General features: G+C 43.8%; 2 protein-coding genes across 2 annotated transcripts; one reads left to right on the forward strand and one right to left on the reverse strand.

Moving 5' to 3' along the window:
- Positions 1 to 24,694: 24,694 nt before the first annotated feature.
- LOC122931646 (CGRP receptor component) lies at positions 24,695 to 51,891 on the reverse strand. Its single transcript, XM_044285722.1, has 6 exons — positions 51,486 to 51,891; positions 49,227 to 49,263; positions 38,482 to 38,580; positions 30,778 to 30,872; positions 25,187 to 25,244; positions 24,695 to 24,963 (listed from the first exon to the last, which is right to left on the reverse strand). The coding sequence occupies exons 1-6, from the start codon at positions 51,491 to 51,493 to the stop codon at positions 24,820 to 24,822; spliced, it is 441 nt and encodes a 146-aa protein (XP_044141657.1). The 5' UTR covers positions 51,494 to 51,891; the 3' UTR covers positions 24,695 to 24,819.
- A 135-nt stretch (positions 51,892 to 52,026) lies between these two features.
- Positions 52,027 to 102,847, forward strand: ASL (argininosuccinate lyase). The gene is made up of 17 exons (XM_044285721.1): positions 52,027 to 52,141; positions 55,513 to 55,557; positions 61,875 to 62,069; positions 63,191 to 63,274; positions 63,768 to 63,824; positions 65,155 to 65,252; positions 68,086 to 68,163; positions 68,944 to 69,021; positions 77,255 to 77,307; positions 86,181 to 86,243; positions 87,358 to 87,472; positions 90,413 to 90,497; positions 94,986 to 95,045; positions 96,464 to 96,547; positions 98,706 to 98,786; positions 99,648 to 99,754; positions 101,532 to 102,847. Exons 2-17 carry the CDS (start codon positions 55,546 to 55,548, stop codon positions 101,677 to 101,679), a joined length of 1,398 nt encoding a protein of 465 aa, XP_044141656.1. The 5' UTR covers positions 52,027 to 52,141; positions 55,513 to 55,545; the 3' UTR covers positions 101,680 to 102,847.
- Positions 102,848 to 119,066: the final 16,219 nt, after the last annotated feature.

Below are 119,066 nucleotides of genomic sequence, written 5' to 3' on the forward strand. Positions count from 1 at the left end.
GGCAGTATCAGAATAGAAGCTGAGGCAGGTAGCCAGTAGAAACCGGTCTCTTTTGTCAAGGTTTGGGTGAGGCAGCATGGAGGATATAATCTGATGCATCAGGCATTGGCGGCCAGTAGTCCAGCGGATTTTTAATGTGGGGTGGCAGGGTGCTGTCCAAGTATGCCACCACCTGCTGGTTCAGGTTCTGCTCCAGGTCTAGCTGCTGCTGCTGGTGAGTAGTTTCTTGACTGTGCGGTTAAGAAAGCTGCTCATCATCTACTCTACAGTAGACTCAAGCTGCTGCTGATGGAGCTGGTACTGCTCCTACCCTCCCACCCTGCCACAGCAGTGGAACGAGAGCGGAGAGGGCCCCCCGGTCAGACCTGCAAGAGGATGGATGATAGCGCAGATAGGCAGCGGCCAACTGACTACATAGGATGTCTCTATAGTAGTTCAGTTTGTCCTCCCTCTTAGCGGGTGTAAAAAAAAGGCCCCCATTTTGGACCGGTAGTCAGGGTCCAACAAGGTGCAAAGCTAGAAGTCATCCCCTTGCCGAATTGTGACCGGCTGCTCCTGCTCCTCCTCTCCTGTCACCTGTGTAGAAAAACCACCCATTTCGCTACACATTGTTTGTGCTCCAATGTCCTCCTCCTCCAGTTCAGCCCCCACAACAAAAAAGGCTTTAGAACATATAACTGCACCGCTGAACGCCAAATAATACTTTTTTTGCCACTAATACTCGCCAAAAAGGGCTGTAATTTTCTCACTTCACCACACAGGCTAATAAGCCCTTCCCCCCCCCCCCCCCCACTAATACACGCCAAAAAAGGCTTTAGAACATATAACTGCACCGCTGAACGGCAAATAATACTTTTTTTGTCACTAATAAACACCATAAAAGGCTTTACAACATATAACGGAACCACTGAACGGCAAATAATACTTTCTTTCCACGAATACACAACAAAAAAGGCTTTAAAACATATAACTACACCGCTGAATGGTAAATAAACCCTTTTCCCCACTAATACACACTAAAAAAGGCTTTAGAACATATAACTGCACCGGACAAGGGCAAATAAGACGTAGAAATATTTCCTAGTAATACACCCTGGTAATGGCTGTATCACACAGCACTTGCACCCCAATAAAAAGAACGGTTTGCTGGAATAAGGGTCCATTCACATGGTCTGCATCCGTTCCGCAATATCGGGAACGGGTGCAGAGCTATTCATTCTCTATGGGGCCGAAAGAGATGTGGAGAGCACACTATGTGCTCTTCGCATCCGCATTTCCAGAGCGCGGCACCGAACTTCCGGGCCGCGGCTCCACAAAAAAATAGAACATGTCCTATTCTTGTCCGCAAGTCCGGACAACAATAGACAGTTCTATGGGGGGTGTCGGCCGGGTGTATTATGGATCCGCAATACACCACGGACCTGTGAATGGACCCTTACAGAGGTATCATCTATTGCAAACCTGAAAGCAGCAGTATAATGTGAATGTGATGAAAAAACAGGTTGGCCATTTTGAGTTTTTTTTCATTATGCTATTCATTGGGGTGTTTTTATATTTTAATGATTTTTTAAACACGCATTTTTCAAACACGACAATCCCAATGGTAATGATTTTTTATATTGTTTATTTTTTATTTTAATTTTGGGGAAAGGAGGGTGAATTGGATTTTTATATTTTAGACATTTTTAAAACCGATCGCAGCCAGGGGAAGGCATCCAGGGAAGCACACACTTCCGGTTTTACAGCTCTCAGATGCTGTGGTTATATTTGATCTCACCACCTGAGGGGTTAAAAGGCTGCTATCAGTGTTAATGCCGATTGCAGGCACCCAGCGGCTATGGCGGACACTGCGCTCTGTGTGGGTGCCATCGTTAAACCCCGCACTTCAGATGTACATGGTCCAGCGCTGGGAGTGACAAATCTGAATATATAAAACATGAAAATGTATGGCCTTTCATTTGTTGCAACTAAGAAAGAAGCTGTAGCTAAGTTCTAGATCTGCAGTTTTTAGGAGGATGTGTAACCCTCACAAGCAGTTATGCAGAATATTGTGTAAGCACACAATACATCCAGTTAGGCTTTAGCATATGCTTTGCATTAGACACGGCTTCCAAATGACATATAGATCTTCCTGTCATATTCTAAGTTTAACTGGGGACATGTTGGACATGCTGGATTGTGTTTGTGAACGTTATGCCTCATTTAGAGTTTATAGTTTTTAGATTCATTACACACAACTGAAGTAGTTCAAGCCTTTTATTGTTTTAAGGCCTCCTGCACACGACAGTATTTTTTAACGGGCCGCAAAAAGTGGTTCCGTTGTTCCGTGATCCGTGCCCGTTTTTTCTTCCGTTGTGCTTCCGTGTGTCCGTTTTTTTTGCGGACCGTTAGAAAACTTTGCATTTTGAAAAAAAAAGGATTTTTAATAACTCCACCCAGGATACTGGTATAAATCAAGGGCACCTGAGTATGCATTTGTGGCCATTTTCTGTAGTCTTTGCAGAGTACAGAGGATATTTTGGCTGCTTCTCTTTGCTGTTTCATCATGTCTGATACAGAGGAAGAGTTCGTTGTGGATTGGCTCATTGGTCGGCAATGTGGTCCGCGCCCTCCTTTGTTGAGTGAGGAACCGCGTAGAAGGCGACGATTTTGGGTCCATCCGATAGTTTCCCAACGGTCCCGGAAAGGACACTTCCATACCCTCTATGAAGATCTGCGCCTGCATCCTGCGAAGTTCTATTCCTTCTGTCGGATGTCAGTGGGTACATTTGATCGCTTGCTGTCGTCTCTACGTACTGTCCTTACCTTTATGGACACCAATATGAGGCGCAGCATTACTCCAGAGGAAAGGCTCATCGTCACGTTGAGGTAAGCAGTATAGTACTTGTAAAGTTTCACCAGTAATGTGCACTGCTTGTGTCTGGAGGACCATGTGCTCCAAAATGGCTGCTGTTAGACATGTGCTAATGTTTGGCAAACCTATGTTTCTTTCTCCATTTTTTTTTGCCTTTCATTTGTTTGTGGCTGTTTTGTTATCCCGTTAATCCCTGGCACCTAACATGCCAATATTTTGGCCGTTGGTTAGCGTTTGTGCACGTTTCAAACGTGTGTTTAGCTATCGGCCTCCAGACAATCCATGAATCCTCTGCACTCGCCAGTAGTTTGTTTTAAATGTCATTTGATTCAGTCAGTCAGCCATGTTACAGCAAGCTGTGACCTGCCTGTCTGAGTGATTATTGTCAACTTTATCTTGAATTATGGGCATTTTTTTAATAAGGCTTTTTCAACTTAAAGAATTCGGTCCCTCAGTCAGGATCTCTATCTGCGTGCCCCACCCGGAGCAAAGTCAATATACCGATCAGTTCCCTTATTTCGTAGGATTGTGCTGCTGTGAACCCCTGAGATGTTCAGCTAACCTTTTCAGCATGCCTAATGTTCCCAATATTTGGACCCGCCACTACACTCTCTGCAATTAGATAGGGGCAAAACACAGTTTATGTTACTTAGTTCTGGTAGTACTGGCCACAGACCAATAGCTGTTAGTGTTTTGCTCAGATACTCCTTTTTAATTTTGTTTTAAGAAACCAAGGACATAGGGCAGTGTTGTCGAGGCATTTTCAGACTGAGTTGGCAATGTTATAGCCTGATCTATGGCGTTGTTTTTAGTAATTTCAAATCAGCAAATTTGCATGAATAATGTTCCAAAGTATCTGAATATTTTCGCACAGTTTTGCATTTTTTATGGGCCTTGAGTACCACCTCTGGCACCCGTCCCATAGGTTCCCCACCACTAGACATAGGGTGTTTACAATCATGGTGTGTATACAACATTATGCTTGAATCTTGTATCTGTTTTCACTTATATTCGCAGTTTACTGGGTTTTTTTTTTTTTGTCTCCACAGATTCCTTGCAACTGGGAACTCATTTGCATCACTGCATTTTGAGTTTCTGTTAGGAGCCTCGACAATCTCGAGTATTGTACGACACACTTGCCATGTCATGTGGCAGCAACTCCGAGAGACGGTGATGCCGCAGCCCAAGGTGGAGGATTGGCTTCGGATCGCAGAGGGTTTCCAAGATTCCGCGCAGTTTCCTAACTGCATCGGGGCAATGGATGGCAAGCACATCCGTGTGAAGAAGCCGCCACACTCAGGGAGCCGTTTCTTCAATTATAAACAGTTTTTCTCGGTAGTGCTGATGGCTGTTGCTGACAGTAACTACAGGTATATAATGGTAGATATCGGGGCCTATGGAAGTACTGCGGATGCTCGCATCTTTAGTGCTTCTAGAATGGGTGAGCGGCTTCGTGCCAACCAGCTTGCCCTGCCCGAGTCCAGAAGACTGCCCGGATATGCAGGTCCGCCGGCGCCATTTGTCATCGTGGCGGATGAAGGGTTTGCATTGACTCCACATGTTATGCGGCCCTTTCCAAAGCGTGGTTTGGATGTCAGGAGGCGTATCTTCAACTACCGGTTGACTCGTGCCCGTCGGTATGTGGAGTGCGCTTTCGGAATACTCTCTAGCAAGTGGAGGGTGTTTTTGTCATCCATACAGATGGCTCCGGAGAATGCTACCCTGGTGATTCAAGCTTGTGTTGTTCTCCACAACTTCACCAGGATTCACGAGGCTTCCTCTTCTGTTGACATGGAAGATCTTCCTACGACTTCAGATTTGGATTTGGAAAGGACCCTGCATAGACGACCTGGGACTGCAGGCATTGCAGTTCGGGAACTCTATGCAGACTACTTTTCAAGTCCAGAGGGGTCCGTGCCGTGGCAGAGGGATGCTATTCGTGGCAGTTTTTGAAATCTTCTGGGCTCTTTAGTTTTTTGTTATTTTCTAGATAGATTCCTGAAATTTAGGATTGTAGTTGAGTGTAGGGACTCGCAAGATAATGAGGACCCTTGACGTGGGCTTGCGGGCTGAGATTTTTTGGACCGCACACATTTAAATATGCATCTAACGTGATAGAATTGATGTTTTGGTCTAAATCTAAATAGACTTTAACATCTTTTCCTTTTTTTTTTGTGTAGTCCAAAAAATTTTCTAATACCTCATCATGACCATATCCCCAAATAAAGATGTTGCTCACCCAAATAAAGTGTTGCTTAGTGCGGAAAAGTGTGTGGTGTTTCTTTTTTCAATTGAAATGGGTCAAAGTAAATGTTTTCTGTAGCGTGCACACTCAAAAAACAGCCGACTACTTACTTTTTGGCCCAAACAACATTTATGCTTAAGATTGAGCCAAACTTAATAAACTGGAAGCCAATGGCCCCAACATTTTAAGGAAAAACATATAAAGTGCTTGTAAACAAAACATTAAACTGGCTTACAAATTCAGAAGGTCCTGAGTAAATGATCCAGGAGGAAACGTGGACCGTGGCCTGACATTGGCCTGTTGAGGTCCCCCAGATGCGAAACTGCCCGGGTAAAGGGGCTGACCCACTTGATGCATTGGGCCCTGGGGGAGTCCATAGTGGGGTTGTGGGTGGTATGCTGGACCTTGTGATGCTTGTGGCGCACCTTCAAATGGCCCGGCACTTTGCTGCTGTGCGGCATTCTCAAGGTCCACTTTCATGGCATTTAGCTTGCCCAGAATGTCCCCATGGTTAGGAATAGCAAACATTTTAAGTACAACAGCTAAGGACGCAAGGCACTCATGGTGCTCTAAAGGAGTGACATGCCTCAATAGCTGTCCTAAGCCCCGTAATGTCTTCTCCTCCACTCCTTCACTCCTCCTCTGGGCCAGAAATTCTATGAGGCGGGCATCAATAGCCTCCCGACTCTCTGGCCCAGAGGTAGAGGGAGGGAGTGGGCGGCGCCGTCTGGGCTGGGGCTGGACAATCCGTGGTGGACTGCAAGGTGGTAGGGGGTCCTCGGCCAGCGTGGAGTCCTCAGGGTCCTCAGCCGGCGTTGGCGAAGGAGTTGCCTGGGGAGAAAATCCTGCAGGGGGTTCACTGGCCGACGTGTCGGAATCTTGTGAGGGATCCAGACTGTCCACAGTACTGTATTTAAAAACAAAAACAAAAAAAAACACAGGTCATTTGATTTCAACATTACAAAAGCACATAGATTTCATTCTGTGCAAAGCAACCGTGCAAATACAATATATATATACGGAGTGGCAGCATACCATCAGAGATTTGAAATTACACAACGACTAACTGCTTCAATGTGAAATGTGGAAATCCCTTTTGAATGGCATTTGGATCTATTAATGGGATAAGTCTTGTAAAGGCCTATTGTTTCGGAAATGGGCAAACATTGTTTGCTGCTTGGAGCTGTCCAGCCTCTGAAGAGGAGTCCTCATTCAAGGACCAAAAGCAGTGCTGAAAATGAGGCCAAATCATCTGTATGTGCCCCGCTACCAACATGTAAAGATACAAATTGTAATTTGAACCTAGTAGAACCTCATTTTCAGAGAAACAACATGTACCAGGCCACACGACCATGGTGAGAGTACTAGTTGTAATCGTGCTGCTCTTGCGTAGTTGCAACCTCAGCTTCACACTTTCGCCTAGGATGTGGTGATTGACAGTTCATAGGAGCAATGTAAGGAAACCATGTGGGGTTTGGTGCAAAACCATTTCAGCAATATAAATTACTATGCCAGTATATAAAGGGTACCCATTTCCCTAACATTCCAAAATGTGATAATATGTCGTTATGGGACAAATGTCATGTCGCCCAAAAATATTTTTCCAAAAAAACCCTACTCCGGGCTCCCATTAAAACGGGTGGGTTTTGGAATGCTTTTTTAACCATTGGGGTGTGACTAGGAGCCGACATACACGATGAACTACTGTCTGAGGAAATAATTTGTGCAGTGCGCAAGTGTCATCTGTATTTGCTTTTCTGGTTCAAAGTGGAATCATCTATGTTCCAGGAGGGAACAAAAATTGCTTCAACACAAACAAAACTGAGAAAGGAGCCGCCATCTGCACACTTCACGTGTCGTCTCATCATTCATCTCATAAGCGGTTGCCCCTGGTTTGACTACACCACTAAAATGATGTAGGCAACCAACACAAGGCATGGACAAACTGTTGCCCTCCAGCTGATGCCCAACTACAACTCCAAGCAGGACCGAGTAGCTTTCAGCTATTCTATCATGCTGGGAGTTTCAGTTGTTAAAGAGCTGGATGTAGTCAGTTTTGACATGTCTGCCCTACAGAAAGTATAGGTCTTCAATAGAACAACAAAACTGTATCCATTAGTTTCAGAAACACTTTAGCTTGCCTTAAAAAAACGTAAGTGTGAAAATATGACACCGTTTGAAAAGAACGTAAAAAATACTTACGGCCTCAGTTCCATTACTGGCCGCAGAAACTGTAACTGGGCCGTATAAATATAGGCCCGTTTGGTTGATGAGCCCTCCCCACTCCGGCCTTTGCTGGTCAGCTCCCGCCGGAACTGGTCCCGGCAGCTCGCCCAGCGGGTTTTCGTTTGTTTCACTGTTTAAAAATGACATAGAAGACAATTGTGAGGTAAAAAATTAAGAAAGGGGAAAAACAGACGCCACATTAATAAACCATGTACAGGCCTTTAGGCAAAAGGAGGCTGGACCACCCTGAAAACACTATTGTCACCTCTGGGACATTCAAACTATTTATTAGGGCCACACAGAGGGCAAGGACAGCACAACTACAGTGATAACACTTACCTAATTCGGCCCGGCCTCGGCTATCAGCCTTGGCCCATTCACTTCGCCGCATGCTCCGTGCCACTTTCTCCCACGAAGCATCTTTTTTCAGTCTGTCGCTATAGGCATTTTGCCGGGTATCCCACAGCTCGGGCCTCTCCTGGACGAGTGTAATCAATTTTTCGACATCCCAGCGAGGCATGGTGGATGAGATTATTAATCCTCCTGAAATGGCTGCTTCTCCTCACACAAGCTGTTTACCACAGATGTCTAGAAATTTGCATATCCTGTCACCTAAAACTTCCTGTCTTTTTTTTTTCAATTTATTGCCACAAGTTTGGCCAGACAATTTGCCCATGCCATAAGAAGAAATAAAACGGGCGCGGAGCGGGCGCGGACGCGGATGACAAACGGGTGTGCAACCGCGTTTTTCACGGCCCCATTCACTTGAATGGGGCCGCGACCCGTTAGCCGTGAAAAAAATAGGACAGGTTATATTTTTTGACGGGCAAGAAACACGGGTCACGGACGCGGGTGACAAAACGGTGCAGTAGCTGAGTTTTCAACGGACCCATTGAAAGTCAATGGGACCGCAGAAAAAAACGTTACACGGGCCAACGGCCACGGGTGCACACAACGGTCGTGTGCAGGAGGCCTAATATTGATGATTTTGGCATACAGCTCATGAAAACCCAAAATTCCTATCTAAAAAAATTAGCATATCATGAAAAGGTTCTCTAAACGAGCTATTAACCTAATCATCTGAATCAACTAATTAACTCTAAACACCTGCAAAAGATTCCTGAGGCTTTTAAAAACTCCAAGCCTGGTTCATTACTCAAAACCGCAATCATGGGTAAGACTGCCGACCTGACTGCTGTCCAGAAGGCCATCATTGACACCCTCAAGCAAGAGGGTAAGACACAGAAAGAAATTTCTGAACGAATAGGCTGTTCGCAGAGTGCTGTATCAAGGCACCTCAGTGGGAAGTCTGTGGGAAGGAAAAAGTGTGGCAGAAAACGCTGCACAACGAGAAGAGGTGACCGGACCCTGAGGAAGATTGTGGAGAAGGACCGATTCCAGACCTTGGGGGACCTGCGGAAGCAGTGGACTGAGTCTGGAGTAGAAACATCCAGAGCCACCGTGTACAGGCGTGTGCAGGAAATGGGCTACAGGTGCCGCATTCCCCAGGTCAAGCCACTTTTGAACCAGAAAAAACGGCAGAAGCGCCTGACCTGGGCTACAGAGAAGCAGCACTGGACTGTTGCTCAGTGGTCCAAAGTACTTTTTTCGGATGAAAGCAAATTTTGCATGTCATTCGGAAATCAAGGTGCCAGAGTCTGGAGGAAGACTGGGGAGAGGGAAATGCCAAAATGCCTGAAGTCCAGTGTCAAGTACCCACAGACGATGGTCTGGGGTGCCATGTCAGCTGCTGGTGTTGGTCCACTGTGTTTTATCAATGCAGCTAGCTATCAGGAGATTTTGGAGCACTTCATGCTTCCATCTGCTGAAAAGCTTTATGGAGATGAAGATTTCATTTTTCAGCACGACCTGGCACCTGCTCACAGTGCCAAAACCACTGGTAAATGGTTTACTGACCATGGTATCACTGTGCTCTATTGGCCTGCCAACTCTCCTGACCTGAACCCCATAGAGAATCTGTGGGATATTGGGAAGAGAAAGTTGAGAGACGCAAGACCCAACACTCTGGATGAGCTTAAGGCCGCTATCGAAGCATCCTGGGCCTCCATAACACCTCAGCAGTGCCACAGGCTGATTGCCTCCATGCCACGCCGCATTGAAGCAGTCATTTCTGCAAAAGGATTCCCGACCAAGTATTGAGTGCATAACTGAACATAATTATTTGAAGGTTGACTTTTTTGTATTAAAAACACTTTTCTTTTATTGGTCAGATGAAATATGCTAATTTTTTTAGATAGGAAATTTGGGTTTTCATGAGCTGTATGCCAAAATCATCAATATTAAAACAATAAAAGGCTTGAACTACTTCAGTTGGTGTGTAATGAATCTAAAATATATGAAAGTCTAATGTTTATCAGTACATTACAGAAAATAATGAACTTTATCACAATATGCTAATTATTTGAGACCTGTATAACTAAGCAAGTTTTGGGAAAAAATATCTATTTCCTTATTTCCCTGGTTCTCTTCTGGCCCTTTGTTTTAGATGCAAAAACAACAACAATCTGTTCCCCTCCCCCTGCACTGCTAAGGGAGTGAATACAAGTGCTGCCCTCAGTGACATGTCTGCCTGCTGGGAGACTCAGCAGCATGTTGTATGTGTAGGACTACAAGCCCCAGCTGTACAATGACACTGCTGATACACACAGAATCTTCCCCCTACCTGCAATGCTCTGCAAAACTTCTCTTATAGCTCCTGTGCCCAGCATGCCTGCAGCTACACAATAAACACTTCAGCCCTGAGTCTGTGCAGCTGAAGGGGTTAAGAATCCTGGGAGAGAGCAATAAGCAGCAGCCAGCAGTGCAGGGGGGCGTGGCCAACACAGTGACATCTCCTGTACAGATCTCTCAGGCTTGTGCACCAACATTATCAGAGCAGGGAGAGAAGCTGACATCACAGGTCATGTGACCCTCAGTGAAATCTGAGAAACCAGCCACAGGAGATAATGTGAGTTAATTGGAAAGCTGTTACATTTGCCTAGTTAAAAACCTAGAAAGAACAAAGAAATAACTTGGACAACCCCTTTAAAGGGTTTCTGTCACCTGAAAAATGGGTATCAAGCTGGCTGACATTAGCGATGTGCTAATATCAGCTGAACATAACTATATTAGTGCCATCTCACTGCCTAAAGCCTTTATTGAGAAAATCTAACTTTTATAATATACTAATTAGCCTCTAGGAGCAGGGGGGAGTTTCACCTGCTCCTAGAGGCTCCGTTTGTTCACCTCTCAGTATTCGGTGCAGGCGCAGTGAGGGAAGGACGCTCGGCGGTTGCTGGCTGCCTCACTGCACCTGCCCTGAATACTGAACGGCATGAGATTAAGGCTAGGTCTACAAGACGACATTTGTCGCGCGACAATTTTTATAATGGCAGTCTATGGTGTCGCACTGCGACATGCTGCGACTGCGACAGTCGCAGAAAATCCATTCAAGATGGATTTTTCTGCGACTGTCACGTCGCAGTCGCAACATGTCGCATGTTGCAGTGCGACACCATAGACTGCCATTATAAAAATTGTCGCGCAACATTAGCGCGACTTTTTGTCGCGCGACAAATGTCGTCGTGTAGACCTAGCCTTACACTGCAGACATGGCCGGCGGGAGGAGAGCAGCGCTGCCTGTCCTTGTCAATCAAGAGAAATAGGGTGTGAAAAGAGGTGGTCAAACGGAGCCTCTAGGAGCAGGTGCAACACCCCCCCCCCCAGAGGCTAATTGGCAAAGTTTGTTTTTCTCAATAAAGGCTTTAGGCAGTGAGATGGCACTAATATAGTTCTGTTCAGCTGATATTAGCACATCGCTAATGTCAGCCAGCTTAATACCCATTTTTCAGGTGACAGAAACCCTTTAAAGTAATAGCTACACTTTGTAGGTCTCTTGCACCAAAAGAGTGAAGAGTCATCTGGATAAACATTAACAGACCTAAATGTCTACTTCAGGAATGGCCAAACTGTGGCTCACCAGCTGTTTCAAAACTACAACTCCCAGCATGCCCAGACTGCCTACAGCAGGGCATGGTGGGAATTGTAGTTTTATAACAGTTGGAGAGCCACAGATTGGCCATTCCTGGTCTACTTAAACACCTCTTTAATGTGATTACCGAAATTTAACTATAGAACTATTACCATTCCAGCCTACAGGAACATCACTGCATGCAGTGCAATAGGAACTTTCCTATGGCAGATCTAGGAGCCTTCACAAGGGCAGCATAGTCTAGTGGTAGACCCACTTTCAGTTGTCTATCACTTCTGGTTTAGAGTACGGACGTGCCGAACTCCAAAGTACATGCATGCGGTGATGATTGACCGATTTCTTTCCTGTTGGGCATAAGAAATTAACAGGTCAGCCATTGTCTGGAGGTGGGAGAGGGCTGATAAAGCGACCGTCATCTGACTCATCTCCCTCGCAGAGTGGGCGTGCTATAAAAGTACTGAAATCAGTAGGTCTCTCACTACACTGTGTTCACACTCACTTCCACATGCAGCTGTGAGGCTAAGAATGAGGGTGCTCAATATCATAAAGGAATCAAAGACTCAATAATGAGTACATATGGCAGGCCAACTTTGGCAGTAATGCTAAGAACTATTCCCCTAGCATCATAGAAATCTATAGAGTGAGCAGCTGTTATTGAAAGCAAACATCTGGATAACCAGACTGTAGCTTATTTAGTCATAAACAATTCACATATAACATTCGTGTGATCCAGCCAGCTGAAGTTGAACTACAGCCCAATGGTCTGACTGCAGACCTAAATTACTACTTGTAACAGTGGGAGGTATTACAATGACATGTGTATAGTATCAATCTAGCTAAAATGTAACTGTAAAAAAAATAATACAATTGAATTAAACAAAACTATGAAAACACTAAATGTAAATCTTCCTACAAGTGTGATCTTCTTATGTAAAGTAGAAATATTTATTTTATTCAGCTGCATGGAATAAACTGAAGTGGTATATCGAATATATGCCTAAAAATACAATCGAGCAAATAATGTGAGGATAGGCGCTAAAACAAAATAATAATATCTTTATTAATTGTCTGATTAAGAAGAAAGGGGGTATCAACCGTCAGTGTGGTGTTCAATACTGACTATAACAATTGTGAAAACACTGATATATGCCAAACAGCGCCACACTCTGGAATACCAGAGTAGTCTCACAAGCTACTAACACATAAGGGGCTCAATACACCACAGGGTTCAGGATGTGTGACCCAGGGTGAAAGATATCGAGGGGATGTATTGGTATGGGAATTTCACCAAACACCACTCCAAAACAGTGAGAGCCAGCGCGCAGACTCTCACTGCACTAATAATCACAGGTGCTGGACTATGGCAGAGCAATTACAATCACTCCAGGTGGATTAAAGGAGCAATGGTTGCCCTGACATATCCCTTATTGGCAACAGCTCAACGCGTTTCCATGCATTGGGGATGCATTTCATCAGGAGCTATGTGCACCAGGTTAATGATAGAGCCCAGAGCCTCAGTGTTGTTTCACTGACCGAGGTAATGGACGAACAAACAGTGATAGAGATCCCTGCCTAGCGCCGTTTTCCTCTGGTGTGAGGTACGGAGCTTTTACAAACAGTCACTATCCTGCCTGAGCTAGCAACCTCTAGGCTGAGGTGCTGCGTGCTAGTGTGCATATGATTCGGCACTGTGATGGCCGCAAAGCGGCCCACAGAACGCCAAGCTTTACAGGGTGAAACCCCGCCCTGTTAGACACGCCTCCGTCAATCAGCCAATCCGGCCAGGAGGCACGGCACAGGGCGAACCAAAGGCTAGAGGAAGGAGGAACACAGTGAGTCTCAGGAGAAAGCGCCACATAAACAAACCAAGGAATTAACAAGGCGGCTTTACATACAATTACCGCAGCATGGACACCTTTACAATAGATATACAGTGAAGGAGGATCACTCCAGGAGATGTATATAAACGGACAGACACATAAATTCATGTGTATATCCATTTGTATCAGTAATCATACACATGAATCCACTCCTCATAGTCCATTGTACAGTATCACAAAGAATTCAGCCTAGTCACTAAATAAACGGGACGTATGAGATCGCATCATTAAGGCCAGATGGTTTGATGGTATTCAGAGAAAAAAATCCATCTCACCTCTTTTTGTAACAATATGCGATCATAATCACCGCCCCTTGGTGACGGCTTCACAGAGTCGATCACTTGAAATTTGACCGATGATGTATCCCCCCTGTGAAGGTCAAGAACATGACGAGCAATTGGCGTATCTTTGAGATTGGTGATATCCAGAATATGCTCCCCAATCCGTCTTCTTAGCTCTCTGATGGTTTTACCCACATATTTGATGTTGCATACACGTCATTAAATACACACACCAATTGCAAGTCAGTTGGTGTTGTGTATTTAACCACCTCCGGACCGCCTAACGCACATGTGCATTCCGGGAGAGACGCGAGATGACGCGAATATGCGCGCGCGCATGCGCAGTTCGCGCCGGCATTTCGCACAGCAGTATTTCGTCAGCAACCTGCCAGCCAATGATCGCGGCTGGCAGGTTGCTGATTTTTAAAAAATCCAATCAAAGTGCCAGATAGCAGATCATATTAGTAAATATGATCTGATATATGGCTGCCTGCTCCTCTGCTGGTTCTTTTCGTCGGTTGGATCCAGCAGAGGAGCAGGCTTCACAGTGAGTACACCAAACAGCACACTTTAGCCCCTGATCACCCCCCTGAACCCCAATTAACCCTTTGATCACCCCTTTGATCGCCCCTGTCAATCACAAGTGAAAAGAAAAAAGTGATCAGTGCAAACTGTCACTTTTTTTTTTTCACTGTTATTGACCGTTAGGTTTTAGGTATAGTTTAGGTCCCTTGGTTAGGTAGTTAGCGATCAGTTAGCGCCCAGCCCACCGCACCGCAGTCCGTTATTCGCTGATTAGCGTATCGCTAATCAGCATTTGTACTTTTATAGTATCTGGAAGTGATCAAAACTGATCACGGTCAGATCTATAATTGTATTAGTGTCACTTTAGTTCGCCCTCCACCCAAAACGCAGTGTTTGCCCGATCAGGCCTGATCGGTCGCCCACACGTGCGTTCGCCAACACCCGCCCCACCGCAGTGACAAAAAAAAAATTTTTTTTTGATCACTGCACATTCACTTTACACGCACTGCGGCGATAAAAAAATCTGTTTTGATATTTTTTATCAACCGCAGCGGCCTCCGGTACTTCGCTAGCCTCCCCTTTGTAAGACAGGCTTGCTTTTTTTTTCTTGGGTAGTCTCAGGGAATACCCCTAAATTTAGTTGCCCACATGTCTAACAGGGGGTATTCCTCTGAAGAGGCCTACAGGCTTCTGACCCAGTCGGATGAGGAGTGGGAACCCTCATCTGATGAATCCAGCGGGTCAGAATACAAACCTGTAGAAAGCAGTGGCTCTCTGACCCAAAGTTCGGACGAGGAGGCTGAGGTCCCTGATACCACCAGGCGTACCCGGCCCCGTGTCGCTAGACCGCAGGTTGCGCAGGATCCGCTTCAAGAGCAGCAGAGTGGGGCTGGTGCTGTCGGATTACGTGGTGAGGCATACACCAGCAGCCCAGCCCTCCCTGGACCTAGTACCAGCACTGCCGTACAACCTGGTGAAGTAGCGAGCACCAGAAGGGCAGTTGAAGCTGGTACGGTGGCACGTGCAGTAGTGACCCCGTCGCAGCCACCGCAAAGACGTGCCCGTAGAGCCCCTAGAATCCCAGAGGTGCTGGCAAACCCTGATTGGCAGTCCCCAACTTCAGCCGCACCTGTAGTTTTCCCTTTCACTGCCCAGTCTGGAGTTCGGGTTGAGACGGCTCAGATCGGTTCGGCCCTGGGATTTTTTGAGCTGTTCTTGACTGCGGAGCTTTTAGACATAGTTGTGGCCGAAACAAACAGATATGCCACACAATTTATCACCGCTAACCCGGGAAGCTTTTATGCCCAGCCTTTCCGGTGGAAACCAGTCCAAGTTTCCGAACTTAAAACTTTTCTGGGCCTCCTCCTCAACATGGGCCTGACAAAAAAGCATGAATTGCGGTCATATTGGTCCACGAACCCGATTCATCACATGCCCATGTTCTCTGCTGCCATGTCCAGGGCACGTTTTGAGGCCATCCTGCGGTTCCTGCACTTTAGTGACAACACCGCCTCCCGTCCCAGGGGCCACCCTGCTTTTGAACGGCTCCACAAAATTCGGCCCCTCATAGACCATTTCAACCAGAAATTTGCAGATATTTATACCCCAGAGCAAAACATCTGCATAGACGAGTCCCTGATACATTTTACCGGGCGCCTTGGCTTCAAACAATACATCCCAAGCAAGCGCGCCCGGTATGGGGTCAAATTGTATAAGCTCTGTGAAAGGGCCACAGGCTATACCCACAAATTTCGGGTCTATGAGGGAAAAGATCAGACCCTGGAGCCGGTCGGTTGCCCTGACTACCTGGGGAGCAGTGGGAAGACAGTTTGGGACTTGGTGTCACCCTTATTCGGAAAGGGGTACCATCTTTATGTGGACAATTTTTACACAAGTGTGGCCCTCTTTAGGCATTTGTTTCTAGAACGGATTTGCGCCTGTGGTACCGCGCGAACTAGTCGCGCGGGCTTCCCCCAACGGCTCGTTACCACCCGTCTTGCAAGGGGGCAGAGGGCCGCACTGTGTAACGAAGAACTGCTCGCGGTGAAATGGAGAGACAAGCGTGACGTTTACATGCTCTCCTCCATTCACGCAGACACGACAATACAAATTGAGCGAGCAACCCGTGTCATTGAAAAGCCCCTCTCAGTCCACGACTATAACCTCCACATGGGAGGGGTCGACTTCAATGACCAGATGTTGTCTCCGTATTTAGTTTCCCGACGCACCAGACGCTGGTATAAGAAGGTGTCTGTATATTTAATTCAATTGGCTCTGTACAATAGTTTTGTTCTCTACAGTAAGGCTGGGAGAACTGGATCCTTCCTCAAATTTCAGGAAGAGATCATCGAGAATCTCCTGTATCCAGGAGGTTCCGTGGCCCCAACCACCAGTGTAGTTAGCCGTCTACACGAGCGACATTTCCACAATGTCGTTCCTGGTACCTCAACCCAACAGTCACCCCGAAAAAGATGTCGTGTCTGTAGCAGGAGTGGAATAAGGCGTGACACCCGCTATTTCTGTCCTGACTGTCCGGACCACCCTGCCCTATGCTTTGGAGAGTGTTTCCGGAAGTACCACTCACAGGTACACTATTAGCATAGGGATCATCTCACCAGGACAGGCACACAGGGCTATTAGGGCCCATTCACTCACTGCTGCTGCAAACGTCTCCTTTCACATGGGACAAAGTGCATAACGCACTTCGCCACATCTTTGGGCGATTTGCGCTTTGCACATTGACCCATGGGGAAGGAGAGGTTTGTTCTATAAAGGTAAAAAAACAAAAAAAAAAACAAACAAAAAAAACAGGTAAGCAAACAGGTTAATGTTTAGTTCCAAAAGTTAAAGTTACATGTTCTGTTCCAAAGTTAATAAAATTATTACATTGTGGCCTGGTTTTTTCTTTTTGTGTTTTTTTACCTTCCAGGTGGACCAACCGATCTACTAGCTGCAGCACCGATGTGCATTCTGACAGAAGCATTGCGCTGCTGTCAGATTACACGCAAGTCGGTGTATGCGGCGCTGCAAGACGGGATTTTCTCCTCTGCAGTGACAGATACGTTTGCCGAGGCATACGAGCTGAGGAGGAGGCGGCGTTCCTATGCTTTGGCAAGCACTTTGTATATATATATAAAAAAAAAAAAAAAAAATCCCGGCAATGATTTATTCATCCACATCGATTGATGTGAATGGAGAAATCTGGTTTGCCAGGGCATACGAGCTAAGTGGGTATGGATGTAGGGCGGAGCTCCTATGTCCTGGCAGACGCCTTTCCCCTCCATTTTTTTTTTTGGCAGAGATTTTTACATCCACATTGATCGATGCGAATGAAGAAATCTGTGCCGTTCATTTTTTTCTTTCAGCCCAGAGGCTGAACGGAAAAAAAAATCTCATTACCTGTATGCTCAATATAAGGAGAATAGCAGAAACTCCTAATGCTGGCCATACATGTAATGATTGCGGAGACCCTCAAATGCCAGGGCAGTACAAACACCCCACAACTGACCCCATTTTGGAAAGAAGACACCCCAAGGTATTCGCTGAGGGGCATATTGAGTCCATGAAAGATTGAAATTTTTGTGACTTTGTGAGAAAAAACAAAAAAAAAATCAATTTCCGCTAACTTATGCGGAAAAAAAAATAATTTCTATGAACTTGCCAGGCCCCTCATTGGATACCTTGGGGTGTCTTCTTTCCAAAGTGGGGTCACATGTGGGGTATTTATACTGCCCTGGCTTTTTAGGGGCCCTAAAGCGTGAGAAGAAGTCTGGGATCCAAATGTCTAAAAATGCCCTCCTAAAAGGAATTTGGGCACCTTTGCGCATCTAGGCTGCAAAAAAGTGTGACACATCTGGTATCGCCGTACTCAGGAGAAGTTGGGGAATGTGTTTTGGGGTGTCATTTTACATATACCCATGCTGGGTGAGAAAAATATCTTGGTCAAATGCCAACTTTGTATAAACAAATGGGAAAAGTTGTCTTTTGCCAACATATTTCTCTCACCCAGCATGGGTATATGTAAAATGACACCCCAAAACACATTCCCCAACTTCTCCTGAGTACGGCGATACCAGATGTGTGACACTTTTTTGATGCCAAGGTGGGCAAAGGGGCACATATTCCAAAGTGCACCTTTCGGATTTTGCAGGCCATTTTTTACACATTTTGATTGCAAAGTTCTTCTCACACATTTGGGCCCCTAAATTGCCAGGGCAGTATAACTACCCCACAAGTGACCCCATTTTGGAAAGAAGACACCCCAAGGTATTCTGTGAGGGGCATGGTGAGTTCCTAGAATTTTTTATTTTTTGTCGCAAGTTAGTGGAATATGAGACTTTGTAAGAAAAAAAAAAAAAAAAAAAAACATCATCATTTTCCGCTAACTTGTGACAAAAAAAAAAAATTCTAGGAACTCGCAGTGCCCCTCACGGAATACCTTAGGGTGTCTTCTTTCCAAAATGGGGTCACTTGTGGCGTAGTTATACTGCCCTGGCAATTTAGGGGCCCAAATGTGTGAGAAGTACCTTGCAATCAAAATGTGTAAAAAATGGCCTGCAAAATCCGAAAGGTGCACTTTGGAATATGTGCCCCTTTGCCCACCTTGGCAGCAAAAAAGTGTGACACATCTGGTATCGCCGTACTCAGGAGAAGTTGGGGAATGTGTTTTGGGGTGTCATTTTACATATACCCATGCTGGGTGAGAAAAATATCTTGGTTAAATGCCAACTTTGTATAAAAAAATGGGAAAAGTTGTCGTTTGCCAAGATATTTCTCTCACCCAGCATGGGTATATGTAAAATGACACCCCAAAACACATTCCCCAACTTCTCCTGAGTACGGCGATACCAGATGTGTGACACTTTTTTGATGCCAAGGTGGGCAAAGGGGCGCATATTCCAAAGTGCACCTTTCGGATTTCACCGGTCATTTTTTACAGATTTTGATTGCAAAGTTCTTCTCACACATTTGGGCCCCTAAATTGCCAGGGCAGTATAACTACGCCACAAGTGACCCCATTTTGGAAAGAAGACACCCCAAGGTATTCCGTGAGGGGCATGGCGAGTTCCTAGAATTTTTTATTTTTTGTCGCAAGTTAGTGGAATATGAGACTTTGTAAGGAAAAAAGAGAAAAAAAAAAATCATCATTTTCCGCTAACTTGTGACAAAAAATAAAAAATTCTAGGAACTCGCAGTGCCCCTCACGGAATACCTTGGGGTGTCTTCTTTCCAAAATGGGGTCACTTGTGGCGTAGTTATACTGCCCTGGCAATTTAGGGGCCCAAATGTGTGAGAAGTACCTTGCAATCAAAATGTGTAAAAAATGACCGGCGAAACCCGAAAGGTGCACTTTGGAATATGTGCCCCTTTGCCCACCCAGGCTGCAATAAAGTGTCACACATGTGGTATCGCCGTACTCAGGAGAAGTTGGGGAATGTGTTTTGGGGTGTCATTTTACATATACCCATGCTGGGTGAGAAAAATATCTTGGTCAAATGCCAACTTTGTATAAAAAAAATGGGAAAAGTTGTCTTTTGCCAAGATATTTCTCTCACCCAGCATGGGTATATGTAAAATGACACCCCAAAACACATTCCCCAACTTCCCCTGAGTACAGCGATACCAGATGTGTGACACTTTTTTGCTGCCAAGGTGAGCAAAGGGGCGCATATTCCAAAGTGCACCTTTCGGATTTCACCGGTCATTTCTTACACATTTTGATTGCAAAGTTCTTCTCACACATTTGGGCCCCTAAATTGCCAGGGCAGTATAACTACCCCACAAGTGACCCCATTTTGGAAAGAAGACACCCCAAGGTATTCTGTGAGGGGCATGGTGAGTTCCTAGAATTTTTTATTTTTTGTCGCAAGTTAGTGCAATATGAGACTTTGTAAGAAAAAAATAAAAAATAAAAATCATCATCATTTTCCGCTAACTTGTGACAAAAAATAAAAAGTTCTATGAACTCACTATGCCCATCAGCGAATACCTTAGGGTGTCTACTTTCCGAAATGGGGTCATTTGTGGGGGTTTTCTACTGTCTGGGCATTGTAGAACCTCAGGAAACATGACAGGTGCTCAGAAAATCAGAGCCGTTTCAAAAAGCGGAAATTCACATTTTTGTACCATAGTTTGTAAATGCTATAACTTTTACCCAAACCATTTTTTTTTTTGCCCAAACATTTTTTTTTATCAAAGACATGTAGAACTATAAATTTAGCGAAAAATTTATATATGGATGTCGTTTTTTTTGCAAAATTTCACAGCTGAAAGTGAAAAATGTCATTTTTTTTGCAAAAAAAATCGTTACATTTTGATTAATAACAAAAAAAGTAAAAATGTCAGCAGCAATAAAATACCACCAAATGAAAGCTCCATTAGTGAGAAGAAAAGGAGGTAAAATTCATTTGGGTGGTAAGTTGCATGACCGAGCGATAAACGGTGAAAGGAGTGTAGTGCCGAAGTGTAAAAAGTGGCCTGGTCATGAAGGGGGTTTCACCTAGCGGGGCTGAAGTGGTTAATGACATGTGTATGCAACATCAAATATGTGGGTAAAACCATCAGAGAGCTAAGAAGACGGATTGGGGAGCATATTCTGGATATCACCAATCTCAAAGATACGCCAATTGCTCGTCATGTTCTTGACCTTCACAGGGGGGATACATCATCGGTCAAATTTCAAGTGATCGACTCTGTGAAGCCGTCACCAAGGGGCGGTGATTATGATCGCATATTGTTACAAAAAGAGGTGAGATGGATTTTTTTCTCTGAATACCATCAAACCATCTGGCCTTAATGATGCGATCTCATACGTCCCGTTTATTTAGTGACTAGGCTGAATTCTTTGTGATACTGTACAATGGACTATGAGGAGTGGATTCATGTGTATGATTACTGATACAAATGGATATACACATGAATTTATGTGTCTGTCCGTTTATATACATCTCCTGGAGTGATCCTCCTTCACTGTATATCTATTGTAAAGGTGTCCATGCTGCGGTAATTGTATGTAAAGCCGCCTTGTTAATTCCTTGGTTTGTTTATGTGGCGCTTTCTCTGAGACTCACTGTGTTCCTCCTTCCTCTAGCCTTTGGTTCGCCCTGTGCCGTGCCTCCTGGCCGGATTGGCTGATTGACGGAGGCGTGTCTAACAGGGCGGGGTTTCACCCTGTAAAGCTTGGCGTTCTGTGGGCCGCTTTGCGGCCATCACAGTGCCGAATCATATGCACACTAGCACGCAGCACCTCAGCCTAGAGGTTGCTAGCTCAGGCAGGATAGTGACTGTTTGTAAAAGCTCCGTACCTCACACCAGAGGAAAACGGCGCTAGGCAGGGATCTCTATCACTGTTTGTTCGTCCATTACCTCGGTCAGTGAAACAACACTGAGGCTCTGGGCTCTATCATTAACCTGGTGCACATAGCTCCTGATGAAATGCATCCCCAATGCATGGAAACGCGTTGAGCTGTTGCCAATAAGGGATATGTCAGGGCAACCATTGCTCCTTTAATCCACCTGGAGTGATTGTAATTGCTCTGCCATAGTCCAGCACCTGTGATTATTAGTGCAGTGAGAGTCTGCGCGCTGGCTCTCACTGTTTTGGAGTGGTGTTTGGTGAAATTCCCATACCAATACATCCCCTCGATATCTTTCACCCTGGGTCACACATCCTGAACCCTGTGGTGTATTGAGCCCCTTATGTGTTAGTAGCTTGTGAGACTACTCTGGTATTCCAGAGTGTGGCGCTGTTTGGCATATATCAGTGTTTTCACAATTGTTATAGTCAGTATTGAACACCACACTGACGGTTGATACCCCCTTTCTTCTTAATCAGACAATTAATAAAGATATTATTATTTTGTTTTAGCGCCTATCCTCACATTATTTGCTTTATTCAGCTGCATGGCCACAAAGTTTGCCCAGCTGTTATAATTTCTGTTTAAATGGGTTGTGTTGCATTGTGTGCATAGTAATCCAAATCTTGTGGGGAAGAGTTCATAGGGTACTGTTACAAGCAACAGGGGTCTCTCTACCTTCATGTTCACCTAGTTACTACAGTATGTTTGGGAAGTTGTTGTGCAACTCCCTGGAATCTGAATCTGTTTATCACCTAGCTTTACCTGCTTTATTAGGGTGGAGATGCTGATTGTTTAGCCTTTACATGTCCAGTTCTTACCCCATTTGTCTATAGATGAACTTCTTGTTCCAGTCCAATATGAATGGAAATGTGAATGAGATCTTAGAGCTGAGCCCCTACTCCTCCAGGTATGGGACACCATTGCAACAACTCATACTAGGTTACTGTATAAGGAAACCTAGCCTAAGGCCCCTTAATAATCACCATAAAAAGGTGTATTGGTGGTCATTAAGGGATTAACCCCCTTCCCACAAGAAAAAAATGAAAGAAGAATCAAATAGTCCTATGTACCACAAAACTGAACCAATAAGAATTACAGTTCATGCAGCAAAAATCAGGCCCTCACACAGATATAGTAAATGAAATTATGCCATAAAAAAAATTATAAAAAAAATTATAAAAAAAATACAACTTGTCCGCAAAAAATAAGCCATAATAAAGATGTGTGAATGGAAAAGTATAAAAGTTATGGCTCTTGGAAGTCAGGGAGCTAAAAAAAAAAAAAAAAAATTAAATTAAAATTGACCTGGTCTTTTTGAGGTTAAAATACCTCTAAAGCTTCTAAATAATAAAGCAAAGTTTAATGGATATAAAAATATTTCACAAGTTAATGAATAAGACACCATGATACCATAAATCTTTTGAAGAACCTTTTAATTCACTTTTTAATAGTCTGTCCAGAATAGTTTGTGGCCTGACATTTAGAGATGCTTTTTAATGATTTCCTAGTAACAACTTTAAATACCAGAGTGTGCTGAATAAGCATTTTAAGCAGAACTGTGAGAAGGGCATTGCATTATAAATGATAGACCGTAAGCCACAGTAAACGTATGGCGTTTGAAGCAGGCCAGGCACCTAGAGAACATGCTCCTTTTCAGCATCCCTACTGCTCAACAGATAATGTCTGAGTATTATTTACTCTTCTAGAAGGTTCTATCCTATATGTCAATATGTGCACATGAATAATAATTATATTTGGGTATACACGTAAGAGAACAGCTTTAACAAAAGCAACCTTAAAAAATTAAACTGAAAGGGGTTCTGCAGTTTTTTTAAGCTGATGATCTATCCTCTGGCTAGATCATCAGCATCTGACCGGCGGCGGTCCAGGGTGTCGGGATCAGCTCCAGGAGCGCCGCGGCCTTCTCAAACAGCTGATCGGCGGGGGTCCCGGGTGTCGGACCCCCGCCGATCAGATGCTGATGATCTATCCAGAGGATAGATCATCAGTTTAAGCAAACTGCAGAACCCCTTGAAGAACTGGTTTGGTTCATAGAATAGTCAATTATTACTAACAAAATAAAATAGAATTGAAAATACAAATAGGTTTCCTATAATATTTTGCCCCGCTGAAAAATTATAATTCTGTATTTAATGGAATACAATTGGGTTATTCACACTGTGCACAAGACATAGTATATTTTGGAACAGGCATTTAGGAACTCTTACAGTGTAATAGTCATTTCATTATTTTAATGTATAGGGACGCTGAGAATTTATGTAATACACTTTATTAGGGAAATATGTAAATTTTGAATTACAAAACTGTAAAGACTTCCCTTAGATCCAGCTGAGGAGAATCAGTCTTCAGCATTCTACACTGAAAAACTGTATGATACAGAGGCAGGCTTCTCAGGCTGCCTCTGCTCTCATTTCCCTAGCCTCTGCCTCCCTAAATATGTAACAGCGCTTACTAAAACTAACGTGATTCTGCAGTTTATCTGCTGCCAACTCAACAGCGTTCCCCTCTGTCTTCCCAGCACTTCTCTAGTTAGTGCTGGGAAAACAGGGAGAGGATCAGGGCCGCAGTTCCCACATGCTGCAGCCACCCTCCTATGCCTATCTCTCCAGCGCTGGGAAGATAGAGAGGAGTGCTGGTAGCACATAAACTGCAGGGTCACATTAGTCTTTGGCCCCTTGCAGACGAGCGTTCCTCTCGCAGCGAGTCCGCAATGCAGCTCCCGGCCTGACCTCCCAGCATAGCATTATATTGATTTATTACGCTATGTAACCCTTACAGTTCTGGAATGTATTGGACAACACTGGCATAATGCTGCCAGTGTTATCCAATACATTCCAGAACTGTAAGGGTTACATAGCATCATAAATCAATATAATGCTATGTGAATCCCATCAGTGCTGGGAGGTCAGGCCGGGTGCTGCGATGCGGACTCGCTGCGGGAGGAAAGCTTGTCTGCAAGGGGCCTTAATAAAGAGCTATTACATATTTAGGGAGGCAGAGTCTAAGACAGGTAGGCCAGAGGCAGGCTGAGAAGCCTCTGCATCACACAGTTATCTGGCGTCTTCAGCTTTCAGTAGAATAAAGTGCATTACAAAAACACGCACACTATTTGAAAAAATATTAAATGACAGTTTAAGGCCTCATGCACACGAACATATTTTGTTTCCGTGTCTGTTCCGTTTTTTTTACAGATAGGATGCGCACCCATTCATTTCAATGGGTCCACAAAAAATGCGGACAGCTCACCGTGTGTTATCCGAATCCGTATGTCTGTTCCGTAGCCGCGCAAAAAAAGTAGAACATGTCTTATTCTTGTCCGTTTTAGGCATTGTTACAATGGATCCGCAAAAGAAAAAAAGAAAAAACACGGATGGCATCCGTTTTTTTTTTTTTTTCGGACCGCAAAGCACATACTGTCGTGTGCATGTAGCCTAAATCTTATTCTTGTGGAATGTCATCTTCTTCCATTTCAGTTTGCTCTTGTGTCTCAGCTTCTGGGTCACCAGGAAGAATACTAGTGATCGTCTGGATGAGCTGCTCAATCTGTTCCTCTGTCAGCCTTTCTTCACTTTCCTCCACCATCTATTTAGAAACATGAATAGGCAGAAATTAAAGGAATTTATTGCAGCCACAAATTTCATATTTCAGGAATCTGGTAAATCCATCATCAATATTGCTGTATTTCGACTTTCATAACAAGATCGACAAAGTTTAAATCTCTTCAGCCTACTGTAAGTGCAGATAAACTTTTGTCATAAACCATGTAACACTCACAATAGACAGACCACAATAAATCTGTACATACCAGTTGAATTTCTACTGCTGTCATAGGTCGGTGGTTAAGAAGCTGCAGTTTTTCCGCTCTGTGGAAATGGAACAATTATTATTTCTGAACACAGCAGACTTGGATGTTTGCTTCTTTGGAGATGCATCATTTGTACATTGTGGTAACTTAGATAATATAGTAGCTTAAAGGGGTATTCCGGTTACAAAATGTTATTCCCTATCCCCCAGATAGGGAATAACTATTAGATCGGCGGGGGTCCTACTGCTGATCACGAGAACGGGGAAGGGGGGGAGGCTAGACCCAATGGAGCTCATCCGAAATAGTGGCTGGTCAGAGTGCGCGCCGCCACACCATTCATCTCTATTGGGGCGCTGGAGATTGCTGACTGCTGTACTCGGCTATGTCTGGCGCTCTTGTGGATAGGGGATAACTTTTTGTAACCAGGATACCCCTTTAATTGCCAGTCGTCAGATGTTGAGCTATGCCAAATAACAAACAGTTTTAGGCCTCATGCACAAGGCCGTTCCCCAGCCATGGCCGTATTGTGGCCCGCAAACAGTGGGTCCACAATATGCGGGCACTGGCCGTGTGCTCCCCGCATCACGGATGCGGACCCATTCACTTGAATGGGTCCGCAATCCAGAGCTGCGGTGTGGAAGGGAGGCACGGAATTACAGAGTGCTTCCATGGTGTTTCTGTCCGTGCCTCCGCACTGCAAATTTTTTTTACAAGTTCTATTTTTTTGCGGTGCGAATGGATCACGTACCCATTCAAGTTGAGTGGGTCTCGATCTGTCCTGGCCGCTGCACGGACGTTGCCCGTGCATTGGCCGTGTGTATGAGGCCTTACTATGAATCTGACAAAATAAGGCTCCACGAGGCTGCAGATATGTAGTGGTCTTGTGGCATATACTGCAGAGGCTGACGACGGGGCTGGGAACCCTATCTACACCACAAAGAGGCAGGTAGCCACAAAGTTTGGTATAAAACATATACTGCTGAGGTCCGTGATTGACTGCAGTAGTAAACGGGTCATCACCACTGCAGCCAAAACATTACATCACAGCTGCAGAACAGTGGAGAAGACCGAGCAGAGGTGCTGGATTGCGGGAGGCTTTGGAAGGTAATTTCTTATAAGTATTTTAACTGCCTTCCTGCAGAACTCTCCTTTAAAACGTGACACCCCTGTTAAGTCATTTTATTTCACAATTCCACTATATAATCATTAGAGAATTAATGTCTACAACTATCTGCATAGTTATCAATAGTCCCAAATTGTCACGATTGAGTTCTAATGGTCTAAATATTGAGGACTGAGCTATGGCCTGAGGGTATGAACACTGGGATCTAGACTGAATATTGGGTCTACTGCGGGCAATCGCATTCCTCTACACAGTTCTCACAGTAAGGTTCTGAAAAGAATATGTATAACCTGGTAAGCCATGCCCTGCCTAACCCCATACAATGGTTACTACGACTATGGATCAGATATGGTGTACAAATGTACTTTGTAAAATGGAAATTTTAGGGGGATATTTATATGTGCACTTTATATTCTGAGACATACATTGACTAAGGCAGGATCACCCCCCTAAACGTCACATTTTGTGAGCTGTGATCCATTTGTTCTGGTTTTTCTAGTCAGAAGGTTTTCAGTGGATCAATCTCAACAAGTGTATAAATATCCAGATACATGTCTAAAGCAATAGCAGTCCCTCTAATGAGAACACACAGGACTGTATTTTCTACTTTTAAATCCAAATTATACAGACGAACAGCCAAGGAGGTTGGGATTTTACATTCAGATTAATACACTGGAAGAAACCTAGTCAAGGACAATTTTTCTTATGTCATTTTCATTGTCAAGCTCGATTGCAATGAAGTCACGTGCTGCACTGCGGGATCTAAAAGTGCAGCACTGCGCAGTATGCTCAGCCTAACTGGGTGCTTGCCACGCCAGAGATTTGCAGGGTATTAATGTGGTGACAGTTTCTTTTGTGCTGTGAAGGAAAGGCATGCGAGAAAAAAAGGGTCAAAGATTTGATATTGAACAGGCAACGTTTCACTTAGAAAGATTTGTGCTTCGGATTATCATTTGTTCAGGTTTATATGGCGTGCTAGATACAGTAGCTCTTAAAGAGCAGGCGGATTGCCTTGGCATTCTCTCCAAGTCACAGCACACTACAAGGCACGCCAAAAGCCAAGTGTGAAATAAATATTAATATCTGAACCACCAGCACAATTATCGCCTTTCAGGGTCGGCTTCAGGTCCACGTTGGCTCTTGGGCAATAGAGTCTTGTGCCCCCTTTAATCCAAGGCTATGTCCTACCCTCGATGTTGGTTTGTCCCCTCCTTGTTTGTGTTTCTCTCATGTACCTGGAGCCTACTTGTCCTGTGTGCCCCTCTGTGTTTCTCTTGTGTATGTGTTGGGATGCAGCAGGCAGAAGACAGAAAATATCACCCGAGAAGCAAAAGAGGCTGGAGGGTAGTGCAGAGGACAGGAGAGACCAGCACCGGGGAAGGTAACAAGAGAAGGAGTAGCTAAGGTGGGTGGAAAAAGCCACGAGTCTCTTCTTCTTTCTCCTGTCCTGCTCTGTGCCATTCTGCAGATTCCGCTCCCTCTCCTGTCAACTACACAGCAGTCTCTGTATCAAGTTACAACAGTGGGCAACTGGGCTGTTGTAACATTGCACTCTCCAACAGTGATGCTGCAGAAGAACAAAAATGTCCTGCTTTTCCCAACAAGACGGGCAACATACCACGCCTCACGGGACTCACTGGCACTGGTTCATGAACTTTTTACGGAGGAACGAACTGTGAGCGAGGGGTTATGGCCACCACGTTCCCCAGACTTGTCCACATGTGATTTTTATCTGTGGGGGAATCAGAAAGTGTCCGCTAACAATCCACATCCCCTGGATGAACACAAAGAAAACATGACAAACACTATCCGCAGCATCACAAGCAGTATCAGCGAGCATAATCCGACCTGCCCAAAGATGCAGAGACGTGAACAGGGACCACTTTCAGCATCTACTGTGACTTGTGGGTAATTAAAAAATAATAATCCACTTGCTGATTCATTTTGTCATATTGGAGGCGGGTTACTTTTTCATGGGCCACCCTGTATAATGTGTCTATGCAAGCACTGTGCTCACCAGGCAGTGGTGAATGACTCTGGGCATATGCCTAGAAATGGGCCCCAGGGCTAGAGGTACTAATGCTGGATAGAAATGCTGTTGTGGCAACCTGCATGGTCACTTTCTACCTACCTCAAAGTCATGTGACCAGTTTTCTGGAGGATTCCCCTGTGACAAAGTCACATGACTGGAATTTTGAAATTATTGCTTTATTCCATGCACATAGCGTGGCCATATGGGGAATATTTAGAACTCTTATGCATAGAGGTTTTGGAGACTTATTTGACATATTTATATCATGACAGGTATTATAAACCCAATAAATAATCATGTATTTAGATTGAGCTTATTACTTGTCTCTAATTTTTATTATGTTATCTATGCGACCATTTTGGGAGGAGGAGGTTGAAAACATTGCACAGATGTATTGTGTGTCAGAAACACGTACAATACAGATACGGTCTATAGGGCCAATAATCCCTTTAGGGGCCCCTAACTGATTTTTTTTTTTATTCCTTATCTTTATTTAATTCATTAAAGACTTACAAACAAATAAGGAAACTTTTAAAATTATCAGGGTCCAGTGAGATAGTAATAGGCAGTTTGTATTATTACTGATTACTTTTTGTAATCTTCTATTTATTCATTAGTGCCTATGGGTGGAAAAGTTTCTATTTTTGTTTGTAAGTCTTTAATGAATTGAATAAAGATAAGGATTTAAAAAAAAAAAATCAGTTAGGGGCCCCTAAAGGGATTATTGGTCCTATAGACCGTATCTGTATTGTAATAAATATCCTGAGGGCCTCTAAAAGGGACCTAGAATAAAAATCAGAAACACGTAAGCGCATGTACAGTGGTTGCAGAGAGAGCAGAGCCTCTAGGTGTAATGCCAACGCCCCTGTTGCTCCTAGAGGCTCATTTGCATATGATAAAACATCATTTTTCTCAGCAATGCGGGCACATATGAATATGGGACCAACACAGATGCCTTCAGCTGCCAAGTGCACATGTAACTGGTCAGCCAGTGTCATAGGTACAAATCTGCTGACAGGTGCCTTTTTTTAAACCATTAGAAATAACCTAAATAATGATTGTTGTAATATATTTTATTAATAGATTTTAAAGTTTTATTAGCCAAACAGGCCCCCAAAGTTCGGGCCTTACTGAAGCGCTACAGAATCTGTACACCATAGCCATATATGCTGTGACTTCTGCAATATGTGCTGCAGTGGGCACTGAAAACTCTTCACAGAACATTGGTGCAGGATACCCTGCAGCAATGTGCGTTGCCAGGCTTTAGCCGAGCAAGGACAGGCAGGAGCAGTGATGTACTATGCAGAGCTCCGGCCTGTCATCGCTCCACTGTTCTATGGCAGAGCTTCATTTATCATTATTTATTTTACCCACTGACATATTCCGCAGCGATTTACAGTCATTAGTGTCACACTCACAATCTAAGGTCCCTATCAGTATGTCTTTGGAGTGTGGGAGGAAACCAGAGTACCCGGAGGAAATACATACAAATGTGGGGAGAACATATGTGCACAAACGTCATGCAGATGACGTCCTAGGACCCAATTCTACAACCCACCAGTGCTACCCACTGAGCCACCGCGCTGCCTTTCAGTAGAGGTCACATCGATGTGTGCTCCTGTCAGTACTCACTGCAGCGCATGTTGAATAAGTCAGAATTCACTGACTTCACTTTAGGAAATGCCAGAGTTTGGAGGTTTATTTGGCTACTAAAAACAATAAACTCTATATATAAAATATATAGCAAAAATCATTATTATGTCAATTAAAAAAAAAAATACTTTATGATTTAGGTACATTTTAAATGTATGACTTTGTATTGTTACAATTAAAAGAGGTTGTTCCATAGAAAAAATAACAACCCCTTTAGGGTGCTGCCATATGATGTTTTTAGTATGTGTTGTTTTTTTTAAATATCCAAAAACACCTGCCTTTTTGCTGCCTTTTTTCACAAAGAGTGTATTTTTGCGCATCCATTTTTTATGCTGTTTTTGTAAACCATGCGTTTTTCTACAGGAAAGTTTGTACTCCCCTCTGATTTCACTTGCCCTGGACATCAGTATGAAAAAACAAAACAAAAAAAATGCAATGTAAAAACGCAACATACATTGCCAATTGTGTTTTTTTCAAACAGAGTCAAAAACAAACAAACAAAAACAAGGATGTCCATGGGAAAAAATGACAGAAAATGAGGCGGTGGGTGGGTGTTGTAGGAAACGCCACACCCAGAGCATGCTGTGATTTATTTATTTTTTTAAATGCCACTGACCCAAAAAACACAACTAAAATTTTAAATACTAAATAAAACAGCATTTAATAATTCCCATAGACTTTCAGCAAACATCTGGAACCAAAAAATGCAAGATGCCACAAAAACACCAAAGACTGAATGTGAAACCACCCTTTTAAGCCTCCAGTTAACCACTGAGCACTTACTTGGTTAGCTTATGCTCTTTCACGGCAGTTAGGAATTCTTGCACTATTTCAGGACTTTGCTTTTGACAGGGACTGTTAGACAGGTATTTTAGAGTCTAGAAAAAAAAAAAACGATCAAGAAAAGTTATAAAAATGTATTATAAAGCGAACTCTCGGGTTCAAGGGAAAAATAACATTAACTGGGGAGCAAACAGAGCACTTACATGGTGCCCTCCTTTTCAGCTGCAGATCCGCCAGTTCCCAGGCTCCTCCTCCATCATCCAAGATGGCCGCACCACTTCTCAGACTACCTGATGCCCTCTGTGCATTTGTTAGTCCAAGACACTGCCTGCTGCACTTGGATTGGCCGCCACTGCTCAGGGAGTGTCTTGGACTACCAAACATACAGTGTGCATCAGATAAACTGAGAAGTGCTGCGGCCATCTAGGATTACAGAACAAGAGGCTGCGAATAGGTGGATCTGCAGCAAAAAAAAAAAAAAAAAAAAAAAGGGACGTCACTAGGCAAGTCTTGTTTGCTCTTTAGTTAAAGGGGTTCTCCAGCTTTTTGGACACTTCAGCCCCCCATCTGACCTGTGTAGGAAAGAATACTTACATGAGTCATTTTAGTCCGCCACTATCTGTGCTCCGCTCACTGCTTGGACACTTCTGGAACGGACTGGACATGTCACCCCTGCAGCCTGCCACTGTGACCCCCATCTGTGCCTAAAGTTTTCAAGCAAGGACTGGAGTGTAGCGATTGCAGCTGTGAGCGAAAGAACCCAAAACCGAGTGGTGGGGACATTTCCGCTTGTTTGTGTCACAGCGCAGAATATAGGTAATCTGCTACGTATTACCCTCCCGCAGAAGTCATTTCAGTACCAGCACAGTCACTAGGTGTTTGGTTATTACGCCTTGATGAAGGGATCAAAGATTATTTCTAAAAGCAGTGCGGACATCGGTCCTGATGCGCTGGTGCTGCTTGTTTTAATTAAAATTTGGATGTCTCTAGGAGGTCAGAAGTTTGTCTCAATGGCTAGTGTTCCTACTAAAGTTAAGGAGCATTACTGATGATACCTCAGGAAGTTATGTATTTTTGGCTGCAGTTACTGTTGAATAATGTGTCCATTAATAATCTCACGTTGCAGTGACAGGTTCCAGCTTTCTGAACCCCACAAGAGCGAGCAAAGTAATAATCGCAGCAGTGGCATCTTCAGTTACTGAGCGAATGTGGACTTTTATTCACAGAACATGCAACATTACAATCCATGGCTAAGTCCAGCCTACGGGTTGAAACATGGTACGTTCTGTAAATAAAACTCCATGTGTTTTCAGTAATTGCTGATTTAACTGCTGCGGTTTATTCCTGTGCTTGAAGAGCTTGTCTCAGAGTCCATTAGAGCAGCTCTGTGGTCTGGCTCATTGAGGCAGAGGTGGGGGGGGTCTCAACAGGGGCCTCCTGGTTATGACACCCATATGCCCTAATAAAACATATACAGTTGAAACCAGAAGTTTACATACACTATATAAAAATACACTTATGCATGTTTTTCTTAATATCTGACATGAAATCAGAATAAACCTTTCCTGTTTTTGGTCAATTAGGATTACCATAATTATTATTATTTGCCAAATGCCAGAATAATAAGAAAGAGAATGTTTTAAGGCATTTTTATTAGTTTCTGCAAAGTCAAAAGTTTACATACATTTCATTAATATTTGGTACTATTGCCCTTAAACTCTATGACTTGGGTAAGATGTTTTGGATATCCTTCCACAAGCTTCTCACAATAGTTGGTCGGAATTTGGGCCGATTCCTACTGACAAAACTGTTGTGACTGAGCCATGCTTGTTGGTCGCCTTGCTCGCACCTGCCTTTTCAGCTTTGCCCATACTTCTTCAATGCCACTGAGATCAGGGCTTTGTGATGGCCACTCCAAAACATTGAGTTTGTTATCCTTAAGACACTTTGTAACCAGTCTGGCAGTATACTTCTGCCAAAAGCCTTAACTTCCTGGCTGATGTCTTTTGATGTTGCTTCAGTATTTCCACAATCTTCTTTCCTCATGATGCCATCTATTTTGTGAAGTGCACCAGTCCCTCCTGCAGCAAAACAACCCCACAACATGATGCTGCTACCTCAGTGTTTCACAGTTGGGATGGTGTTCCTAGGCTTCTCCCTTATTCCTAAACGTAACGCTGGTCATTATGGCCAAAAGTTCAATTTTAGTTTCCTCAGACCAAAGGACGTCTCCAAAAATGTAGGTCTGTGTTCCTGTGTGCGTTTGTAAACATCTGGCTTTTTTGTTTCTTTTGGAGTAATGGCATCTTCTTGGCAGAGTGGCCTTTCAGCCCATGTTGATACAGTACTCGTTTCACTGTGGATATTGACACAATCTTACCTGCTTCTGCCATCATCTTCACAAGGTCTTTTGCTTTTGTTCTTGGATTGATATGCACATGTCGGACCAAAGCACCGTCATCTCTGGGACACAGAACCCGTCTCCTTCCTGAGCGGTATGATGGCTGAACATTCCCATCTTGCGTATAATTATGTGTACAGATGAACAAGGCACGTTCAGGTATCTTGAAATTGCACCCAAGGTTGATCCCTGATTTCTTTAGACTTTCCCATGATGCTACACAAATAAGCAGTGTGTTTCAGGTGTGCATTTAAATACATCCACAGGTGTATCTCTAATAACACAGATGTTGCCAACAAACAGAAGCTTCCAAACACATGACATCATCATATGGGCAGTCCAGAATTGTTTAAAGGCATAGTAATCTTAGTGTATGTAAACTTTTGACATTGCAGAAAGTAATAAAAATTCCTTAAAACATTCTGTCTCTCATTATTCTGGCATTTGGCAAATACCGTATTTTTCGCCCTATAAGACGCACCTAGGTTTTTAAGGAGGAAAAAAAAATAATAATAATTTGAACCAAAAGGTGTGCCTAATGGTGTTATGTGGGATCTGGGGATGGCACTGTTATGGGGGGGGTCGGTGGATGGCATTGTTATGGGGGTCTGTGGATGGCACGGTTATGGGGATCTGTGGATGGCACTGTTATGGGGATCTGTGGATGGCACTGTTATGGGGGGTCGGTGGATGGCATTGTTATGGGGGTCTGTGGATGGCATTGTTATGGGGGTCTGTGGATGGCATTGTTATGGGGGTCTGTGGATGGCACGGTTATGGGGATCTGTGGATGGCACTGTTATGGGGATCTGTGGATGGCACTGTTATGGGGATCTGTGGATGGCACTGTTATGGGGATCTGTGGATGGCACTGTTATGGGGATCTGTGGATGGCACTGTTATGGGGATCTGTGGATGGCACTGTTATGGGGATCTGTGGATGGCACTGTTATGGGGGGTCCGTGGATAGCATTGTTATGGGGGTCTGTGGATGGCACGGTTATGGGGATCTGTGGATGGCACGGTTATGGGGATCTGTGGATGGCACGGTTATGGGGATCTGTGGATGGCACGGTTATGGGGATCTGTGGATGGCACGGTTATGGGGATCTGTGGATGGCACGGTTATGGGGATCTGTGGATGGCACGGTTATGGGGGGCACTGTGGATGGCACTGCTATGGGGGGCACTGTGGATGGCACTGTTATTGGGGACTGTGGATGGCACTGTTATTGGGGACTGTGGATGGCACTGTTATGGGGGATCTGTTGATGACACATAAATAGCATTTTACGCTATGTGCCATCCACAAATCCCCATAACAGTGCTATCCATAGAATGACCCCCAATAGGGAGGAGGGGCCGGCATCTAGCTCTGTAATTACAGCGGGCCCGGTGCAGTCAATGTATTCTGCTACACCGGGCCCGCTCACTGTAGGAATCCTAACAGCAGACAATGCTGTATGCTGATTAAGGTACCGTAACAGTAGTCTTTTATGCAGCCTGTACTTACGATACTAACTTTCCGGCAGGCAGCAGGCTGAGCTGGCGGGCGGGCGCTGAAAACGTAACTCACTATGTCACGCGCCGGCTCTCCCTTCTTCATTCATAAAGTGGGCGGAGCCGGCGCGTGACATAGTGAGTTACGTTGTCAGCGCCCGCCCGCCAGCTCAGCCTCCTGCCTGCTGGCTGCCGGAAAGTTAGTATCGTAAGTACAGGCTGCATAAAAGACTACTGTTAGCATTGCCTGCAGTTAGGATTCCAACAGTGAGCGGGCCCGGTGTAGCAGAATACAGTGACTGCACCGGGCCCGCTGTAGTTACAGAGCTGGATGCCGGCCCCTCCTCCCTCATCCATGCCTACTAATACACCCGCCACCGCGATGCGCAGCATGCGGTCGGCGGTATACAAACTGAAGTATTCGCCACATAAGACGCACTGCCTCCCCCCCCCCCCCCAATTTTGGGGGGGGGGGGGGGGGGAGTGCGTCTTATAGCGCAAAAAATACGGTAATAATAATTATGGTAATCCTAATTGACCAAAAACAGGAAAGGTTTATTCTGATTTCATTTCAGATATTGAGAAAAACATGCATATGTGTCTTTTTATATAGTGTATGCAAACTTCTGGTTTCAACTGTACATAGAGGTGGTCTTAATAGTAAGATTTGTCAGCTGCCACTTCACAGCAGCTTGTATAGATAACCCACGATTTCTGAAATATATTTAACAATGATATATATGTATTACACACCAAATTTTTCACTTTATAAAAGGCACACTTTTTCCCCCAAAAGTGGGAAAAATGGCAGTTCATCTTCTAAAGCGAACACTAATGAGTGATTAAATTACGGAAGCGCTCATTAGTATTTTAGAGGCGCAGGGAGTGTAGCGCTGCTAGCAGGGCCGGCGTCAGCACCCGGTCAAGTTCCGGGGCGCACTGCTGACTGTGTATAGCGTCAGAACATAGTGCACGTAGGTGTGCTCTACGACATGACCCCGTGTTTTGCCAGGTCACAGTGCAAAACAGGGCCCATGAGAAGACCAAGGAGCGGCGAGTGCAGGAAGAGCGCGGTCCAGAGCAGGAGGTAAGTTAATTTATTTATTTTATGTCTGATCTGAGTTCTGATGAGGACTAGGGGTCTGATCTGCAGTCTGAAGGTTTAGGGGTCTGTTTGGGGGCGGCTGATACAGTTTAGGGGACTGATAAAGTTGGGAGATCTGATAAAGATTGGGGGGCCTGAACAGAGGTCTAATAAGGTTTAGGGTTCTGATACAGATTGAGGGTCTGATACAAATTGGGGGTCTGATTTTAAGTCTGATAAAGATTGGGTTGTCTGAACTGAGAACTGCTGAAGATTGGGCGTCTGATGAAAAATATTTTTTTTTCAGATTTTCCTCCACTAAAACCTAAGTGCGTCTAATAATCAGGTATGTCTTATAAAGTGAAAAATATGGTATAAGTGCTTACTATCAATTTGTAAAAAAGTATACTGGTAAATTATTTTCATCTGCATAATGAAAAAAACAGGCAATAAAAAGCTCTATTACCGTATCGCTTTAACAGAATTTTATAAAAACCACAAAAATTTTAAAAACATCTAGCTTGCTGGCTCCAGTTAAGGCCTCATGCGCACGGCCGCTGTTTTGGTCCGTATCCGAACCTCCGTTTTGGCGGCTCGGACGCGGACCAATTCACTTCAATGGGGCCGCAAAAGATGCAAACAGCACTCCATGAGCTTTCCGCATCCAATGCTCCGTACCGTGGTCCGCAAAAAAAATATAACCTGTCCTATTCTTGTCCACGCTTTGTGGACAAGAATAGGCAGTTATATTAAAGGCTGTCCGTGCCGTTCCGTGTGCATGTAGCCTAACACTAGAGTTTATTTCCGGACTTTTTACATATTTGATAACCAAATAACACAGCTGTGACACATGACAAAAGTAAATTAATCCCCACAGTCATAGGGCGCCCTCTACTGAAAAATTTGGGGCACAACAAAAGACTAACTTATCAGCAAGAGCTCATTTGTATAGTTCTTTTTCCTCCCATATTAGGGAGAGTTCACATCACCGTTATTTGTCCGTTCTTCTGACAAGTCAGAAGAACAGAAAAATAAAGAAAAAATGGGTCCTGTACATGAATTATGCACATTTGTCAACTGTTTGAGCCATTTCCACCTGAGATTTTTTTTTTTTTTATGGAAAAAAGTCCTGCCTTTCCGTCATGGATCTCAGATGGAAATGGCTCAAACGGATGGCAAATGTTCATAGCTGAAGAACAGGATCTTTTTTTTTTTTTTTACAGGAACTTTTTTTTTCTTTACTTTTCTGTTCTTCAGACAGATGAGAAGAACAGAAAAATAATGGTGATGTGAACTCTCTCTTAATTAACAAAAAGGAAATTGATTAGTTTCTCCTTCTCTTGGGATGTAAATTAAATGAGAGAAAGCACAAAAAAGGTGGTTTACGGAAGCCATAAATTTACTTTTCTCTGATACTGCCAAATTCCTGCAAAAAGAAACCATAAGGTAGGGGTATGGCCACACATACAAATTTTCACTGCGAATTTGTTGTGCATTTGCCACAGATTTCACCCAATGCATTGCAAATGGAGAAATTCATGGTGGCAACCTGCAGCACAAATTGACATACTGCAGATGTAAAATCTTCACCACATGTCAGTTTATGCGGCAGATTTTTTTTTGCAGTGTTTGGATGAGATTTCTTAAAGAGGTTCTCCGGGAATTAAGTAAAATGACAATACTTAAATATTATTTTATTATAAATATATTACCTAATACCTTACATTAGTTATAATGGCTTGTTTTGTTGGGGGAGCAATCATCAGGAGAAATAAAATGGCCGCCGTCCTATTATAACACAAAAAGCCTGTCCTAATCACACAGCAGAACAAGTTACTTCTGAACACTGAGCTATAGAGCTGCCTCATCCTCCTCTCCTAATTGTCAGGGATTATGATCCTGAATACAGATGAGAAGATCTTCAGCTGAATCTCTGTAGGAATGGAGTTAATGAGAAGACATTAAGTACAGAGAGAACAGAAAGGACAGACTGTGGTAATGGAGACTGCATACAAGTGCTGCTGCCCATTACCCACACCTCCTCTCTCTACTTCATGTCTCCTCGTGAACTCCATTCCTACAGAGATTTTGCTGAAGATCTTATCATCTGTATTTAGGATCATAATTACTGACAAGTAGAGCAGAGAAAAGGATGAGGCAGCTCTTTAATTCACTGCTGTGAAGTAACTTGTCCTCCTGTGTGATTAGGACAGGTTCTGTGTGTACTAATAGGACAGAAGCCATTTTATTTCTCCTGATGATCGCTCCCCAGACAAAACAAGCCATTATAATTAATGAAAGGTATTTGGGAATATATTTATAATAAAATAATATTTAAGTATTTTTATTTTCTTATATTCCTGGAGAACCCCTTCAAAATCTCATCCACTTTGCTGGTGCTGTAAAATGTTGTGGATTTGCGTAAGTAAATAGGCAAATCCACAGCGTATCCATCCCATGTGAATACACCCTAAAGCAGGGGTCAGCAACCTCCAGCACTCCAGCTGTTGTTAAACTACAACTCCCAGCATACTTCATTTGTGTCTATAGGAGTTCCAAGAACAGCCAAGCATGCTGGAAGCTGTAGTTTCACCATAGCTGGAGTGCCAAACTTGCTGATCCCTGCCCTAAAGTGTCAACCTCATGCCTATTCCCACAATGCTGACACATGACACTTATAGGGACTCCAGAAACACCCACCCAGGAATGCCAAGCTCACCTCATACATGATGGTATTGAGATTCTGCTGGCCCACACTGTTCTTGTTCTTTCTTCCATCTCTTTGCTGAGCTTTTAGGTCAGTAAGTAACTGAAATACCTTTAACACAGACACGATACAGAATGCAATGTCTATTAAAACCCAATGAATAATATGTCAAACAGCAATGGTTTTCATACAGCCCTGCAGATTGGAAGGATCCCATATTTCTCCCTCAATATTTTTACAATCAATTTTTTACAGCTATGGACATTATCATCAAGAGCAATTGTACACGACAGCATTTAACCAGATAGACCATACTTCTGAGATACGATCACATGCCTCCTGTTCTCCTGATCGGCAATCTAAAAGGTATCCCCTATCCAGTGGACAGGGGATAATTTGATTTAACCCCCCAAAAAATGAGAAAAAAAAAAACTTTCAAGTATAAATGTCTTTTTTTTTTTTTTTTGGAGTATTGGATTGTGGTGATTAATATCTCCTTGGTGGCCCTATTTCAACTTTTCACTGTGTACTTAATTACCCCTTAATTCCACAGTTTTGTTCCCTGTACTGTCTTCTTTTACCTGTGCTTAAAATAGGGTTGCTAGGCATGGTCCGTCTATGTGTTGAAGGACGGAGGACGCAGAAGCAGGGACTGTAAGAAAATGATTAAAGCCAGGTCCTCCCCAGCAGCTGATAACAGTGCCTGGGCTGTGTGCACTTCTCCCTGTCCCTGCACTTGGCAGACGCTCCCTCACTCAGCAGAGCTGGAGAATGCAGAGTTGGTGCAGCGCAGATCAGGGAAGGGAGATCTGCCATCTGCTCAGTGTATAAATGAAAGCAACATGTGTTAAGAGGACCCCTTTGTGCTGCAGGAGATTAACCCTTTAGGGGGGAGGGCTCTGGTTACTGACACTTTTGGGGGGCTATTGTTACTGGCTAGTGAGGGCAGGCGGGATTAGCCTCAGGGTGAGGGCAGTGGCGGCCATCTTAACTGAATAGTGAAATTGCAGTTTTATGCAGACTGGTTGCCAAGGGCTGAATCTTATTAAATATGGGGTAAGTCAGTCTAATAGTAACTGATTCTGGAATATCATCATGTTATTACTAACTACATATATGAAAATTGAAATTAGGGTCTAAATGTGACGGTTATCCTTTAAAGAGAATGTAACATCAGATAATGACCTGTTGTTTAAACCATATTTTTATGCGACATGTTTTTGGAGTGGCCATCACAAAGCCCTGATCTCAATGGTATTGAAAATTTATGGGCAAAGCTGAAAAGGCAGGTGCGAGCAAGGCGACCGACAAACATGGCTCAGTCACACCAGTTTTGTCAGGAGGAATGGGCCCAAATTCCGACCAACTACAGTTTAAGGGCAATGGTACCAAATATTAATGATATGTATGTAAACTTTTGACTTTGCAGAAAGTAATAAAAATGCCTTAAAACATCTCTTATTATTCTGGCATTTGTTAAATAATAATAATTATGGTAATCCTAATTGAGCAAAAACAGGAAAGGTTTATTCTGATTTCATGCCAGATATTGAGAAAACCATGCATATGTGTCTTTTTATATAGAGTATGTAAACTTCTGGTTTCAACTGTATTTTATTTATTAGAATTTTCAGTGAGGTTTTTTTTTTTTACTTTTCCATGTCACTATCTATATTAAAAAAATGTACGGTACATAATCCTGCAGTTTTCACACTGGCCACTAGGGCTAAAATACGTTAAAGGGGTTGTCCGCTTTTGTTATATTGATGATCTATCCTCAGCAATGTTGACGGCGAGCCGGTGACCAGAGAGGAGAAAACAGCGCTTGTACGAGTCTGGCCTTCTCTTCAAGCAGCTTATCAGCGGGGTGCCAGGAGTCAGCCCTCCGCCGATCTACGGCAATAATGATGACCTATCCTGAGGATAAGCAGACAAGCCCTTTGAAGGGAATGTGCCATCACAAAATGACCTACATGTTTTTTACGTTAAACATATTTTTTTACAATTTTTGGTCACTTGGCAATATTTAGGAGCAAGTGTGAGGGTCCTGTGGCAGGGAGTTCCACTCAATGGATACAGTGGGGCTGGGATGGAGTCAGATTCCTGTCAAATGCAGTATTTTCATGGACATACTCTATGTTTGGTTTGTACATCGCAAAAAAATAAATAAAAGCCTTACTGAACATTGTTTGAGTATGCATGCTGCCGCTTTATACAAACTAAGGCAGGGCTGACCAACCTGCGGCCCTCCAGCTGTTGTAAAACTACAACCCCCACCATGCCATGCTGTAGGCTGATAGCTGTAAGCAGACTGGGCATGCTGGGAGTTATAGTTTTGCAACAACTGGAGAGCCGCAGGTTGGCCATCCCGGCTCCAAGGCTACGTAGAGACATTTTGTAGCACTACTGACTGATTTTACCTGGTCAGTCACTGCTGCAGTCCACAAGATTGCATATTCCTTTAGACTGCAACTGCTAAAATCTATTTACTAAGAAGGCTTTTTACGCTAGTCTTAGGCTACTTTCACACTAGCGTTTTTGCTGGATCCGGCAGGGTCCAGCAAAAACACTTCCATTACTGATAATACAACCACCTGCATCCGTTATGAACAGATCCGGTCGTATAATCATTAACATTGCCAAGACGGATCCGTCATGAACTCCATTGAAAGTCAATGGAAGACGGATCCAGACGGATCCGTTTTCTATTGTGGCGGATTGTGCAAGAGAAAACTGATCCGTCACCATTGACTTGCATTGGGGGTCATTCCGGATCCGTCTTGCTCCGCATCCCAGGATGGAAAGCAAACTACAACATGCTACAGTTTGCTCTGCGTCTGAGAACTCAACTAAACAGAACGGAATGTATTTTGGAGCATTCTATTCTGTTCAGTTCAGTTTTTGTCAGTTTTGAATGGGGACAAAATGGAAGTCTTTTTTTTTTCCAGTATTGAGCCCCTATGACGGATCTCAGTACCGGAAAACTAAAACGCTAGTGTGAAAATAGCCTTAGCTGTCCCCCGATGCTGCCGTAGTACATACAGTGGCGGAAATAATTATTTGACCCCTCACTGATTTTGTAAGTTTGTCCAATGACAAAGAAATGAAAAGTCTCAGAACAGTATCATTTCAATGGTAGGTTTATTGTAACAGTGGCAGATAGCACATCAAAAGGAAAATCGAAAAAATAACTTTAAATAAAAGATAGCAACTGATTTGCATTTCATTGAGTGAAATAAGTATTTGAACCCCTACCAACCATTAAGAGTTCTGGCTCCCACAGAGTGGTTAGACACTTCTACTCAATTAGTCACCCTCATTAAGGACACCTGTCTTAACTAGTCACCTGTATAAAAGACACCTGTCCACAGAATCAATCAATCAAGCAGACTCCAAACTCTCCAACATGGGAAAGACCAAAGAGCTGTCCAAGGATGTCAGAGACAAAATTGTAGACCTGCACAAGGCTGGAATGGGCTACAAAACCATTAGCAAGAAGCTGGGAGAGAAGGTGACAACTGTTGGTGCGATTGTTCGAAAATGGAAGGAGCACAAAATGACCATCAATCGACCTCGCTCTGGGGCTCCACGCAAGATCTCACCTCGTGGGGTGTCAATGGTTCTGAGAAAGGTGAAAAAGCATCCTAGAACTACACGGGAGGAGTTAGTTAATGACCTCAAATTAGCAGGGACCACAGTCACCAAGAAAACCATTGGAAACACATTACACCGCAATGGATTAAAATCCTGCAGGGCTCGCAAGGTCCCCCTGCTCAGGAAGGCACATGTGCAGGCCCGTCTGAAGTTTGCCAATGAACACCTGAATGATTCAGAGAGTGACTGGGAGAAGGTGCTGTGGTCTGATGAGACCAAAATAGAGCTCTTTGGCATTAACTCAACTCGCTGTGTTTGGAGGAAGAAAAATGCTGCCTATGACCCCCAAAACACCGTCCCCACCGTCAAGCATGGGGGTGGAAACATTTTGCTTTGGGGGTGTTTTTCTGCTAAGGGCACAGGACAACTTATTCGCATAAACGGGAAAATAGACGGAGCCATGTATCGTGAAATCCTGAGCGACAACCTCCTTCCCTCTGCCAGGAAACTGAAAATGGGTCGTGGATGGGTGTTCCAGCACGACAATGACCCAAAACATACAGCAAAGGCAACAAAGGAGTGGCTCAAGAAGAAGCACATTAAGGTCATGGAGTGGCCTAGTCAGTCTCCGGACCTTAACCCCTTAGGGACCCATGACGTATCGGTACGGCATGTTTCCCGAATCCTTAAGGACCCATGACGTACCGGTACGTCATGGCTTCAATTCGCGATTCCGGCGCCGCGGGGGTTAATCGGAACGGGATGCCGGCTGAAATCATTCAGCCGGCATCCCGTAACAACGCCGGGGGGGGGTCATTTGACCCCCCCGTATAGACGATCGCAGAAAACCGCAGGTCCATTCAGACCTGCGGTTTTCTGCGTTTCCGGTCCATTCGGGTGTGCTGTGACCCGATGAACCGGAAAAAGACTGCGATCGGTGGCGTAATTTTACACCACCAATCGCAGTCCGAGGATTTGAGGAGGCGGTGCTGGCCCTGGTGCTGAACACTGCTGTCCAGGGTGCTGATTGGTGCAGGGGAGAGAGGCGCGAGATTCAAACTTCCTGCGCTCCTCTCTCCCCTCCTCTTCCTGTCCAGCACCCTGACCGTGCAGCATCGTCCAGCACCAGCTCCTGTGTCCCCCTAATCGGCATCCATCACCCTCCTGCACCCATCGCCACTCAGGTAGGTTAGGGTCAGTGAGGGAGAGGCACCATTAGGAAGGGAAAGAAGGGAAAAGTTAGTTAGGAAAAAAAAAAAAAAAAAAGAAATTTTAAACAAAACTTTTTTGATCCATCTATCAGACCCCAGAGCCCCCCCTGCCACTTGCCCCCCCCTACCAGCCCCCCACCACCACCAGCCCCCCCACCCCCCCCCCCCACCCATCCCCCCACCAGCCCTCCCCCAGCCTCCCCCCCCCCCCTCACCACTAGCCCCCTTACCACCACTTTTTTTTTATTTTTCTGCGTTCGCTGACTGGTCGGCACTTTAGCGTCCGTCCACTGTTAGCGCATCGCCTGCCCCACCGCTGATCAGCGTTGTACCGCTGATCAGCAACTTTGAACTTTTTTTTTTTTTTTTCCTAACACTTGCCCCTTTATTTTCCTTTTTTTAGTACGCGAACACCCGTTGCCCCCACACACACGCACATATAATAAAGGTTTCCACACACGCACACCTACACGCACACACACCCATGGCCCGCCGGGTGTTCTCGGCCGAGGAGGCATACGCCCAGATTGCCTCCGACTCCGAGAGCCCCAGTGAGGATGAGGATGACCCCACATTCCTTCTGTCATCCGCATCCTCCTCATCATCATCGGATGACGATGAGCCACCAAGGCGGCGGAGACGCCGCCAGGCGGAGCCAGGGGCCACACATGCTAGGGATCCTGTGGCCCACCCTAGTACGAGCCGCCCTGGGGTTCGTACTGGTTTCCCGGCCCACCAAATAAGTTCACCGGAGCCCCCTGCCGATGAACTTAGCTGGTGTCCCCCAGTGGACTTTGAGCCTGAGATTCCGGATTTCGCTGGCAATCCTGGAATCCAGATTCCCACAGTGGGGTTTACTGAAATAGACTTTTTTAGTTTTTTTTTCAGTAACCCACTGGTGAATTTGATGGTGGAGCAGACGAATCTGTACGCCCAACAGTTCGTCGCTCAAAACCCAGGCTCATTTTTGGCTAGACCCGGTGGCTGGACGCCGGTCAGTGCAGCCGAAATGAGGACATTTTGGGGCCTCGTGCTGCATATGGGTCTAGTCCAAAAACCCAGTGTCAGGCAATACTGGAGTGGGGACGTCCTATACCAGACCCCACTGTACAGTATGGTCATGACACGTCCCCGGTTTGAGGCCATCCGGAAATGTCTGCATTATTCCGATAATGCAGCATGTCCACCCCGAGGTGATCCTGCCTATGACCGGCTGTATAAGATACGGCCGGTCATCGATCACTTTGGGGCCACATTTCAGCAGGCCTACGTACCTGGAAGGGAGGTCGCGGTTGATGAGTCTCTCGTTGCGTTCAAGGGGAGACTCAGTTTCCGCCAATACATTCCCACAAAGCGGGCGAGGTATGGCGTGAAGCTATACAAAATTTGTGAGAGTACCTCAGGGTACACTTACAAATTTCGTGTGTACGAGGGGCGAGATTCCCGTATTCAACCCCCAGAATGTCCCCCCACTCTGGGTGTTAGCGGGAAACTCGTGTGGGACCTTATGCACCCACTGCTGGATAAGGGTTACCACTTGTACGTGGATAACTTTTATACCAGCATTCCCTTGTTCAGGTCCCTTGCCGCCAGATCCACGTTCGCTTGTGGGACCGTGCGGAAAAATCAGCGCGGCCTCCCTGCCCACCCCCTCCAGGTACCTATCCCCAGGGGTGAGACCCGTGCCCTTACCAGTGGAAACCTGTTGCTGGTCAGGTATAAGGACAAGAGGGATGTCCTTATGCTGTCCACAATCCACGGTAACAGCACCACCCCAGTCCCTGTGCGAGGTACCGCGGCAACGGTCCTCAAGCCCGATTGTATCGTCGACTACAATCGGTATATGGGAGGAGTTGATCTCTCTGATCAAGTCCTCACGCCATATAATGCCATGCGCAAAACCCGGGCATGGTACAAAAAAGTTACGGTCTACATGGTGCAGGTTGCCATGTACAACTCTTTTGTACTATCCCGAAGCGCTGGCAGCACAGGGACATTCCTCCAATTCTATGAGGCAGTCCTCAAAGACCTGATCTTTTCGGACCGGGAAAGAGCAGGCCGGAGTACCTCGGGAACTGGAGGCGCCCGGATCGTCCCTGGCCAACACTTTCCAGGTGTGGTCCCCCATACTGGAAAGAAGGGACGAACCCAAAAAAGATGCAGAGTGTGTCACAAGAGGGGGATACGGAAGGACACCACCACTCAATGTGACACGTGCCCCGATCATCCGGGCCTCTGCGTTATCGATTGCTTCAGGGAGTATCACACTTCCATGGAGTACTAAATTTTTATAATCCCCAACAGTCCACTAGAGAACATAAAACACTATGGCTCTTAGACTTTGGAGACACAGAAACAATTTTTTTTCCCCAAAAAAATATTAGTTTTAGAGCAGGCATCCTCAAACTGCGGCCCTCCAGATGTTGTAAAACTATAACTCCCAGCATGCCCAGACAACCTACAGCCATCAGCAGGGCATGGTGGGAATTGTAGTTTTACAACATCTGGAGGGCCGCAGTTTTTAGGATGCCTGCTTAGTGTCTCCAAAGTCTGAGAGCCATACATATTGGGCATCGTCGCGTGCGTAAAAGTCGTCGCTATAAAAATAACATTTGACCAAACGCCTCGAATGAACGGTGTTAAAAATATAAAACAAAAACGGTGCCAAAACACCCATTTTTGGGCAAAATTTCAATTTGAATCCCTTTTACCGGTAATAAAGCAAGGGTTAACAGCCAAACAAAACTCAATATTTATGGCCCTGATTCTGTAGTTTGCAGAAACACCCCATATGTGGTCGTAAATGGCTATATAGCCGCACGGCAGGGCATAGAACGAAGGGAACTCCATACGGTTTCTGGAAGGCAGATTTTGATGGACAGTTTTTTTTTTGACACCATGTCCCATTAGAAGCCCCCCCTGATGTAGCCTAGACTAGAAACTCCAAAAAAGTGACCCCATCTAAGAAACTACACCCCTCAAGGTATTCAAAAGTTACTTTACAAACTATGTTAACCCTTTAGGTGTTCCACAAAACTAAATAGCGAATGTAGAAAAATTTTTAGAATTTAATTTTTTTGTTACATTGCCTCAAAAAAGAGTAATATAGAGCAACCAAAAATCATATTTACCCCTAAAATAGTCCCAAAACAACAACCACCTTATCCTGTAGTTTCCTAGATGGGGTCACTTTTATGGAGTTTCTACTCTAGGGGTGCATCAGGGGGCTTGAAAGGGTACATGGTGTAAAAAAACCAGTCCAGCAAAATCTGCCTTCCAAAAACCGTATGGCGTTCCCCTTCTTCTATGTCCTGCCGTTTGGCCAAACAGTAGTTTACGACCACATATGGGGTGTTTCTGCAAACTACAGAATCAGGGCAACCCATTTTGAGTTTTGTTTGGCAGTTAACCCTTGTTTTACTCCTGGAAAAAATTGATTATATTGGAAAATTTTCCAAAAAATAGAAATTTCTAAATTGTTTCTCCATCTGCCATTAACTCTTGTGGAACACCTAAAGGGTTAACAAAGTTTGTAAACCCAGTTTTGAATACCTTGAGGGGTGTACTTTCTTAGATGGAGTCACTTTTTTGAAATTTCTATTCTAGGGGTGCAACAGGGGGCTTCAAATGGGACATGGTATAAACAAAACCAGTCCTGCAAAATCTGCCTTCCAAAACCCATATGGTGTTCCCCTCCTTCTATGTCCTCCCGTTTGGCCAAACAGTAGTTTACGACCACATATGGGGTGTTTCTGCAAACTACAGAATCAGGGCAACCCATTTTGAGTTTTGTTTGGCAGTTAACCCTTGTTTTACTCCTGGAAAAAATTGATTATATTGGAAAATTTTCCAAAAAATAGAAATTTCTAAATTGTTTCTCCATCTGCCATTAACTCTTGTGGAACACCTAAAGGGTTAACAAAGTTTGTAAACCCAGTTTTGAATACCTTGAGGGGTGTACTTTCTTAGATGGAGTCACTTTTTTGAAATTTCTATTCTAGGGGTGCAACAGGGGGCTTCAAATGGGACATGGTATAAACAAAACCAGTCCTGCAAAATCTGCCTTCCAAAACCCATATGGCGTTCCCCTCCTTCTATGTCCTGCCGTTTGGCCAAACAGTAGTTTACGACCACATATGGGGTGTTTCTGCAAACTACAGATTCAGGGCAACCCATTTTGAGTTTTGTTTGGCAGTTAACCCTTGTTTTACTCCTGGAAAAAATTGATTATATTGGAAAATTTTCCCAAAAATAGAAATTTCTAAATTGTTTCTCCATCTGCCATTAACTCTTGTGGAAGACCTAAAGGGTTAATAAAGTTTGAAAAAACAGTTTTGAATACCTTGAGGGGTGTAGTTTCTAGAATGGGGTCATTTTTGGGAGGTTTCTATTATCTAAGCCTCACAATATGACTGCAAACCTGAACTGGTCCATAAAAAGTGGGATTTTGAAGATTTCTGAAAAATTTCAAAATTTGCTTCTAAACTTCTAAGCCTTGTAACATCCCCAAAAAATAAAATATCATTCCCAAAATGCTACACACATGAAGTAGACATATGGGGAATGTAAAGCCATCACAATTTTTGGGGGTATTACTATGTATTACAGAAGTAGAGAAACTGAAACTTTGAAATTTGCTAATTTTTCAAAAAAAATTGTAAAAATTTTATTTTTTGGTGCAAAAAAATTAACTTTTTTGACCCAATTTTAGCAGTGTCATGAAGTACAATATGTGACGAAAAAACAATCTCAGAACGGCCTGGGTAAGTCAAAGCGTTTTAAAGTTATGAGCACTTAAAGGGACACTGGTCAGATTTGCAAAAAATGGCCAAGTCCTTAAGGTGAAATAGGGCTGAGTCCTTAAGGGGTTAATCCAATCGAAAACCTATGGAGGGAGCTCAAGCTCAGAGTTGCACAGAGACAGCCTCGAAACCTTAGGGATTTAGAGATGATCTGCAAAGAGGAGTGGACCAACATTCCTCCTAAAATGTGCGCAAACTTGGTCATCAATTACAAGAAACGTTTGACCTATGTGCTTGCAAACAAGGGTTTTTCCACCAAGTATTAAGTCTTTTTCTGTTAGAGGGTTCAAATACTTATTTCACTCAATGAAATGCAAATCAGTTGCTATCTTTTATTTAAAGTTATTTTTTCGATTTTCCTTTTGATGTGCTATCTGCCACTGTTACAATAAACCTACCATTGAAATGATACTGTTCTGAGACTTTTCATTTCTTTGTCATTGGACAAACTTACAAAATCAGTGAGGGGTCAAATAATTATTTCCTCCACTGTATATGGCAGTCTGTGCGTACTGCCCATGGAACAATAAATTATTGCGCAAGCGTTAAAACATTTGCATAGATGCCCTTTACGACTATTTTTACACTAGACAAGCTTTAAAAAATGACCCCCAGTGTTTGATCAGTGATTGTGAGCCAAAAGCAGTATTTGGAGTCTACACACAGACAGGATATAATGGAAAGATCTGCATCTGTTCTGTGATTAGAGCCGCACCTGGACTTGGCTCACAATCACTGACCAAACACTGACTGTGTGAACTAGGCCTTACACACACAAGTGACTTTGGTGTTGGTGACCGACTGGTCAATGTCTGTATATTTCTTGCACAAATGGGAGGACATCCTACTGAAGGAAAGGAGGAAAAAAAAAACTATCTGTATATTAGCCTACAGTAGTCACTGACTGCGATTCAGAAAGAGTAACTTTTATTGGAGATCTGTTCATTATGCAATTCTCTCAATATAAAACATAAAAATAAGGGGCATATGCTGGTCTATGATAAGCAGGCGCACTGCCGGATGCTGCCCCTCATTTATGACAGCTTCCGGCAGTCCGTATAAACATGTCATGCAGTTACCATTTCAACAGTAAATTTGCCCCAAAGATTCATCCAAACTAAAGACCATTCAGCCCACAGTAAGTACATACCTCAAAATTGCTCAGCAGAGCCGCATTTGCATCCTTCCTACAAATACATAAGATCAGATTACTGTACATGAAGAGATGTAAATCATTGTACACATCATAGTAAGGCCTCCTGCACACGAACGTGCGCGCCTCGTGGTCATGCTGCGGCTCACAAATTGAAAGCCGCAATGCACGAACACCCACCGTGGGGCAGCTGCAACAGATCGCGGACCAATTCACTTTAATGGGTCCGCGATCCGGCCGTTCTGCAAAAACATAGGGCATGTTCTATCTTTTTGCGGAATGGAGGTACGGGACGAAACCCCACGGAAGCACTCCGTAGTGCTCCCGTAGGGTTCCGTTCCGCACCATTCTGCATCTCCGGACTTGCGGACCCACTGAAGTGAATGGGTCCGCATCCGTGATGCAGAATAAAAATGGAACAGTGCCCATGTATTGCAGATCCGCAATACAGCCACGGAGTGCACACGCCCGTCTGCAATAAGCCTTAAACAAGTCACTGTCCCATAGAAGCAGCCTACCTATGAGAATTTGGAGTGCTGCAGTCTACACTGATTTCATATATATATGTGGTGGGTTCACCTTGCTCCCCAGGAGGTGCCCCCTGAACAGGCTGTGCTCCTGATTTTCTGTACACGCTGGGTACACTTATTACATAATAATTCTAGTCTGTGACACGTACATCGGTTTATCATCCCCTCTGCTCCAGAAAACGTCACAAACCTTGGCGCGGCCTGCTGTTGCACAAAACTTAGCAATTTTGGGGGGGTTTTAATCACTGCTCACCACTTCTCAAAGTGGGGCCGCCAGAACAGGGGGTCCATTACATTCCTTATAATCTACACCAGGAAACTGTCATAGAGTTCAGTGGAGATCCATGCAAAGATGTGCCACAATTATTAAGAGGCATGCGCTGATAGATAGGGGGCGTCCTCTGATCACACCACCCCAGTGATGAAATTATGAGTTGCCGATCAGTTGTCATAGCAACCTGGTGACGGCTTCCAGGCCTGCCACTGTAATATACCTACTAAAGGGGGATGTCTAGTTTTCCAATACTGATGACGTATCCTCAGGATAAGTGATCAACAACAGATCTTTGGGGGTCTGACATTCCATCCATTTAGTGTGTCGGACCTCCGCCGATATGATGTTGACCTCTCCTGAGGACAGGATAGGTCAACATTGACAGCAATAGGTCATTACTGCTGTGTATGGTGTAAGCGAACAATCCCATGTTCATAAAATGTAAAACAACAAAAAGTATAAAAAATTCCAATCACCCCCAAACACGTACGGCGCATGTGGTCTCTTTAAGGGTCTGGCCGCCCGGCATTTTATGTAATGATTGTCAGTGGTGTCGCATGCTGTGACTGCTCTGCCTTGGATGGGTTTTTTGCGGCTGTGGCGTTGCAGTATGTTGCATTGTGACACCCTTGACTATCATGACAAAAACTGTTGTGCAACTTTTCTGTTACAAGAAGTTGCGCTGCACATGTTGACATGTAGCTGTAGCCTTTTTTGTCATGCAACACGTCGCCGTGTAGCCGGATCCTAAAGATGGCGCCTAGTGCCCCGGGGTAAAGTCTGTGATCGTCGATAATGCCGATCACAGACATTTAACCCCCTCAGAGGCTGCGGTCAATTGTAACCACAGCATCTGAGGTGGCTTTCCCCCCAAAGAGATTATGCCGTGGACGGATGGGTCCCCATTTAAGCGTTCTGACGGGGATACGGACACTTTCCAGAGGAAACGTTGGCTTTCGGCTGGACAAACAGTTGTGCATGCAGGACTATTTGTCTGGTGGACAGCCGGCATGTCTTCCTGGATCTCTGCTGGATCCCCTTATAGTTGATAGGGATCCTGCGGTTTATTGCATTATCGGGCTATGTTGGATACGGCAAATTCTGGCAGGCTGTCGGATTTGAACATAGCCTTACTAAATGTGCCCTGTAACGTCCGGCCCTACCCCCTGGATACTCCTATCCACACCAGGGGGCGCCATACCTAACATCATCTAGGCATAGCAGCATTTATTTCCTAAGAAATCACCGTTTTGTGGGCTGTAACAGAAAAGTCTAATATTTGGATGGGGGGTAACGATTTAACTGTGAGAGCAAAGCTTGTGTGTGCAGTAAAACGGAGCATTCCGTGCCGGATATCAGTGTGCAGCAGTGAGGCCGGCCATTAGCAGTCCACACTGCGCCCTGGTATGTCACTGTCCTACACACGTCCGTATAACTAGCGGCGCATCTTACACTTCCATGCTGCGAGCCTCAGCCGTGTCCCGTCATAGCCAGTCCCCCGGAAACCAGCCCCTGATACAACGGTCCGCCTGAGAGGAAAGTTCCGAACCCGGAATTCCTATCTATAGGTCTGCTCAGCTGCGTAGTTTACAGTATCAGTATACAACCAGGAGTAGGGCACTCCTAATAAAAACATGAGCATTCAGCTGCCAGCAGTGCACTACAGGAACCACACGGACCCGCTAGAGCAAGGTTTAGCAACCTCCGGCACTCCAGCTGTGGTGAAACTACAACTCCCAGCATGCTCTATTCACTTCTAAGGGAGTTCTGAGAACAGTCAAGCAAGTGTGAATGCTGGGAGTCGTAGTTTCACCACACCTGGAGTGCCGAAGGTTGCTGATCCCTGCGCTAGAGCCTGTCAGGGACTGCGAAGCGTGACGTCATGCAGTCAAGTAACCACAAGAGTGGTTGGATTCTCCTAGCAGCCCATACATTCTAGGCTCAATCCTGCGTGGAGCTGAGAAAGCAGCCGCCCCACCTGTGATTGGGCGGCAGAACAGGAGAAGGCGGGGCAGACATGACGTCACGGTACGGAGCAGATTACCGGCACTGTCAGGTGCTCGGTCTGATGCAGGAGTTGATCATTTGCTGGAAGGCAGATCGTCCAGGTGAGTGAGTGTGGCAGTGCCACCTGGTTCATTTGCCCTCTACCATGTGCTGCCCAGGATCCCTTCTCCTGATGATGTCACTATAGGAAGGACCTGCACTCACTGTAAATTGTCTGCAAAAATTCTTGATTATTGCCACATAATCCTGTGACCGTTTCGACTCTCGCAGATTTCTTGATAAAGACACCTGAGAGTGTCGAAACGCGTCACAGGATAATGTGGCAATAAACAAGAATTTTTGCAGACAACTTACAGTTCTTGTTTGGTGGGATGCCAGTTGCACCCCAAATTATCTACCTGCAGTGCCGACCTATTGGCCTAGCTGCTGTCAGAACTGTATCTGTACATGCATTCATCTACTGCAGTACTAGCTTTAGGACCAAAGATGTCAGTAACAGGTCCCATTGTCTCTTTGGGACAAGTCATCATTAGTGTTGAGCGAACTTGTGTTTTAAGTTTGGCGTCTAAAGTTCGGGTTATCGAAGAATCGCGTTAGGAGTTCCACTACCACGGACCATAAGTTATGGTCCGTGGTAGCGGAATCCATAACGCGATTCTTCGATAACCCGAACTTTAGACAAACACAAGTTCGCTCAACACTAATGATCATCATTCGTTTTGGTGACATGGCGTGCTACAATTTTTGGTATATCAGAAAAAAACGAGGGTCCTTCCGTCTGTTCTGCTTTACATGATAGATTTGGGCTAAGGGATATAAACGTGGATGATGTGATGGATGAGAACATCAATCAGTGTAATATCCGTCGGGAGTTTGAAAACTAGATTGTGATGTTTTTTTTATTTTTCTTAAATTTTTTTAAAAACTTTTGAGCAAATAGACTGTTGGTCACCCTATCTGGTAGGTAAAAAGTAGTCCAGATAGGGTGACCAGTAGTGTGAACAGGTCCTTGCAGTTTCAGTACTGATTGGAATGAGATTTCTCCCGATATGACCAGTAGTGATTGGACACAATAATGTGTGTGTATATAATCTATAGAAAACATTTGCTGAAGGCTCAGCAGTGGCTTCTGACTATAGTGACCCTTCAGTACATTCACCTGGTGCCCCCTGAGCTGTATGAAGGGCTCGGAGCTGCCCAGACCACTGATGCCCCATGTGTGGACCCCTCCCATCTTACATTTAGGACATGGCATGTGGTAGGAATACCCCTAGTCAGTCACCACACGTGACATACACATAGGTGCGCTACTGCTCTCCATGCTCCGTTTCTTTATATGGTGTCCAAAAATCACAGAATGCCTCAGTCACTACTACTAATCCTTCTGAATATTGGACAGTCAGTCATTCATGACCATGCACTGATCAATATATAATAAAAACACGAGGGGAGATTTATCAAAGCGGTGTAAACTAGAACTGGCTTAGTTGTCCGTAGCAACCAATCGGAATCCACTTTTCATATTCCCAAGGAGCTCTGGAAAATGAAAGGTGGAATCTGATTGGTTGCTATGGACAACTAAGCCAGTTCTCCTTTACACCAGTTTTGATAACTCTCCCCCACATAATCTGACGGACCCATAGGTAAGTAGTCCTTGTGCTACTGTATGGTGCCATGTTGTGTGGTGGGATTCCTCTTTAGAGAATAGAGGGTTGTCCTAAAACAACCTTTTTTTTTGCTTTATGACTTTATTAGACAGCTCATAAGAGTCTGAAAGGACGGGTCTGAGTTCTGTGGGCCACATACCTAAGAATGAGGAAGTCCCTGGTCTCAACTGGAGGGTTAGCCTTGCTTCTGAAGCCACTTTCTATAAGGCCTCATTCACACATCTGTGAGCGGTCTGCATTTTTTGCAGATAGCACACTGACCCGTTCATTTCTATGGGGTCATGCTCACATCGGTATTTTGTGGCGTTCCACGATTGATACATGTCCTAGCCTTGTCTTCATTTTGCAGACAAGGATAGCCCTTTCTAATGATGGGAGTGAGTAAAATGCAGACTGCACACAGACAGATACATATTTTGCGGACCTGTTGTTTGCAGGCTGAAATACGGACACAGTTGTGTGGTGCTTGAGGCCTAAAGAGGAAAGGAAGAGGCCCAGGGTATTCTGTAATTTTCTGCAGAATATGTACAATAATGCAGACATTTGGTTGTTTTTTTACTAATTGAACCCTCAGACAATTTATGTGCCCCATGTTAGAATCATGTCATTGGCATGAGGTAAGTGTAAGACCCAATGAGCTTGTTGATTGCACAAAATATATCTGTCTACCTGTGTACTTAGAAAACGGGGGTATGATCTATGAGTATGTGACTGCATCTTCTAAGGTCTAAGCTATTGTATTGTACTCCCTGCACAAGTGATACATAACACAGTAGACTTACTGCACTACATATAAATATTCAATGTACAGCACCTCCACCAGCCTATGTTCATAAAAAAAAACAAAGAAACTCCCTAGTTTATTATTATAGACACGATCAGAGCTGAGGTCACTTCTAGGTATAGAGAAAAGCTAGACAGTGTCCTCTTGGTTGCTGCAGGGAGCATCTTGCTACTGTGTGAGCAGGTAATATTTGAATGTATCCATATGGGGGGCACCCAAAATACATTTTACTGGTGGGCCCTAGGCACCCCAGTCCGACACCGACCCCATAGATAGATGTTTGTATTCATATACTTAAAGGGATTGGTTCCTCTCAGACATTGATGGCTAGGATATACCATCAATGTCATATAGCTTGCGGGTTCCACCTCGGGGACCCTCTCCTGACTCCAGAATAGTGAAGGAGAGCGCACTGCTGAAGTGTGGCCACTCCTATGGTAGTTCCAAAATATTTCCATCAGTCCCACAAAGGTGAATGAAGAGGTGGCTATGCAGTCGTGGTGCGCACTGAATTCACTTCTATGGGAGATCCGAAAATAGCCGAGCGCACTCGCTCAGCTGTTATTGGAAGTCCCATGGAAGTGAACGGAGGGCGGCATTGCATACACGTGTGCTCACTTTTGCTTTGGGGACCCCGTTCTGGAGATAGGTGTGGGTGCTGCTCCTATCTGACGTTGGTGGGATATCCTAGCGATATGCCACCAATATGTTATATATAAAATCATATATATATATATATATATATATATATATATATATATATATATATATAATATTACACACACACACTTAGGTACTGGATATGAACAACATCAGCTCGCCAGCCTCGGTCAACAGCTTTATTAGGCATGACATCTAAAGGTCTTAGATCACACGGTAAATAAGTCTATGCCTATAAGGTTCTTTCATGAGCACAGTACATGCTAGCAAGAAACATGGCAACAACTTCTATAGGCAATTGTTTTTCCGAAAATGCATTTGACCTTCATGAGATTTGTAAAATTAGTTTATTTTTTTTCAGGCTCATAATTTCTTGAAGATCCGAAACAGCAAAATGGCAGCTGAGGTATGAAGTTGTACTAATCTGGAAATTACAAAATTCTGTCAAGTACTTTTTGTGCAAGTGCCTGACTTCTTAATGCAGGGTATACAGTTCTTCAGTCACAGCTACGCTGTAAAATGTTTTAACAGCAGGACTCTCTAAGGCTTTGTTCACATCTCCGTTTTGGAGAGCCGGCTGCCTGATCCGTCGCAAATGCGCATTTATGCCGGTAATAGGTCAGGTCACCGCCGGACCTCATTGCAGTCAGTGGGGTCTAGTGGTAAAGTAGAGGATCCAGCAGGCTGCTCTGTGCCTGTACAGCCTGCCGGATCGCCTAGCCTAATGTGGATACATGGCACTGCAGTCATTTGAGCACTTGTAGCAACCCGTGTTACTAAATAACGTATTGCCATTCACTCACTAAGCCTTTTAAAGGGGTTTTCCAACCCCTAAAATGCCTCTCCGAGTCCCCATATGCCCGGGCCCCTCACAGAGGTTGTACTTACCTGGCAACCTCGTCGCTTCTGATGCCTGCACGGCCAACGCCACACAGCGGGGGGAGCAGGCAGAAGCCAATAGAAGGCCGCGACGGGAACGAGCCTCCCTAGCGTCACCCGCGATGCTAGGAAGGCCTGTTCCCGTTGCAAACTGCTATTGGCTGCCCCCCACCACGCCAGATGCCAGGGAACCAGGTAAGTACAACCTGTGTGTGGGGCAGGGCATATGGGGAGGCATTTTAGGGGTTGGATAACCCCTTTAATGCCATTTTATATGATCGCTAGTTTATACTACAGGAGTATCAAAGGGAAAAATAGAACCAAAGATGACACCTGCACTCCATTCTGAATGGTGGTGTCCGTGGAAGGTAAGTATCAAATTATAAGTTAGTATCCATGGCACTCAAAGCGTTAAAAATCAGAGTGAAACTCTGACTCTGATCTTTAAAGGGCTTCTGTCACTCCACTAAACTCATTTTTTTTTTTTTTTGGTCTCCCTACAATCCTTATGCTGCGATTTCTCAATATATATATAGCTATTACACTGTTTGGTTCAGTAGTTCTATAAAAAAAAAACTGACTTTTATATTATGCAAATTACCTCTGTAGCAGCCGCATCCTCCATTCATAATGACGCCCCCTCCTCATGTTGATTGACAGGGCCAGTGGACTCGCTCGTTCTCTGACTGGCCCTGTCTGCGTTTTAAATCTCGCGCCGGTCTTCAGTTGGCGCAGGCGCACTCAGAGGAGGACGCTCGCTCGGCCGCTCCATCCTCAGTGCGCCTGCGTCGGGTGTACATGTGACGTCATCGGCGCAGGCGCACTGAGGATGGAGCGGCTGAGCGAGCGTCCTCCACTCAGTGCGCCTGCGCCAACTGAAGACCGGCGCGAGATTTAAAACGCAGACAGGGCCAGTCAGAGGACGAGCGCGTCCGCTGGCCCTGTCAATCAACATGAGGAGGGGGCGTCATTATGAATGGAGGATGCGGCTGCTAGCAGCAGGTAGCCGCCCTAGCTGCTGCTAGAGAGGTCATTTGCATAATATAAAAGTCTGTTTTTTGATAGAACTACTGAACCAAACAGTGTAATAGTCATATATATTGAGAAATCGCAGCATAAGGATTGTAGGGTGACCAAAAAAAAAAAATGAGTTTAGTGGAGTGACAGAAGCCCTTTAACGATTTGAGTGCAATTAATAAAACAAGAAAAATATTTATAAAAAAAACTGAGTGCACATAAGAGGTAAATCAGAAAGAATTGGTGTGTGATAACTAAACATAATGTAGCTAAAACAAAGGTGGTTATACTTGATTTTAGGAAAATAAAGAAAATGGCACTCTGCCCCCTTTATATAAATAAAGAAGAGGTAGGAAGGGTGGAGAACCTAAAGTTTCTGGGGCTTTTTATTTCTAATGATCTGAGATGGAATGCAAACATCTTTCTTCCTGAGGAAATTAAAGAAGGCCAGGCTTCCATCTTGGCTCCTAATTCATTTCTATGTGCTATAGAGAGTATTGGCTCCTATTGTATTACAGTCTGGTATGGTAGCGCCACGGGGGGTCGTGGGAAATCTGGTATGGTAGCGCCATGTTGGTCGTGGGAAATCGATAGTCAGAAAATACATAAACAAAACGTAATAACATAAAAGGAATTGACACAATGCAAGTAGACCATATTGGGACTTTCTAGAAGTCTATGTGTCAGGTTAAAGGTGCAGTCCGGTTAGAAGTGGACAAACCTTAAGGCTGAGTTCACACGGGCGAGATTTCCGCGCGGGTGCAATGCAGTAGGTGAACGCATTGCACCTGCACTGAATCCTGACCCATTCATTTCAATGGGGCTGTGCACATGAGCATTTTTTTTCACGCATCACTTCTGCAATGCTTTAAAATCGCAGCATGTTCTATATTCTGCGTTTTTAACGCAGCCCTGGCTCCATAGAAGTGAATGGGGCTGCGTTAATAACGCATTGCATCTGCAAGCAAGTGCGGATGCAATGCGTTTTTCACTGATGGTTGCTAGGAGATGTTGTTTGTAAACCTTCAGTTTTTTATCATGCGCGTGAAAAACGCATCAAAACGCATTGCATCCGCGCGGAAAAAACTGAACAACTAAACGCAATTGCAGCCAAAACTGACTGAACTTGCTTGCAAAATGGTGCGAGTTTAACTGAACGCACCCTGAACGCATCCGGACCAAATCTGTCACGCTCGTGTGAACTCAGCCTAAATCAGTGTGGGTCCAAACTCTGGGACCCCTATCAATCACTGGCCTCAGTAGTAATGTGAGTATGAGTAGCGTGACCACTCAGCCTCTGCGGTCACATGCTAGGTATACACATGTGACAGCTGGGGCCAGTGATTGACTGCAGCAGTCATGGGAATGAAATGTCATCACTTGTGGTCCGGTGTGTACTGTAAGTGGCAGGGACAGGAGCTACTGTGATGGAACGGTGGGACTTTCAGAAGGCAAATTTATTTTCTCTTTTTTTTATTTTTTTATTACACTGTTTCATTTTTTTTAATTTAGGTCTGACACCCTCTTTAGGTACTAATGTCAGAAAAAAAGAGGTGACTATTTATTTTTACAAATTTGTATCATCATATGTAGAACTTCTCTTGATGACCCGCTGCCATCAAGAGAGATGTTCTTCAAGCCTTGTTATTTTGCATAGCTAATTTAGTCTGGGTTCACATTTGTGTTTTGGCGCTCATCAGGCAGTTCCATTTGAGGTCTACATCTGAATACAAGAAAACGGTACCATAACAGCTTCATTGACTTTAATGGGTCAAAGAGATTTCAGAGGATTCATTTTTGGACACCATTTGACCTGACTTCCATTTGTTTCTGGCTTTTTCCTCATGGTAGGAAGGTAGAGTCTGCTATTCTGTATGGCAAAAAAGGCAGAAACAAACAAAAAGCAGATCAAATAGATTCAAAAGATTAATGCTTTGAAATCCGTTTCACCCATTAAAGGCAATGTACTCATCATGGTATATGTATGAATACCGACAGTAAGCCTTGTGGAGGGTAAAACGCAATGTGAACTCATCCTTAGGCCTCTTTCACACTACAGTTTTTTGCTTTCCGTATACGGTCCGTTTTTTGCGTTCCGTATACGGTCCGTATACGGAACCATTCATTTCAATGGTTCCGCAAAAAAACGGAATGTGTTCCGTATGCATTCCGTTTCCGTATTTCCGTTTTTCCGTTCCGTTGAAAAGATAGAACATGTCCTATATTTGGCTGAGAATCACAGTCCGTGGCTCCATTCAAGTCAATGGGGCCGCAAAAAAAACGGAACACATACGGAAATGCATCCGTATGTCTTCCGTATCCGTTCCGTTTTTTGCGGAACCATCAATTGAAAATGTTATGCCCAGCCCAATTTTTAATATGAAATTACTGTATACTGTATTTGCCATACGGAAAAACGGAACGGAACAACGGAACGGAAACGGAACCACAACGGAAGCAAAAAACGGAACAACGGATCCGTGAAAAACGGAACGCAAAACACTGAATGCAACATACTGTAGTGTGAAAGAGGCCTTATCGGAACGTTTCTTATGAGGCTCGGTTAGGTATATACCTGATCCATTTTATTTATGCTGCAATTTTTTTCTATTTTTTTTTTTTTTTTTTTTTTATATATATAAAAATGTGCCACATGCTATGAAACACAACAATTTGAACTGAGAGTGGAGTCACTGACGTTTGTTAATCTTCCAGACTGCGGTCATTGTGCTGGGTTGACTTGCATTGCACCGAGTGTTAAGATCAGTTCTGGCTGACAGTACTCGGTGCCAGGTTAGTCCTGTAAGCAGTCTTACACAATAGATATCAGTCCCTTGATCCGTAATGTCTGACTTTGTTGTTCTAAACCCATTTTAGAGATGTCACTAGCATTGTGCAATAGCACATGATGTTCTGGCCTTGTATAAGGTTGTACAAATTCCAACATGGGATTTTGCCTTCATTTGTTAGTTGACAAAGCAAAAGTGCAAAAAAAAAAAAATGTAATCACTAACATAATTTGTAGTTTATTAGTAACATGTCATTTTACCTTATTTAGAAGAGTGTTAGTTTTCTCTATTTTAGGCTGGGGCAACACACCAACATATGTCGCACTAAATAAAAACCGCACAAGATTGCATATAATGATTGTCAATGGTGTGTCCACAACTACGACAATCGCAGAGTGTCCAACACTGTTGGATTTTTGGTCACACGGCGCAAGTCACATAAGAGCTTGCTATCATAGACCACAATGCAAGTTGCGCGCAAGTGCGACTTACCTGTGACTGTTCTGCAATTTCGGTTGTGCAGCCAAATCACAGCTCTAAATTGTGCGAAAAATGTTGCGTGGCAGTAAGTTTCTGAAAAATCGCACAAATGTTTTTTCTTGCATGACACTTGTGTGACTTGCTGTCACCATGTAGCCCCAGCATTCTTTAAAATGTGCTTGTCGTGGAGGGCCAGGTGCTGGAACTCATTGCAATGTAAAGACTGCAGAAGGTATAGCGACCAAACATGGCTCTCTGAAGGGACACAGTACTCAGGACCGGTTTGTTCTAGTGATAGTCGGCGATCCCCACAAATTAAAACCTCTATCAGATGCTTACAAGATGTAAGATGCTTTTTCAGACTTTTTATTTTTTTAAAGATTTTATTGAAGATTTTTTTTTTTTTTTGTATTCTTTTGTCAATATTGCTTAGTTAGTATAGTGTGTATCCTCCATAAAGAATAGACCACTGAAGAGCTGTATTACTGTAATTTTGGTCATTTTTTTTTTTTTTTTTCTATATAGTCATCAAAAGTAAAGAGATCTTAAAATGTATCTCTTCTAATGTGGCTTTTTTCATTTTAGATTTTATTTATAATTATTTTTTTTTTCTGTTGGAAAATTTAAAGGGAACCTGACGTCTCATGTATGTGTTTGAAACTGTCCAAATTAGCTTTTTCATCAGTTTTAGCGGTCCAGAAGTGAGTCTTGATTCCTTTGAGTAACTTGAAAATGCATTTTAATTCTTGTTCTCGTCGTATATAAATGAACTTGTTGAAGTCAAGGAGGCCGACACAAACCTCCTGGAAGTCATGCTTTCCCTGCCCGCACCCCACTAGATCCTGTGTAGAGAGGAGAGGGCTCCTGTCCTCCGGCACATGTGCAGTGAAGCTCTGTACAGCACTTCTCACTGGGCGCCAGAAGTGAAAGCGCATGGGGGCTGCACGGGATCTAGTGAGAACAGGGGATGACCTTGCCTGGCCTGGGGAACGTCACTCATCTGCAGGAGGAGAGGGGAAAGCCTGACTTCCAGGAGGTTTGCTCCAGCCTCCTTGGCTCCAACACGTTAGATTACATATGACGAGAACAAGAATCAGGACTCACTTCTGGACCACCATAAACTGATGAAAATCTTCTCTTTGACTATGTTGATTATGGTATATTTGACATCCCTGGAGACTAGCATTGTTTCTGCTTCATCATGTCTGAATGTGCCCAGTGGCTGACAAAAAGAAATGAAGGCAGAACGGGCACTTCCCATGTGTGTATTATGCTTCCATGGTCCATTTTCATCATTGTGTTCTTTTGTAGTCACTACTACCTACTGTATCATACATAAAACAAACAGCAGGCACCAAACTAATTGAAAATAATTTTTGGTTTCATTACCTATGTAAAAAAAAAAAAAAAATCCTGCATCGTGATGCCCCCCCTTTCTATCTTCTCGATGGAAGCAGTATCATTTTAATATACAATTTATTGCAATGATGTACATTCCATTTTTTTCAGCTCATTATCCGTGTTTGTATTGCTCCTTTTTTTTTCTTCCTCTTTATAGGGTGACAAGTTGTGGGGTGGAAGATTTGTTGGCAGCATTGACCCCATTATGGAAATGTTCAATTCTTCTGTGTCATATGACCAGAGGATGTGGTCAGCTGACATCAGAGGAAGCCAAGCCTATGTAAAAGCATTGGAAAAAGCTGGACTAGTGAGCAAATCCGAAATGGAACAGATTGTCACTGGCCTGGACCAGGTACTATAAAAAATAATAGTCATATTGCATAATGCACACCACCTTAAGCGAGGTTCAGTAAGGGTATGTTCACAGGTGCCCGATGTGCTGCACAGGTTTCTGAATGAAGTTGGTAAAGATCTTTATAATCCCTATTCAAATGTCAGCAACAAATCTGCCATGCTGCCCTTACAAGATCAAATAGCTGAGAATTAGCACAACCATAAAGCATTACTTACACTAGTGTGCTAAATATATTTGTATGGAATCATCATGAAAAACATGTTGGGGGATTATATAAAGACTGGCATTTCTTACACCAGTCAATGAGAAACCCTGCTGGTGGACAGTGGGGGAGATTTATCAAGACCAGCGCCTTCTGCACACGTCTCGTCGCATATTAGGCTCATACTCCGGCAGTCCGTACGCCTAGACAGAGATTTACGACCAATCAGAGCTGCCAAAGATTTCTTAGATTGAAGGCCAAGCCCCTTCCCATCCTTGCCACAATACCTTTAGGGAAAAGTGATGAGGGCAACATAAAAACCGTCACTTGCAACTATTCTTTTGAAAGTTGCAAACGCCCAATTTGGAACTTTTTAACCCCATTATACTGGCACAAGCTACATGATAAATATCCCCCAATAAGCGAGAAGAGGAAATCGTTCTGGAAAATAAAATCAACAAGCAAAAGAGCCGGTGTAGATTTATACCGTAATGTGCGCACGCACTGGTAAATGTGTTGGGCTGTGGGTTTCCTAAAAAGTGGCGAGTGTGATTCAGAACCGCACTGGCGCTAAATCTTATAATTTTTGGTACACCAGAAATCTGGAGTAGAAGAATCACACATTACCCCGTTTGAATTTCATGTTATTGCTGGAACTAACTGCCCCATATAGATATAGGAGATATGTTTGTATGGTAATCTATAACTAGAAAGTGATATCTTGGATCTGTGTGATGCGACCCTTCCTTTTAGTACATCCACAAATGTTGTGAACAGAAATCATCCGCTGTGTTTCGCTTTTAGTATCCAAGAGTTGTCAACTTTGATATTCTGCATGTATAAACTGAAGACGTTATTTTCTGCATTAGCACACATTACTGATAATCATTAAGGTAATGGTTTGTTTTCCTTCAAGATCCATGAAGAATGGTCTCAGGGCACTTTCGTACTGACGAAAGCGGATGAAGATATACACACTGCTAATGAGCGTCGACTCAAGGTAGACCAGCTAAGGATATTTTAGCATACACATAGAAAAAAACTCCCAAATATTGTGTGACATAAGTGTAAGATGCCGCAGTTTTAGGGCTCGTGTACACATTCTTTTTCCTCATCCAGTCTGCTTTATTTGCGGATAGGATGCAGACCCAATCACTTCAATAGGGCCGCAATGTCTGTTCCGCGACATGTCCTATTCTTGTCAGGGATAAGGCAATTCAACAGAGGGCCAGACATTCTGTTCCGCAAAATGTGGAACGCACACAGGTGGTATCCGTGTTTTGCGGACCACAAAAATGGCATCAGTCGTACGCATGAGGCCTTATATGTGATCTTCAATGTCCGCATACTTTTGGCCACAGAGTGCACGTTAGTACTCCTCTCCTACAGTGGTATAGACATCACATTATTTCATAACCTCCCAAACCAAAGGCAAGCAAATATTCCAGGGTGTAATTCCTTGTTATAAGCTCTTTTTATTGCTGTGTGTCTAGGAACTTATAGGAGAGCCTGCTGGAAAGCTTCATACTGGACGAAGTAGAAATGATCAGGTAACTTCCCTGCACCTTTTTCCTCCCCTCAGTGCTAGTGAAGTAGCTAAAGGGGTCCAGGCACCAATCATTCATTCATTCATCCCTGCTTCCAGATTCATAGAAATATATAGCTGTATCTCTTTCTAGACAGCGGAGAAGGAAATTGTGGGGGCGTTACATACCAGGTGTATCTCTGGGGCTATATATAAGGGACTATTTTCTGTGCAGGGGAGGAAGGGGTTAACAAGAGCTAATTGCAGTACGTCCTGAGAGATGCAGGTGCTTGATAAGCTACTGCCCACCTACTGAAAGGAAAAAAAAAAGTCCTCCAGAGTTCAAGAATCGTAGGATAATCCCTTTAAAAGGAATGTGTCCCCATGATCTTGGACTATTATCTACAGTAATACTTACGTAGCACTGCAGATAACGAGGCCAGATCACTATTTCTTAGGCCGAATGCACACGGCCGTTTTTTCACGGCAGTGAGCGGTCCGTGGAACCGCGGCCTGGATTCCTGCTGAGAGCAGGAGCGCACGGCGTCATAGCAACCAATGACGCCGTGCGCTCCTGCTCTCAGCAGGAATCCAGGCCGCGGTTCCACGGACCGCTCACTGCCGTGAAAAACGGCCGTGGGCATTCGGCCTTATTCTGCTTCTGCCCTCTGTTCCCCCACTGTCAGTGCTCAGAGCTGCACTGAAATACACAGTCCGGACTACATAATGAAGAGGACTCCTGAGCATGGACAGCGGAGAAGGAAGGGGGGCAGTGGGGAAAAAAAAAATTTGATTTTTGACTCCTTGTCTGCATGCTCATGTATTACTGCAGATAATAGTCCAAGGCCATGGTGGCTGATATGAGCATCGGAGCATTTCATGCTCCGGTGCTCTCCCTTGCCCTGCACTGGATTGCGCAGGGCAGGGGCTTTTTTTGTTTACATTGGCACACTGCTAGACGGAGGCTTCCACCCAGCAGTGTTCCTGGTGATGTCACTGGCACTGATGGGCGGGCTTTAACGGTGCCCTAACAGGCTAGGACAGCACTAAATTAGTGCCGGTGACATCACCAGGCTCACTGCTAAGTGGAAGCCTCCGCCTAGCAGTCCCCACGGAGAGCCCGGTATGTCACTGGGTCTCCAAAAAATGCTATTCAGTGCAGGGCAAAGGAGAGCTGCTCATATCAGGGGGCCGAAGGGGTGAAGATGGGGATATGTCCGGGTTCAGCTCTGAACCCAGACAACCCCTTTAATACGCATTTAAAGATGATGTTTTAAGCTAGACAACCCCTTTAACTATGTATCTGTAAATTCTGATTTGAGGTGATTTATAATATTTTTTCCATTCTACTGTAGGTGGTGACTGACATGAGGTTATGGCTGCGAGATTCCTGCTCTGTCCTATACCTTCACTTGACCCGTCTTATACGTACTATGGTGGACAGGGCAGCCATGTAAGTGAAGTGAAAGAGGATTCTGCTGTCATCTAAAGAGGAACCCTCTGCTCTCCTGACATGTCTGCTTTATTAAATAATTGTATCCCCCAAAATATAAAAATTCTTGAGCACCTTTTCTTAGAAGTCTGTGTTGTGCCGTTCCTCTGTTATTTCTACTAAATGTCATGAATGAAATGGTTATTACCAATTGGGGGTTGTCCCTGTGCAGTCTCGTCCAATCACTGCTGATAGAATCAGACTGTTTAGAGTACCTCAATTAGGCTACTTTCACACCTGCGTTTAGGTGCGGATCCGCCTGGTATCTGCACAGACGGATCCGCACCTATAATGCAAACGCTTAGATCCGTTCAGAACGGATCCGTTTGCATTACCATGAACAAAAAAGTGCATGATAGTGCAAACGGATCCGTTTTGACTTTACATTGAAAGTCAATGGGGGACGGATCCATTTGAAAATTGAGCCATACTGTGTCAACTTCAAACGGATCCGTCCCCATTGACTTACATTGTAAGTCTGGACGGATCCGTTTGCCTCCGCACGGCCAGGCGGACACCCGAACGCTGCAAGCAGCGTTCAGGTGTCCGCCTGCTGAGCGGAGCGGAGGACAAACGCTGCCAGACTGATGCATTCTGAGCGGATCCGCGTCCACTCAGAATGCAGTAGGGCTGGACGGATGCGTTCGGGGCCGCTTGTGAGAGCTTCAAACGGAACTCACAAGCGGAGCCCCGAACGCAGGTGTGAAAGAAGCCTAAGGGTACTAAAATAGCCAAGTCAGGAGAGCTGAAAGGTCCTCTTAAAGGAGTTGTGCAGTTTTTTTTTTCAGTGACCTCTCATGGAGCGCTGCCTTCTCTTCAAACAGATTTTCCGGGGAAGGGGGGTTGGTGGGGGTGTTTGGTGTCGGACCCCCGGCGATCAGATATTGATGACCAATCCTGAGGAAGGTCATCAGTATAAAACCCCTGCACAACCCCTTTAATTTTGTGGATTTAAGTTTCTTTTTGGCCATCCGTTTAACATATACAAAAAATATATAAGTTAAAAGGATGCCATACAGTGGCATCTGTCACTGTAGAGTGGCACTGTAAAAAAATAAAAATAAGCATATACTTTATCCTTTTATTATAATTTTTTTTTAAAAATTTTTACTGGACTCTGCAGGATGAAAAAGCATAGTGTACTACACTTTTGTATCCTTTTTTCCCCCCAACGTATACGTTAAATGGTGTGCAAAAATGTAATCAGTATCAGATTGACACCTGTCACCTCCACCGATCAGCTGGTTGAAGGCGCATACTGTGCCAGCGCAGCCTTCTCTTCATTGTTTACCTGCTCGCTGTCGCAACAGCAGCGGTGAGTAGGTCTAATTACAAGAAGCCGCCCCATTCACTTCAATGTGACGGCTCTGTAGTATTCAAGTGTATAGGAACAAGCCATCCCATTGAAGTGAATGGGGTGGCTTCTTGTAATTAGACCTGCTCACCGCTGCTGTTGCAACGGCGAGCAGGTAAGCAATGAAGAGATGGCAGCACTGGCACGGCGTGCGTCTTCTCTTCAACCAGCTGACCCCCAGCGATCTGATATTGATTACCTATCCTGAGAATAGGTCATCAATATAAGTAACTTGGACAACCCCTTTAACAAGAATACATTGCACATAAAATTTCTGTAACCAAATGAAAAAAAATAATAATGTTTGTCTTGAAAATAGACAAATGATATGTGGTAAGATCCCAGCATAACACCTGCCGTCACATGGCAAGATTGGGAAATGAAGGACCACTGACCGTAATCAAAGGGTTAGTGACCTTCTTCTTGCAACATAATTCATGGCCCATTGACTCTTTTTATAAAGGATTTGTCTGTGTACTCTGTAAAACAAATTCCCCATTGATGTCACATGTGTAACTGAGCAATATATTATTTCATTCTGTTTTTGGCGTCAGTAGATGCTAAAAACTGCCCAAATAGAAGATGAAGATAGGGGCCCCTTCTCCGATTATAAGGGCTCAGTAGTTGACAGAGCCATACATTGAAAGCACATAAGAGAAACGCATACATCAGGTTCGCATTTTATCTCCAGCTTTTTGTTTCTAGGTGTTTCTGCTTCTCCTATGAGAGCAGAGGTCCCCTCTGACACAATCCCATATCCCGAAGATAAGAGCGGTGTTCTTTGTGCGAAAACTCATTTAAGCTACATCAGTGACATAATCAGGCTGTTGAGGGTTAATTTTTTTTATAATGCTGTGGAATATGTTAATGGTATATAAATGGTGTATAAAATGTGGATCAAATCTGGAATAAACATATTAGCTAGAAGAATATTACTGTTTAGTGTACACTCTTATAGTATAGATGGCTACTAGGGGTTTTCTGAGATAATTAAAACTTGTAGTAATGGCCCCAAATACTGTAAAAATAAAAAGATTACATACTTCTTTCTCCTTCGCCGTTCTCTGCGCCGCCAGTCCATTCCTTCCCCCGCTGTCAGTTTACATACTGCAGAGGTGACTTGTAGGTATATGGCACATGACTGCTTCAGCCAATCACAGTCTGCAGTGGTATCTCGGAAAGAGACGAGATGGACTGAATAGGGGAGAATGAATGAGCTGCTAGAGGGAGAAAGAGGCATTTTCTCTAATTAGATATATCACAAAGTTTCTTTTATATACACCTGTATTATTGATTGATGCTAAGTTTTTTGAAAGGTTAGTGACCATTTAACTCATTGCTCTTCTAACCTGCTGAGTTTTGCATTACCCTTTTTTCTGTATTTACATATTTTTTTCTCAGTAGGATCCACAATTCACTTTGCTTTCTTTTTCTGTACAGAGAGGTTGATATATTATTTCCAGGCTATACTCACATGCAGAGAGCACAGCCTATTCGATGGAGTCACTGGATATTAAGGTAACTGTTCGCTGTAGAAATGTTCTACAATCCAGCTAATGGAGACTATTGTTATAACTTGGCCTTTGTAATGACTATGCAATTCCCACATGAGTTTGCTAATAATTGGGGTTAACTGACTTTTATATAATTGTATTTTATTTAAAACATGCCTCAGGCTTCATGCGGCACAACATGTGCCCCTAGCCTGAATGTGCCTTTGCTAACAGAAGCCAGAAGGCCACAATCTCTTTGTGAGACATGCCTGTATTTTTCGGATTACAAAATGCATCAGACTATAAGACGTATTTAGGACCTCATATCAGACCCCCAAGCTCCATCAGTATCAGATCCTCAGACCCCCAAGCTCCATCAGCCTCAAATCCCCTAAACTCCATCACCCTCAGTTTAGACCACAGATCAGACCCCATCAGCCTTAGATCACTTACCTCACTTGCTCCAGACAGTGCTGCCACTTACTCACTGTTCCCTGGTCTTCTGCCGGCCCCGCGCTGCATTGTGACCTGACATTGCACAGCATCAGGTCATAGTGCACAAAAACGCGCACTACATCCTGTCTCTGTACACCGTCAGGACACAGCGCAGAGCAGGGCCTAGAAGAAGACCGGGGAGGGTGAGTACAGCCACGCAACGCTTCCCTCACCCACACCTCCCACGCGCTGACGACCACTTCCATAATGGAATCGGTCATTATCATTTGGACTATAAGACGCAAAATATGGTATATAAGACTGCAAATAATACATGTTTGTAACCAATGTTCTCCTTTCCACCTCCAAGCCATGCAGTGGCATTGTGTAGGGATGCTGAGAGACTTGAGGAGATAAAGAAGAGAATCAATGTTTTACCACTAGGAAGGTAAATAATTTATTACTCTCACTATTATTATAAATCCTTTCAGTCTGCTTATGTTTTTTGTGTTTTTAGAACGAATACTGACCCCTCATTTTAAAGGTAGCCTGTGCCGAGGCAAACCAATTTGAGTATTACTGGACATACGCATTAGGTAGTCATAATATGGGGGTCTCCCGGCTCTCCCTTGATGTGAGATATGCCACTGCCAGATCATTCTTACAGAGAATCTCACCTCTTCAACTGAAAAAAGTGCATGTGGAATAACAGCTGTTGGCTGGACATACAGACAAGTATCTAAGAGAATGGCCAGCCTGAAGGGGTATTCTGAAAAACTGTCCCAGGAGCTGCACATGGGAAAAAAAAAAAGGACTTTTACTTCTCTCAACAATGCTGTCCTGACGGTGCAGGGATCCCTGCTCTTCTCCACTTCCCGCACCTGTTTTGACAAGATAGGAAATAGTTGGCAATGCCCCTCACCCAATCACTGTCTGAGGTGAGTCATCTCAGCAGCATGTGATTGACTGAGTGGCCTTCACAGATGTTTCTTGTCGAGACAGGAGCAGGAAATTGAGTGTAGCGGGGAACCCAACATTATTGGAATGGCAGCTGCAGTGGATCGGTGAGGTAAGAATAAGTTTTGAGATTGTTTTGGGTTTTTTATGACGTGCAGCTCCTGGGACAGTTTTTTTGTGCACTGGAATACCCCTTTAGGACCTTGTTCCCACAGTGCACAGATATACCCAGACTACAATACACAGTGCAGACCTGTCCATGTGGTTTCTCTGACCATATTTCACAGTATTCTATCTATAATATGAATTGTATACAATTATTTTTTCCCCTCACCTATGACGGCACCCATGCGACTAAGATAAAATGGTTCACACCCCTACCACACCTCAGTTCAGGTTTCCTGTCCTCTGGATAGGAGGTACCTGAGGAGTTCCCTTTTTTTCTTTTTAGGTTCTCACCTCGGAGGGCTGTTGGAGGTCCGGGTCTACAACATCGTGACGGGACCTACCCATGGCGGCGTAAGTCTCCGGTGGGAGCAGTCGCCTAAGCCTGTCCTGCTCCTGCCCCCACCCAAAGCCTCATTGGGGAGCCGCTGCGGCCGTGTTCACCCCAAAAATCAGGAAAAAAGGAAAGCTTTGGAAGCGGAAATTTTTTCCCTCTTAGACAAGGGAGTCGTTTATTCAGTTTCTAAAGACAGAGAGGGGCAAGGGGTTCTATTCCCCATAATTGTTGGTGAAGAAACTAAATGGTACGCTCAGGGTTATTTTAAATCTGAAGAAACTGAACAAATTTCTGGTCTACAAGAAATTTTGAATGGAGACGATAAAAACAACTGTGAGCCTCCTCTTCCAGGATTGCTGAATGGCAAGCCTGGATCTGGAGGACGCGTATTACCACGTCCCAATCCTTTCCTTCTCCCAAACATTTTTAAGAACAGCAGTTTGAGTCCAGGGGAAGTTGCTGCATCTCCAGTACAGGGCGCTTCCCTTTGGTGTAGCACAGGCTCCAAGAGTCTTCACCAAAGTGGTAGCAGAATTAGCGGCCTTTTTAAGACAGTCAGGAATTACTCTGGTGCCTTATCTGGATGATTTTTTGATAATCTCTCAAAAGAAGGACTAGAAAAAGATATGAAATTCCTCTGCTCCGCTTTAGAAAACCTAGGATGGATAATCAATTGGAAAAAATCTAATCTGATTCCTTCCAAATTTTTTTTGGAATTCAGTTGGACTCTTGTTTAAGAAAAAAGTTTCCTTCCACTTCAAAGGAAAGAGGCGATTATAGAGCAAATATGGTCAGTCTTCCTGTCCTACCACTGTACTTTCAGGGAAGCGATGGCGGTGCTAGGGCATATGATATCAGCAATCCCAGCAGTACCTTATGCACAGATCCACTCCAGAGATCTTCAAGCGGACATCCTAAGATCCTGGGACTGCTCCCCGTATTCTTTGGATCAAAAATTCCACCTTTCCTCAAAGGCAAGACGCTCCCTGTTGTGGTGGGTGATACCCAAAAATCTATCAGCAGGAGTGCCATGGACATTTCCAGACCAGACCATAATTACCACAGACGCCAGTCCTTGGGGTTGAGGAGGCCGCTCCCAAAACAGATACTGGCAAGGGAGGTGGGATCTGAATACAAGGAAAGCATCCTCCAATTTCAAGGAGTTAAAAGCAGTAGAGTGGGCACTGACTGTGGCGCTTCCGGAAATAATAAACAGAAAGATTGTGTTCTATTCGTACAATTCAACAGTGGTGGCCTACATAAACAATCAAGAAGGAACGAGAGTCTCTTCCCTCCTACATCTATGCCAGGAGATCTTTTGTATAGCAGAGGTACATCTGAAGGGGAAGGAGAATGTTCTAGCGGACTTCCTCAGTCGAGTTTCCATAAGACGGGGCGAATGGTGTCTAAGCTCAGGACTAATGGTTAGCTCAGGACTGGAGCCAAGAATCCCACAAGTATTGAAGAAAATAGAGAGAGAGAATGCCTCGGTTATCCTGATTGCTCCAAAGTGGCCCAAGAGGTCCTGGTATTCGAATGACAGCCTCTGTGGACCCTACCATTGAGAGAGGCCCTTATTTTTTTTAATTTTTTTTTTTAAATCAGATAATTTTTATTCACAATTTAATGAGAAAACAGTACGAAAACATAACACCCCCCCCCCCCCCTCCTCACAGGACTGCAGTTCGATGTTGTAGCTTATCAAATGACTCTGTGCGATTCATCTTCTAATTCTTTCATAGGTCTGCTGTATCTCAGACATTCATACCCAAAAGCTATAACGTGACATTGTAATGTTGCAACCATGAGGTCCATATTTTCACAAACTTGCCTCTTTTCTGATATACAAATCTCTCCAATTGCACTAAGGTATGAACCTTCTCTACCAATTCTTGTGCTTTTGGAGGGTTTGGAGCAAACCAATAATATGCAGTTAGCTTCCTTGCATGATATAATGTGTGCATAATGTCCATTTTCTTTTCTGAAGTTACAGGCAATACCTCGACATATCCTAATATACATATCAAAGCTGAAATATTTATTTTTATACAAGACACATTGTTTATGAGTTCACGAACGTCTATCCAGTATCGTCTCAATCGTGGACAGTTCTACATAATATGGATTAGGTCTGCATTAGGCATCCCACATCTCAGGCATTTGTCATCCTCCCTATACCCCATTCTTTTCATTACTACTGGAGTTATATATACTCTATGGAGTAAATATAATTGAGATACTCTATGGGCCTCGCTTATTGCCACCTCAGGGAAGTCTTCTAACACGTTCTCCCACTGTTTCACTGTCAAGTCAGTAACGTCTCGATGCCACTTGTAATATAATTGCAGTGGGCATTTTTGACATTGTGCCTCCATGAGACTCCAGTAGTGAAGTGAAATTACTCCACTAGTGTCTCCATGCGATGCGGTAAGATCTATAACAGTTGCTCCTGAGTCCGTATGGCATGTCTTATCTGCAGGTAGACAATAAAAAAGGGTCTTGGGTATTTTAAATTCTTGTTGCAACTGAGCATACTCCTTAGGCCTATTGCACACGACCGTATGGCTTTATCAGTGTTTTGCGGTCCGTTTTTCATGGATCCGTTGTTCCGTTTTTTGTTTCCGTTGTGTTTCCGTTTCTGTTCCGTTTTTCCGTTCCGTTTTTCCGTATGGCATATACAGTATACAGTAATTACATAGATAAAATTGGGCTGGGCATAACATTTTCAATAGATGGTTCAGGGAAAAACGGAACGGAAACGGAAGACATACGGATGCATTTCCGTATGTGTTCCGTTTTTTTGCGGATCCATTGACTTGAATGGAGCCACGGACTGTGATTTGCGGGCAATAATAGGACATGTTCTATGTTAAAACGGAACGGAAAAACGGAAATACGGAAACGGAATGCATACGGAGTACATTCCGTTTTTTTTGCGGAACCATTGAAATGAATGGTTCCGTATACGGACAGTATACGGAACGCAAAAAACGGCCAGTAAACGGGGAAAAAAAACGGCCGTGTGCAATAGGCCTTAAGTGTACCTTTGTCAAATAATTGATAGATACGATTAAGCCCATGTCTCTCCCGTGCTTGGGCATTGGATACTTTATTTAGTTCCCTATACATGTGATTAGGCCATATTGGAGTAAACTTTGTATACCCATTGATGCCTGCTATCTTTCTAGTTTTCCACCATACTTCATGTATTGTGCGTAGCAGTTGGTAATTATCCCCTTTTCTATAGAAGGTTCCATCTTCTAGGGCTGACATTAGACATTTTCCCTTAAGGAGATGTCTTACAATCCTCCCGGCCGTATTTATCCTGTTCTCCTCTCCCCAACCCCCAATATGTTGTAGCTGGGCTGCCAAATAATATATCCATGGGTCTGGGACCTTAAGTCCTCCTTGAGATTTTGGTCTGCATAATGTAGTGAGCTTTATACGTGGAATTCCCCTCTTCTAGATAAGATGTCTAAAGATCGCATTAACAGTGTAGAATTTTTTTTGTGGTATCCAAATTGGGGCATTATGTAATAAGTATAATAGCTGGGGCATGAGGATCATTTTCAGTAAGTTAGTACGTCCAATCAACGTAAGGGGCCGACAGGTCCAGGCCTGGATCTTCTGTCTGAATTTGTCAAGTATCGGTAACAAATTCAGTTCTCCAAATTCCTGGTTCCTGGCTGACACTTGAATGCCTAGGTATTTAAAGGATGAAACTACTTGTAATCCTGCCATGAGATTGGCATCAGCACTTAGAGGCTCGGTCTACGCACCTTTTGGCACACCCAGGTCCAGTTGATTGACTTTCGAGTTCTCCTCAGTGTCCCGTAAATCCTGCGCATGCGCCGTCCCGTTTAGTATTCGGCGCAGTGAGTGAAGCACGCCGTCCTTCACTCACTGCGCCTGCACCGAATACTAAACGGGACGGCACATGCGTGGGATTTACGGGATCCTGAGGAGAACTCGAAAGTCAATCAACTGGACCTAGGCATGCCAAAGGGTGCGTAGACCGAGCCTCTAGGTGCTGAAGCAACGCCCCAGTAGCACCTAGAGGCTCATTAGCATATTATAAAAGTATTTATTTTAAGAGAACGGCGGCAGGCACATCGCTAATGTCAGTCAGCTACATAACGATTTCTCATGACAGAAACCCTTTGAAGCTTCCACACTAAAGGTTCAGGTAGCTGCCCTAAGTTATTTTTTTTTTAAATAGGTTAGCTAATCATCCGTGGATTAAAAGATTCTTGTCAGCAGCCTCTAGGTTACATCCTTCCTTAAGACAATTGTCTCCTCCCTAGGATTTTAATATGGTTCTTTCAGCCCTATCTCAGAAGCTGTTTGAACCATTAAATGAGATTTCTATTAAAATGCTCTCTTTTAAAATGGCCTTCTTTCTAGCAATAACCTCTGCTAGACGGGTTTCTGAGATTCAAGCGTTTTCTGCTTTTTCTCCCTATACCACTTTTTTTGGAGGATAAAGTCATCATCCGACCAATTCCATCTTTCCAGCCGAAGGTGGTCTCGGGTTTTCACAAAAGTCAGTATGTGGTTCTTACCTCCTTTTGCCCAAATTCAGCTAATCCGTCAGAAGAAAAATTTCATTGCCTAGATGGTAGGAGGCGTCTGCTTTTTTACCTAGATTCCACTTCTCCTTGGAGGATAGATAAAAATTTCCTAATCCAGTATCGGGGAACGTGTAGAGGCCGCAAGGTTTCCACTAGCGTTATTGCTAGATGGGTAAAGAATGCTATTTCTCTTGCCTATTCTTCCCTTAGTCTGCCGCCTCCAAGGGGGTTTGGGGCTCATTCTGGCAGGGCCACTGTGACCTCTTGGGCAGAGAGGACAGATGCTTCTCTGGCCCAGATATGTAGAGCCGCTACTTGGAGCTCTCCCCATACTTTTTTTCAGACATTACAGGCTGCATCTTGACTCTACCTTTGGGAGGAAAGTGCTACAAGCTGTAGTCCCCCCTAATTTTTGTCTGGTTTATATTTTAGTCTCGCATGGGTGCCGTCATGGGTGAGGGGAAAACCAATAACTGCTCTTACCGGTAATTGTTTTTCTTGAAACCCATGACAGGCACCCCAATAATTTCCCTCCCTAATAAAACCCTAATAAAAAAATAATAATTTCCTTGGAAATTTGGAGGAACTACCGGATGGATTCTCCTCTTTCCACTAATTTATGTTCTGTCCTTTTTAATCCTTCTTGCTTGGTGGTTGGCACGCCTCCGGAGGTCGGTTTATTATAATCACTGAGGTGTGGTGGGGGTGTGAACTATTTTATCTCTTCAGGTTTCCTGTCCTGGATGGGAGGTCCTAGTCACATGGGTGCCGTCATCGGTTTCTTATAATGTGAAAATCAAAACATAAATTTTCATCTAAATACATTGTGATCTATATATGTTGGCTAATATCCCTGTACAACTAAATGATTTGGAAAAGGAAAAGAATTAGAAAAGATTTTCTGTATGCTCTAGTGCTGTGATGGCTAACCTCCGGCACTTCAGCTCTCGTAAGACTACTATTCCCAAGATTTGCACTTGCTTGGCTGTTCTCAGAACTCCATAGAAATGAATAGAGCATACTGGGAGTCGTAGTTTCACCACAGATGGAGTAACAGAGGTTAGCCATCAGTGCTGTGGTGGATAGTAGAGGTCTGGTTCTGAATATTAAAGGGGTTGTCTGGGTTCAGAGCTGAACCCGAACATATCCCCATTTTCATCCCACCCATTTCATGCTCCGATGCTCTCCCTTGCCCTGCGCTGGATCGTTCAGAGCAAGGGCTGATTTGTTTATATTTTCACACTGCTAAGCTGGCTAGGGCAGCGCTAAAGCCTGCCCATCAGTGCCGGTGACTTCATTTGGCTTACCCTATGGAGAGCCCGGTATGTCTCCGGATCGCCTAAAAAAGCCTTTGTCCTGCGTGATTTAGTGCAAGGCAAAGTAGAGCATTGGAGCATGATGCTTATATCAGGGGGCTATCTGGGTGAAATTGGGGATATGTCTGGGTTCAGCTCTGAACCCGGACAACCCCTTTAAGTTATAGTTTTTGGGTTAAACATAGAGGAGTGGGTAAAATAAAATAAACAAAGGCTCACAGAGGTTCAGGAGGAGTATCTTCTTCGAGATCAGTAGAGCATGTATTCTGAGCACAGATTTAACTACTCTAAAATAAGGAGTTGTGCTTCTATTGCTCTTGCCTGGCACCCCTTCTGATGCTCGCCGTGCCGTAACCTATGACATCACCACTTATTCTTGGTCCTTAAAGGGAGTACATCAGGCAATGTCGCTGACTTTGCCTATTATGGCGCCACGACCCCTGTCACATCATCATATCTATGATGTCACCACTGCTAATGATATCGTCATATGCCCAAAAATCTCATCATGGCAGTGAAGTTGTCCCTACTAACTCACATCCGTTGCATCATCACTTACAATGGATGAGCCACCCCTGCTTTTGGGTGCAGATGTTGCAGCTATTTGGTGGCTGTGGGTCACAGCAATCAATGTGCAGCCCCTGTGATGGACCTGTAAAACCATATGATGCCATCACCTGATGACATCTCACACACTGGTACCCTATGGGGATCCTCCCAGGTCAAGTCCCTGACAATTGCCCTGTTGACTTCATCAGCGGTGACATCAGTAAGAAAATTATGTTGGGCTCTGGGATGTTCCACCCACTGCAGACAAGGGGAGGAATCTGTCCTCCAGAACGGTCCACCTTTTTTGCAGCTACCTCTGCTGATGGTCTACAACGCTCAATTTATAAGGTCAGCTTCCCTTGTGACATCGCCTGTTATGCCAATACTTGTGGCATCACCTGCAATAACATATTATTCACCCGCCAACCCCCACTCCCTTTCATGGGAGGTCTTCTATCTCCTCCACTGCTGTATGATGCTATTGGTGAGCATAGTTACTAGGGTTGTCACCAGACTGGTAAACCACTAACCCACACAGTATTAGACCTGGGAGGCTGGTGCTAGCAATAACAACATAGGGCATTGTGCAGCGAGGTTACTTTTATGTGGATTGGGTACTCATCCTTTGCCTAGCCATCACAGCCCGAGGAACATCAGCAGCATCAGGACAGGTCAAATGTAGGACTGTGGCTGGCAGAGGCTGAGGTAGACCTACCTTTTTAAATAGGAATTGGTTTTAGCTGGAAGGATAAATCAAACATTTAAACCTTTTTTCTCTTTTGACAGTGGAGCAATAGCTGGGAATCCCTTAGGGATAGACAGAGAACTTCTTCGTAAAGGTACAGTTTTAACATTTGTGATGTGCAGTATAGATTTTTGAGGTAAAACTAAGATTCTGAGCTCTCCTTATTGTTGTTACCTCTTTCTTTGTAAGCTGACAGGTGTAAAAAAGGATCCTGTCACATTACTCTAGAATGCATAAGTTTATAGTGTGGGCAACCATAACCAATTCATATGTAAGAATGTTTATTGCAGGTAGCCTTATTCTGACTGTTCATATCAATCCTGCAGGAGAGGCTATACAGATGTAGGCGTTAAACAAAGCAGTACCTCACCAGCATGCCTACACTTGCCTCAACTCGCCAAGTTAGTACGTTGAAGGGGTTGTCTCATTTGAGCAAATGGCATTTATCATGTAGACAAAGTGAATACAAGGCACTTACTAATGTATTGTTATAGTCCATATTGTTTCCTTTGCTGTCTGGATTCATTTTTGCATTGCATTATACACTTCTAGTTTCCATGGTTACGGCCACCCTGCAACCAGGAAGGTTGGTAGTGCTTGCACGCTACAGGAAAAAGTGCTGCCTTATGCACACTTCCATGGTACCGGCCAACAGAGAGGCCAGCGCTTTTTTAGGGTGGTCATAACCATGGAAACAAGAAGCATATAATGCAATATAAAAATGAATCAAGCCAGCAAAGGAGACAATATGGACAGTCACAATACATTAGTAAGTGGCTTGTATTAACTTTCTCTACATGATAAATGTCATTTGCTGAAGTGAAAAAAAACCCCATTAAAGGGCTTCTGTCACTCCACTAAACTCATATTTTATTTTTTGTCTCCTTAAAATCCTTTTGCTACGATTTCTCAATATATATGGCTTTTACTCCGTTTGGTTCATTAGTTATATAAAAAACAGACTTTTATATTATGCAAATGACCTCTCTAGCAGCAGGTAGGGCGGCTACCTGCTGCTAGCAGCCGCATCCTCCATTCATAATGACGCCCCCTCCTCATGTTGATTGACAGGGCCAGCGGACGCGCTCGTTCTCTGACTGGCCCTGTCTGCGTTTTAAATCTCGCGCCGGTCTTCAGTTGGCGCAGGCGCACTCAGTGGAAGACGCTCGCTCGGCCTCTCCATCCTCAGTGCGCCTGCGCCGATGACGTCACATGTACACCCGGCGCAGGCGCACTGAGGATGGAGCGGCCGAGCGAGCGTCCTCCACTGAGTGCGCCTGCGCCAACTGAAGACCGGCGTGAGATTTAAAACGCAGACAGGGCCAGTCAGAGAACGAGCGTGTCCGCTGGCCCTGTCAATCAACATGAGAATGGGCGTCATTATGAATGGAGGATGCGGCTGCTAGCAGCAAGTAGCCGCCCTACCTGCTGCTAGAGAGGTCATTTGCATATTATAAAAGTCAGTTTTTTTAATATAACTACTGAACCAAACTGAGTAATAGCTATATATATATTGAGAAATCGCAGCATAAGGATTTTAAGGAGACCAAAAAAAAAATATGAGTTTAGTGGAGTGACAGAAGCCCTTTAAGGGTACTACAACTGCTATATACATATTGGCCAACAGGTGGTGGCAGAGACGTATGTAAACTGATGGCATTTGTCAGACGGATCAGGATGCATTGAAATGCCGGATCCGTCTCTCTGGTGTCATCCGGAAAAAACGGATCCGTCATTTATTTATTTTCAAATTTTTTGCGGTCTGAGCATGCACAGACCGCAAAAACTGATCCATTTTGCCGGAACACTCTGGCATTAATGCATCTCAATGGGAAAAAATGCTGGATCCAGCATTCCGGCAAGTGTTCCGGAATTTTGGACGGAAATAAAACTGTAGCATGCTGCGGTATTATCTCCGTCCTGAAAAGGCAAAAAGACTGAACTGAAGACATCCTGATGCATCCTGAACGGATTGCTCTCCATTCAGAATGCATGGGGATAAAACAGATCAGTTCTTTTCCGGTATAGAGCCCCTAGGACGGAACTCAGCGCCGGAAAAGAATAACGCTAGTGTGAAAGTACCCTTAAGGAGTTTATATTATAGCTGTGTGGGAGTAACGGGAAAGTAAACCAAACATTGTTTACTCTATTTATTTAGTTTTGACTTTTATTTCAATAAAGAAGTGTTTTTTTTCCAATGTTTGTTTATTTAGCTAAAACGTATTTTTTTTTTTTAAAGAGGACCTTTCACCAGGAAAAAGTATCTAAACTGACTATACAGACGTGTAGAGCGGCGCCCAGGGACCCCCGCCGATCAGCTGTTTGAGAAGGCAGCAGCCTTCTCGCTGTTTACCGCAGGCCCAGTGACGTCACGACTAGTATCATTGGCCTGGGGGGGGGGGGGGGGTAAGCTCTGTTCACTTGAATGGAGCTTAGCCCCGTCCAGGCCAATGATACTAGTCGTGACGTCACTGGGCCTGCGGTAAAAAGGGAGAAGGCTGCGGCACTACTGCCAGTGCTGCTGCCTTCTCAAACAGCTGATCGGCAGGGGTCCCGGGTGTAAAAAAAACTGCAGAACCACTTTACCGTTGCATCTGTGCTCCATGCCAGAGTTTACTTCCTGCTGGAGACCTGTACTGTTTGTTAGGGCTTGTATGGGTGTGTCTCTCTCCACCTATGAAGCAGCACGTACACGTCCTCTGTCTTACCAGCCTATGGCTGGATTGCAGCAGGTATTTAAAGGCGCTTCCTATTACAGGAAGATGCCTGAGCAACGCATGGTCTCTAGCACGTCTAGTTCCAAGTGTGAAGGTGGTTTTCAAGTTCTGCTTTGCTGTGTACCGGACCCTGCCTTTCGAATTATTGGATTTTGCCTGTTTGCCGTCTGCCTCTGACCTCCGGACTTCATTTACAGACCTTGCTTGATCGTTGCCTGCCCTGTGGTGAGAGTGTATGGTGTCACTCCATAAACTTTATAGTGAGGATGATGAGGAATACACTGACTGTGATGAGAGTATATGGCTTCACTCATGGAGATTAAAAAAGCGTTTTTCTCAAGTATGGATTATGGAATTTCTGGCTCACCCACATGATCACTAACAGACTGGGGGCTGCTATAAGGGAATGCTGGCAGTTTTATATTACTTTTGGAGGTGACAGGTTCCCTTTAAAACAAGACCTGGTTCATTATCTCTCGGTCCTGTACAGTCTGCGATATGGCCCTTAGTAACCAAAGAGATATCTGTCAGTCACTATCATCCTCCTGAACGTCACCCTCATCTCCCCTCCTTTTTGAGCCTGCTTGTTACCTTCTCACTTAACCCATTTTCTGCTTCCTAGGCTGTCATTCTCCTCCTATCCTCTGCTTCTCTCTACCAATTGCCCGTCATCCTCCCCTTCTCCTTCTGTCTCCACAGCTTTCTTCCTCCTGCTGGTTCTTTTTCTCCCACTCAGTGGCTGCCTGAAGGTGCCGATAATCTGTGTTATAATCAGACACAGTCCAGACCTGTGCAGTAATGTACAGTGTGGGTGTTATACAAGCGGGTGTGGACCCACTGCGCCACTGACTGGCTGTACTCTGTAGGGGCGTGACTAAGCCACTACCTGGTCTTCACTAGAGCCTCTGATGGTGAGGATAGGCTTGGGCCGTTAGGGTAGTTGACAGGTGCCACTCCAGAGCAGTTCCCAAGTCAGTGGCAGCTGACCAGGGGGTCAGAAATATCATTGTAGGCACCGAGGGCAAGTACGTGGTCAGGAAGTACGGGGTCAGGGCAGGCAGCGATCAAGCAAGGTCTGTGAACGAAGTCCGGTGTCGGAGGCAGACGTCAAACAGGCAAAATCCGATAATTCGAAAAGCAGGGTCCAGTACACAGCAAAGCTTCACACTTGGAACTAGACAAGCTAGTGACCATGCGTTGCTCGGGCATCTTCCTGTGATAGGAAGCGCCTTTAAATACTTCCTGCAATCCAGCCATACCCCGGTGCTCTCTTGTTGTGACATATCTTAACCACCTCCGGACCGCCTAACGCAGATCTGCGGTCCGGAGGCGGACAGCTCTGCGCAGAGTCACGCATATATGCGTCATCTCGCGAGAGCCGTGATTTTCTGTGAACGCGCACACACAGGCGTGCGCGTTCACAGGATCGGAAGGTAAGCGAGTGGATCTCCAGCCTGCCAGCGGCGATCGTTCGGTGGCAGGCTGGAGATTTGATTTTTTTTTTTTTAACCCCTAACAGGTATATTAGACGCTGTTTTGATAACAGCGTCTAATATACCTGCTACCTGGTCCTCTGGTGGTCCCTTTTGTTTGGATCGACCACCAGAGGACACAGGTAGCTCAGTAAAGTACCACAAAACACCACTACACTACACCCCCCCCCCCCTGTCACTTATTAACCCCTTATGAACCCATGATCACCCCATATAGACTCCCTGATCACCCCCCTGTCATTGATCACCCCCCTGTCAGGCTCCATTCAGACGTCCGTATGATTTTTTTCAGATCCGCAAAACGCGTACGGACGTCTGAATGGAGCCTTACAGGGGGGTGATCAATAACAGGGGGGTGATCAGGGAGTCTATATAGGTAATCACCCCCCTGTCATTGATCACCCCCCTGTAAGGCTCCATTCAGACATTTTTTTTGCCCAAGTTAGCGGAATTTTATTTTATTTTTATTTTAATTTTTTCTTACTAAGTCTCATATTCCACTAACTTGTGTCAAAAAATAAAATCTCACATGAACTCACCATACCCCTCACGGAATCCAAATGCGTAAAATTTTTTAGACATTTATATTCCAGACTTCTTCTCACGCTTTAGGGCCCCTAAAATGCCAGGGCAGTATAAATACCCCACATGTGACCCCATTTCGGAAAGAAGACGTCCCAAGGTATTCCGTGAGGAGCACATTGAGTCCATGAAAGATTGAAAATTTTGTCCCAAGTTAGCGGAAAGGGAGACTTTGTGAGAAAATACAAAAAAAATAAAAATCAATTTCCGCTAACTTGTGCCAAAAAAAAAAAAATTCTATGAACTCGCCATGCCCCTCATTGAATACCTTGGGGTGTCTTCTTTCCAAAATGGGGTCACATGTGGGGTATTTATACTGCCCTGGCATTTTAGGGGCCCGAAAGCGTGAGAAGAAGTCTGGGATCCAAATGTCTAAAAATGCCCTCCTAAAAGGAATTTGGGCCGCTTTGTGCATCTAGGCTGCAAAAAAGTGTCACACATGTTGTATCGCCGTACTCAGGAGAAGTTGGGGAATGTGTTTTGGGGTGTCATTTTACATATACCCATGCTGGGTGAGAGAAATATCTTGGCAAAAGACAACATTTCCCATTTTTTTATACAAAGTTGGCATTTGACCAAGATATTTCTCTCACCCAGCATGGGTATATGTAAAATGACACCCCAAAACACATTCCCCAACTTCTCCTGAGTACGGCGATACCACGTGTGACACTTTTTTGCCGCCTAGGTGGGCAAAGGGGCACACATTCCAAAGAGCACCTTTAGGATTTTACAGGTCATTTTTTACACATTTTGATTTCAAACTACTTCGCACACATTAGGGCCCCTAGAATGCCAGGGCAGTATAATTACCCCACAAGTGACCCCATTTTGGAAACAAGACACCCCAAGGTATTCCGTAAGGGGCATGGCGAGTTCCTAGAATTTTTAATTTTTTGTCACAAGTTAGCGGAAAATGATGTTTTTTTTTTGTTTTGTTTTTTCTTACAAAGTCTCATATTCCACTAACTTGTGACAAAAAATAAAAAATTCTAGGAACTCGCCATGCCCATCACGTAATACCCTGGGGTGTCCTCTTTCCAAAATGGGGTCACTTGTGGGGTAGTTATACTGCCCTGGCATTTTAGGGGCCCATATGCGTGAGAAGTAGTTTGCAATCAAAATCTGTAAAAAAAATTACCGGTGAAATCCGAAAGGTGCTCTTTGGAATGTGTGCCCCTTTGCCCACCTAGGCTGCAAAAAAGTGTCACACATCTGGTATCGCCGTACTCGGGAGAAGTTGGGGAATATGTTTTGGGGTGTCATTTTACATATACCCATGCTGGGTGAGAGAAATATCTTGGCAAAAGACAACATTTCCCATTTTTTTATACAAAGTTGGCATTTGACCAAGATATTTCTCTCACCCAGCATGGGTATATGTAAAATGACACCCCAAAACACATTCCCCAACTTCTCCTGAGTACGGCGATACCAGATGTGTGACACTTTTTTGCAGCCTAGGTGGGCAATGGGGCACACATTCCAAAGTGCACCTTTCGGATTTCACCGGTTATTTTTTTACAGATTTTGATTGCAAACTACTTCTCACGCATATGGGCCCCTAAAATGCCAGGGCAGCATAACTACCCCACAAGTGACCCCATTTTGGAAAGGGGTTAATTGTGCTATCATATCCCCCAGTAAGAGATCGGGTGCTGCCAGGCAGCAGGGGGCAGTCTTGTACAAAGTTTGTAGTGTATTCTAACCTGAAGCGTCCCCATCACCATGGGAACGCCTCTGTGTTAGAATATACTGTCGGATCTGAGGTTCACGAAGTAGCTCATATCCGACAGTATATTCTAACATAGAGGCGTTCCCATGGTGATGGGGACGCTTCAAGTTAAAATATACCATCGGATTGGAGAAAACTCCAATCCGATGGTATAAAAGAACTCCAGACTTTACATTGAAAGTCAATGGGGACGGATCCGTTTGAAATGGCACCATATTGTGTCAACATCAAACGGATCCGTCCCCATTGACTTGCATTGTAATTCAGGACGGATCCGTTTGGCTCCGCACGGCCAGGCGGACACCAAAACGACTTTTTTTTCATGTCCGTGGATCCTCCAAAAATCAAGGAAGACCCACGGACGAAAAAACGGTCAGGGATCACGGACCCCGTTTTTGCGGACCGTGAAAAAAAACTGTTGTGTGCATGAGGCCTTAGATAGATTCCACTCAGGGAATCACCTGAACCCCCAGGCACACCATGAATCGCCACTGGACAGACTTCTAGAGGAGGTGGGGTGGATGGACATGTGGCGCCTTAAACACCTCAGTGCTACTGTCTACTCATGCCAATCTGCCACGTGGGTCATGCAGCAAAACAGTGGCCCTAAGTACAAAAGTATTTTTATCAATGAATGGTTAAAGTTAAAATTTTGGAATGGCCAAGTCAAAAGTCCCGACCTTAACCCAGTAGAAATGTTGTGGAAGGACCAGATTTGGGGGATACTATCTCTCCTTGGGGAGAGCGCCTTAATCGGTGTGAGAAGGCTTATAGGCCATACATGCTCCTCTGGAATTCTGGGAAGAAATGGATGCAAATAAGCACTTAACAAGCTCTGCCTCTGATGCCACCAGGTGTAAGGCAGCTATCCTGTAAGTCACTGTTCGACCCTTTAACTAGGCCTTGAGACATGACTTGTGCAAATATGGTGGCATTCTATGCCAAATTTATGCAGAAATATAGACAATTCGGAAGGGTTCACAAACTTCTAAAGGCCCTGTTTACATTGAATGGCGCTATACCGTAAACAAACACCCACTTTGTTTTCCAGAGGCGTCTGTCCAGACACCACGCCAAGAAATGACAAGTTATTTTTTTTGCCGTGACCTATAAACCGTGGCCCAATGAAGTGCAGCTAGAAGCTTTTCGGTGCTGAAAGCGCATCAAATTCCGCCAAAAAAACAAATCTGTTTTAACAGGGCCGAAATGTGTGTTCTTGGCACATAAACAACTTCTCTTTTTTTCTGGCACATATAGAAATAAATATTTGAGAATAACTTCATTTCAGTAGTACGCTTACCCTTCCTTTTAAAGTTATTAAAATATTGACTCATGGCTGCTTTAGGCTACTTTCACACTTGCGTTCGGGGCTCCGCTTGTGAGTTCCGTTTGAAGGCTCTCACAAGTGGCCCCGAACGGATCCGTCCAGCCCTAATGCATTCTGAGTGGATACGGATCCGCTCAGAATGCATCAGTTTGGCAGCGTTTGTCCTCCGCTCCGCTCAGCAGGCGGACACCTGAACGCTGCTTGCAGCGTTCGGGTGTCTGCCTGGACGTGCGGAGGCAAATGGATCCGTCCAGACTTACAATGTAAGTCAATGGGGACAGATCCGTTTGAAGTTGACACAATATGGCTCAATTTTCAAACGGATCCGTCCCCCATTGACTTTCAATGTAAAGTTTCAATATTTTTTTTTTTTTTTTTTATGGTAATGCAAACGGATCCGTTCTGAACGGATCTAAGCGTTTGCATTATAGGAGCGGATCCGTCTGTGCAGACACCAGACGGATCCGCTCCGAACGCAAGTGTGAAAGTAGCCTTACAAGGACGTTAGCGTATTTAAAGGGGTTCTGTAGCTTGTTTAAACTGATAATCTATCCTCTGGATAGATCATCAGCATCTAATCGTCAGGGGTCCGACACCCGGGACCCCCGCCAATCGGCTGTTTGAGAAGCACTCCAGCAGCGCCGCGGACTTCTCACCGTTTACCGCAGGCCCAGTGACGTCATGACTAGTATCAATGGCCTGGGCGGGCCTAAGCTCCATTCAAGTGAACAATGCTGAGCCGCGCCCAGGCCAGTGATACTAGTCATGACGTCATTGGGCCTGCGGTAAACGGTGAGAAGTCCACAGCGCTGCTGGAGCACCGCTGCCTTCTCAAACAGCTGATTGGCGGGGGTCCCAGGTGTCGGACCCTTGACGATTAGATGCTGATGATCTATCCGGAGGATAGATCATCAGTTTAAACGAACTGCAGAACCCCTTTTAATAAACTTACCAGTTGCACCACTGTTGTCATTATTATGTGCTTTACATCATCATGACATGTCAATAATACAGGTGAATGTAAGAAACCTTGTAATATATCTTATCAGAGAAAGTTGTATTGATAGGTTAGTGACCATTTAAAGAATCTATATCCTCTACATTTATTAACAGAACTTAACTTCAACTCAGTGAGCCTGAATAGCATGGATGCTACCAGCGAGCGGGACTTTATAGGTAAGAGAAGCAATATTTTCTCTGTATATCTATACATTTTAAATATTCTATTTGAAGTTATATAATAAACAAAATTAACAATATGAAACCAACAAAATTACTTAAAATATATTGTAGGCATCCGCTATGGTAGGCAGGGTAAGCGGACGCAGAACAGAGGCAAAAACCAGTTTGTAAAGCAAAACGTCTGTTTATTCACACATGAGGTATAGCACAAAACGCAAGTCACTTTGCAGTCTTGGTGTTTGTTCACACACACGAAAAGTTCATAAAGCAAGAGAGTCACCCTGTCTCCTGGGTGTTAGTTCACACCCTGCTGGCAGTTCTCCCTCGTCAAGTCCATACGCAGGCTTTAGGAGGCCTGTTTCCCCTACACCCGGGTCTCAGCCACTCTGCTGATCTCAGCTGTCTTTTAAAGGCAGCTAGGTGTTGCCAAAACCCCAGACCGGCACCTGAGATCCAGTCCGGTGTTTGACCCCACCTGGCTGCCAATCAGTCCAGCAGCAATCACTGGGAGGAAAATACCTGTTTTCCCAGACAATACCCTTCACTGTGTCATAATGTACTGTACAGTACATACATGCATGGTATTGCCACATATAACCCCTATAATAGTCACCATAATAAATAACCCACACGATGAATGATGTAAAGAACTGCTTGGGCCAGTGTGATCACGGATGGGAAGTCGCACTTCAGTCCACGGGGGACTGGAAACAACAAGGACGGATCACTCAGCACTGGAAGCAAGTGGCAATGAATAGGTGAGTGGGTATCCTTTTTTTTTCTTTTTTCTTTTTTTTTTTTTAACGTCGCCCTTAATTCAGGTTTGGGAGTTGGACGCCTCTCTATTAGACGGAGTGGAGAGCTTCTGGACTAGTGTTCTGGTGATCACCGTGACCATGTATTACAAAAGCTCTTAGGCTGATATAATGTTATGTTACAAAAAGCATAGGAAAAGTCACAGTTGCCATATTCATGGAAATTACTTCGGCATGGTTTAAAAATTCTTTGGGATTTGTTGTGGAATCTATTCATTGTATTTTTTCTGCATTGTATACTGCATTTGTATACTTTGTTACCACTCACGCAAATACATCTGATTTGGTTTCAGCTGAATTTCTTTTTTGGGCATCTCTGTGCATGACTCACCTCAGCAAGATGTCAGAGGATCTTATTATTTACAGCACCAAGGAGTTCAGCTTTGTCACCCTCTCTGACTCTTACAGGTTTGTAGTTTAAAGATGGCATACTACATGAGGTACACGTAAAATACTAAAAAGGTACATGCTCCAGAAAGTCTAACATTCTGATACTTATTTCTAGCGTAGAACTGCAACTAAAGAGTTATTCCCATCTCAACTTTTCTTAGTATGCGGTAGCCACAGGACAAGATATGTGTAGATCTTCTATTGTCGCAAGATATGTGTATATCTCCTATTGGGGCAAGATATGTGTATATCTCCTATAGGGGCAAGATATGTGTATATCTCCTATAGGGGCAAGATATGTGTATATCTCCTATTGGGGCAAGATATGTGTATATCTCCTATTGGGGCAAGATATGTGTATATCTCCTATAAGGGCAAGATATGTGTATATCTCCTATTGGGGCAAGATATGTGTATATCTCCTATAGGGGCAAGATATGTGTATATCTCCTATAGGGGCAAGATATGTGTATATCTCCTATAGGGGCAAGATATGTGTATATCTCCTATAGGGGCAAGATATGTGTATATCTCCTATAGGGGCAAGATATGTGTATATCTCCTATAGGGGCAAGATATGTGTATATCTCCTATAGGGGCAAGATATGTGTATATCTCCTATAGGGGCAAGATATGTGTATATCTCCTATAGGGGCAAGATATGTGTATATCTCCTATTGGGGCAAGATATGTGTATATCTCCTATTGGGGCAAGATATGTGTATATCTCCTATTGGGGCAAGATATGTGTATATCTCCTATTGGGGCAAGATATGTGTATATCTCCTATTGGGGCAAGATATGTGTATATCTCCTATTGGGGCAAGATATGTGTATATCTCCTATTGGGGCAAGATATGTGTATATCTCCTATTGGGGCAAGATATGTGTATATCTCCTATTGGGGCAAGATATGTGTATATCTCCTATTGGGGCAAGATATGTGTATATCTCCTATTGGGGCAAGATATGTGTATATCTCCTATTGGGGCAAGATATGTGTATATCTCCTATTGGGGCAAGATATGTGTATATCTCCTATTGGGGCAAGATATGTGTATATCTCCTATTGGGGCAAGATATGTGTATATCTCCTATTGGGGCAAGATATGTGTATATCTCCTATTGGGGCAAGATTTATGGTATATCTCCTATTGGGGCAAGATATGTGTATATCTCCTATTGGGGCAAGATATGTGTATATCTCCTATTGGGGCAAGATATGTGTATATCTCCTATTGGGGCAAGATATGTGTATATCTCCTATTGGGGCAAGATATGTGTATATCTCCTATTGGGGCAAGATATGTGTATATCTCCTATTGGGGCAAGATATGTGTATATCTCCTATTGGGGCAAGATATGTGTATATCTCCTATTGGGGCAAGATATGTGTATATCTCCTATTGGGGCAAGATATGTGTATATCTCCTATTGGGGCAAGATATGTGTATATCTCCTATTGGGGCAAGATATGTGTATATCTCCTATTGGGGCAAGATATGTGTATATCTCCTATTGGGGCAAGATATGTGTATATCTCCTATTGGGGCAAGATATGTGTATATCTCCTATTGGGGCAAGATATGTGTATATCTCCTATTGGGGCAAGATATGTGTATATCTCCTATTGGGGCAAGATATGGCATATGGACACAGTAGAGGACCATCACTCTGCTCAGGTCTGCTAATGTGGACACAGCATGATCATAAATTATATGGTCACCCATTCATTTGAATAAGTGCTATGTAGTGCTACATTTGTTTCAGGGAATTGAGCAGCCTTGTGTATCTGGTCACAGAGCAGTTAGATAGGCTGGACCTGCCATGATCCCCTGACTGGCTGGTGGCATCAATTCTAAGAACACAGAAGTTTTTAATACCAGCAAGGAGCTGGTGTAGAATTCCTGTGTAATGTGCACAAGTTTTCCCCTGCACTTATTAATAATACTATTTTTGCAAAAGTGGCAGCAAAGTGGGAAAAGTCACAAAAATGTGCTGAAATCTAGACCAGAGCACAGTGATGTATTGCCTCCGTAGTTCCAGACTAGACATGCTTTATAGTCTGAGATTTGGCTGGAACATTAGCAGGATCTGGAAGTAGCTTCTCAGACATTTTGAGAAAATTACATTGACTCTCACTTCTTAGGCCTTATGCACACGACTGTATTTTTGTTCTGCATCGGATCTGCATTTTTTGCGTTCGGATGGGGACCCGTTTATTTTAGTGGGGCTGCAATAATGCATGTCTGTGCCTCTGTCCCACAAAAAGAGGATGTCCTATACTTGTCTGTTTTGCAGACAAGTATAGGATATTTCTATAGAATGCACACGGCTGGTATCACGATTTGTGGATCCACAGCTTGCGCTCCACAAAACACGGTCATTAGCATGAGGCATTATGCTTCTCCTACTAGAGACAACAAAAAGGCATGGTTAAAGTTCTGCCATCAGATACATTCAGTCTCGTGGATGTGCACAACGACATCCTCTCCCATGCTGCCGGAGCAAGCGAGCGTACGGAAGCAGCATTAGAATAAATGGAAACATAATATTTTTCTTATTTAAATTGCACGACTACTACATTTATAAATGTCAGGTTCTTAGTGCACATTTTGATCAAATTGTGAACAGCTTTGGTCAGGTCGGAGGAGCGCACTACCAAGATGGAGGCAGTCACCACCCCACATGTGCAGCACTCTTTTAGGCCTGTATTACACCAACAGATTATCTGACCAATATCTGTCCAATCAGACCAATAGTTGGTGTGTATAACATAAGATCTGCATCTATAATTGCCCATCTGACCAATAATTGTGTAAATCAGGCCCGACAAAGTCAAATAAATGTGCAAGTGCTAATCTCCAAACACCAAGTATATAACCCCTTATACATGCTGCAAAATGTATGTCGTTTTAGAAAAAAAAACAATGACCTCTTCATCTCATTTCTCCTCAGTACTGGGAGTAGTTTAATGCCTCAGAAGAAGAACCCTGACAGTCTGGAGCTAATCCGCAGCAAAGCCGGGCGTGTCTTTGGACGAGTATGGGCAACAGAATTATAATGCAATGTTTTTGTAAAGCCTTTACATATTTTTGCTGTGACACATACAGTATTTGCCATGTAAATATTACAGATACACTTTATTTTTTTAAATACAAAACTGCATCATAATCCTAGCTTCAGTATAGTAGGGAAGTATTGGCCACTCCAGGTACATGACATGTAAAGAAAGCAATCACCAGGCACCAAACCAGTGACAAATCCCCTTTCCAAAATGACCCAGTCATATTGCTAAAATCATGTATTGAACAGCTCCCGCGCCATGCACTGTGCGCAAGCGAAAAGCCCTAATATTCATTAGGACTGTCCCTGCCACCCGCTGCTGATCACCGTAGGAATAAATCTGTAAATGCGCAGTGGAGCAGGGAGAACAGAGTGCTCACAAATATCAGGACTCGCAGTTCATGCGCTGTGTATTGAACAGCTCCAGCTGTTCGTTGGTGCAGCAAAAACTGGTAACAATTTCCCTTTAATTAATAAAAAGAAAATGCATGTGAAAGTATAGCAAAAGCTGACCGGAACTGTGGCTCAATCGCCATGATTGGGCTTAAAGGGTGGTCCGACATGGAATACAATTTACAAGGTCGCTGGACAGTGTTTAACCACCTCCCGACCGCCTAACGCACCGATGCGTCCGGGAGGTGGTTGATTTACTCCTCCTGGACGCATCGGCGCATCATCTCGCGATACCCGAGATTTCCTGTGAACGCAGGCGCGCGCGCTCACAGGAACGGAAGGTGATTTTTTTTTGTTTTTTTTCTCACAAAGTCTCACTTTCCGCTAACTTAGGACAAAAATTTCAATCTTTCATGGACTCAATATGCCCCTCATGGAATACCTTGGGGTGTCTTCTTTCCGAAATGGGGTCACATGTGGGGTATTTATACTGCCCTGGCTTTTTAGGGGCCCTAAAGCGTGAGAAGAAGTCTGGAATATAAATGTCTAAAAATGTTTACGCATTTGGATTCCGTGAGGGGTATGGCGAGTGCATGTGAGATTTTATTTTTTGACACAAGTTAGTGGAATATGAGACTTAGTAAGAAAAAACAAAGAAAAAAAATATATATATTTCCGCTAACTTGGGCCAAAAAAATGTCTGAATGGAGCCTTACAGGGGGTGATCAATGACAGGGGGGTGATCACCCATATACACTCCCTGATCACCCCCCTGTCATTGATCACCCCCCTGGTAAGGCTCCATTCAGACGTCCGTATGATTTTTACGGATACATGGATACATGGATCGGATCCGCAAAACACATGCGGACGTCTGAATGGAGCCTGACAGGCGGGTGATCACCCATATACACTCCCTGATCACCCCCTGTCATTGATCACCCCACTGTCATTGATCACCCCCCTGTAAGGCTCCATTCAGACGTCTGCATGTGTTTTGCGGATCCGATCCATGTATCCATGGATCCGTAAAAATCATACGGACGTCTGAATGGAGCCTTACCAGGGGGGTGATCAATGACAGGGGGGTGATCAGGGAGTGTATATGGGTGATCACCCCCCTGTCATTGATCACCCCCTGTAAGGCTCCATTCAGACATTTTTTTGGCCCAAGTTAGCGGAAATATATATATTTTTTTTCTTTGTTTTTTCTTACTAAGTCTCATATTCCACTAACTTGTGTCAAAAAATAAAATCTCACATGAACTCACCGTACCCCTCACGGAATCCAAATGCGTAGACATTTATATTCCAGACTTCTTCTCACGCTTTAGGGCCCCTAAAAAGCCAGGGCAGTATAAATACCCCACATGTGACCCCATTTCGGAAAGAAGACACCCCAAGGTATTCCGTGAGGGGCATATTGAGTCCATGAAAGATTGAAATTTTTGTCCTAAGTTAGCGGAAAGTGAGACTTTGTGAGAAAAAAACAAAAAAAAAAATCAATTTCCGCTAACTTATGCAAAAAAAAAAAATTCTATGAACTCGCCAGGCCCCTCATTGAATACCTTGGGGTGTCTTCTTTCCAAAGTGGGGTCACATGTGGGGTATTTATACTGCCCTGGCTTTTTAGGGCCCCGAAAGTGTGAGAAGAAGTCTGGGATCCAAATGTCTAAAAATGCCCTCCTAAAAGGAATTTGGGCACCTTTGCGCATCTAGGCTGCAAAAAAGTGTGACACATCTGGTATCGCCGTACTCAGGAGTAGCTGGGGAATGTGTTTTGGGGTGTCATTTTACATATACCCATGCTGGGTGAGAAAAATATCTTGGTCAAATGCCAACTTTGTATAAAAAAAATGGGAAAAGTTGTCTTTTGCCAAGATATTTCTCTCACCCAGCATGGGTATATGTAAAATGACACCCCAAAACACATTCCCCAACTTCTCCTGAGTACGGCGATACCAGATGTGTCACACTTTTTTGCAGCCAAGGTGGGCAAAGGGGCACACATTCCAAAGTGCACCTTTCGGATTTCGCAGGCCATTTTTTACACATTTTGATTGCAAGGTACTTCTCACACATTTGGGCCCCTAAATTGCCAGGGCAGTATAACTACGCCACAAGTGACCCCATTTTGGAAAGAAGACACCCCAAGGTATTCCGTGAGGGGCACGGCGAGTTCCTAGAATTTTTTATTTTTTGTCACAAGTTAGCGGAAAATGTTGATTTTTCTTTTTTCCTTACAAAGTCTCATATTCCACTAACTTGTGACAAAAAATAAAAAGTTCTATGAACTCACTATCCCCATCAGCGAATACCTTAGGGTGTCTACTTTCCGAAATGGGGTCATTTGTGGGGTTTTTCTACTGTCTGGGCATTGTAGAACCTCAGGAATCATGACAGGTGCTCAGAAAGTCAGAGCTGCTTCAAAAAGCGGAAATTCACATTTTTGTACCATAGTTTGTAAACGCTATAACTTTTACCCAAACCATTTTTTTTTTTTGCCCAAACATTTTTTTTTTATCAAAGACATGTAGAACAATAAATTTAGCGAAAAATTTATATATGGATGTCGTTTTTTTTTGCAAAATTTTACAGCTGAAAGTGAAAAATGTTATTTTTTTGCAAAAAAATTGTTAAATTTCGATTAATAACAAAAAAAGTAAAAATGTCAGCAGCAATGAAATACCACCAAATGAAAGCTCTATTAGTGAGAAGAAAAGGAGGTAAAATTCATTTGGGTGGTAAGTTGCATGACCGAGCGATAAACGGTGAAAGTAGTGTAGTGCAGAAGTGTAAAAAGTGGCCTGGTCATGAAGGGGGTTTTAGCTAGCGGGGCTGAAGTGGTTAAAATGTAAAAAAAAACACCCTTTAAATGTCCTGGTTACAGTGCTGAACTTTCCTGCCACTTCCAGTTCCCGTTGGACCAGAAGCGATGACATGCCACAGACACACACATGACCACTGTCAACCAATCATTGGCCTCAGTGGTGACGTATGCATGAATGGCATGTCACCACTTCCGGTCTGGTAGGGACAGGAGACATGGTACTGGGACACTGAAAACATGAGTTCCTTCTTTTTTGTGCTTTTAAACACTGTCCAGTTGCCTGTAAATTTCATTCAATGTCAGACAACCCCTTTACATGGGTTTCTGGGAACAGTTGTGTCTCTAAACCAGGGATGGCCAACCTGAGGCTCTCCAGCTGTTGCAAAACTACAACTCCCAGCATGCCCAGACTGCCTACAGGTATCAGCCTACAGCAAAGCATGATGGGAGTTGTAGTTTTACAACAGCTGGAGAGCCACAGGTTGGCCAGCCCTGCTCTAAACCACTCCTTGCCCGCTTTTGTCCATGATTTAATATCCCACAGAACAGTATTTGCATTGGGGTTATGCATTTTGCCTGTACATGGTAAGCACTTTGACATCTTAAATTGCATTCAATTAGTCTTCTGGGCAGATGGTCTTCTCAAAGACCTAGGCAGTATGCATAGTATATGGTGGAACAGAAAATCTGTCACATGAAGTCTGGTTTGGATAAAATGGTGGTCCACAGGATAGGGGATAAAAATCTGATTGTGAACCCCAGGGATCCCGTGTCCCGGAGATAGCCGAGTGCAGTGATCACCTATCTCTAGTAGTCCCATAGAGTGAACGGAGTGCGCTTGCTCCATTTATGCAGGGGCATAGATTCCCCGTTCTAGTGATCATTGGGGTTCCCAACGTTGCCCCTACCGCAATTACTAATTATATACTTTCCCCCTATCCTATGGATTGTATTGTGGGAAAACCTCTTTGACGGGGCTTCAGGTGCATCTTGGAGACTAACCAGATATACAAAAAGAGAACATATATATAGATTTAGCCCTTGTTTTCCCACCTCCATACAGTTACTATGTACGGTATTAGGGTATTTGCATTCTATATCAGAATTTGCGGTTCTCACCTATCAGTGTTGCAGTAGGTTTATTTGCACATTTAGGTAGAATGGATTACCTTTTAATTGTATAGTCATAAAACTGCTGTAGTTAAATATTCCAAACATGTTGTACATGTATTTCTTTTAAAGTGCTCTGGTTTTCTGATGACCCTAAAAGGCCTTCCAAGCACATACAACAAGGACCTACAGGTGAGTATGGGCTGGTGCCCACTCAGCGATACCTAGTCTTATTACCCATCAAATGAGGCAGCAGGGGGGGCTCAGTGGTTAGCATGGTTTCTGTGCAGCACTGGGGTCTTGAGTAAGAATCTGACTGAAGGTAACATCTAGATGGAGGTAGTGGGTTTCCTCTGGGTTGGGTACTGTGGTTTCCTACGACACTCCAGTAAACATACTGATAAAACTGGTAGGGAATTTAGATTATCCCCATAGGGGACTGATGTGAGTAATGACCATATCTGTACAGTGCTGCTAGATAAGTAAGAGAAATAAAGCAATTAATGGTTTGAGGAGTGTGTGGTGTTAAAGGAGTAATGACCTGGACCCCATTGATCTCCCCTTTAAGAATGGAGTGGAGTACAACTCCAAATTCATGCACACTGTTTTGTAACATATAATTGCTGTGGACGGGTGAGCGCTTACTTTTAGGCATGTAGTACACTTATTGCTGCAGTATGACATTTTTCATGTAGATCTTTAAGAACTGTTGTTGTAATGTGCATAGCTTTCAGCAGAAGGAAGCTTCGTTATCTTTCCTCCTGTTCTTCACTTCCTTCCTTCCTGGTTCTAGCCTCCATCACCTTCACTGCTTCCTCCTTACAATCTGCATTATGGTTGTCTTGTTCTTCTACTACATCTGCTATCCTTCCATTTGTGACAACTGTAGACACATTTGTGTCCATATTTATATACATATGTGTGTAATACATGGCTTATGTTTAAACTACAAAACGTTCTAAAGAATCCATATGTAGCTTAGATATCCACTGCCCATAATGGTCACCGGCTATGTGACAAGTATTATGGTGGCCGTACATATGCATATTATAGTGTTTTCTGATAATGCATACATAGACCACTACAAATGGTCTTAAAGGGTTTGTCCATTCTTCAGATATAGAGGACCTATCCCGAGGACAGGTCATCAATATCAGATCAGCTGACTTTCAGCACTCCTATGAATCAGCTGTTGGAAGGGCCGTGGTGCTGGTGTGAGCGCAGCGTCCCCTTCAGTGGTTACCTGCATGCTGGCTCTCTGGTAGCGATGGTGCTGTGTAGCTACATCTGCTCATCCTCCAGTATTCAAGTGAATAGTAATTACACTGCACTACTGCCACAAAGGAGACGCCGTGCTTGTAACCATTGAAGAGGACGCAGCACTCACATCAGCATTAAGGCCCCTTCAAACAGCTGATATGGGGGGGGGGGGCAGGAGTTGGACCCCTGCAAATTTGATATTGATGACCTATTCTAAGGATAGTTCATCTATATCTGTAGCCTGGACACCTTAAAGCAATCTCTTCTTCTGTCAGCCAAAAAGTCACTCCGATTGTAAACATTAAAGAATATTGCAAAAGGTTATTAAAGCGCATGTGTTTTGTATGTAGGAAGACAAGGAGGCCATGTTTGATGTTTATGACACCATATGTGCTGTGCTTCAGGTGGCATCCGGAGTGATCTCCACATTACAGGTAGAGTCCGAGTTTTGTCTTTCACTTTACTTACAATCTGTGTAGCTGAGTGTTCTGAATTTGATTGCATTAGAGCAGGGGTGCACAACGTTTCCTGGTTGGGGGCCACATTGCCAGACTGAACCAATGACGAGGGCCGAAATTTAAAATTTAAAGGTGCATTAACAACTGAAATATTGTACTTATGGCATATTGAACACACATTATATACCATTAATGTCTAGTTACACTTCCAGGACTCCCATCTAATGGGAGAAATACATGAAAAATACATGTGAGCAGCCACAAGACATAGGCATACATGTCTGTTACGAGATGTTTCAGGGGCCGCACAGAATAGTATCAAGGGCCGCATGTGGCCCCCGGGCCGCAGGTTGTGCACCCCTGCATTAGAGTATAAGAAAGCAGCAGTATGTACACCGATCGAACATCTCATCTGTAATATAAAAAAAAAAACTTGAATTCACCCGTGGAACAACATTTCAGTCGGATCATTGTCAATAGGATTTACGCTGATACCTGTGCAGTAGTGACAACAGACAACTCGCAGCACATACCAGAATTGGATTCATGCAGGAAAACCTATGGGGGAGAGTGATGAAGCCTGGCATTTTCTAAACCAGTCTTGATCCCCTGTGCGCTGGAGTGAAATGCGACTAATTTATGAAAGGGGTTATCTCATTATTAATGTAAAAAAAATGAGCAAAAAATGGTATATGACGATCTCTTTGTATTAAAGCTAGAACCAGCCCTGAACCTCCCATGGGTCCAGAGATCTTCCCATTCATGCTCCAGTTGTTCTCCTAGATTTGTTGTAAGCTGGCAGCTCAGTAGGTTTTCTTAGGGGTATGTCCTTTCTGCTGCATCTGGTGGCAATCCCAAATAAACGCAAAGCGAATGAACGCCCAGTATTGTTGCTGTCCTAGACCAACTAAACGTATAAACCCAAAACTAGACTCAGAACAGCATGATTTAAATAAATACAAAAATCTTTTATTGGACATACATTTGTTAAAACATACATATCCATATATATATATATATATATATATATATATATATATATATGCAGCACAAAGCCACACAGGATAATCACTACAGGTCTGTTGTAAAATGTAGTAATAAATAATCCCAAGCTGTGCAGAGTATACTCAGTCACAGCCAACAGTCAAAAATGTATAAAGTGCATAGTGCTCAACATAAACAATGACCTAGGGAGAATACATAATACAAGTGAATACAGACCGAGTAGTCCTGGATCCCTACACGTGTTTCGCGTTTGCTTCCTCAGGGGATCATCCCCTGAGGAAGCAAACGCGAAACACGTGTAGGGATCCAGGACTGCTTGGTCTGTATTCACTTGTATTATGTATTCTCCCTAGGTCATTGTTTATGTTGAGCACTATGCACTTTATACATTTTTGACTGTTGGCTGTGACTGAGTATACTCTGCACAGCTTGGGATTATTTATTACTACATTTTACAACAGACCTGTAGTGATTATCCTGTGTGGCTTTGTGCTGCTTATATATATATGGATATGTATGTTTTAACAAATGTATGTCCAATAAAAGATTTTTGTATTTATTTAAATCATGCTGTTCTGAGTCTAGTTTTGGGTTTATGCATCTGGTGGCAGTTGAAGGATAGAACTGAGCATGTGCGTCCATCTTAGGCGGTGGACAGAGAACTTACAAAAATAGGTAACAGCAGGTGGTCCTATGCAGATATATTTTATCGGATAACTCACTGGCTGTACTAATTTTTAATTATGTATAATTACAAAAGTATTAAGATCCAGGTGCTGGTTTGAAAACTGTAGAACATTTTTCATGAAACAACCCCTATAATAAAATGGGCACATTGGACACTGCAAGCACCAGAAAGTCAAATCTATGCCAGATGGGAGCTGGGTAGATTTCAGCTGTAAATTAAAGTAAATATGCTAGACCATGGGGGGGCCTCACCCCCTCTTGCTAAGCCCCTCCCTATTTCTCTTCACTTTAAAAAAAGTGACAAATTATGGCACAAAAATGATATACGTCATAATTTGCTACTTTTTATGCCTCAAAAGTAGCATAGAAGGCCTAATAAATCCTCCCCTATTCTGTTTGGACAGGCACATATTGAGTTGTGGTTTGGAATTCTGTATTCTAGATAAACAAAGAGGCTATGGAGAAAGCTCTGAGTCCAGATATGCTGGCTACGGACATTGCTTATTATTTGGTCAGGAAAGGGGTAAGTGATCCCTGATTTACCTATTGACTGTATATTATAAGGTGTATAATATGTATTATACAATGCTACAACTATGCAAAATAAAATAAAAAACGGAACCCACACCAAAAATACTATATCCTCAATATTCCGCACTCCGTGCAGAGACATTTTACTTGACAACTGGCACATGATCAGGGTAGCAGAAGGATTTGTTCTGCTGAGACTCTTGAATGCTTGTTTAGACCAGGGATGCTCAACCATTTCTGGTCCTAGGACACCTTGTAAGACTGAAACAATGCCAAGGGCCACAATAAAACTTGACCATCTGAGACATTTATGGTATGTCAAAAGTATAAGGCCTAAATGTGTCATAGGTGCCAGTCCAAGATCTCCCAACTGTCAGGAGAATGGGGTGTCCCTGTCTCCCCTGGTCGCACTCCACAAAGGAAGAGACCATGGCTATCTTATTTGTAGACTATGTAAACTGCTTCACTTCTCTCAGAAAACTTCTCTCCTTTCTTGAGGGCCGTACCGAGGTCAGGAGATCCCCATTCCGCCAATATATGGGGACCCCATAGAGGGCCAGACAGTGCACCATCATTACTTACACATCTCTCTAACATGGAAAGACACAGACAGACATGTCTGACAGCTGGTCAGGGGCTGCACAGATCAGCATTGTGGGCCACATGTGGTCTATATCAGACCAAGAATGCCCCAGTTATGAGGACTGGCAGTGTTTCATCATTATACAATCCCCCAGCAATGAATTAGGGGGGCAGTAGACCGACTGAGGGGGTAAGCTCATTATGTACTATCCCAGCCTAAGGTTTTAAAGTTATAATTGTTTCATTTTCTATGGATGTTCTTTGATTACAGATGCCGTTCAGACAAGCGCATGGCGTCTCTGGAAAAGTTGTCCAGCTAGCAGAAAGCAAGGGCATCACTCTCAACAAACTCTCAATGGAGGACTTAAAAAGCATCAGGTAGGTTACTGGCAACGGTGTAAGTTTATTCTGGCTACCTGTTTTGCTTTCCCAGTCAGACCCTATCTGAGATCGAAGGTCCTCCAACCAGCAGGGCTGTCACGATCCACAATGTATTACACTGGGCAGGCTTTTCTGTCATACCAGCTTCTTCTCTAGCGCACTGCTGAGTCATTTCAGGAAGAGAAGTAACACGGATTAGCTGAATTCCAGGCTGAGAGACCCATTCTTCTTTCTTTTTTTTCCTTGACAAAAGTAGAAAGGTTCAATTAGAGTCTTAAAAAGTAAAATTGTGTAGTGCACGTACAAGTAGAAAGTTGACGGATTCTCTGATTCTCCCTATTCAAATCAGTGTCCTAGTGTAATTTATGATAAAGGTTATCCAAAATAGAAATTCTCTTTCAGATTGGGCATGTATTATTTTCTAGTAAACAATCCTCTGTTATTATTCATGGAAATGCCGATGAACACATTGGCAAATGGCTGTTACCCGTTGCAGGTGTGTCCCAGCTAAAAGGATCACACTGTGGTGGGTCACATCCGTCTTACAAGGGGAATGATGTTGTCAAATGTTTAATAAATATTTAGGAGGAATAAGAGAGGACTGCAACAACCCAGAGTTATTATTTAATTACAGCTTTTGTAAGAGGGTAAACAAGAGAGCAGACAAAATCCTCTCTAAAGGGGTTTTCCGAAACTAGATAGGTCATCAGTATTTGATCGTCCATTCAAGCCACCCTCAAAAGACGGACTAAAATACCCCGCCCCCAGGTCCCACTAAGCCACGCCCCCTCCCACTCCGCAGCCAACGGGGATTAAAAAAATGAAGGCAAAAATCATCTTTTGTCAGCTGCAGGAGTGGGAGGGAGGGTGACTTTCTCCCTGCAGCTCACGCTCAGACAGCACAGTGCTGCTGTCTGAGAGTGAGCTGTTCCAAAGAACATCCCTAAAACTGGACCTCTGGCCTCCCTAGGGGCAGTCTGCTGTGGAGATCACAGTTAAGGGGACGGTCCACTATAGAGGTCAGTGTTAAGGGGCAGATTGCTGTAGATGCCACTGTTAAGGGGACGGGGTGTTGTGGAAATCACTGTTAAGGAGATAGGGTACTGTGGAAGTCACTAATAAAGGGGTGGACTGCTGTGGAGGTCACTGATAAGGGGACGGGATTCTGGTGGAGGTCACTGTTAAAGGGCCGGGCGCTGTGGAGGTCTCTGTTAAGGGGACAGGGAACTGTGGAGGTCATAGTTAAGGGGATGGTCCACTATGGAGGTCAGTGTTAAGGGGAGGGGTGCTGTAGAGGTCACTGTTAAGGGGGCAGGGTGTTTTGGAGGTCACATTGTAAGGGAACAGAGCTCTGTAGAGGTCACTGTTAAGGGGGCAGGTTATTGTGGAAATCACTGTTAACAAGACTGGGTACTGTGGAGGTCATTAATAAAGGGGAGGGCGCTGTGGATGTTACTATTAAGGGGGCAGGCCGCTGTGGAGGTCGCTGTTAAAGGGGCGGAGTGCTGTAGATGTCACTATTATAGTGGATACTGTCGATATCTTTTAACGACACACACAAACATTAAATTAAATATACACATGCAAAGCCGGGTCCTTCTGCTAGTGTTTCAGTCTATTCCTTTGTCCCAGCCGTATTGTATGAGGTTAAGAAGTAGGCAAGACTCAAACCTAAATGTTTCCAAGATCTACTGTATTTCTTTTGCATTTTGCTTACTGCCTTTCATATTACCATATAGCATTGTTATATGTTCTGTCTTTATGTTTTTTGCAGTCCCCTCTTTGCCAGTGATGTGTCCAAACTGTGGAACTACACTAACAGCGTGGAGCAGTACACAGCAGCAGGGGGGACAGCGAAGAGCTGTGTGGTTGCGCAGGTAGAACAGCTCAGAAACTGGATGAAAAACCACAAGGACCATTAAGATCATGAATTGTCTGTGACAGGGTATTAATTGTATAAATTAATTACATAATATTATACGGGAGCAACGCTCTATACAGTACTGGGACCATCAGCAGATGAAACGAGTCTTTGTCTGCAGTGCTAATACTAATGTAAGCAGCAGCTAATATTCCACTGCCAGGTATCTTCAAACCACTTCAGGCCAGATCTTCCTTGTTACCGCCACCCAAAACTATAGGAATTTCTTTGGGCAACCATGCTAAAATAGCGCCTTACCTTTGCCTTCCTCTCCTGTGAAATATATAATCCGGCGCTACAACTCCCAGCATTCTCCATTAACTTTTGTGGGAGTTCAGAGAACTGCTGAGCAAGTCTTCATTCTGGTTTACTATTAAAATGCTGGAGGTGTGCGACATGTTTACTTCCCCTTATGCCTTATTCACACGTCGGTGTTCGGTCAGTGATTTCCAGCATTGGAAAGAGTGAATTCCATTGTATAAATTGACACTCTGCACCACAGGTCAGTTTCATGTGTGAATTACTAAGAACTCATTCACTTTGGTGGCACTGTAAGGCGCTGCAGATTTGCCACACGAAAAACGGCGAAATCCACAACTAATCCGGGACGTGTGAACCCAGCCTTATGGTAACTGCACACAATGCGGATCACGTGCTGTTTTTCAACGCGAAAAAACACAGCATAATAGTTTCCAGGAAAGTACAGTTTTGCATACTTTTTCCGTGCAGAATTTGTCCTGCCTTGTAGACTTTGAACTCCGCAGCGTGTCCATTGTTTGTGCAGATTTCACCCTTTGCAATGCAACGAGATCAGGGCAAATCTGCAACAAAATCCACAACAGATATGGGATTTGGAGTGGAAACGCATAGAAATCCACACAGAAATGCTGTCTCTAATCCCGCTCCCATGTGCAGGTGGCCTTAGGGTGGCTTCACCCGCAGCAGATTGTGTTACAGGAAATTACTGCAAATGAAAATCAGTCCCATTCATCTGAATGGGGTTTTGGGCACATGGATTTCTGCAAGTACCACTCAGATAATGGAATTCATCTTCAGTCACAGACATTTTCTGCTACTCTGACGCATGTGAAGGCTCCTTTTTATATTGGATTTGCAGCAAGCAGTGAACTTGATTTATTAATGTAAAATAAATTGTGAAATCAATAAAATGTAATGTGTTTTGTGTATTTTATTCAGTCCTCGAGCCTTTGTAGGTGATTAAAGACACAGACATTTAATATGGTATTTACGCAACTATTGTGTGGTAAAAAAGTAGCAAATTTTGATGCATGCCATATTTGAAGCAAAATGTTATACTTTTCCCCCTTCTCAACGCTTTTCAAGAGAAAAAGAGTGTGTTAGGCGAGGGGTTGGGGCAGGAGGCCTGGCACATTTATCTGCATTCACTCCAGTTTTCTGGTGTCCGGTAACCATAAATATAACTTTTATGTTTTAAACTAATTCATCATCAATAATCACCTAATATAATATAAATTTCACCATTCAGTAGTTATAAAAGTAGTTTTCTTCCTCTGCTACCCACTGTGTTTTGTCATAAATTACCATGGCATCGACCTATAGTTCTGAGCCTCTGTGTGGTCGAGCATGCTCAGTGTGTTGCTATCAATTCTCTTCTATGTCCTGTGAAACAAAGGGCGTGTTAGTGTGCTGGTGATTACTGAGTAGAGGGGGCGTGACCGGACTGTACATCAGGCAGCCAATCAGGTAAACAGCAGCAAGAAAGCTAGGGATTGTGGGGATTGTAGTTTTGTGAGGGAAGACCAGGCGCCATGATACTCAGTGTGTTGCAGGCTCACACAGGAGCTAGACAAATGGATTGCAAGGTAAATTGAAGCTCTGGTTATATGTATAGGTTCTGGTTGGGTCACAGCTTGCAGCCTTAATGCAGATTTAAAAAAATGAAGTTACTTTACCGGAATACACCTTTCAGACATTAACCTTCAGCGGCTAGGAGCCTGCCATAGATTTTAGTCTGTCGCATGGCCAGCGGGAGAATGCACCAAATCAAAGAGAGGCCTGCTGCTCTGCATACATTTGGCGCATCTTCCAGCACAGGGGGAATAAAGACCGGTAATGAAAACGCCAATCTTGATAAATCTCCTCCACAGTTTCTATTAGTGCATGCTGACTACCCTCCTCATTTATATGGCTCAGAATAGGTGATAGGTGTAGCTCAGCTCTACCGTGACTACTGAATGATGATGAGCATGCTCACAACACCCCTGTGTATCAACTAGAAAAACATTGTAGTTTTCGTATGTCCAGGTGCCTGCTGTGAAGCATGTACGTGTAACATACTGTATATACATATATACTAGTGTATATATTTAATAGGTTTATAAAAAAAAAGTAATATACAGTACGGAAGAGATGTAATGTAATAGATAAGCACATGATAACGAAACCAGATTTACTCAACTACTTGTCCGTTACTTAACAGTAAACTGTAAAGTGATGTTTAACCCCATAAGACCCATCTTGAGCTTTAAAGGGGTATTCCTGCTGCTAGAAATTGTTTTGATGTTATTAATGCCACTTGCACTATAGATGTTAATACAAGTGGTCATAAGGATTTGTTAAAATTCTAACTTTTTATAACTTTTATTATCCCACGGGCTGTGTGCTATGCCATTGTGATGCTGTGACACTGGAGTGCTGCCCCTCTTTAAACTGCTGGTGGTCGAGGGTGCCCGGAGTCAGACCCCCACAGATCAGATATTGATGACCTTTCCTGAGGATAAAATCTGGGAAAACCCCTTTAATAACCACATGCAGCATTGGTAAGCCATCTACTTTTAAAAGAAGCCTTTTAAAACTGAATGATATTTTAGCAATATGTAATGACAGAGCTGCAGTTCTCTTAGTGGGAAAACCCCTGTAAGGACGCTGTGTTTTTTGGAGGGGAGGGGGATTCATCTCTGCATTCTGAAAGCCATAACTATTTTTATTTGTCCACTGGTATAGCCAAAGAAAAGGCATATTGGTTGCAGGTAATATCAAACTGGAAATATCAAAACCACAGTGTAATATAGTACCAGCAAAGTGAATGCGATTTGACAAATGTAATGTACACTTTGCTCTTTCCTTCCATGGGTTAATTGACCTGTTGTGGGCATGTGGAGGAATCGGGAAATACAGCAATCATGCGGAATGTATTTCCCGGACCAAATACATTCGTGTGAACCTGGCTTTCATACAAATGATGGTATTGAGTGTCTTAACACAATAGAAGCCTGTGGGCTGTCCAGATTCAAAACCAAGTACACAGAGGTTACTTGCCAGCCTTCCTATAGGGAAATGAGTGCGCTGACATATTGGCAGGAAACGGGTAGATCCTGAATAGTCAGCATTTTAAGAATACAATCTGTCTTTACACATGAAGGAAACTCAGGTGAACTTCAGATAATTTTTCTTACTGCCAGAACAGGTTAATGAAACTTTGAGGTAAGCCTAAACCATTATGCGTCACTTTAACCTGTTATATGAAGTATAAAGCAGACCTGACCATGACGCTGTATCTATGTTTACAGGCCAATTATTTTAATATAGTTCAGTGTATGGATTGTGCTATTAATTTGCCTCATTCTTGTGTGATGTAAATATATTCCTGAATCAGCTACTAGGATATTCAGAGAAAACTCAAAAGATGCTGAGGGCACTCAAGTATTGATAGGTCATCAATATCAGATTGGTGAGGGTCCAACACCCGACACCCTTGCCGTTCAGATGTTTGAAGAGGCCACCGCTCTCCAGTCAATGCTGTGCCCTCCTCACAGCTAACCAAGCAGCTGTGCTTGGTATTGCCATTCGGGCCCATTCACTTGATCAATGACCATGACTTTACTATCCTAGGAACTGGCCATGGCCTCAAAGCTGATCAGGGGGGGAGGGGTGTCGGCAGTTGGAAATACCCTGGAACTATGAACTTTGTATCTATAGTGAAATAAATTTAGGGCGCTATGCTGTCATTAGTGTTCAGTGTTCCTCCTTCCAGTCCTCAGGGCCCACGAGCTTTCATACATGCTAACTTTTGCAATGTTTTTAGAAGCTGGAATTACACATGCAGTTTTTTTGGTGTTGTTTTTTTGCACCAAACTCATTAATGTAGTAAATTTTTGATGTAAGCTAAGCCAGCTAACATATGGTATAAACTAGACAGTCTAAAGATGCACCAGATTTATCATCCAGCATCAGCCAGTATGATACATTTGGCACATTTAAGACTAAGGTTGAGATTTATTGTCCCCCCTACACCATGGATTAGGCGTTAAAGATTTAAAAAACCCAGTTTTGCTAATTTTGAAATGCCATTGTGATTAGATATAGTTCCGGTCAGTTTCCAAAAAGGGAGAGTGGGGAAGGTGGAGTGTGGGTATGATGACTGAAATCTCCACCAGCTACAAGCACTGACTGACTGACTGAGGAGGCATTTAATTTATGACTAGGCCGGTGCCTCGTCATAAATGAAATGCCTGCTCTGGCAGTGCCTATCCCATCAAGACTGGAGTAGCACACGGCAGTCTTGAAATATCAGAGCCTAAATTTATACAGTCTACAAATTAGGTTAGGTAATTTGCCCCGGTGTGTGATTCCAGCCTCATTTTAGAAGTTTTTTTGTTTTGTTTTAGAAAATGTTTTTCTTTTTTATACATATACATTTCATCAAACTTCAAATTATAAGAAAAAAGAAAGGTAAAAAGTCTGCTATTCATGTTTATATTATATTAAAGCTAATCGTATTTCATTATTAAAAAATTAAACCAAGGATCCCAAATCATCTCCGGTTTATTTCTTCTATCGAATCTTAATGGCTTCAATTTTTTCTCCACATGAAATGTATCCATCTGCCCTAACACTGGTTGTATTTACCAAGTAATTTACCATTTTTTTTCTTGTAGCTAAATAAACCTTAGAAGCCATCAAAAGAAACTAACAATTTATGCTTACCCACTTGGCTTAGGCTACTTTCACACTACAAAAACTAGAGGGCTGAGCGTACAAATGAAGGGGCTCAGCCAATTCCTCTCAAAATGCAAATACAAAGGTACTGATCCCCTAGGGGACAGAGGGGGTAAAACTTAACATTTAATGATAATATAAAAATGTCCGCGCTGTGCCACGGTTAGAACCTACAGAAACAATGAATTAAACAGCCCGAAGTGGGCCTATACAAACCTACACTGAATGGTGCCTATATATATAAAAGGAACGCTCTCACCCATCAATGGCTGTACGAGTTGGTGGTCGGATCTCTTCCAATGTGACGGGCTTCAAGGAGACAGATGTCCTTAATATAGTGGAGATGAACAATCCCATAGATAGTAGTACCATTCAGGAAAATGCCAATGATAAACTTCAGCTTAGGTAGAACATGGGAGGGTATGTTCCTAATGCACCCTGTCCAGGAGGAAGGGATTGATATCGCCCTGCCTATCTATACGAAGTGCTTGCCCCGCAAGGAGCGTCCCCGTCCGGATACCTTTCCCTATTCCAGGGCAGTATCCCTAGTACACCCTACTGGAGGTAAACTCCTGACGTGTCATGTTTCGTTCCACATGAACCCGTCAGGGGAGATGTACAACAATAGTGGCAAACACAAAAAAAGAGCTTGCTTAGAAAAAAGGGGGGGGGGGGGTGTAAACATAGTTAATAAAATGGCAGTGGTAGGGACTTACACCAAAAATGCAGGTAACTGAAAATCCCTAGGGAAAAGCCAGGTCAGTGGGACCCAGGCCGCTGTCAGCCCCACTACTTTGATTTTGTACTTTGGTCCGCAACTCACAGTTGCCTAAGCCGTCATTACCCACTGGTATTCTGGCATATTGGCGATTAGTGGTATTTGGGTGGCCTGTGTCCCACTGACCTGGCTTTTCCCTAGGGATTTTCAGTTACCTACATTTTTGGTGTAAGTCCCTACCACTGCCATTTTATTATCTATGTTTACCCCCCCCCCCTCCCCCTTCCTTTTTTCTAAGCAAGCTCTTTTTTGTGTGTTTGCCACTATTGTTGTCCATCTCCCCTGATGAGTTCATGTGGAACGAAATGTGATGCATTGGGAGTTTACCTCCAGTAGGGTGTACTAGGGATACTGCCCTGGAATAGGGAAAGGTATCCGGACGGGGACGCTCCTTGCGGGGCAAGCAGGGGTCGAGTGGAGGGGGAACGCATGGGAACGGCGTTCCTGCACTTTTTTCATGGCAGGAACGCCGTTCCCTTTCAGCCTCAAGCCAGGAGAACGCGGCTGAATCAGAATCAGATGGAGACGGAGCGCACTGTGCAGGGCAGGCTAAGGGAGGAGGGGCAGCTTCAGTTGAGAGGAAGCTGTCTGTGCGGTGCTGCTGCCTGCGACTGCCTCACTGTGACTCCTCTCATGATGTGTAGAGGTCATGAGTTCGAATCCCAGGACAAACTTTTGTAAAAGTTTTTTTTTTTTTTTTTTTTATAAGACTTCTACTGATACCTAGTTTACTGATACCTAGTGTACAACCATACACATGACAGCTGCCCACTGTGTATGGATGTAGCAGAGCTGGGTGTGTTGGGGCAGCTGTCATGTGTATGGTTGTACACTAGGTATCAGTAGAAGTCTTATTTTTTTTTTTAAGCAACTACCTTGACAGCTTTTATGGCTGTGAGGGTAAATGCCTTGCCTCTAATGTGTAGAGGTCATGAGTTCGAATCCTAGAACAAACTTTTCTAAAAGTGTTTTTTTTTTTTTTTTCTGATACTTCTACTGATACCTAGTTTACTGATACCTAGTGCACAACCATACACATGACAGCTGCCCCAACACACCCAGCTCTGCTACATCCATACACAGTGGGCAAAGTTACCTACAGTAGAAGTCTTATATATATATTTTTTAAGTAACTAGCTAGACAGCTTTCATAGCTGTGAGGGCATATGCCTTGCCTCTGATGTGTAGAGGTCATGAGATCGAATCCCAGGACAAACTTTTCTAAAAGTGTTTTTTTTTTGTTTTTTTTTTAGTCCGCAGCTACACAAATTACAGCATGCTAGATTTTCTGTGCTTTTTTATTTTTTGGAGGGGGGGGTTGCAGTGGATCTTGGGTGAGTTCCCACACTTTTTTTCCCAGGACTTGACCCCTGGGGGCAAGCACTTCGTATAGATAGGCAGGGCGATATCAATCCCTTCCTCCTGGACAGGGTGCATTAGGAACATACCCTCCCATGTTCTATCTAAGCTGAAGTTTATCATTGGCATTTTCCTGAATGGTACTACTATCTATGGGATTGTTCATCTCCACTATATTAAGGACATCTGTCTCCTTGAAGCCCGTCACATTGGAAGAGATCCGACCACCAACTCGTACAGCCATTGATGGGTGAGAGCGTTCCTTTTATATATATTAGGCACCATTCAGTGTATGTTTGTATAGGCCCACTTCGGGCTGTTTAATTCATTGTTTCTGTAGGTTCTAACCATGGCACAGCGCGGACATTTTAATATTATTATCATTAAATGTTTAAGTTTTACCCCCTCTGTCCCCTAGGGGATCAGTACCTTTTGTACTTTCACACTAGCGTTTACATTTTCCAGTATTGAGATCCGGCAGAGGATCTCAATACCGGAGAAAAGCGAACTGAACAGAACGGAATGCTCCAAAATGCCTTAATATGTGTGCCAGCATACAATGATTCACCAAAAATATAACCACTCACATACTATAGATTCAACCCACCCATATATGCAAAATATAACCCATATAACCAACCCACCCATATATGCAAAAGATGGATGGGCACTCTGCTAGATGGAGTCACGTAGAGCTCAAGTGTGTCACTAAGATTTTTATTTTAATAAAAAAGTCCCTATTTCGGCATATGGCTGCCAATATGCATCAAATATATAAAGCAATAAACTGGATAAAATAATGAAGAAAATAAAGGTAAATAAAATGTCGACGGGTATCTTCACTTAACAATAAAATGAAATAATACAATTCAGAAGAGCTGCCTTCTTTTAACAATATGCAAAGTACAATGCACAGACGCTAGCAGATATATGGAGCAATCGTCTTTTCACAATATGCCGAGTACAATGCACAGACGCTGACAGGTGTATGGAACAGCCGTCTGCGCATGGGATAAGACCAATTAGTTCCGATATTCACACAGACTCATAGATTCCCTAATATGTAATATCAGTGGCTCTGAGGAAGGAGACAGCAAAGTCCCCGAAATGCATCTGGTGTGGACGACAGACTCGATCACCAGAGAAAATAGCCGGATATATGCTTGCACGCACCGACTGAGTTCGCATTGAGTGAAGCGCTTCACTAAAGGCATCCGATAGCGATAACCTGGAACTAACCTCTTTTTGGGAGTAGGCATGCAGCCGACCCATTGCTAACACAGGGATTCCAGCTACGGTAAAACACGTGGGACGCCAAAGCCTTTGCCCACAGTGTAACAAGCTGAGTTTCCGGGACCGCGAATAATACGCTACAAGATTACAGCCAACGTTCTCCTAGAGCACATAAAGCAGTAGGTAAGCCTACCTTCCAGCTATTCCACGTGGGACGCCACGAATGACAGCGGAACCGTGAGTACCACCTCCTTCATTGAAAGCAGACGGTATAATTACCGAGTGTATATTACAAAGGATCTAACCTATAGAACAACAGGCTGATATTATAAGCCAAGTGATATATCACACAAGATCCTTTGCATTGGTACATAAAGACTGGTATCCGGCGACATCAGCACAAAGTTGCATACTGACACATGTCTGGAGACATATGAACTGTAGCATATGATTTATAGAAACATTCCCATACTTCTGATCGACTTATATATGACATTATATCGAATCTACACTATTCCATATTGGGGAATCTATGAGTCTGTGTGAATATCGGAACTAATTGGTCTTATCCCATGCGCAGACGGCTGTTCCATACACACATTTTCTTCATTATTTTATCCAGTTTATTGCTTATATATTTGATGCATATCGGCAGCCATATGCCGAGATAGGGACTTTTTTTAAAAATAAAAATCTTAGTGACACACTTGAGCTCTACGTGACTCCATCTAGCAGAGTGCCCATCCATCTTTTGCATACCTCCTCTATTTCTCATTTGGTGTGTTGGGTGTAACACCGGCTGGGAGCACCTATACATCACCAGTGAAAAGCTGAGCCGCCCTACATCTCCTTTTTTCTATAAAATATACTGTATATAAATACATAATTGTGGACAGATTACATTTAATGGCAGTGACTACAGGACAATACTGCGACAAAAAAGGTCGTCCCCCCCCTTCCTCGCACAACTCCCACTGGCGACAATGTTTGAAAGATCTGTGCACAATATCTATAACTATTGTACAGTCACTTATAACAGGTAAGTCCAGATTACAGATAATGTGCTAGTCAGAATCAAATAATGATCACCCTATTATAATAGCAGAGTTGAAGTTATAATCAATTACTTGGAGTTACCTAGGCATACTCCCATATACTCCCATATATATTACCACACGACAGCTCGGTAAATGGTGACACTTCATGACCTATATGCTCTAAGGCAAAAAATGACTTTGCATTATACAATCACAATGCCAGATGGGTGAGATCAACATACAATATATGTGTGTGCTGCTTAGAGCACAGAACATAAATCCCCCTATTGTCATATACAGCTGTGAGGGTTACCTGCTGTGAAGAGTCTCCCAAAGGGGGATACTTCTATATCCATAACCTTATCTCAACATCTATGAATACTTAGAGCAGTGGCGTACCGCCAATAGAGGCAGGGTATGCCACTGCTATGGGGCCCGCGGCACCGGGGGGCCCGGAGCGCTGAGAAGGCCCCGCCCCCTGCAACTGCGCTCACTGCAGGCTCAGAGGCGGTCTGCCCACTTATAATTGGCTCCCAGCGCCGCCGATAATACACCACCCCCCCCCCCCCCGTCTGACTTCTCATTGACTGTGCGCTCCCTAGACTGTATAAAACGTTCCAGTTCCAAAACTCCATGTATGGGACTTTCTGAGGGCAGCAGCAAGCAGAGTTCCTGTGGGGGTGGGCAGTACTGTAGGCTCATAGAGTGCCCCCCCCCCCCCTCACCCCCCCCATGAACTCTGCTTGCTGTTAAAGGGAACCTGTCACCTCAAAAACACAAATAAAACCGCCAGCATTAGTCGTCCCCAGTCTGTTCATAATTAGAGAAAATGTCATATTTTAAAATTCGTTCACACTTCGTTTGGTGGTAAAAGGTGAATTGCATTATGGATTCCGTTACCATGGACCATAATGCAATTCCATGACAGAATGCATAACTGAATGCCTTTATAGGCAGCTTTATAGGCATTCCATTATTCATTCTGTCATAATAGAAGTCTAGGGCCTGCATAACGGATCCGTCCGGTTTGCGTTAAGCTGGAGTCCTCAGTAGGGCACGTATACATTTCTTTATTGGCAAATGGGGGTGTGGCAGGGGAGGAGCCAGGACAGGAGGTGGGATGGGCCACAGAGCCAAGGTCCAAAAAGAGTATAACACTTACATAGCACAGAGCAATGAATACCAGGAGTGAGGGGAGGGCTCCAACCCTGATGCGCGTTTCGCCTTGCTTCCTCTTGGGGGCGCAGACCTCCACTGTAACCAACCCACCTTATATACCCACACCAATGAGTCCATTTAGAAAATTAAAAAACACACCTGTGGCCTCATGGATGAACTCACGTTTGCTCCATCCTATCTCAAAAACATGGACGCCCACATCTCGCGGGATTACACTTAATCCCGTTGAGCTTCCGATCACGTGTTTCTGTCACGTGACTCCACAGCGTCGGCCGGAGAATCTGCATAACAAGAAGCGAATAAAAATATTTAAAAATATCATTGTTATCAATAGCAATGAGTGGCACTGAAACAGCTCCCAAAAGGTGCCTATATATACCCAATGGTTAAGCAAAGTTCAATTATGATGGCTTTCCTAAAGGGGAAATTAAAGGGGAGGCCCTCCGATGATATCTAATTGTTCATAACTGAAAGGTTAAAGATTATCCAAAGTCCTAGCATCTTAACATGTCGGAGAATGACTGAAGCAAGGGCCCAGAATACTGTGGGTACCAAAAGGTGTTGGCTGGAAAGATGCAAGAATAAAAAAACTGTTAAAAACAATATCATACATATGCCAAAATTTTAAAAAAACTCAAACTGTTAAAATGCCGGGCCACAGCCCGGGTCGGGGGATCATCAAAAGAGCCGAGCACGGTCATATAAACAGGAGGTGATGATACCCTATGTCACTAGCTTACAGGAATGGGGCAAAGCTATTGCCCTCATTGAGTCCAAATGGAGTGACTGTGTTAAGAACACAAATCCACTGTTTCTTTTTGGCCCAATATTTTCTTCCAATGTCCGCCTCTCGGGGAAAGGATCACCCGATCTATTCCCCTAAAGCGCAAGAGGGATCCATTAGAGTTATGTTTCTCCTTAAAGTGTCTGGCCACTGCCGGCAACTGTGTGGGATCCTCCTGATCCTTAGCTGTTTCTATTGAGAGTACATGTTCTCTGATCCTCCTCCTGAACTGTCTTGATGTCAAACCGACATAGATAAGGCTACACGGACATATTGCCCAATAGATCACCTCAATTGTGGTACAAGTAATTGGGTGTGTGATTTTAAATTCTCTGTTATGTGTGGAATTCCAGAAGTTTGTAGCCCTCTCCATATTGGCACAGGCCACACATTTTCCACACTCCTTGTTTCCCCAGGGAATTCCCTTGGTACCAAAGAGGTCGGGTTCTTTCTGAACATAGTGGCTCTGGACCAAATGGTCACGGAGGTTCCTAGTTCGCCGATATGTGATAGATGCATAGTGTGGTAAGAACTGTTGCAACTGAGGATCGATCGTAAGGATCTCCCAATATTTGTTTAGAGCAGTACGTACCTCCTTCCAGTTTTTATTGAATCCGTTAATGAGCCGTATTTCATCAGTATCTTGCCTTCTTTCTTTCTTATGGAGGAGATCAGATCTCTTGGAGGATCGTGCTGTCTGGTAGGCTCCTTCAATACATCGTGCGCCCTAACCCCTCTGCTGGAACCTATCCCGAAAGTCCTCAGCCTGGAGTTCAAAAGATTCCTCAGTTCCTTAGGAACTGTCCCACAGGTATAATTTTAATCAAGTTACCTGAGTGTGCAGACTGTGCATGTAGCAGGGCATTTACCGAAGTCTGCTTTCTGTATAAATCAGTTCCAATTCGTCCTTGAGAATCCACCCGGAAGACCACATACAGAAACTCCATGTCAGTTCGACCCACCTTGAAGGTAAGTTTTATATTTTTGTATAAACCGTCCCAATTTTTCCTCAGTACCCTGCCACATAATTAGAACATTGTCTATGTAACGTCCCCAATATTGGACCCTACTCGCCATTGGCAGGGGATCTGTCTGGAGGATCTCCCACAGCCCCAGGAACAAATTTGCATATGGGGGCGCACATGACGCCCCCACTGCAGTTGCCTGGAGCTACAGGTAGAGGGACCCCCCAAACAGAAAAAAATTGTGAGTAAGGATGTACATTTTCCCTTACTCATATTGGTGGTGTGTAGAAAGAATTCCGCCGCCTTCAAAACATCTTGATGTCTTATGGAAGTATAGAGTAACTCTACATCACAGGTGGCAATGATCATGTCTGGTTCTAACTGTATGTCTTCCACTTTCTTTAATATATCTGTGGTATCTTGCAAGTATGAAGGTAGTTCTTCCACCAGTGGGTGTAGGAAATGTTCCACATATCTACACAAAAGGTTGTTTAGACTGTTCATTCCTGATACGATTGGTCTTCCAGGTGGGTTCATCAGGTCCTTGTGCACCTTGGGAAGAAAGTACAGGGTAGGGGCCACTGGGTGTGCAAACAGGAGGTGTGAACTTTGTTTGTCAGATATAATTTCCTCTTCCACTCCTTGGTGGAGTATCCCTTACAATTCCTTTTTGAATTTCATCAGGGGATTGAAGGTCAGTTTTCTATAGCAGTCACTATGATTCAATTGTCTATAGACCTCCTTCTCATACATATTGGTTGGTCATATGACAATGTTCCCACCCTTGTCCGCAGATTTTACCACCATATCCTTCCATTGTTGGATCTCCCTCAATGCCCCTCTCTCTCCCTTTGTGGAGTTATCCATTCTATCCCCACTGGAGATCTTAGACAGTTCTCCGACAACGAGCTGCCCAAAAAGCTCGACATTGGGATAAAGGGATAGGGGAGGAAACCTCATTGATTTCGGAAACAGTTGTTTTGGAAACTCACCAGGTCGTATTTCCTCCTATTCCTCCAATAGTGCTGTAAGGGTAGCCAGGGCCTCCTGTTTAGGTCGAGTTGTGAAATTTGGATCCATTTTTTGACTGAAAAGACTCTTAAAAACGAGCTCTCTCACGAAAAGATGTATAGGTTGCATGTAGGTGAAAAGGATAATCCCCTACCTAATATTCTGATTTGATCTTGGGTCAGAATATGGCTGGAAAGGTTAATTACCTGTAGTTGTTAATTCTCCTCAGGGTGACTCTTCCCTAAGGATTGTTGGGCATCACCCATCTTACGCTTCGTAAATCTCTTGGGGTATCTGCGCATTCCCTGTCAAGGGGGGCCTCCATCCTCCGACATTGATGCTGCTGACAAGATTGATGTGGAGCGCATTCTTGCTCCAGGAGTACTATTTTTCCAACTATATACTTTATTATTCTCCATATCTTGGAGATCACGTTGGAATTTCTTCGTCTTGATAGTTTTTATCTGTCTCTCCCATGTGAGGAAGGCCTTTTCTATCTCTTTCTTATACTCTTCCAATTCCCAAGAAGCAAACCTCTGGGAAAGTTGTGCCTCATTGGTACTAATTTCCAACTCTAATTCTATTAGTGTTTTTGTATTCAGTTCAACAATAAGGCTCATGAGGGTAACTGAGCATGCACTGCAGGCCATTTCCCATTTCCTACAACAATTCTCATCATCTCTTCCATAAGATAGGAATGTCTGGACATGTAAACCTCTGGGTATTAACCCCTTTAAAATGTATTTCTCCAAGGTGGCCTTGTTCCACCATAGCTTCATCCTCCTGTGTAGCATATGTTTTAACCGTGCTCTTAGCTCTATAGTGCTCACCCTGCCCGGGTCATCAACTCTGCCCAGCCCCGCCTGCAAACACTGCGTCCACCTGGAAGGACCAAGATGCGTCCCGTGACCGGAAATCCATTTGCCTTGTTAAGGGCCAACCTTCTGCAAAGATACAGGAAATATTAGAAACGCCAATATTAACAGAACACCAATAACTTAATATGTGTGCCAGCATACAATGATTCACCAAAAATATAACCACTCACATACTATAGATTCATTCTTTATTGTTTAACAAATATAAATACATAATTGTGGACAGATTACATTTAATGGCAGTGACTACAGGACAATACTGCAACAAAAGAGGTTCCCCCCTCGCACATCTCCCACTGGCGACAATGTTTTAAAGATCTGTGCACAATATCTATAACACTATTGTACAGTCACTCATAACAGGTACAGTAAGTCCAGATTACAGATAATGAACTGTGCTAGTCAGAATAAAATAATTATCACCCTATTATAATAACAGAGTTAAAGTTATAATCAATTACTTGGAGTTACCTAGGCATACTCCCATATACTCCCATATATATTACCACACGACAGCTCGGTAAATGGTGACACTTCATGACCTATATGCTCTAAGGCAAAAAATGACTTTGCATTATACAATCACAATGTCAGATGGGTGAGATCAACATACAATATACACTCACCTAAAGAATTATTAGGAACACCATACTAATACGGTGTTGGACCCCCTTTTGCCTTCAGAACTGCCTTAATTCTACGTGGCATTGATTCAACAAGGTGCTGATAGCATTCTTTAGAAATATTGGCCCATATTGATAGGATAGCATCTTGCAGTTGATGGAGATTTGAGGGATGCACATCCGGGGCACGAAGCTCCCGTTCCACCACATCCCAAAGATGCTCTATTAGGTTGAGATCTGGTGACTGTGGGGGCCATTTTAGTACAGTGAACTCATTGTCATGTTCAAGAAACCAATTTGAAATGATTCGAGCTTTGTGACATGGTGCATTATCCTGCTGGAAGTAGCCATCAGATGATGGATACATGTTCTCATTCTGTTTACGCCAAATTCGAACTCTACCATTTGAATGTCTCAACAGAAATCGAGACTCATCAGACCACGCAACATTTTTCCAGACTTCAACAGTCCAATTTTGGTGAGCTTGTGCAAATTGTAGCCTCTTTTTCCTATTTGTAGTGGAGATGAGTGGTTCCCGGTGGGGTCTTCTGCTGTTGTAGCCCATCCGCCTCAAGGTTGTACGTGTTGTGGCTTCACAAATGCTTTGCTGCATACCTCGGTTGTAACGAGTGGTTATTTCAGTCAACGTTGCTCTTCTATCAGCTTGAATCAGTCGGCCCATTCTCCTCTGACCTCTAGCATCAACAAGGCATTTTCACCCACAGGACTGCCGCATACTGGATGTTTTTCCCTTTTCACACCATTCTTTGTAAACCCTAGAAATGGTTGTGCGTGAAAATCCCAGTAACTGAGCAGATTGTGAAATACTCAGACCGGCCCGTCTGGCACCAACAACCATGCCACGCTCAAAATTGCATAAATCACCTTTCTTTCCCATTCTGACATTCAGTTTGGAGTTCAGGAGATTGTCTGGACCAGGACCACAACCCTACATGCATTGAAGCAACTGCCATGTGTTTGGTTGACTAGATAATCGCATTAATGAGAAATAGAACAGGTGTTCCTAATAATTCTTTAGGTGAGTGTATGTATATGCTGTTTAGAGCACAGAACATAAAACCCCCTATTGTCATATACTGCTGTGAAGGTTACCTGCTGTTAAGAGTCTCCCAAAGGGGTACTTCTATATCCATAACCTTATCTCAACATCTATGAATACTTAAATGACATATAGAGGAACATGAGCCAAGGTCCAAAAAGAGTATAACACTTACATAGCACAGAGCAATGAATACTAGGAGTGAGGGGAGGGCTCCAACCCTGAGGCGTGTTTCGCCTTGCTTCCTCTTGGGGGCGCATCCCTCCACTGTAACCAACCCACCTTATATACCCACACCAATTGAGTCCATTTGGAAAATTAAAAAACACACCTTTGGCCTCATGGATGAACTCACGTTTGCTTTGACCCATTTCAAAAACATGGGATTCCACTTAATCCCGTTGAGCTCCCGATCACGTGTATCTGTCATATTACTCCAGTGTTGGCCGGTGAATCTCGCCCCGGCAGTGGGGAGTCACACGAGAGGACACATGAACAGGGAAATCCCTCCCAGCATCACACCCACATATGCGGGAAGGGGAAGACCAGACTGGTCCATTCCTCAGTAGCTGGGAGTTGCGTTCTCGCCATCTTAAGTAGCGGCAATTTGGCCCTCAATTCAAATATACACTTATGTTAGGCGGCCAGTAAGGAGATAGAGAATAGAAAATAACAGCCTATCAGCTGCAGGGCATCCAAACCCCCCCCCCCCCCCCCCCTGTAGACCAATATAGGTATCGATAAGGTCAACCCTATAATTTATATACGCTTCTTACCCCCATACTTCTAAGCAATTATACATAGTGATAAAAAAAAAATATATATATAAATTGATAAATACCTAAAATACATATAAAGTATGATAATGCCACTTGTGCAGAATAGATGATAATAAGGTGCACATAGTTAATTAATTAATTAAAAATAAAGAAATATATAACAAGATTTTTTTTATTTTTGACATCAGTGAAAAACAACACAAACAGTGATATGAATAAAAAAAAAAAAAAAAACATGTGCAAAGTGCCAGTACCAGGTGAAATGTGACATGCTGTGAAAGTACATAACAAGAAGCGAATAAAAATATTTAAATATATTATTATCAACAGCGATGAGTGGTGCTGAAACAGCTCCCAAAAGGTCCCTATATATACCCAATTGTTGACCAAAGTTCAATCAGGATGGTATCCTAAAGGGGAAATTAAAGGGGAGGCCCTCTGATGATATCTAATTGTTCATAACTGAAAGGTTAAAGATTATCCAAAGTCCTTCCATCGTAACGTGTCAGGGCTGGGCGACCACCGGTAACGAGGGACATATAATATATAATGCACTGCCACGTCGGTTCCACCTTCCTCCACCCCAATTTCACATACAAATCAACAAAGGAAATAACAAATAAATAAAGAAAATAATGAGATGACGGTTGAATATCATGTAAACATGAAGAAAATATGTACTTGATTTTGAAATATATACACTGCACCACTTCGTTCTCTAA

Source organism: Bufo gargarizans, chromosome 3 (genome assembly GCF_014858855.1).
Source record: "Bufo gargarizans isolate SCDJY-AF-19 chromosome 3, ASM1485885v1, whole genome shotgun sequence".
NCBI classification, from domain to species: Eukaryota; Metazoa; Chordata; class Amphibia; order Anura; family Bufonidae; genus Bufo; species Bufo gargarizans.

Bases quoted from the DNA above. Each gene is read 5' to 3' on its own strand.
- LOC122931646 (XM_044285722.1), bottom strand. The intron at 38,581-49,226 runs GTATGTACTTAC...TCTGTGTTAAAG, and splicing joins CTCTGCTGAGCAATTTTGAG to GTATTTCAGTTACTTACTGA. The intron at 30,873-38,481 runs GTGAGCTTGGCA...TTTTTTTTCTAG, and splicing joins TCAATACCATCATGTATGAG to ACTCTAAAATACCTGTCTAA.
- ASL (XM_044285721.1), top strand. The intron at 98,787-99,647 runs GTAAGTGATCCC...CTTTGATTACAG, and splicing joins ATTATTTGGTCAGGAAAGGG to ATGCCGTTCAGACAAGCGCA. The intron at 99,755-101,531 runs GTAGGTTACTGG...TGTTTTTTGCAG, and splicing joins GAGGACTTAAAAAGCATCAG to TCCCCTCTTTGCCAGTGATG.